Raw genomic sequence first — 144,179 nt, forward strand, 5'->3', positions numbered from 1 at the left:
TTGGTGAAGACTATCTTTTGATAGTAATCATCATTGGAAAGTTAGACACAAACTAGGAGAAAACATTGAAATTTTCAAGAGTTTTCAAATTTGTGTCAATCTTTGAAAATAGGAAGTATTTTCATAGAAAACTATTTTTTCCTGATAAAGTATACCCTAAATAATGTCTACATGAGTTTTCATGATGAAAACAAGTATGTATTGGTTAAGAAAAATCAGAGTGAAGTTTCGGTTGAGGTTTAGTTTCATTATTGAATTTTGAACCTTAAAACTTCGAGTTTTGATTTTCCTAATTATTTAGGAACCCCAAGTCATTGTTGGTGCAATGATAGAAGTTTGACCATATTTTTAGGGGGAGTTACTCTTTGAAAACATAAAAATCTTTTCCAAGATCAAAAGGAGGTCAAGTGTTGAGGTAGCACATGGCATTGGTGTGGGAGGTGTTACCAAGGATAAGGGAGAGTCATCCAAGGCCAATAAGAAGGAATATGCTAGGGTAGCATATAATTATAGCAAGAATGAGGTGTCCAAGATTAAGGACAAGAAGAAATTCACCAAAGACAAGGTGTCTAAGGTTAAGAATGTGAGTTTTGTAGGTCAAGTGTCACTTGAGGTGCACCGAAGTGGCCTAGTCATAGTAAATGAGTCACTTAGGGAGGTGGCTAAGATTAATAGCTCAAGGGGGAGCTCAAAGAGTCTTTGGGACATATGGTAAATGATCGTAAGTGAACCAAGATGTGCCAAAGGGATTAGAGATGGATTTGAGTCTCTATTATACTTGGTTGACACAATTGGGTTAAGTTTCATGCATGAAAATATGACATTGGGGTTATATTACATGAAAATGAGTTTTTGATGTATAGATGCCATATAAACCAATGCTAGGGGTGCATTGTGGGTTGGTATGGGCAAATACATCAAGAGGAAGTCAAAACTAGGACTTTAGGTCAAGGTTCAATTGAACCATTTAGCTAGTTTTGATTTTATGTCAATCTTAGAATTGGTGATAGATACATTTTGTAATATATTTTTCCCAGGTAGATAAGGGTTCAATAGACCTCTCCACAAAATTTGGGAATTTTTGGAGGTCTGTGGAATTTCTGGTGCATTTCTGAAGTTGGCTTGAAAAGGTTAATTTTTGCAGAAATAGGGTACCAGTCGACTGGTGCAGATACCAGTCGACTGGTAACAGTGATTTTGAGCACAGAATGTCTCTGTAAGCTCATTTTGATGAGGGCAGTCGACTGGTTCAGATACCAATCGACTGGTAACAGTAGATTTCGACCACAGAATGCTTCTGTAAGGTTCTGTCGAAGGGGGCAGTCTACTGGTACCTAGTTCAGTCGACTGATACCAGCCTAAACGTGTTTTTCAATGTTGTTCTTGACCGTGTCAACTCGTTTAAATGTATAAGATCCATGGGGGATAAATACATGAGTTTAGGGTCAATTTGGATGACATGTTTTCAATAATTGGGATATTGTTGGAGCTTTTCTTTTGATGTATGGCAAAGGGGGAGAAGTTTAGGTTTAAGTGGGAAACCTATACACCTTTGCAAGAAATCCTAGCTCGAGGGGAAGCATAGGTGAAGGGGGAGCGATTGTTTAGGCAAAGGGGAGAAGTTTACCTTTATGGGAAATCCTAGCTCAAGGGAGAGCTTAGGTGAAGGGGGAGCCTAGGGATTTAGGTTCCATTATTTATGCATGAGTTGATTTGCATATTTATTTGCATATATATTACATTTATGTTTCCCTAACTTAAACAGGTTGCCAAACATCAAAAAGGGGGAAATTGTTGAAGCAATCTAGGTGCCCTAGGTTTTGATGTTTGGACAAAGGTTTAAGTTAGGTTTATTGTTGTATTTGATATGCATTGTGAGTGTGCAGGATACAGGTACAACAAGGAAAGTCCAAGTGTGATCTTGGCAAAGGAGGAAAGTCCAAGAATAAGCCTTGGCGGTGTAAGTCCAAGCATGTAGTCTTGGCAACGTAAGTCCAAGTGTGACTTGGCAATGGATAAAGTCCCAGAGGTGAGGAGCCCCTTGGCAAAGGAAGACCCAACAATATGGACAAGGCCGAAGGAAGCTCCAGAAGGCAAGACGTGAAGGATGGGGAGACATCCGAGGGACGCGAGGCTGATGGAGGAGGCTAGAAGGCTAGGTCTAGGTTGGTCGGGCGAGGATGAGTGCATGAGAGATTGTACTCGGAGTAAAATCCTAGTTTTAGGGTTTTACCGTAGCGTTACTGTAGCAGTTACTGTAGCGTTCGACTGGTGCATGTACCAGTCGACTGATGCACTGTAGCAGAGAGCTATTGAGAGAGCCGTTGAGCTGACACCAGTCGACTGGTGCATGGACCAGTCGACTGGTAACGGGCAAATCAGGTTGCTGATTTGTTCCAAGCTCTATAAGAAGGAGCTTGGTATGGCCGGCCAAGGTGACGAAATTAGACTTGGTTAAAGCCTAATTAGTAGTCACCAAACGTGCTCAAGGTTCTCTTGTGTCCAAGTGTTCTTGGTTGGTGTTGTGGTGAGGTTTCTCCACCCACAAGGAGTTGCTTGAGTAGCCGGAGTTTGCCGGGGGTTAATGCACCGAAGGATCGGGATCGTCCACCTTACGGACAGTCGTGGAGTAGGAGCAAGTTATCTCCGAACCATGTTACATTGACGTGCATTGGTTTTCATTTCCTTTCTTTATCTTTAGCTTTCATATTCGTATTTAGTTTCGTATTATTCCGCTGTGCAACTAACGAATACGTAGGAAGTCATCGATTTGGGTGAGCCGCTATTCACCCCCCCCTCTCTAGCGGGCACATCGGTCTCAACAATTACTACCTAATGGCGAAAAAAAGATAGAAAGTGACTTGTGTATTCAATTTCTTCTGACAAAGTATTTTGCTTCTGTTGTAAATTAATCAAAACTCAAAGTACCATGTACAAAATTGGTCAATTGGCTAATGAAGGGTACAAAGATTGGCATAACTTGAGCCATAGTCTAAAAAATCATGAAGCAAGTAAGGAACATATTGATTGTATGATTAATTGGATTGAATTGGAGAAAAGGTTGGAAAAAAATAAGACAATTGATGATAGCATACAAGTAGAAATCAACAAAGAGAAGGAGCATTGGAGACAACTATTAAAGAGGATAATTGCTATTGTGCATAGATTGGCAAAAAAACAACTTGGCATTTCGAGGAGATTATGAGAAAATTTATGCTGAAAACAATGACAACTTTTTGCAAATGATTGAAATGATAGCGGAGTTTGATCCAATAATGAAAGAACACATTCGTCGAATACAATCAAGGGAAACTCATTATACATATCTTGGTCCTAAAATCCAAAATGAGTTGATACAGATGCTAGCACATGAAGTGAAAAAATCAATCATTGCAAAAGTTAAAAAGACCAAATATTATGTAGTTATACTAGATTGTACTCCAGATGCAGGTCATGAGGAACAAATGTCCCTTGTAATATGTTGTGTGGATGATTCAGCAAGCTCTACAGTGATAGAAGAATATTGGGTTGAATTTTTGAAGATAGATGATATATCAGGACATGGACTTTTACTGAGTTAAAAATTGTGTTGAAAAATATTAGACTTAATCTTGATGATATAAGAGGCCAAGGATATGACAATGGATTAAATATGAAAGGAAAACATAATGGAGTGCAGAGAAGATTATTAGATATTAACCCTAGAGCTTTCTATACTCCTTGTGGATGTCACAACCTAAATTTGGCATTATGCGATATTGCGAATTGTTGTCCTCAAGCTATGTCATTTTTTGAAGTAATACAACGGATATATAAATTGTTCTTATCTTCTACCTAGCGATGGAAAATTTTCAAACATCACGTTGAAGGTTTAACACTTAAGCCATTGTCACAAACCCGTTGGGAAAGTCACGTTGAAAGTGTGAGACCGATAAAAGAACAAATTTCAAAGATAAGAGATGCTTTACTTGACTTAGCAGACATGAGTGATGATCCAACAAGAAAGAGTGAGGCTGAGTCTTTAGCAACACATGATCTTGAAAATTTTGAATTCTTGGCTGGTTTGGTAATTTGGTATAAGTTGTTGTATTCAGTAAATATTGTAAGCAAGATTCTCCAAGCTGAAGATGTAGATATTGATGTTGCTATTAAACATATAAAGGGTCTTATGTTGAATTTTGAAGAATATAGAGAATATGGATTTGAAAAGGTTGTTAATGAAGCTAAACAAATGGCAAATGAATTGGGAATTGAAGCTTCATTCAAGGAAAAACGTATTATTAGAAGAAAAAAAAAGTTTGATGAAACTGTTACAAATGAGGTAACACAATCAGCGGAGGAATCTTTCAGAGTTAACTACTTTTTCTTTTTGATTGATCAAGGGTATTCTTCTCTACAATGCCGGTTTGAACAATTTAAAAAATATGAAGAAACTTTTGGATTTTTATTCAGTTTGGAGAAATTAAAGTGTGCTGATCATGATAATTTGTTAAGATCTTGTGAAAATCTTGAACAATGTTTAAAGCATAATGGCAATTCTGATATTGATGGACATGAGTTATTCATGGAGTTAACTCTTTTGAAGCATTCTTTACCAACAGAAGCAAAAAGAGCAAGAGACGTATTGAATCATCTCAAAGATATGGATGACTGTTATCCGAATGCTTATATTGCTTACAGAATTTTGTTGAATATACCAGTTATAGTTGCAACTGCCGAAAGAAGTTTCTCGAAGTTGAAATTGATTAAAAATTATCTTCGATCAACTATGTCACAAGAAAGATTGAACGTGTTGGTCATGCTATCAATTGAGAAGAAAATTGTGGAATATCTTGATTACTCATGATTCATTGATATTTTTGCATCAAAAACGACAAGACATGTTATATTTAAGTGAGTATTGGTAATATCTATAATTTATTATTGTTTAACTAAATTACATATGATCCGGCGGTAAGAATAGGGATCCCCATCCGGGGGAAGTCATCGCCACGTGGAAGTCAAAAGGTCAATTGGCCTATCGGACACGGGTGGACCGATCGGCCGACCGGGTTCTAGACGGAAGCAAAGGCACCCGACGAGGAGTCAGGGTTTTGACGCTCATGTTGAACAGGGTCGTAGGGTCGAGCGGGTGGCCCTCTCGACCGAATGCATAAAGTAGCAATACTGCGAACAGTCTCCACAGAGCACACTACCGGGAATCTCCTGAAGTGGACCAGCACATATGACCGCCCGGACGCTGCCCATGACTGCCGACCGGCCGGACACTCGGCATGGAGTAAGAAGAGACAAAAGGACAAGGAAACATCTTCTGACAGCAGGCATGTTCCACGTCCAGGCCATACTCAAAATCTTACGACAGAAGGATCCGCTGTCCCATCAAAGACGTGCTCAGACTGTAGCAGTATGGTGTCAGGTAATCTCCTCTGACAAGCCCATACTACGGTATGGGAAAGGACACGTGTACACCTCGGTATGTGTGTACTCGCTTCTCCACAGCCCTATATAAAGGCCCTCACCCTTCGCCGGAGGTACGCATTCTACGAGATTCAGAGTCACTTCTTTGTTGTCCACTTGCCTGACTTGAGCGTCGGAGGGTCGTCGCCGGGAACCCCTTCCCAGCCCGACTTCTTTGCAGGTTCGTCGGAGCTCCATACGACCGGTCGGAGATCTACGTCAGCAACTTGGAGAGCGCCACGTGCCCAACGTCCGTTGATTCAGCGATTCGGACAGGATCAATTTGGCGCCGTCTGTGGGAACGCTCCTGCATCCGATCGGAAGCAATGGACGAAGCTGGACAACCGCATACAGTGACGCTCTCCACGGAGGAGCTAGACGCTTTGATCGAGTCAAGGGCAGCTAAGCTTATGGAACAAAAACAGAAGGCACAAGCTGAGCGGATTGAGCAGCAAGGGACATCAGTATCAGGGGGCCGGGTGGAAGCACCTCTGGCCATGGTTCCATTTCCTCGGGCCCTATTCCGCACGCCCCCGGAAGTCGTAGCAGGTAATCGCAATCGAGGATCCTCATCAGATGAAGTGCCAATGCGAGACAAGAGAAAAGGCAAGGCCCCCCGAGCGGACTCTTCTCCCGAGCGGATCAACCGGCAATTCTCGAAGGCCATTCTGCGAGACCCTCTGCCAAAGCACTATGTGCCCCCGGCGATCGGTGAATACAATGGAACCACCAACCTGGACGATCATTTGGATAAGTTCGACAACACGGCTACCCTTCATCAATACACAGATGGAGTGAAGTGTCGAGTTTTTCTAACCACCCTCTCGGGATCGGCTCAACGATGGTTTCGGAGACTGCCGGACGGATCCATCGCAAGTTTCAAAGACTTCCGCACGGCCTTCCTTCACCACTTTGCAAGCAGCCGGCGTTATCAGAAGACAAGTGTCAGCTTGTTTACCATCAAGCAGGTATCCAGAGAGCCACTCAGAGTTTATATCCAGCGATTCAACCAGGTGGCCATGGACATTCCAACGACCACCTCAGAAACGATGATGAATGCATTCACGCAAGGCCTTGTGGACGGGGACTTCTTCCGCTCACTCGTGCGGAAGCCGCCCCGAGACTACGATCATATGCTATACCGGGCCAACGAATACATCAATGTGGAGGAAGCCCAAGCGGCCCGAAGAAAGGAAACTCCCAACCGAGCGGGCTCCCCCTACCGAGCAGAAGCCGCACACTGTTCATCAGCCGCCCAGAGGACCAAGGGCCAAAGCAATCCGCTCCCCCCATGCGAGGTCCCATGTACAAGAGGTAGCTGCCGAGCGGCCCAAACCAAAGAAGAAGGTATGGACCCCTATGTTCTGCTCTTTCCATCGGACCGACACGCACAACACAAGAGATTGTCGAAGCCTTCCTCTGATCGCCCACCCCGTGCCCCGGGGTGGCCACCACCGATCGCCATCATCCGACAGGCGACATCGACCTCGTGAAGCCGATCGGATGATATCCGACAGGCGACAGAGACAGACTCCAGAGCGGCATCATACTCCGAGGCATGAAGACAATCCCCGGATGTCTAGGGAGCGACCTCGACCGTCCGCTCGGGAAGAAGAAAATAGAAGTAACACTTCCTGAGGCGAAATCAACATTATAGCTGGCGGGTCGACCAGAGGCGACTCTAACCGAGCAAGGAAGGCGAGCGTCAGACAACTCCAGATCCATGCAGTCGGCTGCAGCCAGGAACGGGCGAGCGGACCCGAAATCAGCTTCGGGCCCAGGGATTTGGAGGGAGTTGAAGTGCCTCATGACAACGCCCTTCTCATCAAAGCGGTAATAGCCAACTACACTATTCACGGCGTTTTCATTGATACAGGAAGCTCGGTCAATATTATATTCAAAAAGGCCTTCGACCAACTACAAATTGATCGAGCCGAGCTGCTGCCCATGACAACCCCCCTCTACGTGTTTACGGGCAATGAAGTTCTCCCGGTCGGACAGGTCCGATTGGCTATCTCGCTGGGAGAAGAGCCGCTCAGAAGGACGCGGACTGCAAACTTCGTCGTGGTCGACTCTCCGTCAGCATACAACGTCATTTTGGGGCGACCGACTCTCAGTGAATTCCGAGCGGCCGTCTCCACCTTCCACCAGAAAATCAAGTTCCCGGTCGAAGACGAGGTTGGAGAAGTACGGGGAGACCAACTGGCGGCTCGGCGATGCTACGTCGAGATGGTCCGAGCTGAAGCCAGTTCTGCTCGGAAGGCGCCCCGGATTGAGGTAAACGCCATCACTGAAAAACCACCCTCTTTGGTTTATGAAGATAAAGAGGAAGTGCAGATTCACCCAATCTGATCGGAGGCCACCACATTTATTGCGGTCGATCTGGAGGCAAGTCAGAAAGAGGAAGTGATCAAATGCCTCTAGAGAAACTGTGATGTCTTCGTGCGGTCGACTCATGAGCTGCCCGAGATTTCACCGAGTATAGCGCAGCACGAGATCCACGTCCGACCGGACGCTCGGCCGGTGAAGCAAAGGAAGAGGAACTTCAGCGTCGAATAAAATGCCATCATCCGAGCGGAGGTCGAGAGGCTCCTGGAGGCTGGCCACATACGCGAGGTCCAGTTCCCGAGCTGGCTGGCGAACGTTGTACTTGTCTCCAAGCCGGGCAACAAGTGGAGAGTATGCATCGATTTCCGGGATCTCAACAATGCCCGAAGAATTTTTATCCTCTGCCCCGGATCGATCAACTGGTGGATTCCACAGCCGGCTGCGAGTTGATATGCATGCTCGACGCTTATCAGGGCTACCATCAAGTGCCGCTCGCCCGAGAAGATCAAGAGGCACATCAAGTGTCGATAAAAGCGCAGTCCTTGGCAGATTTTGTCACAGAAGTGCAAAGGCCAGAGCCCGAAGCTATGCGAAAAATATTTGTGGATGGATCGTCCACTCGGCTCGGGAGCGGAATTGGCGTATTATTATTATCTCCACAAGGAGAACGGATGCATCTATCCGTTCGGCTGGACTACCGAGCCACAAATAACGAAGCGGAGTATGAAGCCCTCATAGCCGACCTGCAGGCAGCCTGGCATGTAGGAGCCGATCGGGTGACAATTCATTCAGACTCCCAGTTGGCCGCTCAACAACTCTCAAGCACTTTTGAGATTAACAACGCTCGGCTCAAGCTCTACGCTGAAGCCTTTGAAAAGATCAAGGCCAACTTTAGAGAGGTCATTATCCAGAAGATACCCCGAGCGGAGAACCAGGCAGCAGATGAGTTAGCCAAACTCCCAAGTTCAATATCATTGGTCGTCATACAGCGGCCAATTGAACAAGTATCTTTGGTGGCGCACGTCGACCGGATGGAAGGCCTCGCGTTTCCGAGCGATTGGAGGACACCCATCATGGAGTTTCTCCGCTCGGGTGCTACACTGTCCGATCGGGATGAAGGCCAACTATTAAGAAGGAGAGCCGGTCGGTTCACACTTATTGGAGACCAACTCTACAAGAAGGCTTTCTCCCGCCCGCTTTTGAAGTGCGTGAGCTCGGAAGACATGGCGTACATCCTCCAAGAAGTACATCAAGGATCGTGCGGAGGGCATCCGGGCGGACGATCGCTGGCTAAGAAGATCCTGCTGGCCGGATACTTTTGGCCCACCCTGCAAGCAGACGCCGCTCGGACCGTCGCGACATGTCTTTCCTGCCAGAAGTATCACAACTTCTCTCACCGACCGGCGGAGGAAATGAAAGCAGCTACCGTGTCTTGTCCGTTCGACCAATGGGGAATGGATATTGTGGGTCCGTTCCCTATGGCGACCGGACAGCGGAAGTTTCTACTAGTGGCAGTTGACTATTTTTCCAAATGGGTGGAGGCCGAGCCGCTGGCGAAGATCACTGAGCAAATGGTCAAAAAATTTATTTGGCAGAATATAATCTGTCGGTTCGGCATTCCTCGCCGGCTTATATCTGACAATGGAAGGCAGTTCACCAGGAAGCATCTCGAAGAATGGTGTGAAAGCTATGGCATTGAACAACACTTTACTTCCGTGGCGTATCCCCAGAGCAACGGCCAAGCAGAAGTGGCCAATAGGGAGATTCTTCGCATTCTTCGAGCTCAGCTTGATCACATGGGAGGAAACTGGGTGGACGAGTTGCCAGGTGTCTTATGGGCCATCCGCACGACCCCAAAGGAAGGAACGGGCATCACACCATTTCATTTGGTGTACGGCGGCGAAGCAGTTATCCCAATTGAAGTCGGCGTCGAGTCCATCCGGATCCAGAATTATGATGATGATAATGCCGAGTGGAGGAACATGGAGCTGGACTTGATCGATGAAGACCGAGACAAGGCGGTCGTCCGAGTGATGGCGTACCGAGAAAAGAATGAAGCAGAATTACAACCAGCGGGTAATCCCTAGAGCATTCCAAGTTGGCGACCTTGTCTGGAAAAAAGTAAAGTCGGTCGGCGACGTCGGCAAGCTGGAGGCTCCTTGGGCGGGCCCCTTCAAAGTCATCGAAAAGCTCTGCTCGGGTGCTTATTATTTAGAGGATGAAGACGGACGGCGGCTAGATCGACCATAGAGCGCGAATCATCTCCAGTCGTACCGAGCTGGGTGAGAGGTGCGCTGATGTAATTTTATATATGTTTTGGTCGCCTATGTCCTTGTAATGCAGGAAGCAAAAATGATTAAAGGATGGCAAGTAGCTTCGCCGAACGACAGTGTCAAAATTAGCCTTAAAGGCCGTCGAGCTTCGATGTTAAAAATCGAGAGACGAGCCAGCGTTTATAAACCCTCCGACCGGAAGACCGTCGAGCTCCGACGTTAAAAATCGAGAGACGAGTCAGCGTCTATAAACCCTCCGACCGGAAGACCGTCGAGCTCCGACGTTAAAAATCGAGAGACGAGCCGGCGTCTATAAACCCTCCGGCCGAAAGACCGTCGAGCTCCGACGTTAAAAATCGAGAGATGAGCCGATGTCTATAAATCATCCGAGCGGAAGACCGTCGAGCTCCGACGTTAAAAATCGAGAGACTAACCGGCGTCTATAAACCCTCCAACCGGAAGACCGTCGAGCTCCGACGTTAAAAATCGAGAGACGAGCCGACGTCTATAAACCCTCCGGCCGGAAGACCGTCAAGCTCCGACGTTAAAAATCGAGAGACGAGCCGACGTCTATAAATCATCCGAGCGGAAGATCGTCGAGCTCTGACATTAAAAATCGAGAGACGAACCGGCGTCTATAAACCCTCCGGTCGGAAGACCGTCGAGCTCCGACGTTAAAAATCGAGAGACGAGCCGGCGTCTATAAATCATCCGAGCGGAAGACCGTCGAGCTCCGACGTTAAAAATCGAGAGACGAACCGGCGTCTATAAACCCTCCGGCCGGAAGACCGTCGAGCTCCGACGTTAAAAATCGAGAAACGAGTCGGCGTCTATAAACCCTCCGAGCGGAAGACCGTCGAGCTCCGACGTTAAAAATCGAGAGACAAGCCGACGTCTATAAATCATCCGAGCGGAAGACCGTCGAGCTCCGACGTTAAAAATCGAGAGACGAACCAGCGTCTATAAACCCTCCGGCCGGAAGACCGTTGAGCTCTGACGTTAAAAATCGAGAGACGAGCCGGCGTCTATAAATCATCCGAGCGGAAGACCGTCGAGCTCCGATGTTAAAAATCGAGAGATGAACCGGCGTCTATAAACCCTCCGGCCGGAAGACCGTCAAGCTTCGACGTTAAAAATCGAGAGACGAGCCGGCGTCTATAAATCATCCGGGCGGAACACCGTCGAGCTCTGACGTTAAAAATCAAGAGACGAGCCGGCGTCTATAAATCATCCGAGTGGAAGACCGTCGAGCTCCAACGTTAAAAATCGAGAGACGAGCCAGCGTCTATAAATCATTCGAGAGGAAGACCGTCGAGCTCCGACGTTAAAAATCGAGAGTCAAGCCGGCGACTATAAACCCTCCGAGCGGAAGACCGTCGAGCTCCGACGTTAAATATCGAGAGTCGAGCTGACGACTATAAACCCTCCGAGTGGAAGAAGGCAATAAAGAATTGTGAACAAGTACCCAAAGGTACTCGCCGTTAATATCGTGCAACCGCCTACACGTTCCCCTCGGCCCAGTACCCAAAGGTACTTCATCAACATCCGGCGAACAACCTCTTCTGTCGAAGCAGGACATATTCGGCCGAGCAGAATGATTCCGCAAAATACTTTGTCAAAATCCCTTTCGAACACAAGAGGGGTGTGATAATAGGCGAGCGGACAGCACACATATCGACTAACAAAAGGGCAAATCAAGCAAAAGGATGTCATATTAAGGAAACTAAGGCCGAGCGACCAAATTACAAAAATTGACAGTTTTAAGCCGAACAGCAGAATTACATTTAGACTCCTATTCTATATAATCATAGAGCGTCGTTGGGATGTTGTTGAGAAGTGTCGCCTGGTCCTTAGCCGGGATGACGGCAGACTCGGGAAGTTGCCCCTTGGACTTCAAGTATTCCGTCGTGGCATTCATGGCAAGCTCGAAGGCCATGTACATTCGCTCGCAGACCTTCTCCGAAAATTCGGCCGAACGGATGTATTTCTATTTCAAGGCAGCGACCCGGCTTGGTTCGGCCTCCTGGTACTCTTTAAAGGCAGCTCGGGAAGCATCGGCGGCTACCTTGTGTTCTTCTAAAGCAGCCTCGAGCTTTGCCACCTCGTCCGTTCGGGCAACCTTCTCATTGGCCAGTTGGTCCATCAGCTCTTTAACCTTCTCCTCCAAGCCCCGAGCCTCAACATTCTTCTTCTCCAGGTCGGAGATATCTGTGTTCTTCCGCTCGGTCGCCAGGCTTATCTTGCGATCTAGAGATTTATTCACGCGCTCGAGCTCGGCCAAAGCGTGGGCCTAACCGACCGTCTTCTTCTGCTCGACCGCCAACAAATCTTGAGCCTTTTTGAGCTCTTTTTGTAGCTCGGCGTATGAGGGACCTTGTGAGCCGGAAGGGCCGCTCGGAGCCTTCCGCTTCTTCAATTCTGCGTCCACCATCGCTAGACGACTGCAAACGGCGATCTCCTCCACCCATCTCTGACAAAAGAAAATTTGTTAGAAGCCGATCGGAGAGAATGTGTGAAGGACTTGAGAAAATACTCACCCCGGTGGCCTGTTGCATGTGGCTATTGGCCAAGTTGCCGAGCGGAATCATCGCCACACGCGCCCGAGCGTCGGCCCACATTTCAGCTAAGGGCCCCTTCATTGTGATCATGTGCTCGGGCGTTGTGGGTCGATCGGCCTCGGGCAGCAATTCTTCGGTCGGGAGGTGAAGTGAGACTCGGACGGTGCGGCGCTGACCGGGGGTCGTCTGGGCGGAAGCCGGAGAAGGATCGGAGGCCGGCGCCGAAAATTGGGATAAAATTGTTGAACGTTGGACTCGGCGGGAAGCGGGCGGAAGGACGCTGACAGGAACTGTAAGATATTCGAATTTATTTTAGGGTTATGGTGGAATAACCTTATGAAAATTTTAGGAAATTTTAGAAATTTTTCTAGAATTTTTCGGATGTTGTATGAGTAGTTTTGCGGGGATAGAAGTGGAGGTTTGTTTAGGAATACACGTGTGAGGGTTTAATTGAGATGTTAGTTAGGGTTTGATTTCCTTAACCCTAAGTGGGTTCTATTAATAGGTCTTTTTATCACCCGAACCCTAAAACAAAAACCCGACCCGATCTGTTTCCTTCCTCTCTCTCGCGAACGCCCGAAGCAGACAACGTCTTCGACGATCGACGATTCTCTTCGTCATATCTCGGTGTCGCCGGTGAGGAGCAGATTCCGGAGGGTGGTGAAGAAGGGGTCAGCTACCGACGAACTCTCCTTCTCCCTGGCCTTTCTCTTCCTCTCTGGTCTCGGCGAACTGCGGCGACGGGGCTTCGATTTAGGGTTTGCGCTTACTTTCGAAAAGGGATCGAGAGCACCGGCGTTGGATCTGGCCAGCGTCGACCGATTGGGGGAGGTAACGACCATCACTCTTCCCAATCTCCTTCTTGATTCGTCGACAAGGAACCGATCGTGCCCTAGCCGTGATTTGTGGATATAAACGGTTGATTCCGATTGTGAATTCGAGCTTTTGATGCTCTTCTTCTAGTGTTGATTCAAGTGATCTTGATGAGGAACAATACCTGCATTTAGGATCCGGCCTCCACATGCTCTATCAGATCATCTTCTTCTTTGGTTCTGTGGTTACCTCCGGTGATTGAAGGGTGCAGAGGTAAGGAGAGAAACTTTTATTACTAGATTATGGTGGTGAGCATATCTTTGAATCCTTACTATCTTGCTGTTCTTGATCCGATTAGTGAAGTTAACGTGGGTAGGTTTCTGTTGGTAGGGATTAGATGTGTTGTTAACTTCTTGTTTTTGTCTCATGATCGACCCTTAGCTGCTTTAGGTCCTGTGTGATGCTGGAAGCTGTATCAAAGGGTAGAAGCAACAAGAATCGGTTGGTTGGGTGTTAGAAGTTTTGAGTGTTCTGTGGGTTAATGGAATTTTTGTGAATTGTGTGTATTGAGAGCAGTTAACAGTGAGTTGAGCTAGATTGAGATTTGATTTAGCTTTACCTATAAAAGGGTTTAAGGGGAAATTAAAGGTGGTAAATCTAGATTAACCTAAATCTGAAGTCAGGATCATGAGGTTGAGGTTAGTTTCTTATTGGATGATAATGGGAAGGAGTAGTAATCATGGTTAGCTATTACTCTAGAATTGGCTATTTATTTATAGGTGATTCATTTATGTGTAGTATATATAAATGTATATTACATAAACTGTACATGTGACACAGGACCTTGATCTGGACGAGTTGCGTGACGTGGTGGTTCTGTTGATTTCAGGATATATCGAGGCGGGTATTTCTTCCTTATCTCCTATTTAGTTCTTTGAACTATAAAGCATGATTTTTTTTTTCGGATGCTTAGGTTGTATTACCTTAAATCTGTATATTTGTTTTGTTCCCGCTTGTCTCTTTCTTTTTGAGCTTTGATATGATCTTGTTGCCTTGATACAGTCTCACCCTTGATATCAGAACTCTGTGCATGGGCATATGTTGAGTTTGTGTCATAGAGTTATCTGGTTGATACAATTAGCGTGTGTATCATGCATTATGATGTAGAGTGTACATGTGATGGGCATGTGGAGTTGGGGTTGTGCAGTTGGTTGACCATGTTGTGTGCTGGAGTATGTCTATGTGTTTGTGGTGGTTATTGGGGGCGTTGGGGTACCCGATGGATGATGGTATTTATATTGTGACTATTCACATCATGTCATCATTCATTTCATACTGACGACTAACGTCTCCCTTGTGGTGAGAGGGTCGTCAGTTATTTATAGTTGTCCATTCAGCCATTTTTGGAGAGTGGTAGATAGGAGTGGAGCTAGTCCTGTCGCGCTTGCTCAGCCGTTCAGTGATTATACTCTGTCAGCCTCGACCACTCTGGAGTAGTGGGTCTTGAGGGTACAGTAGTCAGAGGGCTTGAGTTGTGAGTGGTCAGGGACCCTTAGCTGTGTAGTTATATAACTACTTAGCTGACCGTCCGCTTCGGCCGCCTATATTGGTGCTTGTACTGGAGGCTAGTATGGTTTGTCACGGACCCAAGTCTCTCGGCCATACAGGGGTCGTGGTGTTTAGAGAGGTGGCGGGGGTGACCATGGAGCATGCATGCACTTTTTCATAGGATGCACGGTGCATCTGGGGAGATATTTCGCATACATGCCTAGTAGATATTAGTTGCATGTGATTGTGTGTTGTTGCATTTGTTTGCGCCTTGTATGTTGTATTTGGGTGTCATACTGCATACATGTCATCTATTTTACATGTATATGCAGCCGTTTCTATATTTTGCACAGGTGTCTCGAGTAGATCTGTTGCTAGTCCGGTGAGTTCCTTGACTTTGGTATTAGGGTATTGATTCTAGTCGAGCATGTGTACCTACTGTGTCAGGTATGTTTATGTACAGTCATTGTATCAGATATGTCTAGATGTGTTATGTTTCGATAGCATGATTCTATTCTTATTATGGAGACTGTATCCCTTTATTCTTATGTTGTGTACTTGCCATGCTTTATTCTGTTCTTACCCGCTGAGTTCTTTGTACTCACCACCCCATCTATACTGTTATGTTTTCAGGTAGTAGGTAGATGACATGGAGTTACTTGGAGTATGCTGCCAGCCTGTCCCACTTCCCGCGTTACATCCGAGGATCCTTATCGGTTTTTAGTCTTTTATTATTAGCATTTTATGTTTCATGGATTTGGTGTTGTCAGATAGTACTATGTTTTGATACGTGTATTGTGGACTTTTGCCTGTGGTGTGTCATTGTGAATTTTCGCATTTGTGGGTTTCATATTCGTTTTTCCGCTGTGTTTTTGATATAGCCGTGTGGGCTACATACTTAACTGCGTGGTTGTGGTTATTTTTATGCATATATATATTCCAGCCGCATGTGGCTGACGTATTTTGCATGTATGAGAGTTTCAGATTGTCACCGGTACAGGGGAGGTGCTGCCGAAATTTTTCGGGAGGTACTTCCTCGGGGCGTGACAATTTAGTGGTAGCAGAGTGAGGTTTACGAGACCTATTTTACATGTTTTGGATTTTAGGGTGTACGAGACGTAAAAGTGTTTTGGGTTTTAAGGCTTGTGAGGTCTATTTTACGTGTTTCGGATTTTGAGGTTACGAGGTTTATTTCTCGGGTCTTGGATTTTTCGAGGATTGCGAGATTTACGAGTTTCGCGAGGATTACGATGTTTACGATGGTTTGTACATGGGACTTGTATTTTTCCGATGTGATTGTTCGGATATTGGGACCAGGCAGCGGCAGAATACCTCCAAGCTATAGGATGTAAGTTAAATTACTGTTGTATTAGATTGTTGTAGTCTTACCTTGTTGCTCATATCAGGGATGAAGCGCGGAGATACGACCCCTCGTCCGCGTCGTGGTCCGGGGCGACCCCGAAAACCACATATTGAGTTTGTAGAGGCTGAGCCAGTGGAGTACGAGGAGGATTCTGTTAGGGATCCTACAGAGCTTGAGATTGACAGCCGTGCACAGACTCCTCAGATCCCCACGAGAGATCCGGGTTTTCAGCCCCAGTTGGTTCCTCCCACTTTACCACCGGTAGCCCCTATTCCTACTGCTACTTCTTGGGCGAAGGACAGAGCTCGGATTCCGTTACTGGCCCGATCGGTAAAGGATCGTTTTACCTTATTCTATAGAGTTCCTGACCCCAGTGTTGCTCGTTCTTGGTTGGGAAATGTGGAGGATACCTTCGAGTATTTATCGTGTACAGAGGAAGAAAAAGCCGAACTAGCTGCATATCACCTCCGAGATCAGGCTGTTACTTGGTGGAAGATGCAGAAGTCACTCTTTGGGGATCAGAGTATTACTTGGGCTTTATTCAGAGATGCCTTCGAGAGATAGTATTTTCCAGCTCCTTACCGTATAGCCCGTCGACAGGAATTCTTAAGTCTTAAGCAGGGGGATAGATCGGTGATGGAGTATGAGGCAGAGTTTAACCGATTAGCTGAGTACTGCCCGCAGCTTGTTGCTCAGGACAGCGATCGGTTAGACCAGTTTACCCAGGGCCTTGCGGCGTATATTCGTATCAAGATGTCGGGTTTTACTCCCAGCACTTATCGAGAGGCATTGGACAGAGCATTGATGATTGAGATGACGCAGCAGCAAGTTTCTCAGGAGCGGGGAAAGGATAAACAGAAGGCATAGGGTACGGCTCCAAATCAGAAACAACAATACAAGGATAAGAAAAAGCGGAAGAAATGGCAGGGATCCCAGACTGCTTCGGGGGAGTCTTATCGATCAGCGAAGACAGGACGATCATCAGCTGGTTCATCTAAATCTTCTCAGAAGGATTCTTCCAGTGATTATAGATGTTACAGATGTGGTACAGAGGGACATATTAAACCAAGTTGTCCAATGGGCCAGGATGTATGCTACTACTGTAAGCTTCCGGGTCATGTGAGTCGAGATTGCACACTGAAGGCACAGATGGAGGCAGCTAAGAGTACTCCACAGGGGAGCCATACTACTCAGATGCGACCGTCGAAGAGCTCACAGAGGACACAGAGTGCTCCGTATCAGCAGCGTATGCCACCTTCTCAGGCACAGGTATATCACATCCAGGGCCACGAGCACTCAGCGGTACCAGTTGCTATACAGTATGCCTCTACGGTTTCTTCACATCAGACATATCCGGCACTCAGCATTTTATGTTTCATGGATTTGGTGTTGTCAGATAGTACTATGTTTTGATACGTGTATTGTGGACTTTTGCCTGTGGTGTGTCTTTGTGAACTTTCGCATTTGTGGGTTTCATATTCGTTTTTCCGCTGTGTTTTTGATATAGCCGTGTGGGCTACATACTTAATTGCGTGGTTGTGGTTATTTTTATGCATATATATATTCCAGCCGCATATGGCTGACGTATTTTGCATGTATGAGAGTTTCAGATTGTCACCGGTACAGGGGAGGTGCTGCCGAAATTTTTCGGGAGGTACTTCCTCGGGGCGTGACAGGAACGACCTCAAGAGGATCTGCCGGCGCGTCCAATTGAGATGGGGTCAGGTCGGACGAAATGGCCTCGACCTCTGCAGCCTTGCCGCGAGCGCTTGCAGTGACCCGGACGGACGGCTGAACCGCGGACGTGGCGGACCGAAGGGGAGTCTCCAGTCGGTGCCTCTTGTGCTGGATAGGCCGCTCTTCTTCCGGAACGGAGCCCTCTCCCCGAGCGGAAGGCTCTTGGCTAGCACTTGCGCCAGCCGCTTGCTCTGGGAGAGAAGCCTGAGCGGCCGACTCCCCAGCGTTTGTCCCGCTCTCTTCTTCATTAGAGCCGACCGGCTGGATGCCGAGCGTCTCCATTTCCTTGGCCGCCACCCACGGCTTCAAGTGCCGCCGCCTTCCTCTTCAGAATACCAGCCATCACCGACTCCATGACAATATTCGCTGCAAAGGAAAAAGGAAAAAATCAGTTAGCAAGCAAGACAAATGTACAAGTGAAAATCTTATCAAAGCCGCTCGGGAGGGGTGTTCTGATTGGACTCAGCCCGAATATGTACATAACACCTTCTGGAAGAAATTTGTTGATATCAAACCGCAGATCGGCAAGCATGTTGGCGGCGTGGAGATAATCCGGCTGGGTCTTGAACCTTTTGAGCTCTGGGGAGAGAGGAAGGCCGACCTGCCATTGGGTTCGGAAGGGAGCTCGCTCGGGAAGGCGAATGTAGAAATAGAATTCCTTCCAATGCTTATTGGAAGAAGGTAGTTTATTGAAGAAGACCAAGCCGGGCCGTGCCTGGAACATGTAAGTGCCCGGCTCGGATTGTTTGGGGGTAATAGAAGTAATAGAAGACCTCCGGGCGGAGGGGAATGTTATGAATTTTAAAAAGGACGACAACACCGCATAGAAGGCCGAAGGTGTTGGGAACTAGGCTTCCGAGCGGAATGCTGAAAAAATTACAGACGTCAATGATAAAGGGATGAATCGGAAATCGCAGACCGGCCGTGAACTAGTCGCGGAAAACACAAAAAGCTCCGCGCGGCGGTTTGTGTGCCCGAGCGGAGTCTGTGGGTAAGATGATTTCAAGGTCGGAGGGAAGGTCAAAACTATTAATCAGGACATCGGCGTCGCGCCGATCGAAGCGCGACTCCATGGTATAGTACCATGGGCCAAGGGTTTGGTCTTCGGGTTGAGAGGAATGAGCCATTGTCCGAACGGACGGAATCAAAAAAGGCAAAGGTAAAAAGAAGATGGCAACGAAACAGTACTTCGAGGGCGAAAACTTGGGAAAGAAATGCAAAGAAAACACTAGAACCAAAGAGAGAGAAGAAGAACCTTACAACGAAGAGGAGGATCGAGGGAAGAGCACCGGATATCGCCGGAAACGGAAGCGCAAGATTGTCGGAAGTCTGGAACGCAAGAGGAATCGGGAGGCACGCGACAGCAGAAGTGAGGCGAAGGAAAGAAAACGAAGCTTTTATAGGGTGGAGCCCGAGCAGCCTCCACCGTTGGATCCAGGTCGCGAGAATCGAAGCACACATCGTGTCGTTCATTTCGAACCGCCTCGATCCCGTCAGAACACCACGCCGCCGCCGTACGATGACGGCAGCACCGCCACGTGGCATTCAACCACTGGAACGCATTTAATGAGCGCGTGCTAGACCTTAATGATGGAGATTGGTGGAAAATTCGAAGAGATGCTGAGTAATGTTGGCGTTGACTGGCGTTTTAGCTGCCCCTTGTTTCCGAGCGGATCAACCGTTGCAGTATGCCGCTCGGCCCAACTGATGGTCCAGTCAGTCGGACTAATCGCCTCCTTCGACTAGACTTGAAGGGGAGGCAAGTGATCCGGCGGTAAGAATAGGGACCCCCATCCGGGGGAAGTTATCGCCACGTGGAAGTCAAAAGGTCAATTGGCCGATCGGACACGGGTGGACCGACCGACCGACCGGGTTCTAGACGGAAGCAAAGGCACCCGGCGAGGTGTCAGGGTTCTGACGCTCATGTTGAACAGGGTCGTAGGGCTGAGCGGGTGGCCCTCTCGGCCGAATGCATAAAGTAGCAATACTGCGAACAGTCTCCACAGAGCACACTACCGGGAATCTCCTGAAGTGGACCAGCACATATGACCGGTCGGACGCTGCCCATGACTGCCGACCGACCGGACACTCGGCATGGAGTAAGAAGAGACAAAAGGACAAGGAAACATCTTCTGACATCGGGCATGTTCTACGTCCAGGCCATACTCAAAATCTTACGACAGAAGGATCCGCTGTCCCATCAGAGACGTGCTCAGACTGTAGCAGTATGGTGTCAGGTAAGCTCCTCTGACAAGCCCATATTACGGTATGGGAAAGGACACGTGTACACCTCGGTATGTGTGCACTCGCTTCTCCACAGCCCTATATAAAGGCCCTCACCTTTCGTCGGAGGTACGCATTCTACGAGATTCGGAGCCACTTCTTTGTTGTCCACTTGCCTAACTTGAGCGTCGGAGGGTCGTCGCCGGGAACCCCTTCCCAGCCAGACTTCTTTGCAGGTTCGCCGGAGCTCCATACGACCGGTCGGAGATCTACGTCAGCAACTTGGAGAGCGCCACGTGCCCAGTGTCCGTTGATTCAGCGATTCGGACAAGATCAATATATATTGTATATACAATTTCAAATTAATATTTTGCTTTGTATTTTATAGGTTTTAATAAAGAATATTTTGATTAAGAAAAATTGATTGCAGGGGCTTAATTTTGAAACTGCGACTCAGGCTTACGAAAACTCAGGTACGGACCTGCATTAAGTAATTAAGAAGCATGTCGATATTGCTTGTTACACACAGATAGGAACTAACTATTATCGAGCAATCACTAATTGTACTTAGCCTATAATTTGTTGAATCGTGATAATAGTAGAATCATATATTACAATGATGCTGTATATTTTTTATTAGAGTTGTTTTGTTGGCTTTTTAACCGGACCACTTTATAATTTTTTTTTGGATTTATAGACTTTGGACCCTAAAGATCTGATCCTATCGATGCAATTTAAATTGATCCCTGTATAGAATTAGAATCCTACCTACGAACTATGCTCTAGCCCCCGAAGGTACATACAATAAAGCTCTCCTAAAAAGGGCAAGATGTGAGATTAACTTAGTTTGCAGGGCCAATTGAGTTTAGAGCTGTAAATGAATCAAATATTCGTAAATAAATTTGATATTCAACTTAGTAAGAGTTTATTTATGTTCGTTCAATATACATAAGATTAATTAAACAAACAAACTTGAACAATTCGTTAAGCTAAACAAACAAGTTTGAATATATATGTGTTCAGCTCGTTAACGTTCGTGAACAATGTTGATGAACAACGTTCATGAACAATATTCACGAACCATATTCATTAATAAAACTCTTTTCAATGTGCTAAATAAACAATAAAATAAATAATAAGTTTAAATTATCAAACATAATAATTAATCAAACAATCAAACAAATTTGAATTGAGAGCTTGATAATATCTAAATGAACCAAGCTCGAGTCAAGCTCAAACCAAGCTTAAGGCAAGCTTGAATTGAGAGCTTAATACTATCTAAATGAACCAAACTGAAGTCAAGTTTCAAACAAACTCAAGTTCATCAAAATTAAACCAAGCCAAGCTTGAACACTCAGTTCCAAAGCTTGATTCATTTAAAGTTTGGCTCGGCTCGACTTGATTACCTTATCAAATAAATTTTAACATCTCAAAACTCGATTAGACTCGACTTGTTTACCGTCCTAATTGAGTCCAATATAACTCGATCCATTTGAGTCATGCCAAACGTAAATTGACACTGTTAATTAGGGTCTACATGAAAGTAAAAGTAGGGAGAATAAAAAATATTACTTCTTCATATCTTTTAACTTTTTTTTTCATATATACTTAATTTGTTTTGTGTGGATGAATTTGGTGATTTCTCTCCACTCAAGAGTGTGAAGTTATCCACTCATTTTGCGTCGCTTGCTTTTTGACTTTCGAGTGCCTCACTCACTTACTCCACCCTTTTCCTTTCGTGTACGCCTAAATAAATATATCTTCTGAAATCGATATCTTAATTAAGTCTTCGATATCTTAATTAAGTCTCCAAAGCGCAACGCCGACGCTTCTCTGCCTTTTCCTATCCGTGTCGACGTCCACATTTAATTCTTATTTTGGCCTTGACAGCTTACTCCACACGGATTCCAACTCCGTTAACTCCGCGTGCATAAGAGATATATATATACGCGCAATTAGCATTACCCGAAACCATCATCTGTCATCAGTTCACTGCCTCTCAGAACCCTAATTACTGATGCAATTGGGAACCCGCTTCTGCTGCTGCTTAGGCGGCGTCGCCGCCGGGGACGAGGAGGGCGAACGGACGGAGTCGTTGATCCGGTCATCTGCGACCCGGATGAGGTCGAGGGCGCAGGAGATGCAGGAGGAGATCGGGGGCAGGTGCCGCAGCCTGATGGCGCGGATCGGGCGACACCATAACCGGCGTCGGGGCCCCTGCGATTTTGGGTACGATTCGGTCAGCTACGCCCTCAACTTCGACGAAGGGATGGAGGAGGACGAGGAGGACGCCCCCGTCGGCGGTAGGTGCCGGTACAGGAACTTCGCTTCGCGCCTCCCCGACTCACCGCCGCCCCCCGCCGCCGCAGTTGTGGTGGCGTCTTGACTCTTGAGACGATTCGCCGGCACGGGCTGCTGTGTCGGTGGCCTTTGTATATGGGTTTCCAATTATAATTTAAAGATCTGGCTCGAGTGTTCGGGTGCCGATTTGATTGTTTAAATTTATTTATTATTTATTGAAATTTATTATTTAAACTTATGAAACTCAATTAGCCAAATTATTATGTCTATAATTTAAGTTAAAATATTAATTTATATGTGTTCAATAATTTAAAATTATAGCAACTAAGAAAGTGTTGTTTTTTTAAATAAAAAAATTTTAAACAAAAAAAGTAATGCTCATTAATATTCAACTTTGTTTATTTCATATATTTTTGTATTTGTTTAATCAAATATAAATAAGAATTGAGTAATATATTCATTTATGCATCAATTAGTTTCTGCTAGTTTACTCGATGCGTATAATATATGTCATAACTCACTATTTAATCATTGAGTGGAAAATTGAGTAAGTCTAATTAAGATTACAAGAGACTATTTAGCATTTTGCACAAATCCCATTTGAAGAACAAATAAACTGATTTGCATCTTAGAAAAGGCAAAGTCGATTCTCATGACCACAATTTACAAGAATCAATTGCCTTAAAAGGCACACACGGATCATTTACCTTGAGCTATTGATTGTGCAGATATTAGTACATGAGTCGTATACCTTGGGACATTCTATGACTACGCGAGTCATTTACCTCAAGGCATTGTGTGAGCACAAGTGCATGCCATCATCAATCAATGCGTACATAGAAGAGTTGATGATAATATTTTCGCTATACTTTTCATCCCTATCTACTATCCAATGCTAATTTATCGTGTAGAGTCGATGAGTAAGAAAAAGGATTTGAAGAAGAGTGAGAGATGAATTACTGTATGTATCCAGTGTGTTTGAGATACCACAATGCACCCTCTGCAGCATGATCTTGAGCGGCTTTCTTTTGTGGCTTAGGATCACCAAAGCACTCTAAGTATTCAGCGCCAACAATCTCTACTATAACCTTGTACGTGAACCTGCATAGGTATGCATGTATATACATCTTTAATAAAAAACTTTTAACATGGTACAAGTTTTTAGCCTATCTGAAGTTCGATATAATTGACTATTCGTTAAAACACAGTTTCCCATTTGATTTCATATAATTAGCCGGTATTGTGAATTTGTATTTAGGCATAGAAGTTGTATTTTACTTACTGTATTTACAATTAAGTCTTAATAATTAACTTACATTTTTAGATGGCTCGGACCGTCCTCCTTGCAGCACTCAAACAATGGAGGATTCCAGTAGCTGGCAGCACATATCTCCATCAGCCGTGACTTGGCTGGTTTCTGAACTGAAAAAACCTACAAAAATAAAGGTAAAGTTATTCTAAAAATCTCCATAGAAGATTTTATTCTTGTTTGTCATCACAAGAAGGGGAAAAAAAGGAAATATAAAACTCATACGAACTGTATTGGTGTGTTTTTCATTTGCACTTGATTCACTGGTCTGAACATTATTTCTCATGGATTGTTGAGTTTGGTGATCATTACTTATGTTGCAAGATTCAGTGATCCTGGCACCAGCTAAATCTACTCTAGATGACTTAGAATTTACACTGCATTTCAACAGGTCGTTTCCTCTTCCAGAATCAGACGACTGTAGAATGTCTCCTGAATTCTGGATTTGCAACTTCTCCAGACCATGTTCCAGATCGACCATCACTATAGGTTCTTCATCAAATCCGATCAGTCTTGCTTCACCCTTTTTAGTTGACAGCAAAACTTCCTTCAATGTTTTACTTTTAAGCTTATATCCACGAGCCTGCAAGAAGACATACAACTATTAGCAGTGAGCAAAATAGATGAGAAATCAAGGTCAATAAAACCCTAAGTCCCAAATTTTTATAGGAACAACTCAAATACAGATTGATTTATATCATACGTAATGAATCATAGATTTCAATCTCAAGGCAGATTGGACGATCCAAATGAGTACCATTCTGAAAAAATGTCTAGACTGATATAGATACAAGGTTCAACAAGTGATAAAAGCTAGATAATGGCAATATCAAACTGAATACAAGTGACACAACTTAACACAAAACTGAATGCATCTAATACAGTTGATACTGATATAAATGAAATTGAAAGAACCATATATAGTTGTAGCACCTGCAAAATACACATGCATTGTAAAGTTAAAACAAACTTGCAAGTAAAACCAATTTAAGAGAGCATTTAATTATCACAAAATTGATTACATAACATGAACATAATCTCAAATTTTTTAATTTCAAATTCTCATCCCTTCTAAGTTGTAACTTCTTAATGTGGGGTTGGGGGAGTCAATGAACATTGTAACTAGTCAGGAGCTTGTGACAATTTAGTAGGGTAAAGAAGAAAATGGAATCTTGAAACTTCAATGTCATGATATCCACCATCAACTTCTAGAACATCACCATCTAGATAATTCATGAGGATCTAAATTATAGAATGCATATTGCCTTTATTTTATTTTAAACTCTAAAATACATAAGTTTGAAAAATAAAGAACGCCTTCAGCTCAATTTTAAACTCTAAATAAGTTTATTTGATGTTATAATAATTAGTGTGTATTTCAGTTTACCAAAAAACAAATTCTATAGCTAAGAAATTGACTGCAAGATGTTATCAACTAAACGATAAGTTACACAATATACACATCAATGCCTAGAACTTAACCACCTCGATAATTCCAGAAGGTCTAAGTTATATAATGCACATTGCCTGTTTTTAAATTTAAAATGATACATCAGTTTGAAAGCTAAAGAATGGCAACAATTCAATTATGAAAGATGTGGCTGGTCAGCATATTTTGATTTTATTCAAGTGAACCAATTAAGTAAATCCTTTTTTTATAGAACCTACCTAAACTGCTCCAATCTAAGGCGCTTGGACTGCCTGGTTTGCCTAGGCTGATCACTTTTTGGAACAACTGCCAAACAGGACCATGGTTTGAAATCTTGTACCATGCCGGGTGAAACGGTGGAAACGTATCATTCTGGTAAATTACTGAAACTCAATACCACTCCGTACTAAGATTCAAAATCTCAAGCAATGTAGTTTTGACATTTGATTGGACTGATTTAGTATCGTGTCGATGCTCCGATGCATGGTGTAGGTGACAGATTGAAGATTGAAGATTGAAGATTGAAGGAGGAAAGAGATGAAGCAAATAAAGATGACATTGTTTGTGCTAAGTGGTATCAGGTCTTGGTAATTTACAGGAATAATACGTTTTGACCATTTCGCTCGACATAGTACAAGATTTAAAATGCTTGATACATAGAGTGTTCCTTCCTATGCTTCATCTCCTTCCTCTTGCAACCTCCAATCCATTACCCATATCATGCATTGAAAACATCAATACAGCTCAAAGATTTTGAACCTTGAACAAGACTACTTGATCATTAGGTGAATTGATCCCTTCCACTTTTGCCTAGGCAGCCACATACTGTTTGCCTAGATTGCTTCTTAGAGTAGGGTAAGTCAGAATGTTTAAGTCAAGTTGATTGGGGCAAAACAAAAATTAGTGAGGTAATTTGATTTATCTTATATCTTTGATTGAGTTTGTTCTCTTACCATTATGCTGGATTACCTTCTCAAGTCATGTATTCTCTTATGATATCATGTTTGATTACATGTTTAACATTTATCTTATAAATTGTGCTCAATATGAGTTTATGTTTATTGTCATGATATTGTTTATAAGCTAAGGCATTCAATGTTATATGATTTATAGTAATAATATAGTGTGTTGAATTAGTGTTGGTGCAATTGACCTCTAGGGTATTGATGTCTGACAATATGTTTAATGGAGCTTGGTTAAGGTTGACCTAGTCAAGTGAAAAGTCTAGTCAGGCAAGGTTGACTAGATGACTGCAAGTGGTAAGTAGTCTACCGAGTGACTAGCAAGTCCAAGCAAGTCAAGATGATTTGATGCTCTGATGTTTAGCAAGAGGAAAAACTATAGAGGGAAGTAATCTTAGGTTGTTTCGTCGGTGAGTTAAGTAGTCGACCGGACCAATGGATTTTGATAAACCTAAGTATAATTTTACCAACGCTATTTTACATTACTATTATTTGTTGTTGTGCTAATTTAGTATTGCAAGAAAAGTCTTAGTAGATCACACGATCAGACATTGAATAGAGAAAGTCCAAACAGGTCTGAAGGACCAGATATTTCGCAAGTGAGTTGAGGTAAACTACTCGAGGTAGTGAAGTGAGGTCGTGTCCCATTAGGGACAAACCTTATGTACTGATCCAACTGAAGAAACCAACGATGGTTTCTAAGTTGAGATCAAGAGGTCCTAACTGTCTGAATTATGCATACTATATTTGCACTAAACTTATCTTGCAAAATTATGTTCTAATTCTGTTTTGCAGGGAAAATATTATTTTTGTTTACTAACACTGTTTTGCAAAAAATGATGTTCCGTCGACGGAACAAAGGTGTTCAGTCGACGGATCAATGAAATATCAAAATAGTGAAATTCAAATTAGAGCACAAAAGGAAAAAGTTGTTCAGTCGACAGATAACGGAACAACGTAATCTCAGGGATTGAGTGGATCGCAAACAAAGAAAGAAAGGTTCAGTCGATGGAAAGATTTTGATACGTTGACAGAACAGCGAGATTTCTACAATCGAGATCAACGCAAACAAGGAACAGAGGATCATAAAATGGATAGAGTGATCAGTTGACATATCAGTTCAGTCGACGGAGACTCTTATCAATCGACGGAACGAGGCTTATAAAAGAATCTCTTGAGCTCTGAGCCAGATAGAATTCCTGCTTCTCAATTTTCTACTACGCTCATTCTTTGTACATGCAAGCTACAACTACTACGACACCGAGAGGCCTCCGACAACTTATGCTTCTTTTTTTATACGATTGTTGTCGACATAATTATTGTACTTGCACATTGTATTCACACTTATATTATTCTATCATTTAGTAGATTGTCCAAAGAAAATGATCAAAGATCACGGGATCCATGTAATGAGCATGTGGTGCCACAATTAACATGACCCTAGCTTACAAAGTTATTAGTGCATTCATCATACATGTAGTTATTTTCTGTTGCAGTTGGTTGTTGGTATGCTATCTTTAGCTATAACATTTATATCAAGTAATATGCATGGCTGAAGGTGGTGGTTTTGTATTCATGTTATGGAATATGATGCTTGATTGACGGTGTTGCTGCACCTTTGATGTTAGTTGATATATGTAAATCACACTTTTCACATTCCTAATCAGGGCATTTTTTTTTGTTGATTTACTTAATTCCTTTGGCCTTCAAAGAGACTGGCAGCAGCAGATGATGTTTGGCCAATGAGATTTGAGTACACTTGTTAGTAAAAAGTCTACGTAGATCCTTTTGTTTTTCCTTATTAGTACTTACTGCTTTTAGCCCTTGCGTGTGATATTCTTCGGCTTCTGTTGTGCATTTCTGATAGTGACACATTGTGAAAGTTGTCTAGTGTACAGTGGCATTCAAGGTTTAAAATTTCTACCCGTGCCAAGGTTTCAGTTCTGGACCGGAACGATACGGTTTCGGTATCGTATCGTGCCGTGTCGATATAATTTCGGTATATTTTAAATATAAAATATATTAATTAAAAAATAAAATATTTAACATAAATATTTAAAAAATAAGCAATATCAAAAATAATCTTTTAAAAAAGCAAAAGATGTGAAAATAGATAAATAAATAAATTAAAAATTATTATAATTTTAAATTAAAATAAATAAAATATAAAATTAATTAGATAGTTTTATTAGGATTTAATAAAGTCTCTTTAGATTATCTCCATCATAGCTAGGAGTTGATTAAAATAATTAATCTAAGTTTAATTAAAAAAAAAAATCCAAAATCCGACACCACTCGCAAGCTCGTGCGACTTTGGCACTGCCGCGGGGTTGCGCGACCCCTCAGCCATGGCCACGGGGATTGTGTGACTACTTTGATGCTATTGTGGTGGTCGTGCGACCCCTCTGCAGCGGCCGCAAGGTCGCGCGACGCCTCTGCGGCGGTAGCGAAAGGGTTATGCGACCCCTCCACTGTGGCCACGAGGTCGCGCAACACGTCGCAGCTGTTACGGGTTTGGTGCTAGGGTCATGCTAATGTCGGTCGTAGGGCGAACGAGACGTTTCGACCGTCTCGACACGACACTTTAAACCATGGTGACATTGTCCATGACAAACAGTCAAATTGTCCTATTTTTTGCCTAGGACACTTAAGAATCTTTTTCTTTCCCTAGGTCTATTGTGTGTTGTTGTACATGACATTTCAAGAAGAAGCCTACTCGAAAGATTCATTACTATGATCCCTCATGAGATATTGTTAGCTGTGGTGTTTTAGAGCTAGTTGGATTGTTGGCTTTGTGCTCCATTAGCCCCATAACCCTTTTTTGCATGCGTATGTGTAATATTTTTGTTCATTATTGTCGTGCCTAATCAACATTTGACTATAAGAGTTTGTCTAGCTTATGTAACAAGAGGGACGTAGGTAGTATCTAAGTTCAAGTTTGAGGGGGTGTGTAAGAGGTATTTAGGCTACAAACTTATTGCTGCAGTAGATTTATATTGATATTTTAGGTTTAGAATTCCCATATTGAGTTCTATATACGCACGAAATTATCTCTTCACAACAACGCAATGCATTGTTTTCTTTTTCCAACCTCAGAGTTCAATATAAGTGGCAACTAAAAAGTATCGCCATCTTTTTATTTTGAGATGAAAAGTCTAATGATTATTTTTATATGCTTCAACATGCTTTTCACAATTTAGACTTTCTCATGTTATTAGCTCTCAGAAATATATTCCTGTATAGGGATGGGCCTTACAATATAAAGCTTTTATAATTGAATTTTTGTGAGCACCCAAAGATTGTAGGCATGCTCTAAAAAATTAAACAAATAGGCAATTGAAACTTCTAGAAACAACAACAGCTTTAGCTCTTGATCATATTAGAACTAGTTTTAAGAATACATATGTGAACTAGTTTCATGAATAAATAGACAATATAAAAACAAATAGAGAAGTGGAGTATTGGCCATACCTTTAGCACAGAAAGTGCTTCTTGCGAAGCCATTCTTCTAGCAGCTTTAGAATTTTTGTTGCTTGATTTAAATGTCAACGGTACATCATTTATATCAATTTCTACCTTGACAAGATATACTTCATGGATTTTAATTGGCTCCGGGAGCCTCAACACGAAACCCAAATGCTGACAAAGTTCTCGTAGATCTCTAGTAGGATTAATCTGAAAACTAGAGAAATCCAAAGCAGATTTCAATAGGTTTTGCATTAAATCCCAAGCAATCTTTAAGTTAAATCCAGTGTCGAGAAGTACCGCACCAACAGAAGATTCGACTATATCACCAAGTACCTAACAAATTGATGACAAATTCACAAATTAATCCACGACATAGTGAACAAATAACTTTTTTCTAATACAAGCTAACAGTAGAGTCAAGACAAACTGAAGTATGTTGATCAAGAAAAGGTGCTGCAGCTGCAAAAGGAAGATTTTATAATGAAAGTTACTTTTTGCTACTTGAATAATTATAAAATTGGTATTAATTTCACTAAATTCCCCAGAAAATAACAAGCATACACCAAAAAGCATTATTACCTTCATAGCATGGGATAGATAAAACCAACCTTGTCTAACAGATAAAAATATAAACAGAACCAATGTCTGAGGTATCACTCCATATTGCCAAACATATACTTATCAGTCCAACCAGGAATGAAGACCAGTAAAGTCTTAAGGATCCATAATTTCACCATCCTGGCCTACACAATAGGAGTGATACAGAGACCAGTGTCTACCAGGTGCTACAATAAGCCAACAGCGATTAGCCTTGCTTAACTAGTAGCCATTTTCCCAGCTTTCCATCTGATTTTTCACCTATAGATACCTAATGCATGCTCACTCAATCTTGCTGGTGAAACAACTCTTGCCTTGTGATTGGATTTAATCATGTTGTTTTGTTTTGATATGTTGGCAAGGTGGTTTAAGTTAGGTCCGCCCAATGGTTTTAAACGTGCATTGAGTGTGCAAATAGTTTGACAGTGCACATGATAATCATTGAGATCATGTGCTATTGGAGACATGGATCGTGTGGAGGTGGTGCTCAATGGACCCAGTGGGATCAAATTATGGATATGACAATCGTTAAGATTGTGGAGTTCAGCAAGGAGCTCACTGCTTGAAAGTTTGGCTTGGATTGAGTGCACTAGAGCTTGGGGAGGAGCTCAGTGGACTCAAGCGTAGCAGGCTTGGATGAATAGTCGGTGATGGGGTATGTTGCCTCGGAGTTGGTTTGGATTGTGTTAGTGACCTAGAAATAGGGGAGGGGCTTGATGGACTCTAGAGTGAGGTTTGAATCAAGGTGTTGCTCTAAATTTGCATAGCGACATTGGACTCAACAAGGAGTTTAATGGATTTAAGGATCTAAAGATCTTTAGGCATAAGAACCATGAGAGAATGTTGAGTGAATGTAATGCTTTTCCTTTTTTTGTCATTGAGCATGCAATATTGTGATTGCCTAGACAATGAGTGAGCTGCCTAGGGATTGATTACAATGCTAGATTAAAATGTTTTGTGATTGTGCTTGTATGATATCATTTATCGTATAATTATTCTTTTGGTGTATGGTAAAGGTAGCTCAACTTGAGGGCTGGTAGCTAGAATGGAGAACTCAATTTTAGTGGGAACTTTGAGTTTTTTATTGCCTTTATATTTGTCATTGGAAAATAAGAAAAAATGTATTTACAACAAATAAGAAAATCTAAAAATCTAAATATATCGTCTATTATTTAATAAATTCACTCCTTAATATTTATAGAATTTATTAGTATAATATTAACATAACATTACCAAATTTATGACATAGAAAATTAGAGAACTTTGATACAAATCTGACACAATTGCTCACTCATTTAAGTCCTGTAAACCACTCTTATTACAGCACAACTTATCACATGGTAATAAATTGATATGTTAAGATCTCACTTAATACTTGACATTCTTAGTAAAGGTCCCAAGTCTCCTTAGTCAATAGCATGTGAGATCCAACAAGTGGAAGACCACTACATATAACTGTTTCCCAATGGAATGTCTCATCAAGACTAGGCGTGTATCCACTTTTACCAAATACAACAATTAGCCATGGTTATAGAGAGGTAAAGCACTAACTAGATAGGGCTAAGCATATTCCAAAATACTTATGTTCAAGTTAATGATAGTTCTCTCATGTAACTCTTAAAATGCCCCTTGTGAGCCCACCACTACCTATGGCCAGTTAAACTTAAGTGTCACAAACTCCCCATTCCTGATTTAACTATTAACATTCAAAGTCTACTTAATAACCCAAAATTATTCTTCATCAAAGAAATATAAAGATTCAATCCAATGATGACCCTGCCATCACATTTTAGCTCTTCCCAACCAGAGCACCACACAATTTCAAGGATTAGATTTGCTCTAAAACCAAGTATAAGTCTAAGTAATAACCCAAATTTATTCTTAATCAAAGAAATATAAGGATTCAATTCAATGATGACCCCACCCTCCCATTTTAGCTCTTCCCAATCAGAGGTATACCAACCATCAAAAATGAGAGAACAAGTTAATTAATTTGTAGGTCCAACGGTGTCTTAAAATGGGTAAACTCAAACTGTGACACTTGGCATATCTTAGTTTTATAAACCACTTCGCAAGTTGTGTGTGCCCCAATTATCTGAACTACATGAATCTTATCTCTCCATTAAGATTTATGGAGGAGTAAATTATTATAGATATTCAAATTTTTTAAATCACATTTTATTACACTAATACATAGTAAAGTGGAGTGTCAGATATCAATGATAACTAAGCATGAATACACCAATGAAGAACCATCTAACAGAATCAATTTACCTTTGGACATGCAGGTTCCTCAATGAGGTCCTTTTCTAAATCAGATAAAAGAACAAAACTTTCAAACTCATGTACTGCTTCTGCAAGACACCTTGAATCTTGTATCAGATACTTATGAAGGGATCTCTGAACAGCTACATTTGCAAAAGTGTTGTTGTTAACTGTTAATGATCGTAAATCTGTTATTTGACCTGGCTTCAATTCTGGATAAGCTGAGTAGAGATATGATGTAATCAAGTAGTCCAAGACGGCATCTCCAAGGAATTCTAGTTTCTAATTAAGAAATAGAAGGCAGTTCATGCATCAGAAAAACTTTATATGCAATGTTCAACTTAGCATACTATACTATGAAACTTTGATTGGATTCTTATCATAGATTTAAACATGTCATTAAAAGACAGACCTGGTAACATCCACCAGAGTGCTTACTGTAGGAAGGATGCACAAAAGCTTCAAGAAGAAGGCCTTTAAAACGAAAATTATAACCTAGTTCTCCTTCCAGTCCCTTCACATTGATATTACTCATAAGAGACAAATTATTGTTACTTGAGTCACAAACTCGATAAAAATTTGAAATGTCATAATCTACTGGTATGCCAATCCAACGTAGAAATGCAATTGCAGCTTTGAACCCACTTTCAACAAGAAAAGCACCAATAAGAGCCTCAACAACATCAGCAATGGTTTTCTTTTGCAGCCATTGATGTGATTTGGTGCATTTAATATTACATCTTTCATCTCCACCATTCTCATTGATCTTTCCTCGAGGATGAATAATAGATTCAGTATCAGTGTTGCAAAAATGTTTACAAGGGCGGCCAAGTGCAAAGAATTGTGATGGATCAAACGAATCATCATGTATATAGCCCTGAAATTTAAATACAGACAGACAATTAAAAAAAATAAAGTTTGATTTCAATGGACTTGTAAATATTGCCAAATCAGTTATCAAAAAGAAACAAATTAAGCTAGTGTAAACATCTAAAATAGATAAGTTTCAAGAAGAAACCTAAAAAAATCTGACAAAGTGCAACTCTAAATTGGACAAATAAAAATTAAAAAAAAAAGAACATGGAAAGTAATTGAATTATCACTTTGTAGTTTGTAGGAAAGTTGCTCAAGACCATAATCAACTATGAATAACTGCAACAAGCTTGACCAAAATGCACTACCACAAAGCAAATATATCATGTACACCTGTGAATAACTGCAACAAGCTTGACCAAAATACACTACCACAAAGCAAATATATCATGTACACCTGCGGGTGGGCACCCGTGGGCGACGGGCTGTTAATCCCAAATCAATGAGCCCACCCTTTTGTTTTTTGTTAATCCCTCGGCTCACAGTATGCCAACTCAACCCGTCACCCACAGGTGCCCACCCGTGGGTGTGCAGGATAACAATCCTGTGTGTTCCCATTTCTCTTGTAGAATATGTTACAAGACAATGAATTGATTTAAACAAAAAAAATGCAAACATAAACATCCATACCTTTGTTAGATAAAATTTTGAATGTATTTTTACCTGATAGCAAAGAAATTCAACACAATTCTTTGACCCATATTCAAACTTGTCCATGAATAAATTTTATTCATGTCTCTTCATTAATAAAGAATATTTTATTTTACCTTTACCTAATTTAAAATATTAATTTTAGTTTCTAACACTTGTCACAACAATTCACTTTTCAAACTTATGCTAATATAATATCATCTGCAAATGGCAAACAGTATGCTGGTTTATTTAGAATATGCATAAAGCTATAAAGAACTCGATGTTTTAACGATAGTCATGACATATAATGATATTTATCACATTGATATAATTAATAGAAATGCCTTTGGATCTTTGTCCTTTATACACTCCCTTTCTTTGATTTGACCAATCATGAACTATCCTTCTCATATTAAATTCTGATGTTGCTACAAGAATCACCATGATCTTTGAACTCTATTATTTATCATTTTCTTGCATATGTTTAACTGCTTCATAATTATTTAAGGCCTTTATACTTCTGTCACTTTCCCAATCTTCTAACACATTCATTATTTCATTACATCAACTATGATTCCTACATACCACATCATCATTACCAGCTCTCTTGAAGTTACACCTTGTTTTATACTCTTCAATTAGGCTGGTATCTAATTCTATTTGTTATTGAAGTCCATATAGTAGCAATGTTGTCCGCATTGCGATACTAAAATTTCTTCTTTCGCCATCCTACTTTTACTTTGAAATGAATTTTAGTCACCATGCATGTTTAATGTGGAAGATAGAGTGCTCCTCCACTCAATGGAACAAGTGCAGTGCCCCATGGTTGCACATGGTAAGAGGATATCCCTTCAAATTGACCAATAATTTGGGATGGAAAGAGCACCAACTTACTCCAACATGATATCACATCTTAATAAGATGGAGACAATCCTTCAGTCATGATGAGCATGAAGCAGTGTGCTGTTGCTCTATGCTCAGTCCCATGAGGGAAAATGTCAGATCCAGGTGTGCAGATATTAAGAGTATCACTCCCACCACCACCACCTCTTCCAAAGAATGATTCAATGAGCTACATCCAACTTTATCATTTAGAACAGAAGTGAAGATTGCAAAGACAAAAGGTGTTTTCCAAGGATACATAACCGAAAAAGGTGTTACCTGTAAATTTTGTGCAATTGCTAGCTCATATAAATTTGAATTATTCACAACACCAGATCTCCTTCTGGTCAATTGCCCTTCATCAAGGGCCTCATAGGAAAGAAAGCTTTGACGGGCAACTGCATATTTCAGGAAAGAATCACCAAGCACTTCAAATCTCTCAAGAGAAAACCCTTCCGAACATTTTTCTGTAGTAAGGGCTTCTAGGATCTGCAATTTACTTATTCTGATTCAGACAAAATAAGTTAATACATAGACGTATATATATTTTTTTATTGCAAACCTATGGACAGACTACAATTTGATAACCCAAAAAGAATGAGAACACATACACAACTAGCTCTAACTTCAGAGGCCTCTGGGAAAGATGAAGACAACACATTCTTCAGTTCAATAGCAACAAGAAGATTTTCAAGGCGATGCATCAAAGATGGTAACAAAGACAAAGTACTCCCAATGTCTTTAGAGAATCCAACTATTTTTAAAGAACAAAGCTCCGCAGGCAATTCCACGAAATGCTCATTTGATACACGGGCCTCTGTTTTTGCAAAGGGTCAAAGTAATGGTTATTATAGTTAATAAGACCATGTGAGATCCATTTATAGGGTAAAAGATGATCAATTGATCACATGGATCTCAACTACAAATGTATTAGAATATTAATATCACAACCATTTAACATGTGCTTTTTGTAATGATATTTTGTGAAGCAAGCAATTGAGATACAAGTGAAACAATTGGAATCAACTGTAGACTTGCAATTTTGTAACTCACAGAACTAAACATTGAGCTTATTATTCAGTAGCACTATCTCATACAAATATAAAATTCAGTCATCATATCTCACTAGTAAGGTAAATTTATACAAGTACACATATATAGGGAGGAACCCAATAATTGGAGAACCAGAAACTCATCAAACTTATAATTATTTGAATCCATACACCCATTCTAGAATCTGTTGAAGTCAATAATGTGTTCCCTTCTAGTGCAAAACTTTATGTGGTAGAACCGCTAATCTCCAGTTATAGTGTTAGTTATTGCCAATTGTGCAACTGCTATAAAAGGTTTTATCCTCATAATGAACAGTATATCAAATTTTCTGAACCAACTAATCGCCATTGAGGATAAGATCCAACCTTTGCAAGATTGTAAATTTTGGTCATATTTCTAAGAATTTTTTGAAAGAAAATGTCTTATAGGAAACATCAATATAAAGTTTTGCTACTTTGTAAGAGTCTTTTGGCGCTAAGTCCTATAATATAACGTACGTGTGTAATAGCAATAGGTATAACATACATGATATTGTGAATTGCTAGAGGCACAATTTTAAAGAGTTGGGAGCTTTTACATACATAGAAATTATACAGAGTTGTATATGTAAAGTTGCTATAAGGATTTTTATGATACATGTGAAAATAACTTTTATGGTAATGATACTTTAGTGCATATTTCTGATACAAAATTAATTATGAATGGAAACAAGTAAAATATTGCTAACAAAATGAGAGTTATATACCTTCAAAATATATTAGTCAATTCTGATGGTAAAACAAGTTATTAAGCATAAAATCCTACCTAGACATGTGCAGACAAAATAATCAGTTATCTACACATCTATCCATGTTCTTACCTGCTAAATCCTCAATAAAAGTCATCAACGCAACTGATATTTTGTAATAATTGGACTAGCATATATATATATACACCCGAAACTAGAGTTTCTATGTAGATGGGTGCTTGGCTTTTAAATTTGTATTCAACTTATGCGACAAGTTTTAATATAAATATGATACTAAAAGACATATTGAAACAGTATAACCTTTTACCATAATCTATGTGAAAAACAAATATAATGTGAAATTTAGAGTCACCTGTATTCTCTTGTACTCTATTGTGTAGTAAGTTACGCAAAACAAAGAGCTGTTTGGCCTTCAAGAAAGGTTGTTCTGGATAGGATAGCTTGATCTGGAGCCTGGATTTAACAGTGACATCACACATAAGTTTTGGGTTTTACCACCATTGCTATACACAACAAAGAATCAATTCAAACATAAATGATTAAATATGAGATGCCACTGTAACAGAATAAGTGGCTAAAAGGTCGAGTAAATGAGATATGAAAAACCTAGTATTCTAGTATGGGAAGGTTGGTAAACTTAGAAATTACATGGTTAACCAATTAAAGAATGATGATTAAAGAACATATAGAAGAGGACGAAAGAAAACTATATCAAAACAATAAGAAATTTGAGAACTTTATGGAGAAACAGTCCTCAACACAACTTATTGGGAGGAGAAAATTTTAGTTCTACTATATTATTTTCCACTTTCAACCCTTAACATTGTCATTTCTCAAGAAACTAGAAAGGTTTGCTGAAATTCTTAAAATTGTTTCTTCGCTTTGTATTAAACTGACCTAGTATTTGCCTTGTACTTCCTAACTTAATTTGACTAGCTGCAATTTGAATTAGTTTGTGAAAGGATTTTGCATATGCACATGCCGAAGGAATCTACAATGAGCCAAAAAAGAACTGCAAGGTCTGGGTAGCAGCAATCAATCCTTCTGCAAGAACATAACAAAAACTACAAAAATACAAAGAATGAAACTTACCTGTGAAGTTCTATTAAAGTAGAAGAAACAAATTACAAAGGTATGAATGCCATAGTTATTAATAAACTTAAACATTCATGTTGAGACAACTAATTCAAACATACCTACCTGCTCTCTATCAGACACAGTAAATGCCACCTACCTATAAGCCTTCATGTAACCCCATTACAACCAGAAGAGCAGACATTATGGGAGTGGATAGCTAAACAGGGGTCGATAGACATCCAATTTAGGATAAGAGATTCACCTGCTTTCACAACCAATTTTCAAAGTGATTTGAGAGCCCTTCATGATAGGATGCAGCAGGTAAGTCCTTTCTTGGAGGCAGACAGACTTATCAGGGGATGGAGGGTGGCTGGGAATTTCACAGGAGCTTCATCATATACAGCAGTGATTCACACAGGAGCTTCCTCAGGCTTTTAGTAGCTTATATGGCTTTCTATGGCTTCCAGAAGGAAGACATTTTATCATGGTTGGTGATCATGGACAGAGTCAACACAAAGGCCAGGTTCAACCAGAATGAAGCCTTTGCCTGCTCTCTGTTCAGATGCAGCACAGGATATACCAAGGTTCAAAATCTTGAGTTGTGTCAAAGCTTTGGTCTTTGACTGGAACAATAGTGTCGATGTTCCGATGCACAGTGCCGATGACAAATTGGAGGTTAAAGGAGGAAGCCGGCAACGAATTAGAGGTTAAAGGAGGAATCCAACAACAAATTGGAGGTTAAAGAAGGAAGCCCATGATGAATTGGAGATTAAAAGAGGGAGGGCATTGTCTGTGGCAAGTAATATCAACACGACCATTTCACTTGACAATGTACTAGATTGCAAACCATGGGAAATTTTGGAGACTGGGCATTTCTTTTATGAACGCCAAACAGCTTGGATTCTGTGGCAGGCAGTAAAACACACGCTAAAACACCACGATAGTGTTCCGTGTTCTACCAAGGTTTGGTTGGATTGTAACTCGCCAATAAACTGGCAGCTGGCAAAGATTGGAAATACATTTGACTAGGGGTTGGATCTTTGTGCCCCGGATGACACAATGTGATGAAATTTTCAGAAGCAAAAATCTCAAAGAAACGCTGAAGGACTGGAATGACCAGGTCAAGAAGTGGAGTTTTCAAGAAAAAATGGATAAGCAAGAATTTACCAGTCTGATGAGAAGCTAGCAATTGTAGCAGATGGACCATGCAGCTTCGGACAGTTCCTACTTTGCTGAGATATACTTCCTTTTCTTATTGCTTTTATGTTTCAGGGAATAATCCCCAATCAGGATATCCTAGGTAACTGTCTTCAAACTTTATATATGTATTAGAACAGCTGGGAAACTTACATGTAGGTCCATTATCTTTACATATTCACATAGTCACCCTTTTTTAAAACATTATCCCTCAAATTGATTCGAATATATTGTAGAAGATCGGTTTCTTACAAATATGTTCAACTTCGGTTAGTCACCAAATCTACTAGTTGATTATTAGATGTATTAGCAATGTCTTGTTATTTCCTGTCTTTATTTCCGTCGTGATATAATTGACACGATCAAGTTAACACATGAGAACACTTATTCAACTAACCTTTGTTAACAGGTGTTGTTTCTTTTGATTGTGCAAGAAATTGTGAATTCAGGTGTTCACCACTCCCTTCTAGCAGGACTAAACCTACACCAAGGACCATGGACAATTGGGATTACTACAGGTGAATGCCAACACCATTGACCAGGTCCATAAACTTTATGCTACTATTTTAACAAATTCCAATGTCTTACAGGAGCAGGTTCTACAAGGAAAATGGAAGGGCGAATCATGGCAAGCTAGCTTGTGATACACAACCAACTAACTCATTTGTGGAAAGGAATTTGTCAAACATAGACACACATTCAGGATGTTTTTTTTTATACAAGATAGAAAACAGGAAGAATACTTTCTTTTAATCAGATATTTGGTTGGTGAGTAGAATACCCCTGCTATCCTCTCTTATATCTCTTATTCTAAAAGAGTGGAAGAATATGGTAGTTGCTGAAGTTTATGTATCTCATGGAGGCTGGAACATTAATGTTATGGCACCTTTATGTCTCCTTTGCTGCTCTCAATCAAGTTGCTATAGGACCTCCTCCTGCAGTAGACACAGGAGAGACAAGGTTGTTTGGTCTGTTGCAGCAAATGGGCACTTTAGTGCCAAATCCCACCAGGTAGATCTTAGTCCATATGGTGCTGTATATGGACCCCAACAAGTCTGCATCTTCATTTGGCACATGTTGTATGGGGGCTACTAACTGATACAGTTAGATTACAATGTCACCTTGCTCAATCTAGTTGTTGTATCTCTGGCTATGGTGCTGAAAAATGTGTTCTCCATGTCCTAAGGGGCTGCCCAACTACTAAGAACACCTAGATGAAGCTGTGCACCAGTTCGGTGCCTGAATTATTTGTAGTGATTAATCATGTACTGTGTATATCTACTTCATTGGCTTCTTCTAGAGCAAGCATAGAGAAAGTATATCCACATTTAAAATCCCATACTAATAACCCCAAAGGGAATGATGAAATTATTTTCAGGCTATTTCTTTTTCCAAATAAACATTCAAGAAAATCATTCAACTCTTCTTTTAGTTCATCTAAAATCTAACCAAATAAGCACTACAACCATTTTGTCAACCTCTCCATGTGTATGTAACTAGAACTTCATACAACTTTAATAGTTAAAGGATTTAAATCATCTGCAATTCTTACTAATATAGTTGAATGAATAATCCACTGTAACCAAATTTTGTTCTATAAGACTCCATCCATAAGTAGATTTATATCAACATGCGTTGTGTTTCTCCTAAGGTAGTTATGTATACATACAAATATGAAAAAGGTAGAATGTAGTAATTTTATATTAAAGGAAGCAATAGAAGGCATGTAAAATATACATTGTGATTACCTATCCCGGTAATATTCTGCATAGCTTGTATTCTGGTAGGGACTATTGCCATTTGTTCCATAGTAAATATCATCAATGAAAAAGAACAGGTTATTATATGGAGTGAAAACTAAGCTATTTAAGACATCAGATTTATTCACTGAACCACTGAGAAGTTGTAAAGTGTCATCATTGAAATCGGAAGCTTTGTTAAATGCAGATGTTCTGTTTGTAAAGGTTTGAGATGATAAGCATCGTCTTATAGTTGTCCAGTCAATCTTCTTTTCCACGTAAATTTGTTCAGTGACAGGAAGCAACAGATATGAGTTTGATGAGACATCGTGAGTTTCATTAAGCATGCCCAAGGGAACAAAATTCGAGGAATATTCTGATCTGTCAAGTATGATCTTGAGAAACATTTCCTGGAATTTCTGTGCAAGTACCATCTACAAAGAGAATAACATGATGTAAGATAAATGCCAGGAACAAAACACGATGCTTTCAGATTAAGCAATCATTTGTACCTCCTCTTTGTCAAACGTTACAATCCCCTGAGATAAGAATTTTGTATTCACAATCCTACCACGATTAAGGTGTAAATCAACTTCCAAGCTTTCAGCTTCTTCAGGAAGACGATTGCTGATAAAAAGACCAAACTTCCGGTAATGTCGATCCTTTGGCTTGGGAACAAGTTGAATATAGTAGAAATACATATCTATCTTTGTATCATTACTCTTCCATGAGCATCTAAGAACAGCAGGTAACACCATCTCATAGAGTTCTTGACTTGAGCTTTCATCTTGACAACACAAAGTCCACCGTCAAGCATTTAACTCAACTACACTAAAACAACATTAGTCAAAGCAAGCTGAAGAATCAAATCAAACCTTCATTATTATTGTTGTTGTTTCCTGAAAGATGATTTTGTGATCCATTCTTTTCCTCAGCAGTTGAAACAGGCAACAGATAATTTGTCAAAGCACCTCGTTTATGAAGCTCCTTACATGCTTTTAAACAGGCAATTCTCTTGGCTTCATCCTTCGAGGTACAAGGCAGACTATCAACCTGACGAATTGGAGAATTCGGCGGAAGAATAATCTGACATATGGTTCCGTCGAGATCATCAATGTAAAAGAACTTAGGTGTAGGAGTGAAATATCTGCAATATAATATACATTACAAAATCAAGAAGAGACAGCTAACTCTGGCCATGAATTTAAAAAAGGCAATTACATACATATCCCGAGGAAGTTTGTCACAATAACGATGGAGGAGTGAAACGCTACAGGCTGTGCTAATTGAAGCGCCAGTACTATCAACTTTATATATGATCTCTTCCAAATCATCAAAGGTCTTATTTGAAGTTCTATTACTAATTTCTGAGTTCATTACATGCTCTCCAGCCACAAAATCACACAACAACTTTTTTTCACGCTCATTCCCTCTGAGATAATGAAAGAACTTGTATGAGGGTAGAAAATTGCATACTTCCTCATAGAACAAACAAAGCTACATGAAAGAGAAAAGGCACCTCTCCAGAAGGAACACATATTCAGAAGTAGTCATCCTAGCTCGACCTCTGGACTGTATAAAGCTTGCAACTGTTTCTGGTAGATCAAATCTCACAACCAGACAACAGGTTTGGATGTCAAGACCCTCTTCGGCTACATTAGTAGCCACTAGAAGATTCACCTAATGAATTTATGAGAATGAAATAAAAAAAGACTAAAAATTATCAATAAGGTAAATCCTGGAGAAAAAAGAACACCATCTTTTAGATTATCAGCATATTTTAGAGGAAAAATTGAATAGAAGAAATAAAAACAAATTTTATTATGCTCCATATAGTAATCAAGCAAATAACGTGAACAATAAAGATTTTTTTCATTTACTGTTTTTTCTAACATACTGAATGATATAGGTTCAAAGTGGGTAGGAAGATTAGTATGTTAAAACTTTTTACAGTAACGAACAAGACAAATCATGGCATGTGTTACAAATTAGAGATAAGGTAAATGGCCTTTTTTTTAAGAACCTCTTTTCATTCACCAACCAAATTAAGTATTGTAATCTTTCACAATTTCTTCACAGGTTGGTATAATGATGCAGTAAAAACAGCCAAGCACAGACTGAAGGATGTGCTATTTGAATTTTGATTATATTTGAACATTATATCAAGAGGAAATTCATTATTTCAAGTCCAATTGAATGAATAGAGTTCCAAAGGGTTCAGGATAAAGATTAAACTTCATTAATATTCAATTGGAGGGGATGGATCTTGTACCCTGTATATAAGTTAATGAAATTTAAAAATTAGAGAATCTTTAGAGAGTACCTTTACAGAAGAGAACTTCTCAACAATGGCATTCATCTTTCCACGTGACATGTTTGCTCCCGAGTGACAACCCACAAGGAACTCACATTTCCAAAATTTAAGAGACTGTAAACCCTGAAGGATATTGGCTAAAGTTTTTGCAATGATAATTCTCTTCACAAAAATTATGCATTTCATGGATTCTTGTACCCTAGTAAAAAATTGTTTTTGAAACTTTCAAACAGTGCCATAAATCATGAATTCGTACTTGAAAAAAACCTATGAGGGTTGGAACAATAATAAGAAATAAACGGCAGAAATATATCAGAAGGTCTAGCAGGATTAGGCATCTTTGTTTTCCAATATCCTTCTAAGCATTAAAAGTTGAGAACAAAAAATAAACCAAAAACTTAGTCATGAAATGGAAGGGGATAGAGGTTTGAAGATAAACCTCATAATTTCCTGTATTTCTGTTGATTTTTCTTTCTAACATGATCATTTTTATCTGAACCACCACAATTAATCTCTCTTTTGCCTTATACACTCAAAGCTAGAAGATCAGTATCATACTTGCCCATTAGATCATTACTCTTAGGAACAGAAATGAAGCCAACCTCAGAAAGAGCCTGTGAGCTTCCATGTATATAATCTATATTATTATTCCCCAGCCTTATCAAAAAAAATATATTATTATTCCCCAAAATACCAACATCTCAATTTGACACAAGCCATCTTCCAAATAGTCTATAAATTCTTTTTTCTGCTCCTTCCATAAATACTTCATTTTGTAGCCAACAATCTTATACTGAAAAGTTAAAAATAAAAAAGGGGAAAAAGAAAAAGAACAAATATAGTAAAACTGGGAGCAATTTGATTGTCTAGGCCATGGTGCGGGTGATTGCAACTTATAATTGCTCGCTAGTGCAATAAATTCAACCACGACATATTCAATTCTACTTCAATGATCCATAATCACATAACTTAAAGTGTGATAATTCAGCCAAAAATTAGCTGCTTCTAGTTATTTAACCATGGTATTTATGTTATGAAACTTTAAACATCTTATTCTTGTTTCTAATAACCAATTTGATAAGAAAACCAAAACAGGCATTGTAATAACAATCTCATAAAGAACACCAAAACCCACAGAAAACCCAAAATCTCATTATTTGGAAAATGAAAGTGATTGTGGTCTTTTTAAAGGCCCTGATCGTGATAAATTGCCCTAAAAACATAGTAGAATTTAACCTATTATTAATATAGCAATCAAACTTGGAAATAAATATACTATCCTCTAAATAACTTATTCCCTAAAAAAAATTACCTAGTCTTCAATGGCCACAAAAAAGGATAAAACCATTAAAACCCACATATAAAAAATTTCAAATTTCAAATTTAATCATCTAAACTGCATCATATGATATGAATCATAGTTTAAAATCTCATCTTGTTTCATCCGATACAGACGTTCATTCCGATGCCCACGGACCGACACCGGCACACCTACAATGTCTGCACGTCCAGAGGCCCCGAAGGTAGCGCTGGCCCGAGGCCCTCAACAACATGTTCGGACACATTGCATAGGCCAACTACATCATGCGGGAGATGGCGTCATGGAACAAGTGGGGGAGGCCAAAGGTTTAATTAAATAATTTATATTAATAATCTTAATCAATTCTTAGTTATGATTGGAATAATTTAAATAGGTTTAATGAAAGCCTAACAAAATTATCTCATTAATTTAATATATATTTAAAATATTTTATTTTTTATTTGTTAATATTTCAATTAAATTTTTTATTTTTAATTAATATATTTTATATTAAAAAAATACCAAAACTATGTTGAGCTCCGCCCATAACAAATCAGTCATGGTCGTTCCCCTATGTTGCATGGATACAAATACGGGTATCGTATTGAATACGACACGGATACAGCGATACGCCAATCATTATATATATATATATATATATATATATATAGTATTGAAAATTTAAAAATATAGAGATGGAAAATCATATGTCAACAATCATACTATCTCAAGTACAAAATGTCAAAATATAAAACACCAAATCCATTTTAAGCAAGTAAAAAGTAATCAAACACCCATATCGGTCTCATCACCAACACTTCCTTCATCAATAAATAAAACTGACTCTAATTCAGGTTCATCAAGAAATAAATTGGCAATTTCAAGAATAGCAACGCCCTCCATATCCATGGAATCAAATGCATCTCTCCAACATCCCACATCTAACTTTCTCCTTCACTATAATGTGGACTCCTAGACAAAAGACAAAGATTGGAGTGAACATACACCAAATCTTCTACTCTTTGTGGTGTTATTTTGTTTCTCTTCAATGAGTGGATGAAATTGTAGGTTCTCCAATTTCTCTAACAACAAGAAGAAGAAGGCTGCCCAGTAGCTTTAAAGCTAAACTTTGAAGAGTTGGTGTGGAACACCATGGATAACTCACCACTACATCAAACCTCGGTCACGCATTGCATCATTATCAGAAAAATCATCAATGACCACTAAAAAAGAGGCAAACTCCTCATTGACACTTCTTTGTTCTGATGAAGAGGAGTAATATCTTTCAATGCACTTTTTCCTTTCCCTATGTGAATGAAGACAATTGGGAGATTCTTGGAGTCACTCATTACTATAATATCTATATAAAAAGATTGATAATTAAACATAAACTAATATTTATAATTTGCTAAAAGCCTAAAACTTAGTTAAAATTTATTAGGGTTTTACCTCGAATTCAAAGAATGCACCAAACAATGTAGAGGTGTATTGCTTTTATTCCATCGATCCACCAGAATATCATGAACAACTCGAATTCAAAGAATGCGCCAAACAATGTAGAGGTGTATTGCTTTTATTCCATCAATCCACCAGAATATCATGAACAACCTCATAAAAGTTTGAATCTCCACTTTGAGAAAAAGGCCCTTTCGAGATAGCAACCCTAATCATCTCTATCATCCCATCCATATATTAAATGAAGATAAGGTTGATCAGTGCCTACTTTTCTAAGCATCTCATAAATTAGACTTGTAAAAGAAAGTATATAATCAATTTTTTCCTAGAATTAATCAACCAATATTTTGTACTTCACTACTCTGGCCTTCACTACATCATCCTCCTTGTACATATTCCATCTTTCATTAATCACCATGTTTTCGAGACATTTCTTGATTTATCTAAACCTTTTAAGCATAATAATCAGGGAAGCAAATCGAATCTGCAAGTGAGAGCATCTTCAAGTTCGAGTTATCATTGAACATCGATAATCTCATATTATGATTCTTTATAAAATTCTTGATCATCGAAGCATCATTTGATACTTCAGCTATCAATTTGCATTCTTTAAAGGCTTCTTTATTTTGTAGAGAGTCAATCGGTGCACAAATATTCTTCAAAGCAAGATTCAGAGTATACACAACATAGTGTGTCCCACACAGTATGCACAACACTGTCCAAAATGTGTGGGGACTTTTCTCAACAAATAAACCTGTGGCTTTGCATACGGGAGCATTATCAGTGACTACTTGTACAAGATTCTGATGCCCCACTTCATTTATGGCATCAATAAACAACTTAGAGATGAAACCTTTATCTTTGTACTCACCTTCACAATTTATTGCCTTTAGAAACATTGGACCACTTTCACACACGGCCATAATATTAATAAACGGTCTTCTCTGTACATCTGACCACCCATCACTACAAATACTAACACCCTTTTGTTTCTAAGTGCCTTTTGTTGGCTCCAACAACTTTTCAATATGAGCCTTTTCTCTTTGAATAAGTGTAGTTCTCAACAAATTGTATCCAGGTGGAAGATAACCAGGAATTGTTTGTTGAGTAGCCATACTAAAAGCACGAATATAATGAGGATTTCTAGTAATATTGAAAGATAATCCCCCTTGTATAAAACAACCTCGCAATTTTAAAGTGGAATTCATATCTAGCATTTAAATTAAAAGCTTTTTCAAGAGGGCCAAGTGTTTTTTTCCTCTTCTTTGTTGATCTTGGATCAGCACTTTGCAAGGAAAAAGGACTATTGCATGAGGATTTTGAAGTCATGTTTGATGATGTAGATGATGAAGGCAATTGAACTTCTTTTGGTTTAGCATTCTTCCTTCTCAATTCAGCATTATCCATTAGTTGTTGCATTTGCTTTATTTGATCTATTGTAACAGTCATACCACCAGCAATTTCATAGCCTTTGAGTTTTAATAGGTGTGCCTTCACCCTCGAGTATGATCCCTTGCATATTTTAGTACACATGTTACATGACCAAATAACATTTCCTCCTCCAGCTCCTTTCTCAATCTTAGTTACAAATTTCCACAAGGAGAATAATCATCTGCGTCCTCTTGTAAACTCTCCTTTTGAGAATTTCCCATTGCAAAATAGCTAAAATAACAAAACAAAATAGATGAAAGATGATCAAAATCGAGAATGAGTGGCAAACATAAAGCATGTAAGATCATGAAAGATGATTGAAATCGAGACTTTTGGGTGCTGTTCAAAAATTGAAAGTCAATAATTAAGGCTTATATTCAAATTTATAAATCAAATCTTTTTAACAAAATAATTAGGGTTTAAGCACTTTAGAGGACTAAAGCAAAAATCGAAATAATAATTTAGAGCTTACATAGCGTCGACGTCAATCGACGAGTAGGATGAGAGGCGAACAAAAAAGGATTAGCGTTTAAGGTTTAAAAACCCACAACCCAATTCATTTTTATTAATTATTTTTCAATTAGTCCTAAAAAAATTTAATATTTTTCAATTAACCCCTAAAAATTTTAAATATTTGCAATTTTGTCCAAACATATCTGGAAAAAAAAATATCCAAGCCGTGTCCAAAACGTATCTACATGGCCAAACCTCTAAAAAGTCAACGACACATTTTTTGCCGTATTTGATACGTGTATGAGTATCGTAGCCGTATTCGTGGTATCCATGACTGATACTTCAAAAAAAAACAAGGAACAGTTACGTTAGGTTGCTAGCCAGCGTTAGAAGTATAACAAATATTCAATGAATATGTCCATTAAATTATTGTGCTAATGTTATATTGTTCCCCGGAAGGAACACGTTACAGGGTCCAATGTAACGTTATGACAAGGACCAATACAACTCTAGAACTTGGATGTAGTGCTAAATATGCAAGAGTTCGCGTTGCAAGATTTGATAACAACGTATCAACAAGGACTGCTACATCTCCATTAGAATTTGGATGTAGTGTTAAATAGACAAGAGTTCTCATATCATAGGTTAGATAAGAACAAATATGATAAAAAAAACTAATAGTCTAAAATTTGGAACATGAAATATAGAAACCCTCAGTGATAAATCAATGGAAGTAGTAGACACGATGATTTGAAGAAGAATTAGTATTTTGTATATACAAGAGACAAAATGAGTAGGCAAGAAGGCAAAGATGATTTTAAATTATTGTGCACAGGAAAGAGTAAAGCATGAAATGGAATGGATATTTTTGTATATAATTCATTAAAGGATGAAATTGTAGTAGTTAGAAAAAGGAATAGAATTATAGCCCTTAAATTAATAATAGTGATAGAAACTATGAACATAATTAGCGTATATACACTGCAAGTAGGATTAGATAAAGTTATCAAATTAAAATTTTGGGACGACTTAAATGAAGTATAACAAAACATTCTGCCAAATAAAATGATTTTAATAGGAAGTTGTTGGTGCAGTAGGGCCGACAAGAGGGGAGGGGTGAATTGTCTGCAATAAGAAAATACCCTCCTCGTACTTTCAACTCTTAAATTGCAAAAATAAAATAAAATCAAATAATATAAAAGAACTAGGGAAGAGACTCAGCGATTGACTTGGTTACAACCTAGGTGGTTGTTAATCCAAGGCGGTTGAACAACTCACTAAGAATCTCCTTCTTTGAAGGCGGAGAAGCCTTTTACATACTGAAACCTCTAAGAGTTGCTAGAAAGTTAGTACAAGAGTTGATTGATTATTTCCTAGCTCTAGGGGTCATTATATAACTCCTGAAAATTCTATCTCGAGTGTTGAGGGCGCCTTTAAAGGGGTTGAGGGTGCCTCCAAGGGGATAAGCGGATAAAACTTTATCCGCTTGCCAACGGCTAATTTGACCAGGCCGAACATTGAGGGTGCCCTTAATCTGATGAGGGTGGAGGCCCCTCCAACGACTGTTGAGGGCGCCTCTAGCTGCTTTTCCAACATTTCTTCATCTTCACTTTCGCTTCCGAAGTTCTGATTGCTTGGGTGATTGCGACCAACCGAAATAGGACTCATCCGAACCCAATTTCCGGCTTTCTCCTCGAGCAAGCTCCCGCCACGGCTTTTCGTCCCTCGACCGTCGCACACGTTCTTCTCGTCCACCGTTGTACTCTTCCGCAGTTCTTTCGTCCTTCGAACGCACCGAGCCCGTCGGCACCCTTCCCGTGTCGTCCTTCTTGCTAGCTGCGTCTTCCGTTCGACTTTCTGCGCTCCTAAGCTCCTGCACACTTAGACATAGGGATCAGTAACAAACAGGACCTAACCTAACTTGGTTGATCACATCAAAACAACTACGGGGTACAACAGAAGTGATCTAAATAGACATGTCGGAGTGAAAAATAAGAAATATAAGAGGATAGGATTATGGGTTGGAACGAGAAATATAGAACGGAAAATTATATTAGATTTTGCGATAGTATGTGACCTTATATTAACTACTACATTTTTTTAAGAAAAGTGAAAAACACTTAGTCACGTTCAAAAGTGGGAATAATAAATCGTAAATAGACTTTCTTATGGTTAAGAAGAAGGATAAAAAGATTTGTAAAGATTTGTAACTACCCAACACAGGTTAGCAGTGTTGAATATACACCTCAACTATAGTATTAATAGAAATAAAATATATACTACTTCTATAATTAAGTGGTGGAAGTTAAAGGATGGGAAGCAAAATGTATTTAAGGAAAAGATAGGAGTATAAGTATTAGGAGTATAAATATTAGATGAAATATATGGTGATTCTAATACGACATGAAATAAGATGGTATCAAAATTGAAAATAGTAAAGTATACTCGATGAGTCAAAGGAATATAAACCACTAAGGAATCTTGATGGTGGAATGAGAAAGTACAAAAGAAAGTGAAGGAAAAACGAACAGCTTATAAAAAATTATATATGTGTAAGAACGAGGAAAACTTGAAAAAAATATACAATAGTCAAGAAAGAGGCTAAGAAAGTAATGAATGAAGAAAAGAATGAAATTTTTGAACAATTATGTCAAAAATTAGATTAAAAAAAGGAGAAAGAGACATATATAGAATAACTAAAATGAGATAAAGAAAGACAAGAGATCTTATCCAAATAAAATATATTAAAGATGAATGTAATAGAATATTAGTAAATGATTGAGAAATAAAAGAGCGGTGAAAGAGATATTTTCATCATCTTTCTAATGAAGATTTAGGTGCAACTTAACTTAAGTAATTTAAGTAGGCCAAATGAGTATCAAAATTTAAATTTTTATTGTAGAATTCAAAATTCAGAAGTAAAACAAACTTTAAATATCTTACAAAATTATTGAATGAATTAAAAAATTATTGAAAGGCTTAAAAATTATTTAAGTGCTAGAGAAACAAGGTATTGAATGGCTTATAAAATTATTTAACATGATATTGAAAATGAAAAAAAAAAAAAATCTGATCAATGAAGGGTAAGTACTCTAGTTCCCTTATATAAGAATAAGGCAAACTATAGGGGTATTAAACTAATGAGTTATACTATGAACTTTAGAAAAAGTAATAGAAAAAATATTAAGGACAGAAACCATGGTAATCGAAAATCAATTAGGATTCATGTCTGGAAGGTCAATAATAAAAACTATACATCTTTTTAGACAAATAATTAAAAAATATTGGGAATAAAACAAGATCTACACATGGTATTCGACTTAGAAAAAGCTTATAATATAGTCCAAGAGAAATTATATGGAGAATTTTTGAAAAGAGAGGTGTTAACGTAACATATATTAAACTAATTAAGGATATGTACGAGGATGTAACGATCAGAGTAAAGACTTCGGCAGAGCACTTGAAACAATTCCAATAATTATAGGGTTACATATCACCTCTAAGTCTCCATGTTTTTACACTAATTATGGACGAACTCCCTGCACACATTCAAGACATAGTACCATGGTGCATGTTATTTGCATACGATATTATTTTGGTAGATAAAACACGAAAAGATTAAATGTTAAACTAGAATCTTGGCGAAAAACACTATAAGGGAAAGGTTTAAGACTTAGTATAATAAAGACAACAACAACAACCACCAAGCATTTTCCCACTAGGTGGGGTCGGCTGTATGAATCCTTTTACGCCATTGAGCTTTATTTTCTATTATATCATCATCTATATTTAAATAAATTTTATCTTGTTTTATTGTTGCTAACCAAGTCTTTTTTAGTCTTCCTCTTCCTTGTTTGATATGTATGTTTATCATAATTTCACATCGCCTAACTGGAACATTTATTGACCGTCTAAGTGCATGTCCGTACCATCTTAAATGTGTTTCTCGGAGTTTTTCCTCAATAGATGCAACTCCGACTTTCTGTTTAATGCTCTCATTTCTTATTTTGTCCATCCTCGTATGTCCACACATCCACCTTAACATCCTCATCTCTGCAACCCGCATCTTCTGCTCATGTGCTCGAGTCATACCCTAACATTGAGCTCCATATAACATAGGAGGTCTTAACAACGATTTTATATTACTTACCTTTAAGTTTAAGAGGTATTTTATGGTCACATAAAACACTCGATGCTCCCCTCCATTTCACTCATCCTGCTTGTATTCTATGTAAGACATTTCTCTCAATCACTCCATCGTTTTGCAAAAATGATCCTAAATATTTAAATCTCTCGGTTCCGGACAACTCGTCCTCTCCTATCTTAACAATTATTTCATTACTTCTAATATTGCTAAACTTAAATTCCATATATTCTGTTTTTAATCTACTAAGCTTAAAACATTTCCCTTCTAATGTTTCCCTCCAAGATTCTAGTTTAGCATTTACTCCTTCACGTGTTTCATCTATCAAAATAATATCATCTGCAAACAACATGCACCACGATACTGTATCTTGAAAGTGCGCAGTGAGTTCGTCCATAATTAGTGTAAAAAGATAGGGGCTTAGAGCTGATCCTTGATGTAACCCTATTTTTATTAGAAATACTTCAGTTACTCCGCCTGAAGTCTTTACTCTGGTCGTTACATCCTCATACATATCCTTAATTAGTTCAATATATGTTATGCTAACACCTCTGTTTTCTAAAATTCTTCATATAATTTCTCTTGGACTTTATCATAAGCTTTTTCTAAGTGAATGAATACCATGTGTAGATCTTGTTTTTGCTCTCGATATTTTTCAATTAATTATCTAAGAAGATGTATAGTTTCTATTGTCGACCTTCCAAGCATGAACCTAAATTAATTTTCTGTCACTGTGGTCTCATTCCTTAATCTTTTTTCTATTACTTTTTTCCAAAGTTTCATAATATGACTCATTAGTTTAATACCCCTATAGTTTACACAATTTTGTACGTCTCCCTTGTTCTTATATAAGGGAACTAGAGTACTTATCCTCCATTAATCAAATATTTTTTTCATTTTCAATATCATATTAAATAATTTTGTAAGTCATTCAATACCTTGTTTCTTTAAACACTTCCATACCTCTATTGGAATATCATCTGGTCCAACGACTTTTCCATTGTGCATCTCATTTAAAGTTTGTTTTACTTCTGAAGTTTGAATTCAACGATAAAAATTAAAATTTCTATGCTCATTTGACATACTTAAATTGCCTAAGTTAAGTTGGTCACATAAACCTTCATTAAAAAGTCGATGAAAATACGTCTTCCACCGCTCTTTAATTTCTCCATCGTTTACTAATACCCTATTACATTCATCTTTAATACATTTTATTTGGGTAAGATTTCTTGTTTTCCTTTCTCTCACTTTAGCTATTTTATAAATGTCTCTTTCCCCATCTTTTGTATCCAATTTTTGATATAACCATTCAAAATTTTCATTTTTTGCTTCACTCACTACTTTCTTAGCTTTTTTCTTGACTATTGTATATTTTTTTTAAATTTTCCTCGTTCTTACAAATATATAATTCCTTATAAGCTATTCGTTTTTCCTTCACTTTCTCATTCCACCACCAAGATTCTTTACTTAGTGGTGCATGTCCCTTTGACTCACCGAGTACACTCTTAGGTACTATTTTCAATTTTGATATTATCTTATCCCATGTTGTATTAGCCATCATATATTTCACCTAATGCTTGTACTTCTACCTTCTCCTTAAATATATTTTGTTTCTCATCCTTTAACTTCCACTACTTAATTCTAGGAATCGTATATATTTTCTTTCTATTGATACTATGTTTGAGGCGTATATCCAACACTACTACCCTATGTTGGGTAGTTAAGCTTTCTCCAGGGATGACTTTGCAATCTTTACAAATCTTTCTATCCTTCTTCCTAACCATAAGAAAGTCAATTTGCGATTTATTATTCCCACTTTTGAATGTGACTAAGTGTTCTTCTCTTTTCTTAAAAAACGTATTAGCTAATATAAGGTCATATGCTATCGCAAAATCTAATATAGTTTTCCCTTCCTCATTCCTCGTTCCAAACCCATAACTCTCATGTACTCTCTCATATTCCTCATTTTTCACTCTGACATGCTCATTTAGATCACCTCTTATTAAAATCATTTCATTTAGTGAAATATTTTGTAATATTTTATCTAAGTCCTCCCAAAATCTTGATTTAGTAGCTTCATCTAATCCTACCTGTGGTGCATATACGCTAATGATGTTTTCTTTCGCTACTATTATCTTAAGGGCTATAATTCTATCCCCTTTTCTAACTACTCATATAATTTCATCTTTTAACAAACTATCTACAATAATACCCACTCCATTTCTTGCATTACTCTTTCCAGTGTACCATAACTTAAAACCCGAGTTCTCTATCATCTTTGCCTTCTCGCCTGTCCATTTTATCTCTAGTACCATTTTATCTCTAATACACACAAAATACTAATTCTTCTCCTAATCATCATATCTACTACCTCCATTGATTTACTAGTGAGAGTTCCTATGTTCCATGTTCAAAATCTTAGATTATTAGTTTTCCTATCATATTTGTTCTTATCCAACCTATGGTGTGAGAACTCTTGCCTATTTAACGCTATACCTAAGTTTTCATATCGAGACGTTACAATCGGACTCTGTAACGTGAACTCTTGCATATTTAGCACAACATCCGAGTTCTGGAGATGTAGCGATCCTTGCCGAGACGTTACAGTTGGACCCTGCAACGCGTTCCTTCCGGGGAACAACCTAGCATTAACACAATAGTTTAATGGATCCATTCATTGAATATTTGTTATAGTTTGACGTTAGCTGGCAACCTAACGCAACCCTCCTCCTTTATCCCGGCTTGGAACCGACCATGACCGGTCGTCATGGGAACTAGAGTAGAATAAAGAAAGAATATATGAAATTTAAATTTAGCAATATTAGACGTAATGAGACAATTGTTAAGATAGGAGATGACAAGTTGTCAGAAACCTAAAGATTTAAATATTTAGGATCATTTTTGTAAAACGATAGAGGAATTGAAAGATGTGTCTTACATAGAATACAAGCAAAATGGTTAAAATGGAGGAGAGCGTTAGGTGTTTTATTTAACCCTAAAATATCTCTAAAACTTAAAGGAAAATTATATGAAATTGCAGTTAGATCTGTTATGTTACATGGAACTGAATATTGGGCTATATCTCGAGCACATGGGCAGAAGATGAGAATTGCAGAGATGAGGATGTTAAGGTGGATGTGTGGACATACGAGGATAGATAGAATAAGAAATGAGAACATTAGAGAGAACGTCGAAGTTGCATTTATTGAGGGAAACTCCGAGAGACACGTTTAAGAAGGCACGAACATGTACTTAAACGACCAATAAATACACCCGTTAGGCGATGTGAAATTATGACACACATATCAAACGAGGAAGAGGAAGATAAAAAAAAGACTTGGTTAGTAATAATAAAACAAGATAAAATTTATTTAAATATAGATAATGATATAGTAGGAGATAAAGTTCAATGGCGTAAAAGCATCAATATAGCCGACCCGACCTAGTGGGATAAGGTTTAGTTGTTGTTGTACCCAAACTATGTTGGTATGACACAATATGATGGTACAATAAAGAACCGAAACTATATCGTTCCGATCTGGGATCGAAACCTCGACATGGATCGATATTTTAAGTCATGCTATGAATATCAAGCATAGAAACACAAACGTTGCAAGATAATCTTGCAGATGACTACGTCAACATGCCTCTCCAATAATTTAGTACTAGTAATGAAAAAAACATTACAAAAATCCATCAGGTAATGTCACATGTTTAAATGAACTCAGAGAGAGAGAAAAGAAGAAAAAACATAAGAGATATGCAAACAGGTTTCTTTCTCAAGAATTCGGTTTGCTAAAGCACTCATGTCAACTTCTCTGTACAAACATAATGCTAGCAAAGCAGACATGATAACATAGAGCATGCCTAATCTAGTAACATGAAACCAAAAAATCATGAATACCTGTAGGATGACAGAATTTTGATAAGAACCATCAATTTTTTTGAGTAGAATGGATCTTCTATGGTTTCAAAGTGCAATGAATCAGCATCATGATTATCTGGTAAATAGCAAAACAATAACACAAAATTATTTGTGGAGGATATGATGCACCATAGCACCATGATGTGAAAAGCACAGTTGATAAGGTCATGTTAATGCATCTCTTTCCCTATTAGATATGGAAGCTAAAATTGCAAACAGCAACAATGGCTTAATGCTAATACACCTCTTTCCCAATTAGATATGGAAGCTAAAATTGCAAATAGCAATGATGACTTGATGCACCTCTTTCCTAATTAGATATGGATGCTAAAATTGCATAGACAAGACTATTTTATACACAATGAAATAAACCGTTCAAGGAAATTGACAGAACAAACCTTAGCCTTTGCATCAAGAAATTTCCTCAATAAACACCCTAATTTAGCCCCACAAAAAAAGTTTGAGTTAATGAAGAGGATTTATAAGAATAAATTGTTCAGAGTGTTAATGCAGCACTTCTTACTCAAAGATTATTTCACATAGTAATCACTATCACAAGCATGTAACGTGGTCCGACTCGTAGGTGAGTCACCCCAAAAAACCCACTAATTTCTCTTTCACAGCAACCCCAGCTAGGAAGTAAAGAAACCTCTTACAACAAGTATCTTCTTACAAAGTCTAAGACAACTAAAGATCAAGAAGATGAAACTAATGAGTATAAGAGAAAAACTTAAAATATTTATACAATCAATATTTTGTAGCCTTCAAATGCTCCTCTTATTCTCCTTTTATATCCTTCAATCTTCTTCAGCTTCACTACTTCACTTAGAGGTCTGTTGTTTTGTCACTCATCAATCAATTGAATCCACATGAGTCGGCTTCCTCAGTAGCTTCAACCTATAATCTATGAATAGCTACCTCAGCCGATTGGATTTCACCATCAATAAAGTGATCTCCATTAGACTCTAAGTCATCTAATTGTTGCAGCTCAGCTTTGTAATTCTAGCTTTTTCCATGAGTTCAGTAATCAATTAGATTACTAAACTCAATCAATTGACACCTAGTTAACAAGACCCTAAACAAAAATATTTTGTTCATGAGGCACCAAGCCCAAGTCGACTCCCTAATCACTTTTATCACATGATGTGTTAATCCATTAGTTATTAGCATACATAACATGTTAATATGTCTTAATTGATATTAGCACAGACTAGTGAGGAGGAAGAACCGAAAGGCAAAGTCCAATCTCGGACCTATGATAACTAGACTCAAGGGGTTGCAGTTCAAACCCTTCCGAGTATATCATTAATTATCACAAAGCGTAAGGAGTTTAACGGTAGCGGTATAAGGGATTGTGGGGCATTATGATACAATCCTCCATGAGAAAGCGATCACCCTAGTAAGTTGCCATCAAAGTAGGGATCACATTTGGGTAGATACACCGGTGAAAACTCGAAAGGGAGCATCGGTTACCTTATGATAGACCACTTTCAAGATTGATCGACATTGAGATAAAAGAGAGGCATCACAGTTACATTATCAAGGATTCTCAAGGTGAAACCGAAGACCTAAAATTGTCATTAAAATCGATTTTCTCACAACTTCTCATTTTGCTTTCATACTTCATTTGCTTTGACAACAAACTCTCTCGATTTTGACAAACCTAGATAGCCTACTTTGCACGTGTAGTACTCGACTTCATGATCCTAGATGATGATATTTTATTACCTGATGACGACTGTACACTTGCGAAAATTGCACATTGGAATGTGACATATGCAATTGTCTTTATCTATAAACAATTTCTTCCATGAAAATTTCTCCAGAGCTAGCCAAGATTCTGGTTCAGAAAATTTTTTGAAAAAAAAAAAACTAAATAGAAGACAAGAAATTTGATTCACGAACAGGAAGTAATAACTCCAGGATGTGAAACATACCAGCCAATAAGTTAGAGCGCAGCACAGCCATTGCCTTTGATAAATAGTGCTGAATATGACAGCTGTCACCATTAATCTTCACTCTCTCTAATTCTGATAAATCAGTCACATCTGAAGCTAAAAGGCCATGTGTAGCCTTTAAGGCATATAAAGGTAAAGGAAGAAAACATTGAAAACATTTTATCAGGATGTAGACAAGGAAACGTTTTAAGCAAGATATGTAAATGTAGCCAAAATAAAGAAAGAATTAACCAGGAGAGAAATAATGTCACATCTATGGTTAAATGAACCATGAGGAATTAATGCAAAGCAATTTTGGTCATTATATGGCAGAAATAGAATCCGAAGTCCAATAAAAGCAAATTAGTTTTACTTATCATTTTTTTTCTTGGGAATGGAAGCATGGTGGCTAGCGAGATGATTCATACAGAACGTCAATGCAGTTTAATAAGACAAGAAATCACTGAAGATGCATGCTGACTTAAAACAACAAAAACTAAGCTTAAGAATAGACAAAGGGAAACAAGCAATTTCATTGATGGAATGGAAAAACCAAATATATGCGGTTTTAAAATCTTAACATGTGCCGAGATTTCAAACCCGAACGGGAATGACACAGTCTTGTTACTGTATCATGTCGCGTTGATGTGATTTTGATATTTTTTAAATATAAAATATATTAATTAAAAATAAAAAAATCTATTTTTTTTTAAAAAAAATCAATATATCTATATATATATCTTAAATTAATGGAATAATTTTATTAGGTTTTAATTAAGTCTATCTAAATTATCTCAATCATAGTTAAACCCAAGTTATTTAATTAAACCTAACTTAAAAACCTTAAAGCCCTTCCTGGTCTATGACGCTCTAGTGTTTTGCGACGCTCCTGGGTTCGCGCAATGCATCCAAAGATCTCATGTTTCGCTATGCTCTTGGGCTCCCATGACGCATCCGGAGGCATCGCCAAGCATGTGCGAAGCTTCCAGGAGCATCGCTAGGCTCACACGACACGTGTGCAGGCCTCGGGCGTGTCGGCACCATAGGCATGCCAGTGTCGGTCCACAGGCGAAACAAAATGTTTCACATGTATCAAGCGAAACAACTAGAGATTTTAAACTATGTGACCTTGAATTGGCTTAATCAAGATAACATAAAGTAGCCCATGAAAATGAAACAATTTGAACAAAATATTTTTATTTTTTTTTTTAAGTTGGGATCAGATATCTAACTTACACCTATTAATCCTGGGAATGACCAACCCGACCCCACGAAAATTTTCCACCGACCACGAGAATAAATTTGAAGGTGCTCACAGCTATTGAAGAAAAATAGAAAATATTGAATCATGGTGGCAAAGGCGATTCACTCACCAACGCCTCCGCCAGTCCATCCCTTACCCTCTGTTTGGATGGAGTGAGGGAAGGTTCATTAACGGAAGGGGAAGGGAGGGGAAGGAAGGGGAAGTAAAATATTTAACTTCTCCTTTTTTGGGAGGGAGGGAAGGTTCATTAATGTAACATGTGTTACTTTGTTTGGGAGGAAAGCAAGGGGAATGAAGGTTAAATAGATAAAGTTACAAAAATACCCTTACTTTTTAAATTAGAAAATTTTCATAATATTAATATTTATTTTATAAATTTAAATTAGATATTTTTAATAATAAAATTAATTTTTTATATTATCGTTTAAATTAGCTATTTTTTTAATAAAAATTAATTTTTTTATACTATTCATAACAAAACAATGGATTATCGATAATCAAGTAATTAAATGAGAAATAATGAAAATACTGATTTTAGAAACCTTAAATAAAAAAATTTGAAAGATAACGATGATAGCGAGAATTTCTATTCTTTAAAAACTTATTAAATTTTGAAGGAAAAATTAAAAAATAGTAGATATCCTCTTAAATTTTTATGACAAAAATGATTTCTCCCTTCAATTCAGTTAGAAGACGTGTTGAATCCCCTCCTCTAATAATCTGGCGGCAAGCGAGCTGTGAAGAAAGCGAATAAATTGAACTCCGGCGACATAGCAAAATTAGAAATTAAAACATTTCTTAAACTATTAAGAACAGGGATAAAATTGGAATAAAATTTTTTTTGATTTCCCTTCCCCTTCCTTACACCCCAATTCGGGATGTAAGAAAATCTCTCTTTCCATGGGTAATGAAAGTTAACGCTTACCCTTCCTTACCTTTCCTTCCCTTTCCTCACTCCTTCCCAAACGAGGTTCAAAGTTTCCCTTCCCGTTATTTCCCCTTCCTTCCTCTTCCCTCACCTCCTCTCAAACAGACCATTAGTGACACGGAAGAGGTAAATCATGGGTGGCTACTAGCCTTGGGCAGTTGAATAGCGTATGCAGGAGGGCAGGCACCCAACTATTAGCCGGGATTTGACTCTCAGATCTCATGGTGGCAACACCTCCACCATGCGTTAGCCAGCTATCCATCCCGATGGGATAATATTGAATCATACAACTATTGAAGAATGATGTCATTTCTAATGTTTTACCACCTTTCAAAAGCTAATTTCTTCTAGTCACCCTTTAGTTCTCCTAACTTTTCTTCGTTTTAATACCATTGGCTAAGTGCTCCCATTTATTATGAATTAGTAGAGGTCACTTTCACACACTTGGCCAATCATAAATCTTAATAGTAAACTTTGAGAGTTCATCCTGACTAAGAACAAAACGGTTAAAGCTGAAATGTAAGGCTTTAAGAGAAGTAGATCCATATAAAGTTGTAGGTAACAATTTCATATATCTTGAAATTATTATTTAAAAGGAAATTTAAATGTCCGTCAAGATTTACTTGTTTTTCCAAAACAACACTTGGATCTTTAAAATGATTAAAAAAAGAACTTGTAAAGCTTATAAACTCTTATAATTTTCATCCTCCGACTATTAACATCGTCAGTTCATACAAAAGGGTGATGACAAGTAGGTATGTAGTATGTATGTCATGTCAAGTAATGGAGTTAATGATTAGAGGATGAAATGAGATGCTTTTGAAAACTCTAAAGATAGTTTGACAATTTTGAAACTATGTGAGGGCATTCTGAATGAATGAAATGCAATTTTCCCTTAAAAAAAGGGATGTTTCTTAGGCTAAAAAAACAAAGTTAATGAGACTTGTGTATGTCACATACTTTCCGGATCAAAGTCTTGAGCTATTAGCAAGTAAATACAAAAAGTTAAACATCATAGATATCATAGAGATGAAATGCTAACATAGATGTGTAAAGGCTAGAAGAGATAAAAATAATAAAAAACTATTAATATCCTAAAGCAATCAAGTGCAACTCCAAATCCAAGAGATTATAAAAGGAGAAAAACAAAAATTAGTTAATGTAAAAGAGATGGTTTAATTAATATAAATATTACTAAATATAGAATTAAATAGAGATTGATAAAGTGATAAGATCATGTAGCCGGCCTCAGATAGTTAAGACACATTTGATGTTGATGATTGTATTTTATAGTCATATCTAATCCTTTAAAAAAAATGATATAACCGACCCGACTCCATAGAATTTTTTCACCAGCCACCAGGGTAAATTAGGAAGTGCTCGCGGCAGGCAGCCCAGAAGTCCAACATCCTTTGGTTGTGTGCCCCATTTGGAGGAAAAATTCCTACAAATATGTCATAACTGAGATCGAACCACGAGTATCTGGTAACAACCTGGATACCCTGCCGCTACACCATAGCCTTGGGGGTCATATCTAATCCTTTAAGCAGAGATGTTTGAATGTTCACCTAAGTAATTATTTGAAACTAATTTTTATTTGGATTTGGCTTTAGCACACAGGTACAAATACATATCATCATATACCACTATGAGTTTCAGCACGACAAACTAATTGTTCTGTAATAATTGAAATTGAGAAGAGGCTTAGTGCAATGATTGCTAGAATTATGTAATAATTGAACAAATTAAATTATATTGAATTCATGATTACAGCAAGACTAGTAAAATACCAAAAATCAAAATAGAGAAAAAGCATAAGAAACCAAGATGAAATATTAAGAAAAAGAAAAATACTAACAAAAAATGGAAGTTGGAACTTTAGAAACAAAAAAAAATGGTGACCACAAACATGCACTATACAGTCAAAATATCTCCGTATCAGAATTAACAAGTTGACCACAAGCATGCAGAAAGAAGAAGAATAACTTACTTTTAAAGCTCCAACTAATCCAATCTGATTCAAACAAAAATTAATATCGTCATGCAATCTAGACAAAATCTTGATCTTTTTCTGACGTTCTCTGACATCAGAAAACATATCTTTGATCATGGAGATGCACTGCAGAAGACAACACATGAAAGTTAGAGCCATGTTATATATATATATATATATATATATATATATATATATATATACCAATTCACCTGGAGCTTTATTTCTTCGAGCTTGTCAGAGTGAGCAACAATGAGGCTTGAAGCCATTCGAAAAACTGGATCATAATAGTAAACCTTAACATCTGGAGAAGCACTAAAACATTCAAGTTCTGCTTTATCATCAACAGAATACACCTGTTAAATTAAGAAAACAATAGAGAAAATATTGGAACAAAATGTATAAAGAAAAGGGGAAATTTACACAGACAATATTTCATAAAAAGAATCATATATACCTTGGCGGCAAGCAACTTCTCAAGACTATTAACACATTTGCTAGAGAACGCTTGATTTGTAGCTCCTGTAGCTCACATATATTCTTAAGAACAATGAGAATGAACATTTAAAGAAGAAACAATAAAATAATAGTTCAATATCAGAAGATTATGAAGAATCAGATTACAAAGAAAACAATAGAGAAAAGAGAATTTAATCAATAATGCTCACTATTCACTGATAGTGAATTAGTGATCCTAGAAAGTGATCGAGTATATATTTCCTTGGATTTTGTCATCATCTTTCATTCATATGCAATGAAATCCAGAGAATTACACAATTAACAAGTATAGAGATCAGAACGTATTTTCAAGACAACATACAAGAAAAATTGGCATTAATATTGGTTGCATCTAACCAATCTAGCAATATTAGAATTTAAAAGGGTGCATTATTGAAAATAAAGTTGCAATTGGCATCATCGCTCCCTGCAGCATACTCTATCAAAGTTGGAACTGAGGCATCTTTTTTGTCACAAGTCTATCTCTGTATGTATCGCCACTATCACGAGCATTGCTACTATTTCTCACACTGAATGAGCAATCAAGCACCCAACGAAGAGTCAAGTCCAAAGCATAGAGAGATAGTAGTCACATAATAGTTGCCCATATAGTCATGGATGTTCTACGACATGAATTAGCTAATTATCAGCGTTAATTATATAATGAATATTCTACAATATCCATTGCTTAGTTAAATATTGTTGGAATAAAGAGTTTTTTAATATTCATAATATTTTAAGAGAATTACATATGCTTATATAGCCACACAACCCTAAGCATGAACTTATTAACAAAAGATAAAAAGACTTATCTACCCTTGCTTCTCACAACACTCCCCCTCAAGTTGAACATATATATCAAACATGTTTAACTTGCTAAGAGAAGAGCCAAACACAACTTGGGATATAGCTCTTGTAAACATATCATCAAGTTGATCCTCAGACTTAACATAAGACAGACATAGCTCTCCAGAATCAAGTCTCTCCCGAATAAAGTGACGATCAATCTCAATGTGTTTAGTCCGGTCATGTTGTACTGGATTATTTGCAATATTGATTGCTGCCTTGTTGTCGCAATACAACCTGAGAGGTAATTCAACCTTTAATCCTATGTCTGTCAACAGAAAACTCAACCACAACATCTTTGCAAGACCATGTGCCATGGCTCGATATTCAGCTTCAGCACTGGACCGTGCACAAACATTTTGTTTCTTACTCCTCCAAGTTACCAAGTTTCCTCCCAAAAAAGTGCAATAGCCAGAAGTGGACCTTCTATCATCTCGAGAACTAGCCCAATCTGCATCAGAATAGCATTCCACCTTCAGATCACCACCTCCTTTAAACAGCAAGCCTTTTCCAGGACATGATTTCAAGTACCTTAGAATCCTGTCAACAGCCTTCATGTGGATAGTTTTAGGAGCATGCATGTACTGGCTTACTACACTAACAGCATAGGTGATGTCAGGCCTAGTCATAGATAAATAGAGTAATTTTCCAACCAGCCTTTGATACGTTCCCTTTTCCAGACTTGTAAGATCTTCCCCACTAGAACTAGTAAGATCATGATTTACTTCTATAGGAGTAGACGCTGGCCGAGAACCCAGCTTCCCTGTCTCCTTGAGTAAGTCCAACACATATTTTCTCTGACATACATAGATTCCTTTCATTGACCGAGCGACTTCAATACCCAGGAAGTACTTCAATGATCCAAGGTCTTTAATTTCAAATTCTGATGTTAACTTGGACTTAAGAGCCTGGATTTCTACCTCATCATCTCTTGTAACTATCATATCATCAACATAAACCAAAAGAATGGTAGTGCTGTCCTTTTTCCTTTTTATAAAGAGTGTATGATCAGCATTCCCTTGTTTAAAACCAAACAATATCATGACTTTGCAAAACCTATCAAACCATGCTCTGGGAGACTGTTTAAGCCCATACAAAGCTTTTCTTAGCTTGCAAACCTTTCCTTTTGTTTCAATTCCAGGTGGTGGCAACATGTATACTTCTTCATAAAGGCCACCATTCAAGAAGACATTTTTAACATCTAACTGAAATAGAGGCCAATCATATTGAGCAACAAGAGAAAGAATTACCCTGACCAAGTTCAGCTTTGCAACTAGTGCGAAAGTTTCCAAGTAATCTACCCCATATGTTTGGGTGAATCCCTTGGCAACAAGTCTGGCTTTATATCTAATCACTTCACCCTCTGAGTTATACTTGATAGCATAGATCCATTTAGAACCAACCAAGTTCTTCCCCTTTGGGGGATCAACTAATTCCCAAGTACATTTTTGTTAAGAGCCTCCATTTCTTCGTTCATTGCTTCCTGCCACCTTGAATCCCTTACAGCTTCATAATAGGAAGAAGGTATAGCATGGTTTGATAATTGTGAAACAAATGCATGATATGAAGGAGACAAACGAGAATATGAAACATGGTTGAAGATAGGATGTTGAGTACATGACTTGACACCTTTTCTAACAGCAACCGGAAGGTTCAGCTCGTTCATATTTAGAGGTGCGGTTGGCTCAACTGATGAGGATAACTGCTTCACAGGATCAGGAGCCAGAGCATCCGATTCAACTAGCCGATCAATAGTAGGTTCTTGCTTGTGTCTTCGTCGTTTATACGTAATAATATCTGGTGAAGACTGTGCTCCCAGTGATGGAGCATCTTTTCCTAGTGATGGGGCATCTTTTCTATTTTCTATGACATCCAGTGGAATAGGAGAAGAAACCACTTGAGGAACTTGAGGAACGACCACTTGAGGCACAAAGGAAGAGGTAATATTCTCCCCCTGAGGATGAGACTGAGGAGAATAATAAGACTCAGACTCAAAGAAAGTAACATCCTTCAAGATATATCTCGTCCTAGTAATAAGATCAAAGCACTTGTAGCCTTTCTGGCAAGTGGAATACCCTATAAAAACTCCTCGTATAGAACGAGGATCAAGTTTAGAAGATTTGGGACCAAGAACATGTATAAAACAAAGTGAACCAAAAACCCGAGGTGTAAGGGAGAACAACTCTACGCTAGGATGAAGAATAGTGAGAGGACACCGGTTCCCGAGACCTTTAGATGGCAATCGATTGATGAGATAAGCAGCAGCAAGAACAACATCAGCCCAGAAATATTTGGGTAAGTGACGTTGAAATAATAGTGCACGGACTGTTTCAAGAATATGACGATTCTTTGGCCACTCCATTTTGTTGTGGTGTGTAGGGACAAGATGACTCATGAAGAATTCCTGAGTCTTCAAGAAAAGTATTTAGAGACTGTGCAAAGTACTCACGGGCATTGTCAGAACGAAGAATCTTCACCTTTGAGTTAAATTAGGTTTCAACCATTCTACAAAAATTTTGAATGAGACGAGGAACTTCTTCCCTGGTTTTCATCAAATAAAGCCATGTACAGTGGGTGTAATCATCAATAAAAGATAGAAAATATCGATAGCCATCCAAAGAAGTCACAGGAGAGGGCCCCACACATCCGAATGAACAAGATCAAATAGAGACAAATTCTTCTTTAAAGACTCAAAAAAATGTATTCTACAATGTTTGGATAACTGACAGATTTCACATTGGAATGACTGAAGAGAAACAGAAAGGAACAGACTAGGAAATAAAATTTTCAAAGATTGAAAAGACAAATGTCCCAACCGAGAATGCCATAAAAGAATTTTTTGATGCTTAGTTCCCAAACACTTGGCTGCAGATTTCAGAGCAGATGTTGTTTCAAGCTGATAATAATAAAGACCCCCTACTTCACGGCCAGTCCCAATCGTCTGCTTGGTCTCGAGATCCTGGAAGACACAATGATCAGGGAAAAAGGTTACGGAGCACTGTAGTTGTTTAGTAATGCTACTAATAGAGACGGAAGGAACGTGAAGTGCAGAAGATAGGAAAAAATGATCTGTAAGTTTTATGGAACCTTTGCCAGCAACAGTGGCTTTGGTTCCATCTGTAATGATCACTTTCTCCTGCCCAGAGGATAAAGAATAAAAAATAAAGGAGTTAGCAGCATTTGTCATGTGATCCGTAGCTCCTGAATCAATGACCCAGGGGTTGTAAAAACTGGGACCAATAACACTTAATCCCAGACCACGGATACCTGTGTGCGCTTGAAATGGAGTAGAGTCTGCAGGAGTAGAGGCCGAAGATGAAGCCTGAAGCCGAGAGAGAAGATGCTGGAGGTTAACAATATCAGTAGAAGGCAATCCCGTGATATAGGACACAGAGGAACCAATAGTCTCTTCACTTTCTAACTTTTGGATAGCAATATTACTACTATTAGGAGCCTTCTTAGCATTGTGCTTAAATTTTTCAGGTTTCTTTTCTGGATATTTTTCCCAACAGAAATCTGAATCATGATTAGTTCTCTTGCAGTGCCGACAAAATCTGTCCCCTTGTCTTTTAGTTCCCCCAGGCCGAAACTTGTTTGCAGAACCAATAAAGACAGAGGTCTCCCCAATCGGAGGACCTACAGTGGAAATCCCCTTGTTGTTCATGGTCCTTTTTCTACCTTCTTCACTTAGAATTTTGTAGTAAACCTGTTCTAGAGAAGGAGTAGGATCAAGACCAAGAATTTGCCCTTTTAAACTCTCAAACTCTGCAGTAAGTCCATCTAAAAATTTAATAATTCTGTCTTTTTCCAGAAGCTTTAAATATCTCTGATGATCATCAGTGGAACTCCAATTTTCCATCCGGTAGTAGTCAAACTCATCCCACAGTCCCTTCAGAGTAGCAAAATAGTTGGTGACTGACATAGAACCTTGTTCAAGTTTGAAAATTTGACTGCTGATCTGATAAGTATGCAGCATATCATGTCGACGTCCATACATCTGCTCCAGTGTCTTCCACATGTCGTACGTTGTTTTGTTATGAAGAATGACTTGTTTGATGCCAAAATTAACAGAGTTAAGCATCCAAGTCATTAATTGAATATTGTCACGCCGCCAAGTGCGAAAGCTAGGATCCTTTTCATCTGGTTTCACTTTAGTGCCATGAAGAATATCAAGTTTATCATGGCCTTCGACATAAAGTTCAACAGCAATTGCCCAAGATGCATAATTTGTCTAAGACAATTTTTCTGATACTATCTGAAGACCGGACCCTCCAGTGCCTGCCATTGTGAAAACCGGTTGTACCTGTCCTGAAGAAGACATAGGGTTCGCAGAAATCCCCGAGGTTTCGCTTAGCGTTGTCCGCCATTAAAATTTTTCTGGAAGGGGCGGCGGCAGTAGACTGGGCTGAAGAAAAAGAATTCGAGAGAAGGTGAAGTGCAGGAATTCACAGCAGTTTGAAGGAGGTGCTGCTCTCCGGTGACCAGTAGATCACTACAGCTTTGCCAGTGAAGTTAGGGCGGTGGCAACCTTGTGGGCACCTTCGGGAAGGAGATCTGCACGTGGCAGAGAGAAGGGAAGAAAGCTTGATCGGCGCCAGGAGATTGCGATGAAGAAAGGAAGAGGAAGCTTGGTCGGCACTAGGGCAAAAGAGGAAGAAGATGCGCCGACGGCTAGGGTTAGGGTTAGGGATCGGAACTTTGCTCTGATACCATGTTGGAATAAAGAGTTTTTTAATATTCATAATATTTCAGGAGAATTACATATGCTTATATAGCCACACAACCCTAAGCATCAACTTATTAACAAAAGATAAAAAGACTTATCTACCCTTGCTTCTCACAACAAATATCATGCATTTCTAAAAACTATTTGTATAGTGTCATTTGATTACTTGCATTCATATGTAATTGGTTGATATTGTTATTATGGTACCCTAATGTTGTTTACTTGATATATTAAATGATAGATGTAAAAGTGTTTATACAGATTGCTTAGATTTAATTAACTAGATTGTTAAAGATGTGAACTTACACAGACAAATTGTATTGTTATTGTAGCAAAACTAATGCTAATTATGTCCTCACTGTAACCATATATGTATGTGCATCAGCATTATAAAAATGGTATGATGGCATATTGACTGCATACCATTTACACTATTGCCCTTATACAAATGCAAAGATTTCTATTGCACTAAATTAAAAATTGAATACTATAAGATATAGTCCATAAAATATAAAGTTCAATTGTATAAAATATTTCCTTTTATTTTGTACATAGTCAATGGTGAGAATGATACACACTCACACGTGTAATTATGTCTTCAAAACTATCATTTGTTACTGTATTTTTATAAATAATAAAGATCACAAATATCATTCTAATTGTCATCAATACTAAGGAATAAAAGATCCATGAAGGCCTATCAGGCATTATCAGAAATCAAGATAAACATGGCACACATTTTACAATGAATACAAAGATTCCTGGTTTTATACTAGGACAAATTACCTTTTCCAATGATAGGGGAAGCTGTCATCCCAAATATGCGAGGACTTTTCATGCTAGTATCATAGAATTCCTAGGAAATTGTTAAGAAAAATCAAGAATCAAAACCACGCTGAAATTTCAGAGGTAGCAACTTTATTATCTTCAGGTAAATGGTAAAAAGTACCTTCATTATTTGTGCATAGGCATGCCTCTTGTCTTTTTGTGCATGATGGCATTCATCAAAAATCAGCAAAGCAACTAGATCCATCTTAATGAAACAATGGTGTAAGCTATGCAATAATATCTGAGGTGTCATAACAAGCACCTGTGAAGAATCAAGATAGCTTATGCAAATCAGATACACAGTGTCTGTCACCCTAAAATGTAAACCATCTTGAAAATTACAGAAAAAGTAACTAAATTACATAAGAAGTAATAATAAAAGGTATAGTTACAAAATACAGATGTTGCATTTTTGTGTCCAGAACTTTTCCATTCATTTACATTTAGTTTGGTGCTAGAGGTGTTTCCATAAAAGTGGTGTAATTGCAATAATTTTGTTTGGCTCGAGCTTGTTCCATATAGGAAAAAATGGGATTAGGGAAAAATATAAGGAGGAAGTTTAGAAGACAAAGAGAAGACAGGAGCCTGAAGATATTTAGTCTCTCCCATCTTCAGCAATCAAGGTACATGTGAATAACCTTAACAGTGACAAAAAAACTCTATCAACAAGAGAACCCTTGTAAGATGTAGGATTCAAGCCTTTCATAGGATCATTAGGATGCGGCTAGAGGGGGTGAGTAGACAACACACTAAATCGTTAATTCTTCATACAAATATACTAACAAAACAAAAATTAATATGTTCGTGTATTCTCAGTTGTTTGTGTCAAAAGTATACAGAGAAAAAGAAATAAAGACACAATAACACTAACACAAGACAATTTTATATGGTTTAGACAACTCACTCCTATTCTACAACCTATGATGTGTCAAGTGCAATACTCCAAATAGTTTCCACTAACCAAGCTCATCATAAGAGATAATTGGTCATACTCTACAAATAAAGAAAACTTCGTAGCCCAACTTTAGGATTTCACAAGCTCGATACTTAACTGGAACTTTACTCGCAATAAATCCCACATCTCCTAGTGATAAAAGATGAGCAATGAGAGACTAAATAACTAAGGGCTTGAAAGTTAAAATCTTCCAATCCTTGTCCAATTTCATGGATCATTTTGGACACTTGGTGATGAGCGCCAGGAGATTGAGTATTTTTTCATTCAACCTTAGTACCCAGAAAATATTCCTAGAGCTTATAAACAGCACCCCAATTGACATCATTCAGTCGCTTCCAATCCAACAGCTTTCTAGCCAAGCAACTCCCGAAAGGTAAATTGATCACCCAATCCACTAGATTTACACCAACCCAATCTAAGCCAAGCTCTCAAGTTTATGATCTTATGACTCCAAATTCAACATTCAATCCAAGCCTCCAACTCTTACCCTCTGTATATGGAGAATGAAGTGGAAAACTTTCCTGGGGAAATTTTCCCCTATTTAATTCGTATATAAAAAAGGATGAATTACTATTCTTTCTTTTGTTTACCTAATGGGCAAACAGATTTCCATGATGGAAAGATTTCCATCTGCGGATATTTTTTGATCATTTTCTCATCTACCCAAACTACACAGAAAGCAATTTTCTTTCTCCCAACGGTGCATCCGAATTTCTCCTAACTCATGATCATGACTCGCACGACAGCAACTGCTAGCTTCATGCGGTCGCGGCCCCGCTCGACCACAGTCAACAGCCCCGCTTGGTCGATCGAGCGTCAAGCGAGGCTACGTGCAACCGCAGTCGGCAACCCAAACAAGGTTGCTTCGCGATTGTGGGCAACGTTGCACGGGATTGCCTCACCCAACCGTGGTGGGCAACCCTGACCCCATGTGACAACACCTAGCCCAGCCGCAAGGCCGCCATTATTTTATTTTTTATTTTTTTATTCTTGTCTTTTATGGTTTCACTTTTATTTTTTTCTTATTTTCTCCTTCCTTTCCCTTTCCATAGAGATTTTTTTTTCTTTTACCAAGATTCCAAACCAAATAGCAGTAAAACTACCTAGAAATATTCAGCCAATATGGGGCTTTCTTTATTTTTGACATTTGAATAGAATCAATCAGGTTTTATGTTCAGAATTGATGTAGAAGTGCAAACATGCAAAGTAATGCAACATAACAATTAAACTTGGTCATGTTAATCAAAGATCATTTTTTTTTTTAACTATAATGACTTCTCATGCCAAAATCCAATATAAATACCAGATCCACCTATCAAAGATTTGTGGACAGAATCATATAATTTGGATTCCCTATACAAACTAACTCATTCCTTGTCGAAGAAAGCATATTCATAAAATATGACGCAACAACAAATGGTGCAAAATCAAAAGTCTTTTGATGTTACCTTTTGCAAAAAAATATATATATATTCACCTTTTTCATAAAATTATTCACCTTTTTCTTACTAAACCATTATGTATTTTTAGTAAGATATGTCGTCAATAAACAAAAGATAACAAAATTAGGATTATATTGTTTATTAACCAGTTATTTTAATATGCATGATACAGTTCATCAAGTCATTGTTGATTCTTGACTCAAAATAAATAAATATACAGCTATATCCAAAAAAAAATTCAAGACTGATTGAGCAAATTTAGGTCCTAAAGAATGAGGCAATGACTATTTCATTAACATAGCTATTATTTAAACAAGTTTACAAATATTTAATGACCATAATTGATAGAACTAGGAGTAGAAGAAAGGTATGAATACATTTGAATTTTGCTAGTGGTACAAAGTTTTGTTTTAAGACATACACGCACACTCTTGGAAAAATTATTACGGTGATGTCATTTCATACATAGCATATAAGAGATCTCTAAGAGTTAAGCATCTGAATATGGCTGACCAATTCTAATGGCAATCACTTCCCATTATCATGAGATTTTGCTTGTCATATGCAAATTCCCAATCTAAGGATAAGGAGAGGTTAAAACCTTATATTGAACTCCATAGGTTCCCAACAACAGGGTATGAGTGAAAAAAGAAGATCAAGCGCCACAACTTATCTAGAAGCAAGAATGGGATAGAAAACTCTCTCCTCCACATTCTAAACCATATAGCATCCCATATTTTTTTGAATCAAATCATACCACATTATCGCACCAGAGTAACACTTAGCATAAAGAAAACATAAGGCATAAGGTCTTCTCTTTCGAACTGGACTCATGACCTACAATTAAAAATTAATTATACATGATCTAATATAGAGGATAAAGTTATTGAAAGTAAATGTAAAATTCACCTCGGCTTTATTAATCTCTTGATTCCAAGCATTATGGTCCTTCAAATTCTTCTGATTTCCATAGTAGCAATGAACTTTAAAATCTGTTGAATTCTCTATCACCACAGCTTGCTGCAGAAATAATACTCATATAATAATCATAATTAAGGTGTAGTTACGTTCAACAAAATTGCAGAAAACTTAACAAATTTGGAACAATAAACATATCTACATTAATCAAAAGAAATTTAACAGTACAAAAATAAAATGTCACTATATAAAATAGTCCTAAATTTCTGTTGGTACACAATGTATTACAATATAATTGAAAACAATGTTGACATCAAAGACAACAATCAGCCAATTTCTTCATTTAAACATGCATCAAAGTACACAAATTTCAACAATATGATGGCAACAATTTCTTATACTTAGCATAATGCATACATTTCTTGATATGGAATAATATAATTTAACAAATAACCTTTTATCCTTCACTATTCATCCACCAAAACAACCTCAAAGCCAATATTAGAAAAACCTAATCTGCATTGTTAATTCCCTTCTCCTTCAAGTTGTTGCATCTTGTTCACCCATCTCCCTTCAAACCTTTGAATCTTGTGACTATCAAGGCTCCCCTTCACATATCTTAATACAATTGTAAAAAAAATTGAGTACCAGGACACTTATACACCATTTACTCAAATGCAACCTAAAGATGCCCCTAAACACCATCAAGTATTGCTAAGGGAATACGATAGAAGCTTTTGTGCAAAAACATTTTCTACTTTGGCCATCAGAAATTAGCTAATTACCCTTAATCTTTCTTTCAAATGCCCAAAGAACTCAATGGCAATCATGAAAACCCTATCAATAGATAAGCAACTACTAAGCAATGTTGAATTGGCAATAGCTAAAGAGGATTCACTCCTACAAACAAGATACGCTTCCTTAGACTGTTTGTCACTTCCGTCCTTCAGTATTTTTTTCTGCAGTTATGAGAGTTTCAGTATTTTTTTCTGCAGTTATGAGAGTTTATTTCAGTGGCAAAAGTCAGTTATTTTTTGTTGATGGTTGTTAAGGTCAGTCTTTATATGTAACTATTCCACCAGGAATTCAAACTGTTTGACTATGGTGCATTTTGAGTGAACACCTCTGATCCTGTCCAAAAGCGGTGAAGGTGGTGAGCTGGAAACGTGGTTCTACTCTTGACCAAATGAAGACTTCGCATTGTCCTGCAACACAAAGAGCGTTAGTGTCGGATTAGGGAAGGGGTCTCGGCGTTCGCCCTCCGACGCTCAAGTCAGTGATCGATTTTTTAGAAGGAATAGTGAAGATGAACTTTAGCAAAGAGCATGTGGGAATATGTAACATCGCGTACCTTTGCCTGTAAATGGAGACCCCCTTTTATAGTGTCACTATTATACTTAAGCAGCCCCCCCCCCCCCCCCCCCCGGGAGCTTAGCTGAGTTGGTAAGTGGCAGGTTGATTGCCACATAAGGTCTTGAGGTCGAATCTCAGGACTGGTGGGGCGTAAACCCTACAACCCGTGTAAACTCACCCCCCTTGCCACTTGCCTTCTCAGTCACCGTGATTTACCTCCTCCGTGTTGGTCCTGGGGCGGGTTGGCGGGGGCGATGGGACGAGCATATTCATCTTTTGCCACTATTATGCTTAAGCACGCATCCCAAAGCATTTGCACACTTTCCAAAATATGCCTAAGAAAGGACAACCCATAAAGCGACTCTGACACCTTTCCTTAAAAGGGCATGCAAGTCTCTATGACTAGACAGACGAGAAGCTTCTAAAGTGAGATTTGTCTGCAGAATATTCTCTGTCCTTTGCAGTACAAACTTCCAAAAAAGAGTATGGAACCACAAGTCCATGGGGCCCACGTTGGACTGATCGGTCGTCACTCAAAGGGAACAACAAGCTCGGCCTCATGGGGTGTCGTCCGCAACTCGGCCTCCTCCTTGACCGTAAAGGCACATGTCCGATCGGTGACATTCCCGATCAACTCAGGTCAGTAGTACTCAGCAAGGCCGGCCAGCCTGCTTGTTAAGGGTTGGGTCACAAAGTTTGGCCAAGCGAGTGGTCCGATTGAACACCCACGTCCGATCAGCCATGTGATCAACTCGAGCACGCCCTTGCTTTTGTTGGTGCCTTTGACCTCATCTTGACTTTAACCGCCACATCTACCAGTTTTCCCATTTTGACCCCTTTTTTGGGGGGTCCACCTTTATCGCCGTATTAACTTTATCTCGCGCGTATCATCTAAAAAAATGAATGTCCTTTCAATCTTATGAATTTATCAAACAAAAAATTGTTACTGATTCCCTGTACCAATGATTCTAATGTTAGAGTAAATTTGATAATTAAATTTGATAAAACTACCAAAGACAAGGTAGTACTATAACCCTTCACAAATATATTTTAAACATGCACACTGTGAGTAACTGTACACAAAGCACTAGCACTGAGGTTGAGCTAGTGGAGAAGCCTCCAAGATCTCATTCTTATATGGACTTCTTCCACGACACCCGGTGGTCCATGCGATAAGAGTATTATTTTTTGAGGGTTTCTTTGATGTCAAAACTTCTATTTCACAAAGCTTGGAAGCAAGCCACCGCCCCACATCAAAATATTTGGTGCATAACGAGCCTGAACGACATGCTGTCTTCTTCTGTTTCAGTTCCAACTCTTCTCTGACCTGTGAAGATTCTAGCTCTATTTTTTTCAGTATTTTCTCTGGAACAACAATGCTGAAGTCGCTCCTCTTAGAAACCAGTATCAGTATAGAGGTCAGTCCAATAATCTTAGCAATAGTTGTATCAGATTGATATTGTTTCATAGTACAAATTACAATAAAAATGGGGCGGCAATATTGTTTCCACGCTAGGACTAATTATCCTACAACAGAAAGTAAATTGCGGCTGGGGGATCAACAGAAAAACTAGAACTCCCTAGAGACAAAAACAATGTACACAGCACAAGTTATAGAAGACATTGCAGCTCTTTAACCGCACGGGATTAGTGAAATCAGGATCTTAATTCCACTGCTGTAAGCTCCCATTCAAAAATACCAGCTATAGAAGATGTTCCCGGCGCCGTCACTACTCAGTAATGCGGAAAGGGGGTGAAAAGGAACGAGAAGATCATACCTGACGAACAAGGGGGATGGTGGGGGCAAGGAAGATGCACACTCTCTTGCTAGGCTTGCGGATGAGGTGGCCGAGCTCGTACATGAGTAGCACGGCGATATGCGTCTTACCACACCCGGTACCTAAATAGACGATGATGTTCTCCTCCACAGCCTTCTTGCAAAGCTCCAACTGATACCTGCGAAATTGCTTGCCATCGGCCAATCAAAACAAAACCCAAAAAAAAAAAAAAAAAAAACTGATCAAAGCGCAAAATGCTCTACTTTCTGGCGATCGTCCTCGGATCTTTGATTCCACTGGGAGCCAGTGAACTTTCGCCGCCGGACATCAAGCTTGGCTTCCAGCGAAACACTCACGAAGAAAAGCGAAGTCCGAGACGGAAGTGCGCGGACTCGGCAAGACTGGAGAGCAACAACTATTAACGAGGTTTTGCGACCGTGTTACTTGGGGCCGAAGGAATCGGATTTATGCGGGCTGTCAGGTAACGGCAGGAAGTATAATTCGAAAGGCATTTCGTACCGTGGGACGTCCGCATCAAAAACTTGGTGCATCATGGGTTCCGATAACTGGAACCGTCCGACTTCAGTCTGATGAACGGTAGTGATGGCAAGACGCCGTGACGTCAGGTCGATCGAAATCACTTCGCTTACTCGGCGGCATCCCTTTGATGGCGAAGCGATCGGCTCTTGGTGCGCCGGCGAGAAAGCGGACCACGAAGCGAGGGAAGCCAGATGAGGTGAAAAAATAAATGTCAGCCCGGCGTCCGCTCGTCTCCTACGTCGTCGCCTCCTCCTCCGGCTACAACAGCTACAGTCTAGGGAGCATCGGCGCGCCCCATCGATCGACGATGAACTCCCCGACACGGCTAATACGTCCTGAGATCTGCATCCTCGGTCGCTGCCGCCACTCTGAACTCCTGAGAAGCACGGCGGCGTTCCTGCCTTCTGCCGATGTGTATGATCCGGCAGCGCCTTCTGCCGAAGATGTTGACGATTCTGCAATCTACTTGAACGCCTCCTGCTGAAGATCCCAATGGTCTGAAACGTACTTCCTGACTTCGGCCTCCATTATCTCCTATCGATGCTTCCTTCACCAGCGATTCAATGCTGACGATTCGTTCAATTTGGTTGTGCCGTGACCCGTCTAGGCCTGGTCGGCTAGCGGCGTACTTGGATTGGCATGCGGGTTTGAAAAAAAAAAAAAAAAAACTCCAAACTTAGCTCCCACTAGCGAGATCTATCAGCTTGTTGATGATTGATGACTGAGGGTGGAAGTCAACATTTAATCAAAACTTCAATTCCTTATTATTATATTTAAAATTTAAAATAAAATAATTTATTTTATTAAATTTAGATAATTATTTTTCATTACACATTACATCAAATATTTTAAAAAATTTATCATCCTTCATTTTTTTTATTATTTTTTTCTTTTTCTTCTATTTTTTATTATTGTATTTATGAAATGGGTAGAAGATGAGAGATTAAAAAGATTAAGTGGAAGGAGAGAAATTAAAAAATATATATTTTATTTTTAGGATAGATGTTTCATTCTCTAAATTTAGAAAATCATTATTCATCAAATTTAAATTTAAGAAATGGATAGCATAACTGATATAAAAAATTTTTAATTATCCTATCTAAAATTTAAAATAAAATTTTTAGATAGAATAGTTGTTATGGATACCATAGGATGGCCCCTTTCTATGTTCGTCCTCATTCATTCCGCCACTAAGTATCTCCGTTGCTACATTAGGTGAGGGTTCACAATTTATATCATGTTATCATTCGATTTCGATATCATCAATGCTAAAGGTAATGGAAACGTGTATTTGCATTGGTGAATTATTTGGATCAGACCAGCTTTTCTTGATGTAATCCTAACCAAACTTTAAAATTATATATATAGATATACATATTTGATATGCTGAGTGACGCGTAGACGTAGCGTTGCCAGCTCGATTTCGCTAAAAAAAAATGTTATTTATTCTCTCTCCTCTTCCGCCTTCTATTCAAAATTTTTGCGTGGGAAATTTCTCAAATTAAAATCTCCCTCGCCACTCTCTCTCTCTCTCTCTCGCTCCCTCCATCTTCGTGGTCCATCGTCCGTCAAACCTCGAGCTTCCGCCGGAAAAGTTTCACCGACATCTTCAATCTCACAGCTGCTGTGAGAGCTTACCATCTCTCTCCATTATCAATGGTAATTTGTTTCATTTTAATTTGTTATTCTCCACCGTTATAGCATACATATATTAGAAGGATTAATGTTATAACGTGCAGGGATGACGCCGGCTACAAACACCCTGTAGGCTACAGCCACATCTGCGCATTAGCTGCTACACGTTGTAGCAGCTACAAACGTAAAGCAGCCACTTGGTAAGTCATTTTTTTGGTAGCTACATTTTCTAGCAGATATTACCCCTACACATATTTAAGTTAATGTATATCAACTTGGTAAAAAAAATTATTTGAAATTATTTTTTACTGATGCAACGTCTTTGCTTCGCTTCTAAACATTGCAGCAACTACTTCACAGCAAACTCTCCTTGTAGCTACTAAAACTTGTAGCAGCTAAGTTGGAATGGTGGTCATAAAAGGAAGGAAGGATTTATATTAAGACGTGCAACGTCAACGCCTGCTACAAACGCCTGTAGCCACTTGGACTTTTCTTTGCTGCTACGAGTTAGAGCAGCTACTTAGACAGTTAACTGCTACACTTTGTAGCAACTAACTGTCCATATAGTTGCTACAACGTGTAGCAGCTACTTCGACAGTTAAGTGCTACACCTTGTAGCAGCTAACTCTCTATGTAGTTGCTACAACTTGTAGCAGCCGCTTGGTAAGTCGTTTTTTTACTAGCTATATTTTCTAGTAGATATTAACCCTAAAAATATTTTTGTAGCTGTATATCAACTTGCTAAAAAATTATTTATGCTGCTGCAGCACCTTTGCTTTGTTGATACATGTTGTAGTAGCTACTTCGACAAATAACTGCTACACCTTGTAGCAGCTAAATTTTCATGTAGCTACTACAACTTGTAACAACTAACTTGGAATGTTAGCTACTACAACGATGTAATAGCTCTTCCTTCATTTACACTCAACAAGATGTTACTCTGCATTTTCAACCAATAATAAATCATAGCTAATTTCAGTTTTTTATTTAGATCAATTAAATGAGGTTCTACACGTTGTAGGAGCAACTGCAGCACGTTGAAGCAGCTAGTCGTCAGAAGCTGCTACACGTTGTAGCAGCTTGTCAAGAGTAGTTGCTACACTGTGTAGCAGTTACTTCTGATTAGCAGCTACTCCATAATAGCTGCTACAACGTGTAATAGGTACTGCTGATCTCCAAATAACCTTTTTTTACCAATTACCTTTTTACAATTATTGTGCAAATATTTATACGGTGCAATTATATTTTTACCCTCATTAGCCAAAGGTTTAACCCCTAAACTTGCCGTGTGAAAAATATTTTGAAAGAATATCAATCATAGTAGATCGGTGCCCACACGGTGTCTTCGTCAATCAATCTCACCGCGACGACTTATTTCTCATCCAATTATTCGCCTTCATCGTAAGTATTCTATTAGGGGTTTGAATCTCATTTTGTTTAGGGGTTTGAATTTTTAGGATTTTGATTCGTCTCCTAGTTGCTACAATGAGACTTAATGATTTTAGGATTTTCGAATTTAAGATTATCTTTGTTGAAGCAGCAACTGTAGTTGAACCCTATTGATTGATACAACGTGGTTAAACCCTACAGTCCCGATTGGCTTCTCGCTATTATAGCAACTACTTGACATTAACTACTACAACATGTAACAGCTACTCATGTTTAGCAACAACTACTCACATTGTACTACCTAGGAGAAATTATTGATATTGTAATGTATCAAATTATGGTTAAAAAATAACAGTGTAAGTAGGGCTATGCATTCGGTCAAAACTGAACCGACCGAACCGAATAAACCGAACAAACCTAATTTCTTCCGAACCAATCGAACCGACTGAAATTTTTAAAAAACCCGAAATAACTGAACCGATATAATTTCGGTTAATTCGGTTTTAAACCGAAATAACCAAATTTATTTTATTTAAAAAACTCATGAACCGCTTACCATCTCTGACAAGAACGATCTCTCTACAACGATCTCTCTACCAACCGAACAAAATAGTCATCAGGAATCTCCTTACACCGCTCTCTCAGTTCCTTAACCTCTTCATTGAACCCCTCTGATGAAGGATCTGGAAGAAAATCTTGTGGCTGCCAACATTTCTCAATAGGCTTCAAATGCACCAATATGTTTTCCTCTGCCCAACCTTCCAATGATTAAAAAATTTCAATCTTCTGAGGAGGCAAGGAATGAGCGATCTGGACATGCACCGCGCGAGGAATGAAGAGTTTTTTGGGCGTCTCCACCCTAGAGGAACAACTCAAGCTCAGAAAATGTACATAATTGGCAGGAGATCATATGTAAACCATCATAGATTAAGTTTTCATGGATGAACAAGATTAAAATGACAATCTCCACAGATTCAGCCTTCAGCTGGTAACTTTAGAAGGTCATATGCAACGACCAATTTCTCACTATGGGTAGACAAGACATACTCTTTTTGCTCAATCTTAATTATATCTTCAGTTTTAAAATGATCAAAAATATACCTTTTAAAAATCATGTATAATTTTTCCCCAATCAATAAAATATAAAAATTTATAATCAAGTAGAGATAAAATAAGATTATCTTAGTAATGAACTGAGAACATGTCTGAATATTACCAAATTTGCTGGATAATTAGAGTCATGATAAGGAAATCAAGCTCACTTCATGCAGAAATAAAAAAACTAGTTTTCACAACTTGTTATGTTCACAACAGCCAAGACAATACAGATTACACTTTTCTTATCAAAAGATAGTTTCTTATCCAACTTAAATTGAGTAGAAGCATTGGAGGGCTTAACCTTCAGTCACTCCTTCAGCATCGTAAGCAGTCGAAGATGATGCATATATTTTTCTAAAGAAATGAAAAGGAAAAAAGAAAACATTTAGAACGATAACAAAGCATCTTGAATTTGTGTTGGCAGTTTAATGATAAGCAAGCTCAATTTAGAAGTGGTTAGAATTTGTATAATAGCAAATGTTGGGAGGAGTTAAACCTTTCATGATGACTCGTGGTCATGACACAAAATATCACCATGAAACTAGCAAAATTTAGTGCATCATAACCTAATTATAGGATATAAAAAAAATAATGAAGAAATTAATATAATCTAGATAAATTTCTCCTATTTATAAGTTTGATTATAAGTAAATAAAAAAAGAGACAATTCTCTTTTAGGAAGCAAAAAAAAAACATACACTTTAACATTTTGTCCACCAGCAGTTTCCTCCAAAAATCTGTGGATAAAACATAGAACCATAGACATAAGGTATTTAGTAGACAAAATATGGAATTTTATATGGGATTGCAATTTGCAATATGAGATTTAGTAGACAAAATATGGGATTCAATTAGAAATTGAATTTTACATTGCAATATGAGAATAGATATGCTAATTGTAAATCATGAAAAAACAGAACTAATATCATATTACCATAGTAGACATAACATACCATTGATTATTATGTCATTCATTCATGCGTCGGTATTGTCGAAGAAGACGAATCTAGTATAATATTTGAAAATTCTGACAAAAAAATATAAGTTAAATAAATAAATACTTTATTAGTTTATAATTATAAATAAAAATCTAATTCTATTTTTCTTAAAAATAAAAACTTACCGCTTTCAATTTTTTCCACATCTTCTAGAATTTCTTCAATGTTGAGTGGTTTCAAACTTAACCGAAGTCAATCTTAAGTACAAATAAGACTTTCTACCACCCTAGGAGTCAATGAACTCCTAAAATAATCAAGTATCAGTACTGAAAGCAGATTCTGAAGCAACTGTTGATATTGGAATAGCTAATACATCACGAGCAATTTGAGCAAGTATAGGAAATCTGTGACAATTTTGCTTCCACCATCCCAAAATGTCAAAAATATCAGAATACTCTTCAATTATTTCATTAAGATACTTGTCTAATTCTGACATGTTTGTTAGGATCGTCGTACTCGGCTAGAGAGGGGGGGTGTGAATAGCCGCCCCAAATTCTTCGCATTTCTTCCTACGATTAGGGTTAGCGCAGCGGAAATGAAACCGTAGAAACGAAAAGGAAGAAGACAAACCTCAAACTCGATGGATGTAACGAGGTTTGGAGGTGATATTCCTACTCCTCGGCGTGTCCGTAAGGTGGACGAGCCCTATTAATCCGTCGGTGGATGAGTCCCCGGAGAACCGGCTAATAAATACTCCTTGTGGGTGGAGAAACCTCGCCACAATAGCTTGCAACAGCAATATGGAAATACAAAGAAGAGCAAGAACAAAATACACAATGAATGTACAAATACTCGCTTGCCTTCTCGTTGACTGAAGTCCCGGATGAAGCACCAACTTCACGGACAAATGCCAACAAGCAACTCAGTCGAAGAAGTTCACACGAAGCTTCGGAGCTCAGCAAAGCTCAAGAGCACAGCTTTCAGAAGAACAGCAGCTCAGTTCAGAGGAGCAGCCCTCGATCTCCTTTTATAACCTCTGATATCCTGAGCCAACCTGCGAACCTGCAAGCAAAAAGGCCAGAACATAGAAGCCCGAAATAATCTAGCCGTTGAGTCACAACGGCTAGGCCTGGACCGATCAGGCTCCACCCTGATCGGTCCAGGGTTCTTCTGATCGGTCATGGAGACCGATCAGGCTCTATGCTGATCGGTCCCCAGACCGATCAGAATGCTTTCACAGAGAGTTGCCCAACTCCCTGCTCACAGAGGCACACTGATCGCTTTCTGATCGGTCTCCAGACCGATCAGGAAACCACAGTATCAGTGGATCGGTCACCAGACCGATCCAGGTCTTGGTTTTTGCCCAAACCAAGTCCAAACCAATATCCGGTCAACCTTGACCTCTTGGTACATCATGCTTAGCATCCGGTCACTCCCTTGACCTGCTAAGACTCCCCACCAAGTGTCCGGTCAATCCCTTTGACCCACTTGGACTTTTCTCTTCGTGTCAAGTATCCGGTCACTCCCTTGACCTACTTGACCTTCTCAACACCAGATGTCCGATCACCCTTGATCCATCTGGATTTTCCCTTGCCCGGCTTCACTCACCAGGACTTTCACCTAGCTTCACTCACTAGGGTTTTCACCTGGCTTCACTCACCAGGATTTCCAATCTGCCCGGCTTCACTCACCAGGACTTTCCAACTGCCTGGCTTCACTCACCAGGACTTTCCCACTGCCTGGCTTCACTCACCAGGACTTTCCCACTGCCTGGCTTCACTCACCAGGACTTTCACCTAGCTTCACTCACTAGGGTTTTCACAACTGCCTGGCTTCACTCACCAAGACTTTCCCACTGCCTGGCTTCACTCACCAGGACTTTCCCACTGCCTGGCTTCACTCACCAGGACTTTCACCTAGCTTCACTCACTAGGGTTTTCACAACTGCCTGGCTTCACTCACCAGAACTTTCCCATCTGCCTGGCTTCACTCACCAGGACTTTCCACATCCGGTCCAGAGAATGAGCTACCGAGCCCTCTCTAACCACAGTTCGGAGAACGAGCTACCGAGCCCTCTCCGACTTCCATCCGGTCCAGAGAACGAGCTCCCGAGCCCTCTCTGACCACAGTCCAGAGAACGAGCTACCGAGCCCTCTCCGACTTCCCATGTGCCAAGCTTCCATACTTGGACTTCTCCGTGCCAAGTCTCCATACTTGGACTTTTCCCGTGCCAAGCTCCCTGCTTGGACTTTTCACCATGCCAAACTCCCTGCTTGGACTTTTCCCATGCCAAGTTCCCTGCTTTGGACTTTTCCCGTGCCAAGCTCCCTGCTTGGACTTTTCCGAGTCAGGTCAACTCACCTCGGGTCAACCAGGTCAACCTTGACCACGGGTTGCACCCACAATCTCCCAAGCTTGTATCCTTGTAAAACATCAAGATACAACTTTTCTGTTCACGTCAAACATTGTCAAACATAACTTGTCAAACATCAAAACACAACTCGAGTCTGGTCAACCAGGTCAACCTTGACCTAAGGTTGCACCAACAATGTTGTCATCACCAAAAACTTGAGCCTTTTGTTTCTTATACTTCTCAATGATATATTGTCTTTTTAAATCCATTTGACTCATATTTGTTGAACCATTATCATTAACTGTTTATGAAATAGATGGAATTCTTGTTGAAGTATTGCATTGAGACTCCATTTTTTCCTTATAATTCTTGTACAAAGCAAATAAAATGTCCTTTACCATCTTTCCTACTCTTGTACCCTCCTCATCTCCATATAATTCAATCAATATAAATTCTACGAAACCCAATTTATGTCTTGGATCAAGCACCACCGCAATATAAATCAACTTATTCATTTTCTTGGGATCTCCCCAATACTTGTCAAATTTATTTTTTATTTTAATTCCCATCGAATACACATCAAGATCATCACTTTCTTGCCACTCCTTCAAGATGGTATGAATATAACTAATCTCATGTGCAAAAGTATTGGATGTGACATACAAAGATCCAGAAACTTTTAATGTTAGCTCATAAAAAACATTCAGTAGAGATGCAAAAAGTCTAATGTTATTCCAATTTACACTTGTTGGCTTCCCATCAAAAGTCTTTAACTCTCTTTTAGGTTTACCATCTGATTCAAACATCATCTCTCCATTTTCATTCAAAACAACAAGCCAATCTGTATATTGAAGATCTAATTTAAAGCATGGATCTTGTTCATCAAACCTATCAAAAGCTCTTTCAAATTTTTGAGCTATATTCAACATCAAGAAAGTTGAATTCCATCTAGTTGGTACATCTAAACATAATGAGTTCTTGCTTTCAATTTTTTCAATCTCTGTACATTCTTTAAACTTGCTTAATCTGGAGGGAGATTGCTTAACATATTTAATTTCATTCCTCACCCTCATGACAGATTGATTTATGTCTTTTAAGCCATCAGAAACAATCAAATTGATTATATGAGCTACACATCTCATATGAATATATTCTCCCTTCAAAATAGTGGAATCCCAATTAATCATTTTTTTTTTGAAACTATTGATAGCAACATCATTTGAACTTGCATTATCAACTGTAATAGTGAAAATTTCATTAATTCCCCAACCCCTCAAGCAATTTTCAATGGCTAAACTAATAGCCTCACCTTTATGACTTGTAATCAGACAAAATTTGAGAATTATTTTCTGTAAATTCCAGTTTGTATCAATAAAATGAGCTGTTAGACACATATAGTTGCTTTTTTGAATAGAAGTCCATGAATTAGTGGTCAAACAAACTCTTTGTGCTGAATCACGCAATAAATTTTTCAATTTTTCCCTTTGAACTGCATATAATTCAATACAATCATGTGCAACCGTCCATCTTGAAGGAATTCGAAATTTTGGACATACCATGGGCATAATTGTTTTAAATCCTTCTCTTTCTACAAATTTGAAAGGGAGTTCATCCATTATAATCATTCTAGCTAATGTTTTTCTAGAAGCATCTTGATTAAATTTCCAAGAAGTCAGAGACACCTCACCCTCTCTTGAACCTACTTGTAAACTTAACTGCGCTTGAGCTGTTTCAATAGCATGAGGGTGTTTTTTACATGAGGTGATATGAGATCTCAAACTTGTAGTTCCATTCTTGTATGGATCACAAAAAAACTCTTTATCACAATATTTGCATTTAGCTTTTATCTCTGATTCAGCATTAGTAAACTTTTCGAAATGATCCCAAACTTCACTTCTTGGTTTAATTGTTTTTCTCTTGGTTACCTTTCCTTTACAATTTACAGCAGTTTTTTTTCCCACCGAAGGACAGGTATCAGATTGTGGTACCGAACAACTATTACCAACATCCATATTTGCTAAATCTCTTTGCATTGACATCAGACAAATACTGATCTACCTACAACACTATTCAAAATATTACAAGGTGTGATAATTGATAAGACTAATCAAAATATAATAGACTAAAACCAAAAGACAAATATGAAACTAAAAGCATGATTGATACTTATCAGGATATCTAATTCTAAACACTGTTAAATATTTGAGTTCAATAAGGATATACATATGACCAAAACAAAATCAATGCAGAGATTACTATAAAATATTGAGAAGATAGAATCACTACTTACCCACACTAGTTGGCGGTCCCTGTTACTGTGGTGTGAGGACGAGAGGGAGATGGGGATCTGAAGGAATAGACTCTAGTAAATCACTCTTATGAGTTGTGAATCCAAATCTGAATAAAAGCTATGCCTAGGCAAAAGCAACACAATGGCAGTCTTAAGTATCATGTTTTCTCCTCTCTTTTGAGCAGAAGTTATGCCTCTAACCCAAGAACAAACTAACAACAAAATAAAGAACAAAATCAGCAACAAAAAAGCACTTACTATTGTGGTTTGTGGAGATTCCAGGTTCATGGCGAGAGGGAGACCTTGATTGTGAGAGAGACGAGAGTGACTTAAGGAGGGTTGAGGCTGTGAGAGAGCGACGGTAAGAGATCACGGGAGGGGATAACAAACTAACAACAAAATAAAGAACAAAATCAGCAACAGAAAAGCACTTACTATTGTGGTTTGTGGAGATTCCAGGTTCATGGCGAGAGGGAGACCTTGATTGTGAGAGAGACGAGAGCGACTTGAGGAGGGTTGAGGCTGTGAGAGAGCGACGATAAGAGATCACGGGAGGGGATTGAGGCTCGCCGTCGCCGGAGACAAGAACGACGAGGACGGGAGGGATCGAGCAACGGGGAGGGGACGCGAAGTCTTGAAGACGTGAAGTGCGGCAGAAAAGATTTGGGATTTAGGGTTTCTTATATGTGAAGTGCGGCAGAATAGATGTGATTCACGTGAAGTGCGGCGGAAAAAAGTCGCGGATGGTTTCTATAAATTTGATTTTTAAATTATGATTAATATTATTTCGGTTTATTCGGTTTAACTGAATATTGATTTCTAAAACCGAAACCGAACCGATATAACCAAAAATAACTAATTTTTTTAAAGACAAAAACTGAATTACCGAACAGACCGAACCGAATTTATAAATTCGGTCTATTCGGTTGGTTTTTTCGGTTTAACCGAATTTTTGCTCACCTCTAAGTGTAAGGTATCATAGTATGGGTGAAAACCAACTGCATTGTACTGAAGGCAACTGAGTATCACTAGGATCTTATATATTTGTTTGACAAAATTAGATGGCGAGCTAGAGAACTACTGCTTCTCGAGCATATCGTAAGAAAGTGCATTGGAAAAGTAATTACCCACACTTCAAGGGTTTTTTATCATCACTATATTTAAACGACCGGCAGATGGAGATGATCAATGGAAGCTCATTTGCTTGGGTAGTAGTCATGCATGAAATTGTAAATATCCGAAGCCTTATACAAAATATGTTTGACAATTGGGGTGTTAAAGCTAGATGTTTCATCTTTCATGATAAGAAGATTAGCTTTACAAGGAAAGATGTTTCACTGATTCTAGAACTCGTAGACCAAGGCGATATAGAAAATTTGCAGCAGCATGTTGCCACCACTCCACTATTTCTTCAACACTTTAGTAATGTGGAGTGTACACAGAAGGAGTTAGAGAACAAAATGATCAGCCTCAGCAGACAACATTCATCTGCTAAATCTGATACTCTATTTTGCCAATTTTTAATATTGTATTGTCAAGAATACAGATTATTTAGGAAAGCTCTGAGGTGTAAATTATGCCAGCTAGCTGGCTTGGTTATTCTTAGCAAGTTTTGTTATAGGATGTTTTTTGTCTATTTTTTCTGTGATTTCTTTCCTCTAAATCAGTTATTCCAATCCTGATATTGAGCTGTAATTATGCTATAAATTATTATAAATACAATCTCAATAGAAGAGAAGATTATTCCCTCAAGTCATTTCTTTCAAGTTGGTATCAGAGTCATCCTTCCCTGTCTATAAATTTCTTTGTGCCTTAAGCTAAAACCATGTCTGAACACTCTAGAGAATCCACCACTATTCCTCAGTCCTCCTCACATCCTGCCCAGATAACCACCATCAAGCTGAACGACGACAACTTCTTACGATGGTCACAATCAGTGAGAATGTATATTCGGGGCCGAGGAAAGATGGGCTATTTAACGGGTGAAAAGAAAACTCCATCGGAAAAGACCCAATGTATACTACATGGGATGCCAAAAATTCCATGGTAATGACTTGGCTCGTAAATTCCATGGAAGAGGAGATTGGCGCAAATTATATGTGTTTCCCTACAACATATGAATTATGGGAAAACATAAATCAAATGTACTCTAATTTGGGGAATCAGTCCTAAATCATTGAGTTGACTCTCAAACTTGGTGAATTGCGGCAAGGAGAAGAACCGGACACCAATTGTATTTCAACTCCTTAAAGAGGATCTGGCAGGACCTTGATCTCTTTGATGCATATGAGTGGAAGACTATTGAAGATGGACAGTACCACAAGAAAACGGTGGAAGATAGTCGTATCTTCAAATTTTTGGCTGACCTCAATGTTGAGTTCGACGAGGTGAGAGGGAGAATCATCGGTAGGAGACCACTGCCATATCTTGGTGAAGTCTTCTCCGAAGTTAGAAGGGAGGAGAGTCGGAGGAATGTTATGCTTGGCAAGAAAGGATCTACGACTATCATTGAAGGTTCTGCCCTTACCTCTACAGGCCCAAACATACGCAGAGGCACTGTCAATCTACGTAAACCAGAAGAAATATCAGGTCTATGGTGTGACTATTGCAACAAGCCATGTCACACCCGAGAAACCTGCTGGAAAATACATGGCAAACCCGCCAACTTTAAAGGCAAATCAGGGGAGGAAAATGGGCGTATCTTTCCTACTGCGAATGAGGCAATGACTACTACCAGCACTATCACAAAAGAGTATCTAGATCAACTTCTAGCATTGTTAAATTCAAATCCATCATCCAGTACTCCTAATGTTTCTGTGGCGCATACAGGTAACGAAATAATTATTTTTTCGTGTGGTTTCGGAATTTCTGCTCTATGGATAATTGATTCTGGAGCATTTGATCATATGACCAATTCCTTGAAATTGTTAAAATTATACTCACCCTGTCTTGAAAATAAAAAGGTTCAGATTGCAGATGGAAGTTTTTCACCTATTGTCGGAAAAGGTTCAGTCCAAATTTCTGAGAATATAGATCTTAAGTCTGTTCTCTATGTACCTAAACTTACATGTAATCTTCTTTCAGTCAGTAAATTATCCAAGGACTCTAACTGTCGTGTAGTTTTTTGTGACTCTCATTGTACCTTTCAGGACCGGAGCTCGAGGAAGACGATTGACAGTGCTAAAATGGTGAATTGTCTTTACTACTTTGAGGACATTTTACCTAGTAAGAAAATTGTTCAAGGACTTAGTAGTATTAGTTCCCTTTTTGTTTATGATCAAATAATGGTTTAGCATTGTCGTTTGGGCTACCCTAGTTTTTCATATATGAAACATTTATTCCCTGATTTGTTTAAAAATATAAACCCCTTAGATTTTCAATGCGAATGCTGTATTCTTGCAAAAAGTCCTCGTAAAACATATGCCTCTAGACCTTACCTTGAATCAAAACCTTTTTACTTGTTTTACAGTGATGTGTGGGGACCCTCAAAGGTAACTACATCATCGGGACAAAAATGGTTTGTAACCTTCACTGATGACCATACTCGACTCTGTTGGGTATTTTTGATGAGAAACAAAATGAGGTTGAGAAAATTTTTAAAGAATTCTACAATTTGATTGAAAACCAATTTTAAACAAAAATAACATTTTGAGAACAGATAATGGCACAGAATATTTCAATCAATCTGTAGAAACATTTTTGAGACAAAAAGGCATCTTACATCAATCAACCTGTCCTGATACTCCAGAACAAAATGGAGTTTCTGAAAGAAAAATAAGCACTTACTTGAAGTTGCTAGGGTCATAATGTTTTACATGAATATTCCAAAATACTTGTGGGGAGATGCAATTCTAACAGCAACCTATTTGATTAATAGGATGCCTACTAGAGTTTTAAAATACATCACTCCGTTGCAATGTATGAAAAAGTACTTCCCTGAATCTCGCATTAATTCATATTTACCCCTAAAAATATTTGGTTGCACCGCTTATGTACACATACCTAAGAGATCACAGTCAAAATTAGATCCTAGGGCAGAAAAATATATTTTTTTGGGCTATGCTGTAAATCGCAGAGGCTACAAATTCTTCAATCCTCTAAAAAAACGGTTCTTTGTAACAATGGATGCCATTTTCATGGAAACCAAACCATATTTTACCAAGAATTTGATTCAGAGGGAGAATCTAAGGGAACCAAATATTTGGGAAATAACTAAAACTCTTCCAAATTTGGTTATTGACCAGCCTCCAAAATCTCAAAATGAAAATAATGGGGAGTCCAAACCCGTAATTGTCAACCATGAAATTGATCTATCAGAAAAGGAAATACTTTGAAAACCTTTGGTTTATTCTAGGAGAAATGCACTTGGAAGAAGGTAGAGATGAATTAATCATTCCAGCACGAGCCTCATTGGAAGCCCCAGGCAAAGGAACTCTGAATACTCCAGGTACCTCTTTTTCCCCTAACTCACATGAAAACTCCACTTTACCTATTATTCTTGAGCCTACTAGTCCAACCTCAATTGTTCCGCAAGGAAATGACCTTGACAACCTTGACCTTCCCATTGCCTTTCGAAAAGGCACTCGAACCTGTACCAAACATCCCATTGCCAGATACATAACCCATGACCATTTATCCGAAACACATAAGACATTTATTATTAATATTTCAAAACTTGTTGTACCTAGAAACATTCAGGAAGCACTGGAGGACAAGGATTGGAGATTAGCAGTGTTTGAAGAAATGAATGCCTTAAAGAAAAATGGTACTTGGGAAATTGTTGAAGCACCTAAGGAGCAAAAGATAGTAGGGTGCAGATGACTCTTCACTATAAAGAGTAAACCAGATGAGTGTGTAGAGAGATATAAGGTGAGGCTTGTAGCAAAGGGCTTTACGTAGACATATGGAATAGATTACCAAGAAACATTTGCTCCTGTCGCAAAAATTAACTCAATTCGAGTTCTTCTGTCACTTGCGGTCAATCTCAAATGGCCCTTATACCAGCTGGATATTAAAAATACCTTCCTAAATAGAGATCTAAATGAAGAAGTGCTAATGAGTCTCTCTCTGGGTCTTGAAAGAAAGTTCGGAGTCAGAAAGGTGTGAAAACTAAAGAAGGCCTTGTATGGTCTGAAGCAATCCCCAAGGGCATGGTTTGAACGCTTTGGCAAGGTTGTGAAGCGACTTGGTTATGTTCAAAGCCAAGATGATCACACCATGTTTTACAAACACTCAAAGGAAGGTAAAACAACTGTACTTATTATATACGTTGATGATATCATCCTAACAGGGAGTGACTACAAGGAACTTGAAGAACTTAAAGGAAAACTTGCAAAAGAATTTGAAATCAAGGACTTGGAAGTGTTAAAATACTTTCTTGGCATGGACTTCGCAAGGTCCAAGGAAGGTATATTTGTTAACCAACGAAAATATGTCCTTGACTTGCTGACCGAAACTGGTATCCTAGGATGCAAGCCGGCTGAGATGTCTATGGAGCCTTACGTCAAACTACAACCAGCAGCAGCAGAATCAGTAAAGGAAAGGGAGCGCTATCAAAGACTTGTCAGGAGACTGATTTATCTATCACACACTCGACCTGATATAGCATTTCCGATAAGTGTAGTTAGCCAATTCATGCACTCGCCTGGGTCTGAACATTTCGACGTTGTGTATTGGATCCTAAGGTATCTAAAGAGAACACCCGGTAAAGACCTTCTGTTTAAAACCTGGGGGCATCTGCAAGTTGAAGCATACACTGATGCAGACTAGGCAGGAAGTCTAACTGATAGAAGGTCTACTTCGGGATATTGCTCGTTTGTGGGTGGTAATTTGGTCACTTGGAGTAGCAAGAAACAAAATGTGGTAGCTCGAAGCAGTGCAGAGGCTGAGTTTAGAGCCTTAGCTCACGGGATATGTGAAGTTTTGTGGATCAAGAGACTATTATTGGAATTGAAGATATCAGAGTCGGCGTCAATAAAGATGCACTGTGACAACAAAGCAGCAATTTCGATTACACACAATTCAGTACTTCATGATCACACAAAGCATGTGGAAGTTGACAAGCACTTCATCAAAGCAAAAAAAAAAAAACAATCATGTGATTAGTGTGGACTATATCTCTACCATTGAACAGGTAGCTGATCTACTAACAAAGGGGTTATACAAGAGACCGTTTGAGTGTTTAGTAAGTAAGTTGGGTATGAAAGATATCTTTAAACCAGCTTGAGGGGGAGTGTCGAGAATACAGATTATTTAGGAAAGCTTTGAGGTGTAAATTATACCAGCTAGCTGGCTTGGTTATTCTTAGCAAGTTTTGTTATAGGATGGTTTTTGTCTATTTTTTCTGTGATTTCTTTCCTCTAAAACAGTGATTCTAATCCTGATATTGAGCTATAATTATACTGTAAATTATTATAAATACAATCTTAATAGAAGAGAAGATTATTCCCTCAAGTCATTTCTTTCAAGTTGTATTTATTTGTTTTTGTTTTATTTACTACAACTAGCAGTATATCTAGATTACCAGTACAGTTACTAATAGATTGTGTAGATGATTTTGCTAATTTAGGTAGGTATAATTGGTGTAAGGTTGTATATGACTATATGAGCCCACAACTGGGGGCGATTGGTGTGATGCTTTCATAGAGGCCGAAATCAAAGGGCCTTGCGAGAAATAAAGCTCTCATGCTCAAAGGGTTCGCACATCTCCTAGTTGTAAGTGCTTAAATATAATGATAGTCTTATAAGATTTATGTAAAAAATATCTTATTTAAACAATTTTATTATATTGTAGGTATGGATGTGTGAACATGTCAAAATAATGGATCCTTACAGATAGCATGCCCTTCTAAGAATATGCAGATGGAAGTGCTTAGGCTCCCGTGTGAAGACAATAAAGTCTAGGATTGCAAAATTACCTATTGCCAAAATAATTATTGATTGAAGTCCATCGGACCAAGAGACACATTTGTTCTCAAACGATTCCCTAGAAGATGTTGTAGAGCATATAGATCAACAAATTACTGAGGAGTTTTTACAATCAGTTGCTGAGCAACATCCTGAACAAGTTCCTGAGCAATTTCCTGAACAAGCAGCCGATGCTCAGGAAAATCCCCAAGCATGTCCTGAGCAGGAGAAAGAGGCTTGTACAAATTGTCAAACATGGGGGGTCGAAATTATTCATTTGGAGTCTGTAGTTGAGGGCAAGGACTGACTCATTGCTTAGATGGAGGGCAAAATTAGTGAGTTAATTGTTGAGAATAAATTATATGCTAGTGATGCAGAAACTTCATTAGCTTCCAAAGATAAAATAATTGATGAGAATGACAGAATTATAGATGTAAAAGATCAAATTATAGCAGAGCAAGATAGAAAAATTAAAGATCTTCAAAGTCAGTTGCTTGCCAAGGTTATAGTGTCATTACTTGTTAATCGACCATTAACAAGGTCAAAGAGGTGTGCTACAAAGAGAAGGACACCCCTAACTGCCAAAGAGATTAAGGGAGTACCCTTAGCCAAAAGGAGTAAAAGAGTACTTTCCAAGATGAGCATGAGACAGAGATGACCAAGGGCAAAGGAGAGGAAAATGTTCAGCCTCCTGTTAAAGTACAAAAAGCCCTTGTCTCATCTACTGATGTAGCTGCCACATCTTCATCAACTAAACTCTTGTATACGCTTGTCAAACAAAAATCCAAAATCATTAAGGTACAGTTTTGGTTGGTTAAATGTTTTATCTTTTAGTCCGAATTCACATATAATTACTCACACAGAAAAATTGTCTCTATGTATTTGTTCAACAAGTGAAGTCATATTTTAAGAAAACTAAAGATGATGTGGTGGCAGAGGCATTGTTGAAACTGAGTCAGCTAAAGTGAGTCAAATGTTTGTTGAGTTATACACTTAATGTAATATAAATATATGATGAATTATATTAATACTTCTATTGTGAATACAAGGATAAATTACATTGGAATTACCTTCTTATTGTATAGTTAAACAAACATTTCATATTGTCGAATAAAATCAACCATGGCGGATTTAGAAGTTGCTATAACACATATAATTTCTGTAACTGTTCTAATTGTAGCAGCAATAGCCACTATTGATGTAAAACCAAATTTATGGGCATATTTTATTTTTGGTTTATGTAGGGCTACGACAAAGTTAATATGGTCCAATGAAACGATTTTATTGAATATGTCATCTTTCCTGTGTATTTTTGATTGGACTGTTAGTAGAGATGGTGATTAAATAAATACATATGTTGCAATCATTGTAGAGGAGGCCAAATCTTCCGGCATACCTTATTGGTCATCTATATTTTGTCTTACTGGTTTTGCTGTAAGTATAACACCAACTCCTACTACCTAATTTTTTATTCTCCATATATTCCTCTAACAATGTTTGTGTGCATACATAGGATTTGTTTGCAATGGTAAAATATGAGGCATTTGGTCTATCCTTGTCTTTACTATCTGAAGGTGCTGAAATTCCGTTCTGTTTCAATTTCCCTGTACAAAAAAAATTGTACAAGAACATAACTTTTCCTAGCAACCCGCATGTTCGATCAATCATGTGTTTATCAATCAAGCAAGTTCTTGAATGATCAAAACACACCTTGATCGAAGTACAAGATCGCTAGCCTCTTGTATTGGTATTCCAAAAACGATACAAAGAAACTAACTAATTACGCAGCGGAATTAAAGAACTAGTTGTACCTTTTCTTTGTAGCTAAAGACCTCTTGATCTTCTGTCGTATTCCTCTCCTCTTCTTGGACGTCGTGTAAGCGACGATCTACCAAGACAACACCACCCTCCTACTCTTCTCGATTTCCAAACCGCCGGCTACAATAGGAGGCTCTAGGATGAGGCACCTTCTAATTTTCATTCTTCTCTTCTTCCTTTCCTCTTCTTCCTCTTCTCCAACTTCTTTAAGCCGCCGCCCACCAAGGTAGAGGAGGGGGGCGCCGGCCCTAGTTGTGATAGAGGAGGATCGCCGGCCCTTGTTGTGGAGGAGGAGGGGTGTTGGCCACAAGGAAGAGATGTGGCCAGCCCTAGGTGAAGATGTGGCCGACCCTAGCAAGGGAAGAGGGTCGCTGGCCACAAGGAGAGAAGAGGATTATAGAAAATTAGAAAATTATGTTTTAGGAGGCACCACCTACTCCTTTTATAACCTTTGCCGTCGGTTACAAAAAAAGAAAAATAATAGAATTCTATTAAGAAAAAATCTCTCTTTCTATAATAGAAAAAACCAAACCAAGTTAAATTAAACCAAACCAAGTTAAGTTAAACCAAATCAAATTAACTTAAAGCAAACCAAGTTAAGTTAAACCAAACTAAGTTGTGGATGGTGGATGCGAGGCTTTAAATAGAGGCTACAACAGGGACCTAGACGAGGAATTGGTTTAGACATCCTGATGGGCTTGGGCTTCTTGTGTTCGGCCCGAACACCCAACTCAAGTCCATCAATAATAACTCATACCACTAAAGGGTTATTATTGAACTACCGCACCAATCCCATATTATAATATTGGCTCATTCTTATCATGAGTGCATTAATCTCCCCGTGTTTAAGATATCGTATGCTCATTAATTAATTGAGTTACTGACAACCCAATTAATTAACATCTGATTCCAAGAGTAGTACCACTCAACTTTATTATTATGCTGGACTAAGTCCACCTGCAGAGTTTATATGATAATCCTTATGAGCTCTTCAAGGGGACATCATCAGCCTAAATAATTAGGACACAGTTTCTTTCTATAATCAACAACACACCATATAAATAATACTATCTCCCAACTCATCGGGCCTATTGATTTAACGAATAAATCATCATTGATAAGTTAAAGAAATAAATACTAAGTATACGTGCTTGTTATTATATAAGGATTAAGAGGGCGCACATCCATAATAATAGAGGTTATGTTCTTTTATATAGTCAGTACAAATCGAACAACCTCAAATGGTCCTGCTCAATACACACAAAGTGTATTAGTGTAATTTTATAGTCAAGACAGACTAATACCAAATTACACTACAACCGTTCCAATGGTTTGTCCCAATCCATCTTGGTTGTGAGCTACAATTTATAATTTATAAGGAAACGATAACATGATCTTCTGTATGGCACCACACACCATGTTATCTACCATATTAATTAAATGGACAACTGCATTGACATATATAGAAATATAAAATGCAGACATTTGACTAAGGTGATTCTCATTTCAAAATATTTCAAAACAGATGTTCATACAAAAACTAGTCTTATAGTATACATCCCAACAATCTCCCACTTATACTAAAAGACTATGCTGCCATAAATGCTGTCATACATCTGATTCTCATCCCCTCAACATACCTATCAAAAGCTCTCACCTGAAGGGCCTTAGTGAAAGGATCTGCCAGGTTATCTGCTGATGTAATCTTGGCGACAACAACCGCTCCTCGTTTTACAATGTCTCGTATCAGGTGGTACTTATGCTCAATGTGTTTACTTGTCTTATGGGCTCGTGGTTCCTTCGAGTTTGCTACTGCACCACCGTTATCACAATAAATTGTGATAACTTTGGGCAAACCAGGAATTATATCTAAGTCCATCAAGAAGTTTCTGAGTCATACAGCTTCTTTGGTTGTTTCAGAGGCTGCCACATACTCAGCTTTCATGGTGGAGTCTAAAACGTATTTCTGCTTAACACTACTCCGTGCTATAGCTCCACCTCCCAAAGTAAACACATACCCCGAGGTTGATTTACTGCTGTCCCTATCTAATTGGAAGTCCGAATCTGTGTAACCCACAGGGAGCAAATCATCTGCCTAGTAAACCAGCATATAATCTCTAGTCCTTTTCAGGTACTTTAATATATGCTTTACGGCAGTCCAATGTCCCGGTCCTGGGTTACTTTGATATCTGCTAACCATGCCGATGACAAAATAGATATCCGATCTCGTACATAGCATCGAATACATTAGGCTTCCTACAGTCGAAGTATAAAGAACTGCCTTTCTTGGAGTTTTGCATGCTAAAACAAGCTAGGATAGTATCGATGTATGAAGCTTGGGGTAAGCACAACATCCTTTTCTTGCGATACCTTATTACTTTGGTCGTAAGAATATGTCCACATTCTCCCAAGTCTTTCATATCAAACTGCTTGGACAACCATACTCTTACGTCTGACAACACTTTGACATTGTTGCCAATGAGCAAAATATTATCTACGTATAGTACAAGAAATACCACCACGTTTTCATCACTTTTCTTGTATACACAAGACTCTTCGGGACACTGAATGAATCCATAAGACTGGATCACTTCATCAAACCGGATGTTCCATGATCTCGAAGCATGCTTCAGTCCATAAATGGACTGATTGAGCTTACATACAAGATGCTCTTTGTCCTTCACAATGAATCCCTCTGGTCGCACTTTGTCAAGATATTGTATCTTTATCTTGGAGTACTTTATTATATGTCCAGGGATCATCTTCATGTTCACTGGGGATCAAGCCCGAAAACTCTCCCAAAAATATGAATCTATCAGGCTGCCTAACAACCCTCCCACTATGACGAGGAAGGCTAAATCGATTGGGTGATCGATTCAAGCCTTTTCCAGCGAGAGCACAGAGGCGTTCTGAATCGATCAGCCTATCGATTCAAGCCTCCCCAATCGATTGAGATTTGACCATTGCGCAAATAATGAGCTTTGGATGGCTGGGATGGCACAGATCTCACATGGCAATTGATTGGGAGCAAGTACAATCGATTGGAAGCCCTAGAGGCGTATGGTATAAAGTCGTGGCTAGCTTTCTTCTCAGTACAGACTCCTTCCGCTCGAGCGTTCTTCCAGTGCACGTGATCTTTTCCGTTTACTCTCCGCCAATTCTTGGAAGCTCTTGGGGACAAGTGTTGTTTCACTTCCAAGGTTCAAGAGGCGATCTACATCAACAATTTCAAGCAAGAAGAGGTTTTTACTTTGTATTCTTGTATTTTCTTCTTGCGTGTTTGTATCTTGTTGTGTGAGTTTGTATGAGATTTCTCTACATTCGGTAGTTACCGAGAAGGAGTATTTTTATAATGGAGAGCGTGTTGTGTGTGGATCCTTGGATTAGTCATCTATTCTTGAGGTAGATACCAAGTAAATCCTTGTGTTAGCATCATAAAGGTTGCTTCGAGTTCTATCTGCTGCATATTATCATCACGAAGCAAGCAAACTAAGCGCGACGAGCTATTCACCCCCCTCTAACCATAAATCAACCCTAACAAGTGGTATCAGAGCAAGGTCGCTCTTCACTGGAATCATCACCGGAAAGGGCAATGAGCTAGAGGGAGAAGAAGTTGAAGCAAGTTCAACAAAGTCAAAAGACTTCATCAAAGGCTCAACTTTAAATGGAATTCCAAGATGGACTTAGATATGACATAAGGGTACCTCCACGATTCACAATGGCAAGCTTCTATTCTTGAAAATCCAAAATAAAAAATTTCTTCATGATGGAGATAGAGCAATGGTTTGCTCTAATGGAAGGCTTTGAAGCTCCAAAAGATTCAAAAGGTAAAATTTTTAAGAAAAGCAAATGGAGCAAGGAGCAAATTCAAAGGTGCGAGGCAAATGACAAGGTAACTAAATTATTGGTTAGTCTATTGCTAAGCACAATTTTATGTAAGATTGGAGAATTTGAAGATGCCAAGGAGCTATGAAGCAAATTGACTAAAATCCATGAGGTCTCCTCCACTGCATCAAAACAAGAAGAATCCAAAGAGGGTGACTCATTGGATCAAGACCAAGGGGAAGAAGAATCCGAAGTTGAGATGTGCTCAACATTAGAAGAAGAAGAAGAAAATCCATCCTCTAGAGAGCACAAAGACAAAGGCAAAGGAGTATACTCCTTATTTCATGTGCAAGAGGATAAAGATGAAGAGGCATCCACCTCTAGGAACAAGGGGGAGCGTCATTCATTGACACCGGAGAAAGAAGAAGCTTCTACTTCCAGATCAAATGGAGAGGAAGATGGTGCCACCTCCACAAGTCAAGAAAAATCAAATGGAGGATCATGTGCCACACATACAAGCAAATAAGGTATAACTATTTCAATTTTAAATAATAAAAATCACATTACATGTTTTGAGTGTAGGGAAAATGGGCACTACAAGAGTAAGTGTCCTAAATTGGCCAAGAAGAAGGGTCAAGTGACACCTAAGGGCAAGGAGAAGCCTAAGGAGACCACCCCCGTGACAAAGAAGAGTAATGAGCATATAATGTGCTTCTCTTGCAATAAAAAAAGACATTACTGGAGTCAATGTCCTAAGGGGAAGAAACCGACCAAAGCTAAAGGAGGAAGCTCAACTCAAGGGAAAACTCTCAAGAGAAAACCCAAGGTATCATTTATTGAGTCTATTCCTTTAAGTAATGATAAAAAGTATGCTAGGAATAATTTATATCATTTTAATGTTATTTATCATGAAAATAGGAAGTATGATAGAATTAAGGAAAATTATGTAGCTTATCATCCTAAAACCACTCAACCAAATGTTAGAAAGGTAGATAACAATTTAGACAATGATTCTAAAGGTTTTAAATATATGCCTAAGAAAAGGAAAAATCAAGGCTTTAGTGAAAAATCTAAGGTTGAGAAGTTATGGAAAGAAAATCAAGTCTTGAGGTCAAGACTTGATAAATTGGAGAGGACCCTTAGAAAAATCACAAATGAAACACAAGAGTTAAAGAATCATAACCTAGGTTTAGGACAACAAGGGTCATCCAATAGTCATAGAGGTTTGGGATACAAATTTAAAACTAAGTGTTAGTGCGGGTAGCATCAAACGATCGAACCTGTGTTTTGATAATGACAAAGAGTTTAAAGTTAAGCTTACTTGTGGTCTAATAAGTTTGAATGAGCTTGCAGGAAAGTCCTAAGTTGTCTTAGGCAAAAGTCCTGGTTGCGGTTAGGCAAGTGGAAAACCCTAGGGGCAATAACCCTAGGTCCTAGGGGCGATAGCCTTAGGTAATGGAAAGTCCTAACTGCGGTTAGGCAGGTGAAAAACTCTAGGGGGCGGTAACCCTAGGTCCTAGGGGGTGGTAACCCTAGGTTATGAAAAACCCTAGGGGGTGGTAACCCTAGGTCGTAGGGGGTGGTAACTCTAGACAGAAAGTCCAGTCAGTCTAGAGGATCGATCTAGCAACAGGTAAACTCTCTTGAGAGGAGTAGGTGAGGACGTGTTCCCCGACGAGGGAATAGTAGGTATCAGTTCAACCTAGGATTTCCGGAGGAGAAACTCGAAGTCAGAATCGAACAGTCCGATGACTGTCAAATACTTATATTTGTATTTTATTATGCTAACTTTGTTTTGTAGGGTATATGTTGTGTTTGGACTAACATACCTTGCAGGAAAGGTGAATCACAATAAAATTGCTCGGATGAATAGTGTCCGAGGCACCTCTGCGACTGTTGGAGGCACCTCGACCGCCTTAGCTGCAACTACACAGAAAACAAGGCAGAAGGTGCCTTCCAAGGATGCTGAAGGCGCCTTGAACGCTGGATGAAGGGCACCCTCCATGGAGCTTGGAGGCGCCTTCGGGTGGATATGCATCAAACGTCGCGGAGCTTATCGACACAGCTGACTCGGGACTGAAGGCGCCTCCTATGGAGGTTGGAGGTACCCTCAATGGCTTACTTAAGTCTGGTTCAAGCAGAGGTAAAGAGACACTTGATTTCAGCAATCTTTCAACTGCGCACTGCTCAAAGGACGATCCAACAAAGCCGTAACTCGACACCGACAACCGGAAGCCTTAAATTCCCTCTTCTTACTTGTCAGTATACTTTTTATTATTGCATTAAAATTGTACTTCAAGTTGTAATTTTCCGAAGCTATAGTGATTGTCCATCGAAAGCACTCCTAGTGCAGGCCTTGGAGTAGGAATCGCCATAGGCTCCGAACCAAGTAAAATCTTGGTGTTTGTGTTTGATTTTTATTATTCCGCTGTGTATCTTTGATCGATTATTTTAGAACAAATTAGCCACGAGCGCTATTCACCCCCTCTCTAGCGCTTTTCGATCTTACAATTAGTATTAGAGTTAGGCCGCTCTGATTTGGTAAAACCACCAATTAAGCAGGGGGATTATTTTTCAAAAACAAAATTATATATCGTTTTTGCTTAAAAAAGATTTTTATGCCTTTCATTTTTTTCTCCAAAACTATTTTTAAAAATTTTATTTTCATCTTTTCACCATTTATTAGTATTGACAAAATATCAAAATTACCAAAATTTATAATAATATTTTTTTATTAATATTTTATTATTTTTTTCTTGAAATTAGTAAATTGCTAGTTTTATTTTCTCCCGCACTACTAATCCAAGACCAAGTCTTGAACATTCATTATTTTTCTTATTATATATGTGCAAGATTTCTCCTCTTTAATAGCCTACCAAGAAGGCTCCAGCACAGCTCGTCCACCTCTTTTCTCCAGTGAAGATTTCAGATACTGGAAAGACCAGATGGAGCACCAACTGAAAACCCAAGTGGAGATATGGACCATAGTCCAGATCGGATTTATACTCCCCACTGAAGAAGGTGTGTCTATCACCTGTGATAGTGGGATACACAAACAAGGAGAAAAATTGAGGCAGATGCAAAAGTAACATGTACTTTCCTATGCAGATTAACAAATTTAGAGCTTGATCGAGTTGGAAAGTTCAGCAATGCTAGGAGCTTTGGGAGAAGTTGATCAAACTTCATGAGATTCCTTCAGAACCAGAAGACCAAGTCGAACCTGAGTTTGAATCTAAGTATGAATCTCTAGAGTAAACCTCCGAACTTGACTTAGAAGAATTAGATTAGACATATTTTATAGCACTGGTGGCCAAGGAAGAAATAGTTGAATCCGAGTCCAAATTCGAGATGTCAACAATCAAGGGGGAGAATCCTTCATGGATCTAAAAGGTAAAATTATAAATTTCACATAACTTATTTTAAGTGTAGGAAGAGAGGGCACTATAGAAACAAGTGCCCTACTCGTAAGATTCGGCCGGCACAACCGGAGGAGAAGGAGAAATCTATCCGGAAAGGGATGAAGCACATTGAATGATTCAAGTGCAACCAAATGGGTCACTACAAAAGTCAATGTCCAGAAAGAAGACCCAAGAATCCAGGAGGAGAAATCAAGGTAAGTAAATTTACATTATATGAAAATTCAATTTTTGCAACACATGTATGCACCCTAACTAATCGTGCTTACTCTAGTTTAAATTTCTCTTCTAAATTAGATATGCATGCTAATAATGCAATAAATAAAGTTAATTCAAATAAGAATAACTCAAAATTGTTTAATAAAAATAAAAAATTAACTCTTAGAAAATTAGAAAAATATAATAATATTTTAAAAGGTAAAATTGATAAATTAGAAAAGATTGTTAATAATTTAACCAAATCATAAAATCTAGACATGGATTACAAGTCTAAGGTGAAACTTAAACTCTACAAACCAAACTATAATCAAGTGCCTTTTAATTATGAAACCAATCAATAAATACTAAATTAATCGATAAACTTAAAACTCAACATAAAAGTTAACTTAAAATTGTAATTTGTTAACTTAACTAATAAATGCTTGATTGGTTTGATCCATGCATAATATTGATAAAACTCATTCATTATTACTAATTGCTTAATCTAGATTAGGATAGATAAGGATTTATGCTTGATTCACACTTGACTAGTTAGACCGAGGAGTTTCATAAAGGAAATTAAATATCCAATTTCTTGAAAGGCTTTGTCAAAAAGTGGTTGATGATCTCATACCCAAAAAGGTCTAGTGCCTCGTCACAGTCTGGAAGTCAATTATTAAAATAAATATTTGATTGACTAACTGTAAAACCTTACTCTAACTCAATTGTAAATCAATCCTTAAATTGGAATTTGAATTGAAGATAACATTAACCATCTCACAAAATCCTATAAGGTTCCCTGATTGATAATTTAGAAAAAGGCTGAGATGAATCCATATTTAAAATATAAAGTAGTTAACCAAACCAAAATTAATTAAAATTAATTTAATTAAGTTAACTTAATTAATTTCAAAATCTTAATTTCAAATTCTAATTAATTTTAAAATCTTAATTAATCTTAATTTCAAATTCTAATTAATCTCAAAATCTTAATTAATCTTAATTTCAAAATATTATTTAATTAATTTCAAAATCATTTAAAATCATAATTAATTTCAAAATCGTAATTAATCTCAAAATTAATTTTAAATCATAATGAATTTCAAAAATCTTAATTATTTTATTATTAATTTTTAAATCATAATTAAATTTCAAATTATTAATTCTTAGATTTTCAAAATCTTAATTATTTTTAAATGATAATTATTTTCAAATCATAATTACTTTCAAAATGTTAATTATTTTCAAATCATAATTAAATGTTAATTAATTTCAAATCATAATTAATTTCAATTAATTTTAAACTTCTTAATCAAAGTAAATTATTTTCAAATGATTTAATTTTCTTAATCATAATTATTTTTAAATATTGTTTAAAAAGTTTTAAAATTCAAAATTTAATTATTCAAATGTATATATTTTCAAATTCAAATTTAATTATTCTGAAACTCAAATTTAAAATACTTTTGTCTTCGACATTTTGAAATCTTCAAATTTAAACTTATATTTTAAAATATCAAATTTAGTACTTTTAAAATCCAAATTTAACTTAAATTATTTTTTGAAATATACTTCAATATCATAAATATTTTTCAAAGTTAAAGATAAAATCAACTTAACTTAATTCCGTCTCACACATACTCATAAGCTGAACATGTTTGACAACATAAAATGAGTGAGATGGAAAATCAGAAAAATAAATAATAACTTTTATGTTTTTGATTTACATGTTTGTGTTAGTTAGAGCCCTAGAGCTAATCATTTGATGATTGTATGGACTCATTGTATCATATTCTTGTATATTAATAAAGGCATTTGTTTGGTTATTATACTTATTTGTATTAGTGCCAAATAGACTAAGTATAATAGCGTCCTTGAGTAGAAGGTTCATACCTATATCAATCGATTAGTTGAATCGATAGTGAGATGATATAGGGAACACTACTCTAAATCATTCCTAGTCGAGTATTAACATTCAGGGACAATGTTAATGCAATAAGACTAGCATGTAGGTCAGCTCGATGACTTGATCTCACAAGTCATGGATATAGAGATATCATGATGACACATGGGTATACATTGGAGAATGTATACTGAATGACCCGCCATGAGAAAGTATCATGGATCGTTATATGAGTGTCATATACTTTCTCATGTGGCTATTAGTATGACTATTAGTCCTTAGACCTGAAGTCACCATGGATCCCTACATAAGGAGTTATGTACTTTGGTTTCGTCAAACGTCACCCGTAACTGGGTGGACTATAAAGGCTATTACTGGGTATATAACGAATTATGTAGAGGGATGTGAGTGATGTAGATGGGATCTATCCCTCCCATATGATGGGAGCGACATCGGTATTCTTGATAGAGTGAGACCACTAAGTGCATGGCCATGCCCAAATGAGTCAACATGAGATGTTGAGCTCATTTGATCGAGTGAGTCTACTTGGAGTTCAAGATTTAGATTGATTAGAGGATGACACGGTCTATGCCTCATATTGATCAATCTAGATGTCTAGGATAGAAGGACAATGCCATATATTTTGTGAGGAGTCACAATTGGTAGTCACAAGGTGATGTCGGATCTCGACATTCTTGTAACTTGGGTAGTAATGATGTGTTGCTAGATACCGCTCATTACTAATGCTCCTAAATGGGTTTAGGGCATTGCCAACGTTACAAGAACCTATAGGGTCACACACTAAGGACAATTAGATGGAGATTTGATTCATATGATGAACCAAGAGGATTAGATTCATTTGATGAATCACATTGGATTAAGAGTAATCCAAATTGGGCTAATTGAGTTGAACTCAAGTTGATTCATGTATTCAATGAGTCTAATTTAGATTATGACTCATTAAATCAACTTAATTTAATGAATTAGATTCATTATATTAAGTTGGCTTGAATCATATGGTTAGATTAGATCAACCATGAGAGAGATTTGATCAAGTTTGACTTGATTTGAGAGGAAGAGGAAAAGTCATGTTTGACTTGACTTTTTGCCACATCACTAGTGAGTTGGCAAGATGTGGACCAATAGGATTGCTCCACATCATCAATGTGTGCCACCTCATGGAGGTTACAAGCCTCCATAGCATTTAATGTGGCCGGCCCACATTAAATGAGGAGGTTACACTTGTTGCCATGTCATTTAGTGAGGTGGCAAGATGTGGACCAATAGTGTTGATCCACATCATCTTAGAGTGCCACCTCATGGGGGTTACAAATCTTAATGGTCTCCACATTAATTGGAATTAATGTGGGGGTTACATCTCCTAGAGTGGCCGGCCACTTGATGGCTAAGAGGTTTTTTTGAATTTCCTCTCATTGATTGATTCATTCACTCTTCTTCTCCCTTGGGTGCTCTCTCTTCTCCTTCTCCCATTCCTTGGCCGAACACTCCATTGGTGCTAGCACACCTTGTGTTTTGGTCATCTCCTTCTACTTGTGTCCGTGTGGATACATATAGAGGTTGTCTACTTTGACAACTAGAGATCCGGCGACATCTTGGACAAGCGGGAACGCGAAGGGCTTCGCTACAAGGGTAATGATCTTAACTTTAGTGTAGATCTAAAGGTTTTACAAACTCGTACAAGAAAAAGGTTTTTCGAAAATTTTGTTTACGAATCTTTGCACGAGATCCATGGCTTTGGGTGACTCGGGGTTTCCGCGACGCGAAAAAGCGGTTTTCGCGGCCCGAAGAACCCAACAGTTTGGACTCTAGGATTCCCAACCTAAAATCACTTAATTAAATTTTTGGCAGTAATTAAGGGAGAGTGAAAGGAAGGTTAAGATATTAATTTTTATTTTGTTAAACATTGTTTTTAAAAGTTAAACTTTTCAAAAATTTAAAATATTCTGAAAGAGGAAGCTTAATTTTTTAAATTATTTTTGAAAAAATAATTATTTTTGAAAAGACAGAAATTAAGTATTTGCTAAAGTATTTTTAGTATTTTTCAAAGAAATCATTTACTTAGCTAAGTATTTTTATAAGAAAATATTTTTAAATCTAAGGTTTTATCAAAATATTTTTAAAGCTAAAGTTTTTATCAATTTTTTTTTTAAAAAGCTAAGCTTTTATGAGTTTTTTTTAAAAAAAAACTAAGCAATTAACTCAGTTTTGATCAAATCTTTTAAACTAAGTTTTTATTAAAATCTTTTTTAAGTTGAGTACTTTTAACTAAGTTTTTTTTCAAAACTTTTATAAAGCTAAGTATTAAAACTAAGTGTTTATCAAAGTAATTATTTTCAAAGCTAAAATTAACCAAAGTTTTTTTTTTTGGAAAAAGCTAAGTACTTTCAAAGATTTCTAAATTCGCTAAGTGCTTAACTATGTTGTTTATTTAAAAATTCTTTAAAGCTAAGAACTTACCTATGCTTTTCATCAAAATCCTTTTAAAACTAAGCTTTTAGAGCTATGTATTATTACAAGGAATTATTGTCAAAGCTTAAATTTAATAAAATTTTGTTGACAAAGCTAAGTCTCTATGGAAATACTAAGTTTTTATTATCACAAATTCTTACTTATCCTAGTATTTTTCTTAAAAATACTAAGTTTTTGAAAATTGCTTAGTGTTTTTTTTATATATATGACAAAGGGGGAGAGAGAAGTGAAAGTTAATTAATTAAGGGGAGCTAAAATTAAGTGGCTAAGGGGGGAGCTAACAAATTATTCCATGTTGAATGAATTTCTTAACTTAGTCTAAACGTTGCATTTCTTATTATTGCATTTCTTTTATAAATTATTACTATATGTTTTACTTAACTTTGAATTGTGTTGTCATAATAAAAAAGGGGGAGATTGTTGGTACGGGTAGCATCAGATGATCGAACCTGGTTTTGATAATGACAAAAGGTTCAAAGTTAAGGTTACTTGCGCTCTGATAAGTTTGAATGAGCTTGCAAGAAAATCCTAAGTTGTTTTAGGCAAAAGTCCTAGCTGCGGTTGGACAGGTGGAAAACTCTAAGTGATGGTAACCCTAGGTCCTAAGGGGTGATAACCCTAGGCTGTGGAAAACCCTAGGGGCGATAACCCTAGGTCCTAGGGGGTGGTAACCCTAGTTATGAAAAATCCTAAGGGTGGTAACCCTATGTCCTAGGGGGTGGTAACCCTAGGCAGAAAGTCCAGTCGATCTGGAGGATCGATCTGGCAACAGGTAAACTCTCCTGAGAGGAGTAGGTGAGGACGCGTTTCCCGACGAGGGAACAGTAGGCGTCAGTTAGACGTAGGGTTTCGGGAGGAGAGACTCGAAGTCAGAACCAGATAGTCTGATGACTATTAAATACTTATATTTGTTTTTTATTGTGCTAACTTTATTTTGTAGGGTATATGTTGTGTTTGGACTAACATACCTTGCATGAAAGGTGAATCACAATAAAATTGCTCGGATGAACAATGTCCGAGGCGCCTCCGCAGTTGTTGGAGGCGCCTTGGCTGTAACTGCACAGGAAGCAAGGCAGAAGGTGCCTTCCAAGGATGCTGAAGGCATCTTGAACACTGGATGGAGGGCGCCCTCCATGGAGCTTGAAGGCGCCTTCGGGTGGATAAGTAGCGAACGCCGCGGAGCTTATCGACGCGACTGACTTGGGACTGAAGGCGCCTCCTGTGGAGGTTGGAGGCGCCCTCAATGGCTTACTTATGCCTGGTTCAAGCAGAGGCAAAGAGACACTTGATTTTAGTAATCTTTCAACTACGCACTACTCAAAGGACGATCCAACAAAGCCATAACTCGACTCCGACAACCGGAAGCCTTAAATTTCCTCTTCTTACTTGTTGGTATACTTTTTATTATTGCATTAAAATCTTGGTGTTTGTGTTTGATTTTTATTATTTCGCTGCGTATCTTTGATTGATTATTTCAGAACGAATTAGCCACGAGTACTATTCACCCCCCCCTCTAGCGCTTTTTGATCCTACACCAAGAAGGATGTGGCTTCATTACATAGGGTTTCATATAGTTATGAGGAACCAACCCTAGCTCTAGGGGTCAAGTTAAAGATACAAGGGAAGCTATCCCTAGAAGTATTTTTGCCAAGACCAATATGACTAAGACTTCTAAGAAGTCAAAGAAAGTCACCAAGATGGTCACAAGGGAAGATATCCCTAGAGTTGACCTAAGTGAGTCAAGTGTGACCTAGGCTTCTAAGAAGCTTATGAAGGTATTTAGGGAAGTCATCCCTAGTGAATACCTAAAGCGTCCAAGGAGTATCAATAGGCTTTGGGTTCCAAGGATCATATTCTCTACACCCTAGATGGGTTTAGAGAGTGTCAACTCTAAATGAGTGGGGTGGTTAATCCAACCTTGATAAATTAAGTTGACACTCGGAGGCATTTTCAAGATTTTTGTTAACCTTTAAAAATAAAAAGAATTAATTGTTTACTCTTTGGAAGAGTAAAATGTGCCAAAATTTGAGGAATTAGATTTAATTTATAATTGGTACAAATGAGGAAAACCAAAAGAAATGCCAAGTTGGGAGTTTGACATTCTCTTATGAAAATAGGCACAACCTAGGATGATTTCATTTAATTTAGCTAAGGATTAAAGATACTTAGATACATTATCTAGGTATATTTTATTTATGCTAATTGTCATGATTGTTTGTCCATCATATGCCATGACATCATTTGTTGCATTCATGTTTATTATGAAAAATACAACAAAAATATCATGTCATGTCATACATACATCATGTAGCTATATTATTTTTCTTTTGAAAATTACTTATTTTGATGTATGTCATAAAATCATCATGCATTATTTTAAATTCCTTATAATTAAGGACAATGACATTTACTAACAAGCGACATCCTAGATGGATGATCATAATTTAAAATGCCTAGATAGATATGCATGATCCCTAGTTTAGGGCAAAACAAAATTCTACATCTCACAAAGACTATAAGTTGACTTGTATGTGTTTTAGTACACATTAGATACAAGTGAGATGTTAGGATGATGAACAAGACTCAAGATGTTGATTTAGTGCATCTATTTGAGTTTTGATTTTATTAAAACACATAGTTATATGTACTCCAATCATTGGAAAAGCTAATGTACAAGTCATGTGCACTGAGCCTAAAGAATATGATTCTAAATTGGTTTTGAAAATTATTTTAAAATATACTTTGAAAAACCTTGGTGAAGGCTATCTTTTTATAGTAATCATCATTGAAAAGTTAGACACAAAACTTGGAAGAAACATTGAAGTTTTTACAAGTTTCCAATATTGTGTCAATCTTTGAAAATAAGATGTATTTTCTTAGAAAACTATTTTCCATGATAGTCTATATCCTAAATAATGTCTATAAGAATTTTCATAATTTTTAAAATTTTATAGAATTTTTAAGGTATTTCTGAATTTCGCTGGAATTGGATTTCAGGGAATCAGAGATTTAATCGATCAGCCGATCGATTGGAGCATCTCAATCGATCGCCGATCAATTGAGATGGGATTTCTCCCAAGCAGAAGTTCGCAGAATCGATCTGCCAATCGATTTAACACTACTGAATTGATCGATCGATCGATCGATTCAAGTTGTTTCTCCGCGAACAAAAGCTCGCGGAATCGTTTAGTGGATCGATTGAAATGACTTCAATCGATTGAGTCCCAACCCCAATCGATTGAAAAGGTTGATTTTAGCTGCACAAGTCTGATTTTAGTACTTTAAGCCATTTTTAGTCTCGTTAACTATTCCTAAACCCTTGGAATATATTTATATACATTTAAGGGTGATATTTTTGTTGAAACAAAAATGGTTTGGTTAAAAGTAGACTAAGTTGAAGTTTAGGTTGAAGTTTGCATTCAAATATTGATACTTGAACCTCAAAACTTCCAGTTTTTGATTTTCTAAATGTTTAGGGATTCCAAGTCATTGTTGGTGTAATGATAGAAGTTTGGAGCATGCATTTAGGGGGAGTCACTCTTTAAGGACATGAATTTTTTTTTAATACCTTGGAAGGTGGTTAAACCTTCGTTAGACAAAATACTCTAGGATGAGCATTGTGAGGTGGATTAATGCTTAAGGATGAGCATTTGATACAATGAAGGGTATGAGACATTCATTGTAGTGTTGTGAACACCATGTGAGGTTGTGAACAATGTATGAATAACTTTTTAGGGGAAGAGTTTTTGATATGTGCTAAAAGGGGAGAATGTAGGATTTAAGTTAGACCTTCATTATCCAAAGGGAGAGTTTACCCTCTAGGAAAGGAAGAGAATGAAGAAAACTCTCATTCATGATTTGACATAAAGAAGAAGTTGAGGTTATGGGATTAGCTTAACTTAAAGGTATTGTCAAACATCAAAAAGGGGAGATTGTTGGTGCAATATCCCTGGGTTAGGGTTGACCAAGTTGACTAAGCTTGAGTTAGCTCAAGTTTGAGTCTTGATGTATGAGTTTTGATGTTTGACAATATATGGAGATTACAGGTGCAATCGTCCAATTGGGGAGATTATTGGTGCAATTCCCCTCTGGTCAAGGGTTTGACCAGTTTGATATGAAGAAGAGCCAAGTAAGTCAAGGTTGACAGATTACATGACTGGGAAACCCCTAACTAGAGGTTAGGTAAAGGCAAGTCCAACAGGAAGGTTGATAGAAAGAAAAATTCAAGTGGGTCAGTGTTAACCGGACACTTGGTGGTGAAAGTCCCGGTGAGTGAAGCCGGGCAGTGGAAAAATTCTGGTGAGTGAAGCCAGGTGAAAATCCTAGTCAGTGAAGCTAGGTGAAAGTCCTGGTGAGTGAAGTCAGGCAGGTGAAAGTCCCGATGAGTGAAGCCGGGTAGATGAAAGTCTTGGTGAGTGAAGCCAAGCAGATGAAAAGTTCTAGTGAGTGAAGCTAGGTAGATAGAAAGACCTGGTGAGTGAAGCCAAACATGTCGAAATCCAGGTGGGTCAAGATTGACCGAACACCTAGTGTTGGGAAGTGTAAGTAGGTCAAAGGAGTGACCGGATCCTTGGCACAAGGAAATCCATATGGGTCAACGATGACCAGACATATGGTGGAAGGAAGTCTAAGTGGGTCATGGAGAACCGATCACTTGACACAAGGAGAAAAGTCCAAGTAAATCAAAGGATTGATCAGACACTTGGTGAAAAAGTCCGAGCAAGTCAATGTTGATCGGATGCTAGGCATGAGGAGTTCCAACAGGTCATGGTTGACCGGATGTTGATTTGGTAACTCCATGAGCTTGAGTTAAGCAAGTCAAGGGAGGTTAATAGATCAACCGATCGATTGAACCGAAGCCCAATCGATTAGCTGATCAATTGGAAGAGTGATGTGATAAATAGCAACCTAATTGATAGGTCGATCGATTGGATCCAATCACGAGCACATAAGCATCCCCAATCGATCAACCGATTGATTAGGCACCGCCAATCGATCAATTAATCGATTGGGACTGGAATTCTCGCGCGACACGAGTAGGGCTGTGCAAAAAAATCGGCAAACCGAAAACCGGACTTAAACCGGTAGTTTACCGGTTCCGGTTAACCGGTTAACCGGTTTTAACCGGTTCCGGTTAACCGGTTAACCGGTTCGGTTTTCGGTTTAATATTTTTTAAACCGGTTAAACCGGTAAACCGGTTAATCTGGGACTAATAATAAGTGATAAATAAATCACGTTGACTGATTAATGTTTTATGCATTTTCTTTTTACTAATTAATCACGTTGCATGTTTGCCAACACTCTCAAACACCTAGCAAAGTTTGCTGTTACAATATATATTAAAAATAAATAAATAAATAAAATTTCTAATGCTTGTAGTTCCTTTAGGTGGGACGTCGAAGGCTCAAAGCCAATATCCCTTGACACCTCAACCTCACTAATGAATTTTCTAACCCATTTGGTCATTTGGACGCTCGAGTTCACACATGGCTCAGTTATTGAGCATCACACACATGGCTCGAGTACACCTTAAGCTCAGTGCCCCACTGCCCCTTCCTCACCAGCGACGGTGAAGAGCAGACAATGTTGAGAGCCCTCCCCACTCTCCTCGCCGTTGCCGTCGTGTTGATTTTGGTGGTCGGCGAGGCTCCGTTGGCACGCAGCTACAACATCACCAAGATCCTAGCAGCTCACCCAGAGTTCTCCACCTTTAACCACTACCTCACCGTTACTAGGCTGGCAAATGAAATCAACTGCCGGCAGACCATTACCCTCCTTGCTGTGGATAAATCCTGCATGGCTGACCTCCTTGCGAAGCATTTCTCCATCCTCACCATCCGAAATGTTCTTGCCCTCCACATTCTCACTGGTTACTACGGTCTACGGGTCCAAGAAACTCCATCAGCTCACGTCCACTGCTTGTCGGTTGGGCTTTAGTCCACTTAGTTGGGCTAGGCTTTAATCCACTTAGTGGCACTTAACAAGACTACCGGTTCTCGGTTGGAACCGGTTCAACCGGAACCGGTAGAACCGGTAATAATACCGGTTGGTTAACCGGTTGTCTATAAAATACGGTTAACCGGAATTAACCGGAACCGATAAACCGATAAACCGGTTAACCGACCGGTTGAACAGGCCTAGACACGAGGAAGGCTGAATCAATCAGGTGATCGATTCAGGCCTTTTCCAGCGAGAGCACAGAGATGCTCTGAATCGATCAACCGATCGATTCAAGCCTCCCCAATCGATTAGGATATGATCGTTGCATAGGTAGTGAGGTTTGGACGGCTAGGATGGCGCGGATCTCACTTGGTAATCGATTGGGAGCAAGCACAATTGATTGGAAGCCCTAGAGGCGCATGGTATAAAGCTTTGACGAGATTTCTTCTCGGTACAGACTCCTTTCACTCGAGTCTTCTTCCAGTGCACGCGATCTTCTTCGCTTACTCTCCGCCAGTTCTTGGAAGCTCTTGGGGATAAGTGTTGCTGTACTTCCAAGATTCAAGAGGCGATTTGCATCAACAAGGCCAAGCAAGAAGAGGTTTTTACTTTGTATTCTTGTATTTTCTTCTTGCATGTGTTGTATCTTGTTGTGTGAGTTTGTATGAGGTTTCTACACCTTCAGTAGTTATCGAGAAGGAATATTTTTCATAGTGGAGAGTGTGTCGTGTGTGGATCCTTGGATTAGTCACCTCTTCTTGAGGTGGTTATCAAGTAAATCCTTGTGTTAGCGTTGTAAGGGTTGCTTCGAGTTCTATCCGCTACATATCATTATCATAAAGCAAGCAAACCAAGCACGACGAGCTATTCATCCCCCCCCCCCCCTCCCCCTTTCTAGTTACAAATCGACTCTAACAAATATAACCCTAAAACTATTGAAATCTTATGTAGGCATGCCACTAGAAAATTTCAAGAAAAAGGACATTTAACTTCACTAGATTTTGAAATATTAGCTATTATTTATTGTCTAGAAGCCTTCAGATTATTCATTTGCAATAAACAAGAAATTACTATTAGAATAGACTGTGAAGCTATAATTAAATACAGTCAGCAAACTAAAGGATTACGAAAAAGATTAAGTACTAAAAGATTGTTAAAATTCACTAATACCATTATTGATAAAGGATTATGTATTCACTGGGAACATATAAAAGGAATTAACAATTCCTTACCTAATACTTTATCCCGTTTATTACACTGATAGTCCTTTCTTTTAGATAATGGATAGACCGAGGAAGGTACGAACATCATTTGCTACTAAAACATTAAGATTTGGAAATCAAGAATTACAACAGTTCACACAACATGAAGATCAATTCTACTCTATATTCAGAGACAAGTTAGACCACATACAACATTATCTTATTGATAACATTTGGCATATTCCAACCATTCCTAACAGTTCTGGACATAAGATAGCAGTTATCACTGCTTTAACAAATTATTTTTTAATAACGATACAAAAGCCAGCAGGCAAGAAATTCTCTTGTTATGTCATCTTCTCTGGACCACAAGCTGGGGTATCTGCTATTTGGGAAGAAACAAATTTGGCCATACAAGGTCTAGAACATTCTTTCTTCAAAAGATATTATTCACTTGAAGAGGCTTTTAATGCTGCCAGAACCCAACTTGGTGCTAATTTTTTTATTAGCACTTTATTAAAAACAACAACACTGATGACAAACCCAGCTAGTGTTGGACCGTGAGATTCGATAAAGGGGGGTGAATATCGAAAAACAAAATCGTTCGAGTATAAACACAGCGGAAATGAAAGGACAATGCTAACACAAGCTGGTTTTACTTGGTTCAGAGCCTGTTTCGACTCCTACTCCAAGGCCCTCACACAAGGGTGCTTTCGGTGGGTAATCACTAGCAGTTCGAAAATTATTACAAATTGAAGTACAGGAATGCTAATGGAAATAAAGCAAATACCGACAAGAATTTAATAAAAAAAAAAGGAACGTATTGTTGGAGCTTTGTTAGCGTCGCAGGAGCGCAGAGCAGTAGAGCAAGCAGTGGAAGACTTTCTTTTCGTTGTTGTTCTGAAGCTCCCCTCTGACCCTCCGTTTATATGAGGCTCGGGGCACCCCAGATCCCTTTGGGGCGCCCTGGTGGGACGTGGCAGGTCCAACCAGCAAGCTCCATGTGGCGACGCGCGAGTTTGGATTAAATTTGCCTCCCGGGCGCCCGGACCTCCGGGCGCCCGGACCCTGTTTTCCCACAGAATCCGTCCTGCAAGACAAACATTAGTCAGGAGGCAAATTTACCCTGTAACACAGATTGTTAGCAAAAGCAAAGTGAGTATGAATTAGCAAAAAAGAGTATGACTTAGATTCCGTCTTTCCGAGACCAGAATCTAGTCACGATCTCGACTTAGATATCCGAAATGGATCTAAGCCGGATCGACGCCTAATGTTCCCTTCCCGGGAATGCGTCCTCGCAGTCACTCCTCTCCAGTGACTTACCTTACTTACCTGCCAGATGGTCGGTCAGCCCTTCGACCCGTCTGGACTTCTCGCCAGCTATCCGGTCAGCCCGTCGACCTAGCTGGATTTCTTGCCAAGCGTCCGGTCAGCCCGTCGACCCGCTTGGACTTCTCGCCAGCTATCCGGTCAGCCCGTCGACCTAGCTGGGCTTCGTGCCAGACATCTAGTCAGCCCGTCGACCTGTCTGGACTTCCCCTGTACACTCGATCAGAGTGTCAGACAACAACAGACTAACTTAACCTGATTTGTCATTCATCAAAACCTGGGTTAAATTGTTAGTGCTAACTGCACCAACAATCTCCCCCTTTTTGATGGAATGACAACCTGGTTAAGTTAGTGAAAACATATGCAAGAAAAAACAAGCATTTAAAGGGTTTTTAAGTTAGTTTGTATTTTCAATTCTGGTTTAGCTAACTTAACCACCTAACCCTCCCCCTTTGTCATTCATCAAAAGAACAAATGTCAAGTAAGCATAAATACAGACTTCAGACAAAGTAAGAAATTGTAAGAAATGATGTCAAGTTAACTTGGGGGAGTTTAAACTTTTGAAAACTTGTTTAAAGCATTAGCTTTTAGCTAAGTTTGAAAAATCTATTTTTTAAAACTGATTGAAATTTATTTTTCAACAAAAAGATTCAATTTTCAAAATTAAGGAAAATGATTTTGAGAAGCTTAGTTTGTAAACTTAAGTTTTGAAAAAAATCTAATTTTCACAATTTTTAATACCAAAGCAATTTTTAAAACTAATTTTTGTAAAATTTAACTTTCAAATTAAATTGTCAACATTAAGTAAAATCAAATTTTAAGAACTAGATTCAGGACAATTTTCAAAGTGAAGTTAAATTAAATTTAAATTTTATTTTTAGTTTTCAAAGGAGTTTGGTAAAAGTAAAATCATATTTTTAAAATGTCTTTGTAAAATTCATTTTCCAAAATCAAATTTTCAAAGTTCAAAAGTACTAGTTTCAAAACCATGGTTTAAAAATACAAAAAAAAAAATCAGTTTTTAAAGACTAAGTAAAAAGAGTAAGAGGTAATGAAATTTTTTTTTCACAATTTTAAACAGGTTGATTAAAAAAAATAAAATTAAGTTGAAAATTCAATTTGAAAAACTAAAGTAGTTTTATTTTGCCCCCTGAACCTGACATTAAATCAAATGTCTAACCAGTTTGTTACTGACTGACTATCAAAAGACAGCAGCTTTCACTTGGTTAGTCAGGTTAAGTTTAACCTTAACTTGATTAATGTATATTTTGTATTTAATGCCCAGACTTATATCGATGCACTGAAATAAGCATCTTAAGTCTTAGGCAAGTGGTCTATACATCTCACCCATTTCTATGTTTGTCAAACACAATCAAGGTAAGCCTAGGGTTTTGGTGAGATGCTCAAAAACTAGTCCTATGAGTACATGCTTTCTAAGGATTTTGAACTAGTCTAAGGCTAAAAATATATTTAAAAATCTAAAAATAGGAAAGTTTTGAAAATAAAACATGTTTAACCTATAATTTGAGAACAATAATTTTTGGAAATATTTTTGAAATTCGAAACTTCTAGACTATTAAGATAGAACATAATCAATCCAGCACTAGATAGATCAAAAGTATTCTACAAGTGATGTAGATAACAGAAGTGTGTCATAACTAGAGCTACTGAGATGAGGAAGGGGGTGGTCCAGATCCCAAGGAGAGGAGTAGTGTCATCAGCTCAGTGTGTCAGGTCTGCCCGTCAGCTCGTAACTCGGAGACCTCTCGCCGCATGTCACGCTGAAAGTCAGAATTCTCCTGCTGGAGACTCGCCATAGCTCTCTCTAGTCCGGTCATACGGTCGGCTAGAGTGCGAGGAGCGTGACGTGGTGCTCGAGCTGGGGGTGGTGGTGGAGCTAGAGCGGCCTCCTCCGGAAACAGTGCAAGCATGAACTCATCCTGCTCGGCCTCCCCCTGTGCGTCTGGATCGTGCTGGTGTTGTGCCCCCCCTCCGCCAAGACATAGTACCGTCGTCCTCATCTTCGTGGATACCGGCTAGGGAGAAGTTCCTAGCTGTTATAACGTCAAACTCGGTCATATAGCGAATATCTCCTCTACTGACATTAATGCCCAAAGAGGACATATATGCTGTCAGAATGTGACAGTAAGGCATGTGGATTCGTCTATTGGTCACGTATCCAGCAGAGTAGATAATGGTGGAGAAGATGTGTAGGCTGATGTCAATATCTAACCTATGACTCAGGGCATAAAGTAAAAATGAGTGGAATGGGCGCATCACGGCGATGTCACGTGTTGTCAGTGGTAGAATGCAGAAGACTAAGACCCTATAAAGAGCGTAGTCTTGGACTCGAAGGTCTACTGACCTAAACTGGGTCACAGTGGGTACCCGCTGTCCCCCCAAAAAATACGAATAAATCGTATCAAGAGTGATATGCGAGTAGGGATCTCCGAATGGTAGATCCCCAGGAGGATAGCATAGAAAGGAACAAGTGGATGGACGTAACTCTAAAAACTCCCGGATTGTCATAGGGGATAGCGTGATATCAGTACCGGCTGCCCTAGTAGTATAGGTAAAGTCATCTACTTTCACTAAGTTGTTGTAAAATTCAGCACACAGACTTATGTTTACCGGACTAGTACATTCAACAAGGTTCCGTAAGTTATAGTGGTTTATAACCTCTTTAACGGGAGCGCAAGAAACTAGAAAGAGCGATCTATCTAGACATTTAGTCCTAATGGCCATATAAATGGTTGACTCAAACTTGATTCTAAGTTCATCTGTGGGAAACCTAGGGTCAGTACTAGCATTAGAGGGCCCAGCACCAGTATTTGTTCGTTTCCTACTGTATATAAAAGAAATATTCTAAGTGAAAACATCAAGACAAATTTTAAAAAAAAAAATTAGACAAGAAATAAAAAAAGTTACTGAGGAGCCATCGTAAAATATGGAACTGATGACCTCGGTTGAGTTGCAGCAGCGTCTTCACCGCAAAAAAATTTTAATTTTAGAACACTCTCGCACTGAGGTTTGGATAGAACCTTGGTAAGAGTGAACACTTTGTGGGGCAAGAGTTGGGGGCGCCTGCTGCCCCTATTTATAGGGAGCTCCGGGCGCCCGGAGCCTTTCCGGGCGCCCGGGGTTGTGTTTGGGCGGGGCGCCCGGATCCCCTCCCGGGTGCCCCAGAAGGGAATACTAGGGGCGCCCGCCCCTGGTTTTTTGACCCTTTTTTTTTAAGTTAAATTTCAAAATTAATTTTTAATGTTAATTTAATTTTTAAAAAAATAAATTTTAAAGTTAATTTAATTTTCAAAAATAATTTTTAAAGTTAATTTAATTTTCAAAAATAATTTTTAAAGTTAATTTAATTTTTAAATAATTTTTAAAGTTAATTTAATTAGAATTTAAAAAGTTAATTTAATATTTGACATAAATTAATCATAGTTTATTTTAGTTATTTAATTCGAAGTTTAATTTAATTAATTTAATTTAATTAACTTAATTCGAAATTTAATTAATTTAATTCAAAATTTAATTTAATTGATTTAATTCGAAATTTAATTTAATTAACTTAATTCAAAATTTAATTAAATTAATTTAATTCGAAATTTAATTTTGATCCTTAGTCATCTCACCCGATCTAAGTTTTCAATCAGGGAATCCTATAATTTTGTGAGATGAATTAGATTTTAATTATAGAGTTTGGTTTAACTTGTGTTAGATTTAGGTTTAGCTTTGATCTCAACAAATAGGCATTATTCGGATAAACTTTTAAGCTTGGTGAGTCACTTGGACGTCATTAGAAGTAATCAACCTTTCGAGGTTTTCCGAATAGTCCTATCCACGGAGCTTAGTACTAAACCTTGGTCTAACTAGTTAGGATCCATTTAAGGGTAGCTTCGGTCAGTTCCACTTGGCCAAATGCACCAGATCGAAGCCATATCTTTCTAGACATGCGATGCCCAAGCTTCCCTAACGTACTATCATCCAAAAACTTCACCAGTACCAGGATTCAAGTTAGACTTGGTCTCTTTTTTTTTAACTAATCCTAATCACCTTGCTGGGTTAGTTTGTTTGGGTTACCCTGTCAGGTAAGTTAGTTTTGGAGGTGCCAGCTATTCTGGAGCCTCCCCCTGAATTATTGGCCTAAAATTTTCGTTTTAGGTTTGTGTCTATTTTTTTATAGTTATAATTAACTTGGTGATAATTTATATTTTGTTGAGTTTTAAAATGTTTAAATTTTGAATTTTTTTATTTAGGTTTGTATTTTGGTTTTTGATTTGGTTTATTCGAGTTTATATAATATATTTTTTCTTTAGGTATATAATATTGATTAAGTCCTACTTGCGTGGTCAGACACACTTTCGGAACCCAAGCTTGATTAGTTGATTTGTATTAGGTTATTAATGATTTAAAAGTTTTATTTGAGTTCGACTTGTATCCGAGTCCGATTTTATTATAACACGCCTTTTGATTATTCAAGATTAAGTCTAGATTTTTTGATCTTGTTGTGAATTTTTCTAGCATTTCTTTTAACTTATTAATTTCTAATTTTAATAATGAATTCTCCTCAAGTGTTAGATCTTGAGTTGGATTTGAATTTTTGATTTGTTCCTTGAGGTTTTGATTTTCCTCAAGAAGTGATTTGTTTTCATTTTCTATTTTAATTAACTTACTATTTAAGCAGGAAATAATTTTTTAAAAAAATTTGTTTAAATTGAGATTTACCTCATCCGGGTCTTTGGAAACGAGTACGGACTCGTGGCTTGATTCGGGTTCGGACCCGTCTTCCGATTCATCTCCCGACTCGTCTTTCGTTTCAGTTTCGTGGGCCATCAATGTGAGGTGGCTCTGGTGCTTCTGCTCTTCTACCTCCGATTCGTCCGAGGAGGAGTCGTCCGACGTTGCTTTGAGGGCCTTCTTTTTGGTCGGCTTTGGTTTGTCGAATTTCAGTCTTGGGCATTCATTCTTGTAGTGTCCCTTTTTGTTGCATCCGAAGCAAGTCACATTCTTTTGTTCCGCGGGAGAACTGATCTTTTGAAGGTCCTTCTTGCTGAAGCTCCTTTTTCTCCTGGTGAACATTTTTCTTACCAAGTTCACCAGGTATTCTTCGTCTTCGGAATCTTGACCGAAATCTTCTTCAGATTCAGACTTGCTCTTCTTTTCTTTGGATGAGCCTGCAAACAAAGCAATACCTTTCTCGGCTCCAGCATTAGTTTGTTCATGTAATTCTAACTCACAAAAAAGCTCGTCTAATTTTAACTTAGATAGATTTTTCAAAATTTTGTAGGCATCCACGATCGATGCCCACAAGCTATTACGTGGAAAGACATTTAGTGCGTACCTTATTAAATCTCTGTTTTCCATCTGGTGGCTTATCGCGTGGAGTCCGTTGAGGACGTCCTTGATCCTCGCGTGCAGTTGACTTGCCGTTTCCCCTTCCTGCATTTTTATATTAAATATTTTATTTAAAAGTAGGTCTCTTTTTGTTACCTTTGCGTCGCTCGTTCCTTCGTGCAGCTCGATCAGTTTGTCCCATAATTCTTTAGCGTTCTGATGCGGTCCGACCCGATTCAGCTCTTCTCGTGTTAGGCCGCAGTGTAGTGTGTTGATTGCCTTGTTTTCTGTTGATGTCTTTTTCCTTATGTCAGGAGTCCACTGTTCCGGGTCTAGTGGATTTCCGGAGTTGTCGACTGGAGTTCGATACGCCTTTATGACGCTGAACCATTGATCGTAGTCTGTCTTTAGGTACACCTCCATTTTTTTCTTCCAGTACGAGAAGTCATCCCCGTTGAATAGGGGAGGACGTACTGTGCTAAAGCCTTCTAGTTGAGACATCCTGCACACAAGTAAACAACGAGAAAAAGAATATCCCAATACTTGGTCTTGGATTAGTAGTGCGGAAAAAATAATAGAAGTATCTAAATTGGTGTTGCACCAATTTAGATTTAATTGCAACGAAGAAGAAATTTCTAAATTAATAATAATATCATATTAGAACTAAGTGTAAAACTGAAAACAAAAAGACAAAACAAAAGTTAATATTTTCACCCCCTGTCTGATTGGTGGTTGCACCAAATCAGAGCGGTACCTGCTCTGATACCACTTGTTGGACCGTGAGATTCGATAGAGGGGGGGTGAATATCGAAAAACAAAATCGTTCGAGTATAAACACAGCGGAAATGAAAGGACAATGCTAACACAAGCTGGTTTTACTTGGTTCGGAGCTTGTGTCGACTCCTACTCCAAGGCCCGCACACAAGGGTGCTTTCGGTGGGCAATCACTAGCAGTTCGAAAATTATTACAAATTGAAGTACAGGAATGCTAATGGAAATAAAGCAAATACCGACAAGAATTTAATAAAAAAAAAAGGAACGTATTGTCGGAGCTTTGTTAGCGTCGCAGGAGCGCAAAGCAGTAGAGCAAGCAGTGGAAGACTTTCTTTTCGTTGTTGTTCTGAAGCTCCCCTCTGACTCTCCTTTTATATGAGGCTCGGGGCGCCCCGGATCCCTTTCGAGCGCCCTGGTGGGACGTGGCAGGTCCAACCAGCAAGCTCCACGTGGCGACGCGTGAGTTTGGATGAAATTTGCCTCCCGGGCGCCCGGATCCCTTCCGGGCGCCCGGACTCTGTTTTTCCGCAGAATCTGTCATGCAAGACAAACGTTAGTCCGGAGGCAAATTTACCCTGTAACACAGATTGTTAACAAAAGCAAAGTGAGTATGAATTAGCAAAAAAGAGTATGACTTAGATTCTGTCTTTCCGAGACCAGAATCTAGTCACGATCTCGACTTAGATATCCGAAATGGATCTAAGCCGGATCGACGCCTAATGTTCCCTTCCCGGGAACGCGTCCTCGCAGTCACTCCCCTCCAGTGACTTACCTTACTTACTTGCCAGACGTTCGGTCAGCCCTTCGACCCGTCTGGATTTCTCGCCAGCTATCCGGTCAGCCCGTCGACCTAGCTGGATTTCTCGCCAAGCGTCCGGTCAGCCCGTCGACCCGCTTGGACTTCTCGCCAGCTATCCGGTCAGCCCGTCGACCTAGCCGGGTTTCGTGCCAGACATCCGGTCAGCCCGTTGACCTGTCTGGACTTCTCCTGCACACTCGATCAGAGTGTTAGACAACAACAGACTAACTTAACCTGATTTATCATTCATTAAAACCTGGGTTAAATCGTTAGTGCTAATCGCACCAACAGCTAGCTCACAAACTCAAGAGATTCTTAGTCCACAAATTAAAGACATTTCTACATATGCACAAATTACTAAAGGAACTCATGGGTCTCTTTTCTCTTCTACAACAATAACAGAAAAAAAAATCACATTGGCCTAACTACTTAACACTTGCTCAATTAAACAAACAAGCTGCCACAACCTCCGCTCAAAGAACTTCTGCAACTCATGTATTAAGCTTGCCCAACACCATACCTGAGGACATCAATTCTTATGTTCAAAACCTAGCAGAACAGTTTACATTACAAACTTTTATTAAACTATGTGAAGCTTTGAAAACCTTCCATAAAAATGCCCCTCTAGGGATAAATATTGTCTGTGAAGCAGAATTTGGCCCAAAACTCAAATGTCAGAAGATTGGCCCAACTTGTGAAGACTCTGCTAAATATGGGTGTCCATGCCGACTTTTATATTCCTTCCGCAAAGTCAACCTGGACTATGAAAATTATAAAGCAACCTCTTACAAAGGATGACTTATTACTCCTTTTTTTTCTAATGGACTATGACCTACTTTATAAAGTTTAGATACATGATCCAGATTCTGTCAAAGATTTTTCTAAAAAGCTTGGCACTATTATTTCTCTGGCTCTAGAAGAAGAAGAAACTTTTGTCGTATGTACCTTTGACAATGCTCCTCCTAAATGGATTGACCTTAATATTGAACCAGCCAAACATCTGGTTAAACTAAACATCAATGAAGTTGGAAGTATTCAAACAGAACTTGAAGATTATCCTTCTGATCCAGATCTTGATTGGGAAACTCCTCCTACTTTTGTAGATCAACTAAAACACTTGTGAGCATCTGTACAAGGAACTAATTGAGCTTGAGACCGTTTGACAAACCCAAATAATTACGTCATGGTAGGAGAAACTTATACTGAAAAAATCTACTAGCCAAAATATATGGGCACCAGATTTTTCTCATTTTCCTTTAAAACACAACGCACAACTTTGCTCCAACATTATCAAAGAAAAATTGAGAGATACTGCCAGAAGCAACTAGCCAGTTCTGTCCTCTCTACCAGAGCATACAGAGCAGCACTCCACAGAAGTATGTAATCAGACTTAGCCGGAAGCTCACAAACTCTCTCTCTGGACTTGATAAGTGACAATAACCTAGATAACCTAATGGAAACTTAATGGCAACATGATTACTTAAAAACGTCATCCATGACGTTTTTTTCCCATTCACACACCAGTAACACCTCCCATGTTTAAAACTTCATCCATGACGTCTTTCTCTATTCACACAACAATATGTCCACCCAGACAAAGGATAGCCACCTGCCCATACTAAGCCTTCTCCTTCCAGACCCCTCGTTTCCCTTCTCTTATTACTTTCCACCTGTCCCTCACCAAGACTCCTCTTTCCAGGCCCCTCTCTTCTCTTCTCTCCCAGCTTTCCTTCTTCTCCAAGCAAACTCTCTCCACTCTCGCCTATAAAAAGCCCTCAAACCTCTTCTCTCAAGGCATCCCCCCCACAACTTCTCTCACTGCCTATGCGTGCTTTCAGTGTGCGTTCAAGTGTGCTCAAGTATTTTGTAAGTTGTCTTTACTACATGTAAAAAGTATGTGCTTTCAGTGTCCTTAAGTATTTTGTACGTTGTCTTTCCTGCATGTAAAAAGACGTAAAAGTCTAAATTTTCGTATATAAATACTGCTTGTATTTTCTCAACTTCATCATAAATAAGATCCATGTTAGTTTTTATTTGAACTATATTCTATCTATCTTTTCTTCATTTTTTTTCCTTAGTCCTTATCTTAGTAACTGATAGATGAACAGTTATTATATCAGGAATAACCAAACTCTATAATCCCTGTGCTGGCTAAGTAAGAAGGATATCTTACCTAAAGTCTTACATATAAGCCGGGATAATGATTAACCGGTGAAATTCTGAACATGTGAAGCTCCCTAGAAAAATAACCAAAAAAAGCATAAGACATATATATATATATATATATACAGACTTGATACTGTGCGCGACGCGCACAGTGCGCGACTGTGCGCGTCGCGCACAGTATCAGCGCTTTTTTTATTTTATTTTTTATTTTTTTTATTTTTTAAATTAAAAAATGATTAAAATTTTTTTTTACGATTTTATTTATAGGGTTCAGGCTTTGGGTATAGTGTTAAAGCTTTTTTTTTTTAGATTTTACCTATAGGATTTAGACCTTCTAATTAGGTTATAGTGTTTGGTTTAAAAATAAAAAATAAAATAAAATTAATTTAAGTATTTATTGAGTATTGTAATGTGTTTAAGGGATATATCTATATATTAAATTTTAAATAAGGAAATGTTGAATTTTTAAAATTCAAAAAACAAAAAAAAAATTAAAAAAAAACAAAAAAGCACTGATACTGTATCAGTGCTAAAAAGCGCTTTTTTTTATTTTTTTTAATTTTTAAATTAAAAAATAATTAAAAAATTTCTTTACGATTTTATTTATAGGGTTCAGGCTTTGGGTATAGTGTTAAAGCTTTTTTTTTTTTAGATTTTACCTATAGGGTTTAGACCTTCTAATTAGGTTATAATGTTTGGTTTAAAAATAAAAAATAATAAGGAAATGTTGAATTTTTAAAATTCAAAAAATAAAAAATAAAAAAAAAACAAAAAAGCACTGATACTGTGCACGACGCGCACAGTCGTGCACTGTGCGGTCACGCACAGTATCAAAACTCTATATATATATATATATATATATATATATATATATATATTACCGCTTTATTACTATTGTCATTAACTTACTTTGTTCTATTGCTCAGATTTACTGCTACTGCTATTTGATTCTATTGCTATAATTATTGAAAAATTTTATTATTATATTATTTATTGTTTATTATCTAATGTTTACTATTCATTATTCACTATTCTACTATTTATTATTTACTGAATGTTGTTTAGTATTTACTGTTATTGCTAAATAACTTTTACGAAGCATTAAAATTTACTGCTACTGTTAGATATATATATATATATATATATATATATATATACACATGACGGATCCACTAATCCCACCCCATCTGTTAAATGGCTAACCCGTTACGAATCCGCCTCAAGCTCTACTACGATATGCAACTAGCTTCGCGTGACTACCGTCTAAATCCGCTACTGATTGAAGATGCGTAATGATCGATCTGAAATTTGCTTCTTGGTTTCCGCCTCCAGAATCGCCGATCGACGCTTCATTCACCAGCAGTTCATGGTGGCGCTTCGATTGCTGCACCCATTAATCAGTTTGCTATTTATTGTTATTTTTTAAAATAATAATAATAATAATTCTTTATGAAAATATATTTATCTATGTAATAACTGTAGCTATTTATTTATTTTTTTTAAAAAAATAATTCATTGATGGAAATGTATCCGTAACTGCTGCTGATTTATCTTGATGTTATAAATATTTTAATTTCCCATGTAATTATTGAACCTAAACGAAGGCAAAAGCTTATGATTTAGAAAGAAATATTGAAGAAAATGATTTCCTATTTATAACAGACATACTATCATAATATTATAACAAAAGTATTTTTTTAAAAAAATAATGTTAGAGTGAGACAATGCTCCTCTCACTTGAGTTTATATGAAAGTTGTTAAAATTATTCCTTGATGTTATTAATAAATAATAAACTCAACCTGTTGTAAATCTTCACGTTTTAACTCGCACTATGTGAAGAAAAAATGGATATTCCAAATGACATATAAAAAATTCATCAAATTAAAAGATTAACTTTTACCATCACACATACAAACAAAATACGTTCATAAACAAAATACACCAACAAACCGGCGATCACACAATAATCAAGCAGTAGATTCAAAAAAAATATAAAGCACCACGATTTCTTCCAGATGAACTAAAACAATAAAGTCAAATGGTGTAATTCCAATAAATGTTCACCTGCCTTCGAGAGAGAGAGATCGAAGAAGTGCTGAGGAAACAAAAAGAGAGTGCTTGATTACCAGATGGAGCTCGGATTCAATGACGGAGGAAGTCGATCTAGGAGTAAGGAAGAGACAAAACCGTGGAGGAAGGGTAAAGAGAGGTAATGGTGGTCGAAAAGAGAGAGACGTGTTGGGTTAAAAGTCCATAGAAATCTCAACGATGAATAGATGACTTTTTCGGACACCCTATTGCACTCAAGCATACAACAATCTCTCGTCATACCCTCCCTCATTGCGCCCTGCCCTCTCTTGCCGCACCCTCCCTTGTCGCGACGACAACCCTCATCGCGACGACAACCCTCATCGCGACACCTTCCCTCTTCAGTGACACCGCCGACGACGATTCGTCGACAGAAACGCTATACCTATGCTTGGGCCCCATTCCCGCGACATTCTCACCGACCTTCTTCTCCCCGTCGTACCTGGAGTTCTCCGTCATCCGATCTGTGCATTCCCTCCCGCCCTCTGACCCGAATCCGCTGGCCTCCAACTTGCACCCCATCTTCTCGATATCCATGAAAGTGCAGAAGAGGTCATCCTCGGAGCTCGCCTCATCGACACCTCAGACAGTGACCGCGCCATGATCGTCCTCTGGGAGGCGGAATGCGAGCTCAAATCTGGCTTGACGGTGGTGGGAGGCTCGCATTGGCGGGGAGGGGGCATGGAACATGGTAACAGGAGCTCCAGTGGAGGGGACGAGGCCTAGGAGGGGCGCATTGGGAGGGGAAACACTGCTAGGGTTAGGGCCAACGCACGAATCTAGGAGCATGGGGTACATCTAGGTTCGTCGCCGCCTCCCAAACTACTATGAGAACTGAGAAGGGAAGAGAGATGAAGGTCGCAAGCAAATCTTGAGCAAGGTTTTTCGATTTTGTCCGTTGTATATTTAATTTGACGAATGTACGTTCCAGACAGTGACAAGAACTGACTACCAAACGAAGCTAGGTTTTCTTTGGCACGCCCTCACTTTCCGCGACGAAGCTAGGTTTTCCTGCGTGCCCTTCACTTGTCACAACAAAGCTAGGTTTTCTCTCGCTCACCAATCCGTCTTTTCTGTCGATAAACTGGTTAGGAGAGTAATTAAACTTTAAATATCTATCTTGACGGTCTCCCTTTGTTAAGTATAAGAAAAAAAAAAACCCACTAACCCACCCATACCTACCCACGTGCACCCCCACCTCCTCCTTTTCCCCCTCTCTTTTCTCCTCTTCCCCCATGACTTCTCTTTTTCTCTCATTCCCTCTTCTCTGCTCTGTTTCTCTTCAACGGCAGAAGAGCAATCGCAGCAGCTCACTCCTCTTCTCCAGCACGAGACCTCCTTCTCCTTCATCCTCACCAACCAGCAAGAGGGACGCGAGCAACAACCCTCCCTTCCCTCTCTTCTTCCTTGTTCTCCTGCATCTGGGTAGCACCACCGGAGCTCCGCCGGAGCTAGCTGTGGTCACGCCGAACTCGCCGAGGTCACTGGTAAAGAGAGAAAGATCATCCATTTTCATGCTCTTTTGTTTTCAGCCTTCTCTTCTTCTCTAATAGCTTCAACGACAGTACCTTGCCTTTCCTTTTCCTAGCAAATACCTACTCTTGTTGTCCTTGCTTCTTGGCAGCAACCATCGGAGCTCGCAACCATCGGAGCTCGCCGCAACTTGTTGGAGTTGCCAACAAAGAGGGGAAGAGAACCCTAATTGCTGCCCTCATTTCCAGCAGCCACACAAAACCCTTAGAAGGTATATTTTAGGTTGCTTTTGGTTAAATTGATGTGTAGTTAGAAGGGTTATCTAGATTAGAACAGATGTTGTATTTAGGAATGCGAAGTGGTACGAGGTATCGAGATCAAAATAATTTATTGATTTTGAATCAGAGATAATGTGTAGATTTTAGGTCATTATTATTATTAGATAGTATTTTGATTATTTAAGTTATGTTTGATATTGTGTTTGTAGATCCGAGCTCGAGTGGAGCACGGTGACCTGCCGATACTTGGAGATTTTGCTGTATATAAGGTGGATACATCTACTCTTGTCTATTTCCTTGTGTATGAATAAATATATAAATTGGAATATGTATATGTTGTATTATTGTTTTCAAAATGGGGATTAAACTGATATTATAAATAGTGAAATGGGTTAAAATATTAAAATTATTGGAGGGTAAATAATTAATATTATTTATTGTTCACATGTGGGTTCATATTGGGATTGATATGGGAAGGGTTGTTTTTTTAAAATTAAAGAAATATTCTGAATTACTCTTCTGTTGATACCTTGTCTCTTTTGACTTGCTTGACCTTTCATACTTCATGCTTTTGATACTCTATCTGTTGATACTTGTAGCTTTTTATCTGTGGACCATATAATGATAAATTAATAGATTTGATACGAAAATATTACCTTGATTGACCATTCAATATGAAAAGAGAATATTCATGATAAATGGATGAATATAATCATAACGGTGAATTAATAAAGATAGTAAATGAAGAATTAAAAAGTGAAGACTATAAGCCTAGCTTTATACCAGAGCTCTATATTAGGGTACTGGACTGCCCACATGTTATTGTGGTAGCGCGGCGGCCGCGGTCCAGAGTATCTGACCGTACACCCGAGGCGTGTTGGCGTGATGTAGCCCTCGGTCAGTGTTTATTATGTCTTCCACCGGTGATGGTTGATAGCCCGTACGTCAGATGATGTATGCGACAGTTTTATACTCTTAGGAGGCTTTTAACCTATCTATATGATATTTCACTCTGATGATATTGGCTCCAGTGATTCACTTTTTAGTTGATTTATCAGATTCAGACTATTGATATACATGTTGATCTTACCATGATAACTTATAATTGAGTGATTAAATAATAAGATTGAAGAATTGATTTTATTAATGATGATAAGTGATGATAAGGTGAAGATCCCAAACTCTATCTAAAATTTTTTACCGGATTATAGATAATGAGAAGATGACTATACCTATATATGTATAAATGTAGAACTTTAAGAATAATCCTAAAGTTGTAACAAAAGATGATGATTTATTCTACTTCCTTGACTTCTTCAATAAGATTAAATTTATGCACATCTTTCTTGAGTATCCACTTAGCCATTTGGCTAATTTGGTACATTCCTTGGTCTCCAGTTTTGCAGACACAGGGATCCTTTTGATATTATAGTTGATTTTGGACTTTCATAGAGTTGCTCAGAGATCTCGACGTGCTGATTTTCTGATTTGTTTTACTTTTGTTTCGCTGTATTTACATTTTGAAATTTTGTTACAGATGTCATTTATCTGTATAGTAAGTGTAGTTTATAAAAACTATGACATATACATATAGTTGATACATTTCGTGGTTATGTTGTTTCTATTTTATGTATGTTCCAGCCGTGTGGGCTGATGAATCTGTTGTTTATGTTTATATATTGTGATGTATGTATGTATGCTTCATATTATCACCGGTACAGGGGAGATGCTGCCGGATTTTTATCTGGCAGGGACTCTTCTGGGGGCGTGACAATTTTATTGGTATCAGAGCTCAGTTTTCCGTTTTCTGTTTGTGGGTTTTGGCTTTATTTCGAGATTTTTGTTTTCAGTTTATGTACTTCTCGAGCAAAGGAATTTTTATACAAGTCGAGTTGTATCTCTGAGCTATAGGATTTACAGGCCATTCTTTGTTTTAATTATCTTGATTATAAATGATTATTGAAAATTTTCATCTGATTTTATAGGCAATGCCACGAGCCCGTGGTCGCGGTTGGGGCAGTAGCCGTGCTCGTAGTCATAGTCGTGGTTGCGACAGTGGTAGTGGTCGCGGTCGTGGTCGTGCATGTCAGCGTGCCACTACTACTGATCATGGTTTGGATGAGGCTCCTATCTCCCCATCTGAGTTGATACCGGGAGCTCAGGTTGTTCCCAGTATTGGAGTTGGTGGTCAGACTGAGGGACAACCTCATCTTGTTGCAGCTCAGGTAGCCGTACCAGCCATTCCTACAGCATCGCTTATTATGGAAAAGGCCCGTATTCCTTTGCTTGCTAGTTCAGCAAAGGATCGTTTTACGTTGTTCCATGGAGGCACCGATCCTTGGGTGGCGCGTACATGGTTGGAGGATATTGAGGTCACTTTTGGGTATATGTCCTGTTCAGACACAGAGAAGGTAGAGCTAGCCGCTTATCATTTTCGAGGGCAAGCATCCACATGGTGGAAGATGCAAAAGACAGTCTTTGGGGATCAGATTATCTCTTGGCAGTCTTTTCGAGAGGCGTTCGAGAGACAGTATTTTCCTGCAACATTTTGTGTTGCTCGACGCCAGGAATTCATGAGTCTCAAGCAGGGTGACCGAAGCGTGCTAGACTATAGTGCAGAATTTAGCAGACTTGCTGAGTTTTGCCCACATATGGTTGCTCAGGACTCAGATCGTATGTTTCACTTTACACAGGGACTGGCAGCATATATTCGAATCAGGATGTCTGGATTTCCTGTTACTACTTATCGAGAGGCACTTGATCGAGCCATATTTATTGAGATGACTCAGCAGCAAGTCTCTCAAGAAAGAGAAGCCAGCCGACAGACCTCGCAGAGCTCACACTCTAGACAGCAGAGTCGAGGTCGTCGATCTCGTGGTCAGGATACGACTAGAGAGCCTTCACGGTCACGAAAGGTGGCCAAAGTATCACAGGGATCTAGTCGCCCAGTTCCATCACAGCGGGGCCAGATATCGGTGAAGTGTTTTCAATGTGGTGCACCAAATCATCTGGCATCAGAATGTCCACTGGATAAGAGTATATGCTTCTACTGTAAACTGCCAGGACATATGCAGAAAGAATGCACCTTGAAGGCACAACATCAAGCAGGAGGATCACAGTCTCAGCAGGCTCGACCTACCTCACGACCTCCACAATCTCGGCAGCAGAAAGGCCCGCAGAGATCTCAGCAGTCTCAGCAACGAAATCCCCCACCTACACAGTCTGCTCACCAGCCACAACTCTATCATTTGCAGTCCCAGGTGGAGAGTGAGTATCACTCAGTACCTCCACTTCAGCAGTATCTGCCAGCTCCATCTCAACAGTACTTGCCAGCTCTATCTCAGCAGTATTTGGTAGCTCCACCCCAGCAGTACTTGCTACCTCCACCCCAGCAGTACTTGCTACCTGCACCCCAGCAGTATCAGCCACCATTATCTTATCAGCCTTCGACCCAGTCATACTAGCCTTCGCAGGATCAGAGTCAGCCCTCTTCTTCTATCCAGAGGGGTCAGCCATCAGGTCTTGAGCCAGGACATGTTTATGCTTTGACTCGTGAGGAGGCACAACGAGCTGGAGGATCTGTTATCCGAGGTATTATTTCTGTTTATAGTATTCCTGCGGATATATTGATAGATACGGGTAGCTCGCTTTCCTTTATTTCTCCTGAGTTTGTATGCAAGATTAGGAGGGTCCCAACTCTTCGACCTTATGGATTATCAGTATTGACACCATCAGGTGGAGTATTGATGTCAGATCAGGAGGTCAAGAGTTGTCCTTTAAATTTTGATAGCCATATCCTTACAGTGGATCTCCAGGTGCTAGAGATGACTGAATTCGATATTATTTTGGGTATGGATTGGCTGTCAGAGCATCATGCCACTGTCTATTGTCGAGCCAAAGTGGTGACTTTTCAACCCTTAGATCAATCATCATGGGAATTTATTGGGATTAATGATCGAGGGGTATCTATTATCTCAGCTCTCCAGGCTCAGCAGTTGTTGGCTCGGGGATGCAAGGGGTATCTTTTGTCTTTAGTGAGTTCCAATGTGGATAGTTCTGTCCAGCTTTCTGATGTCCACATAATACGTGAATATCCCGACATATTTCCTGAAGAACTTCCTAGCTTGCCACCTCGGCGACAGGTAGAGTTTGCCATTGAGTTGCTTCCTGGCACAGCTTCAATATCGAAAGCTCCATATCGGATGGCACCAAGAGAACTAGAGGAACTGAAGATCCAGCTTCAGGAGTTGCTAGATAAGAGTTTTATCCGTCCTAGTGTTTCTCCTTGGGGTGCTCCAGTGCTCTTTGTTAAGAAAAAAGATGGATCCTGGAGGCTCTGTATTGATTATAGGCAGTTAAACTCTGTAACTATCAAGAACAAGTATCCTCTACCTAGAATAGATGATTTGTTTGATCAGCTTAAAGGTACCTGTGTGTACTCAAGAATTGATTTAAGATCAGGCTATCACCAGTTACGAGTTAGAGATACAGATATTCAGAAGACTGCCTTCCGTACTCGGTATGGACATTATGAGTTTTTGGTAATGCCGTTTGGGCTTACCAATGCTCCTGCAACATTTATGGATCTAATGAACCAGATCTTCTTAGAATATTTAGACCAGTTTGTTATTGTATTTATTGATGACATTCTGGTATATTCGCGATCAGAAGAGGAGCACGAACAACATCTCAGAATAGTTTTAGAAACTTTACGGAAGGAACGCTTATATGCTAAGTTCAGTAAATGTACTTTTTGGCTGAGTTCTGTGGGATTTCTAGGGCATGTAATTTCTAGCAAAGGGATTTCAGTAGATCCCCAGAAGATTGAAGCAGTTGACCGATGGGAACAACCAAAGTCAGTGCAGGAAATCCGTAGCTTTCTCGGATTAGCTGGGTACTATCGGAGATTTGTGGAAGGATTTTCTAGTATTGCTGCACCTTTGACTCGATTAACTAGAAAAGGAGTCAAGTTTACTTGGTCTGAGGCTTGTGAATCAAGCTTCCAAGAGCTCAAGCAGAGATTGGTGAGTGCTCCAGTATTAGTTATTCCCTCTGGAGATGATGGATTCATTCTTTACACGGATGCATCTATTCAAGGATTAGGGACAGTTTTGATGCAGTATGATAGAGTAGTAGCTTATGCTTCTCGTCAGCTAAAAGATCATGAGAAGAATTATCCCGTGCATGATTTAGAATTAGCAGCCATCATTTTTGCCCTTAAAATTTGGAGACATTATCTCTACGGTATTTCCTTTGAGATATTCACCGATCACAAGAGTCTGAAATATCTTTTCACTCAGAAAGAGTTAAACCTTCGACAGAGAAGGTGGATGGAGTTTCTGAAAGACTATGACTGCACTATCAACTACCATCCTGGAAAAGCTAATGTAGTCGCAGATGCATTGAGCAGGAAGTCTAGAGGAGTATTGGCAACTCACAGGGTGGCAGTTACAGATCTAGCAGACAGTTTTCAGAGTTAGATTTAACTGAAGTAGGGCAAACACAGCGTGGTATACTGGTCTCCTTGATCGCACAGTCCCCATTGGTGGAGCGGATTAAGGAAAGTCAAATGGAAGACCAGTATCTCAGATCTATAGCTAGTGAGTTGGAGTTAGGCCCCAAGCCAGAATTCACACGTGATATGGATGGATCTCTTCGGTTCCGAAGTAGATTATGTGTCCCAGAGGTACATCCTATTAAGGAGGATCTCCTTCGAGAAGCCCACCGATCGAGATTTGCAGTTCATCCTGGTGGTACACGGATGTATCAAGACTTGAAGCGATCATATTGGTGGAAAGGTATGAAAAGAGATATTGCAGACTTTGTAGCTCGGTGTCTAATTTGCCAGCAAGTTAAGGCAGAACACCAGAGACTGACCGGGTCACTTCAGAAGATTACAGTGCCGAAATGGAAGTGGGAGCATGTCACTATGGATTTTGTCACGGGGTTACCAAGGACCCAGAGGAGACATGATTCAATCTGGGTGATTGTTGATCGGTTAACTAAATCCGCACATTTCTTACCGATTCGTAAGACAGAATCTCTAGATCGTCTAGCAGAGTTATATTGCAAAGAGATTACTAAACTCCATGGTATTCACCTCAGTATTATTTCTGATAGAGATCCACGTTTTACTTCGAGATTCTGGCAAAGTTTCCAAAAGGCGTTGGGAACCGAGCTGCACTTTAGCACCGCTTTTCATCCTCAGACTGATGGACAGTCAGAGCGCACTATCCAGACTCTAGAGGATCTGTTGCGTGCTTGTGTGCTAGATTTTGGGGGTAGTTGGGAGGACCACCTACATTTGGTAGAGTTTGCTTATAATAACAGTTACCACTCTGCTATTCAAATGGCACCGTTTGAGGCACTTTATGGCAGAGCATGTAGATCTCCTATCTTATGGGATGAGGTCGGTGAACGTCAACTCTTGGGCTCTCAGAGTGTTCAGCAGGATGCTGAACTAGTACGAACTATTAGACAAAGACTGTTGACTGCTCAGAGTCGCCAAAAGAGTTACGCAGATAAAAGACGAAGAATGTTAGAATTCACAGTAGGTGATCACGTATTTCTTCGTGTTTCACCCATAAAAGGAATTAAGAGATTTGGGTTAAAAGGGAAGTTAGCCCCCAGATTTATCGGACCTTTCCAGATTCTTGAGCGGATTGGTGCTGTTGCATATCGACTTGCGTTACCCCCAGCTTTAGCAGGAGTACATAATGTCTTTCATGTTTCTATGCTGCGGAAGTATGTTCCGGATCCGACACATGTCTTGAAGGATCTTATAGTTCCCCTACAGTCTGATGCGACATACGAAGAATTCCCTGTTCATATACTGGATCGCAAGGAACATCGGTTACGGAACAAATGCCTCCGTCTCGTAAAGGTTGGGTGGCAACACCACTCTGATCAAGAAGCAACTTGGGAGCGTGAGGAGGATATGCGTATCGGATATCCTCATTTATTTACCTCAGGTATCAATGCGCCTTAATTACTTAAATTTGGGGACAAAATTTCTTTTAGTGGGGGAGAATGTTAAGTATAAGAAAAAAAAAAAAAAACCACTAACCCACCCATACCTACCCACGTGCACCCCCACCTCCTCCTTTTCCCCCTCTCTTTTCTCCTCTTCCCCCATGACTTCTCTTTTTCTCTCATTCCCTCTTCTCTGCTCTGTTTCTCTTCAACGGCAGAAGAGCAATCGCAGCAGCTCACTCCTCTTCTCCAGCACGAGACCTCCTTCTCCTTCATCCTCACCAACCAGCAAGAGGGACGCGAGCAACAACCCTCCCTTCCCTCTCTTCTTCCTTGTTCTCCTGCATCTGGGCAGCACCACCGGAGCTCCGCCGGAGCTAGCTGTGGTCACGCCGAACTCACCGAGGTCACTGGTAAAGAGAGAAAGATCATCCATTTTCGTGCTCTTTTGTTTTCAGCCTTCTCTTCTTCTCTAATAGCTTCAACGGCAGTACCTTGCCTTTCCTTTTCCTAGCAAATACCTACTCTTGTTGTCCTTGCTTCTTGGCAGCAACCATCGGAGCTCATCGCAACTTGCTGGAGTTGCCAACAAAGAGGGGAAGAGAACCCTAATTGTTGCACTCATTTCCAGCAGCCACACAAAACCCTTAGAAGGTATATTTTAGGTTGCTTTTGGTTAAATTGATGTGTAGTTAGAAGGGTTATCTAGATTAGAACAGATGTTGTATTTAGGAATGCAAAGTGGTACGAGGTATCGAGATCAAAATAATTTATTGATTTTGAATCAGAGATAATGTGTAGATTTTAGGTCATTATTATTATTAGATAGTATTTTGATTATTTAAGTTATGTTTGATATTGTGTTTGTAGATCCGAGCTCGAGTGGAGCATGGTGACCTGCCGATACTTGGAGATTTTGCTGTATATAAGGTGGATACATCTACTCTTGTCTATTTCCTTGTGTATGAATAAATATATAAATTGGAATATGTATATGTTGTATTATTGTTTTCAAAATGGGGATTAAACTGATATTATAAATAGCGAAATGGGTTAAAATATTAAAATTATTGGAGGGTAAATAATTAATATTATTTATTGTTCACATGTGGGTTCATATTGGGATTGATATGGGAAGGGTTGTTTTTTTAAAATTAAAGAAATATTCTGAATTACTCTTCTGTTGATACCTTGTCTCTTTTGACTTGCTTGACCTTTCATACTTCATGCTTTTGATACTCTATCTGTTGATACTTGTAGCTTTTTATCTGTGGACCCTATAATGATAAATTAATAGATTTGATACGAAAATATTACCTTGATTGACCATTCAATATGAAAAGAGAATATTCATGATAAATGGATGAATATAATCATAACGGTGAATTAATAAAGATAGTAAATGAAGAATTAAAAAGTGAAGACTATAAGCCTAGCTTTATACCAGAGCTCTATATTAGGGTACTGGACTGCCCACATGTTATTGTGGTAGCGCGGCGGCCGCGGTCCAGAGTATCTGACCGTACACCCGAGGCGTGTTGGCGTGATGTAGCCCTCGGTCAGTGTTTATTATGTCTTCCACCGGTGAGGGTTGATAGCCCGTACGTCAGATGATGTATGCGACAGTTTTATACTCTTAGGAGGCTTTTAACCTATCTATATGATATTTCACTCTGATGATATTGGCTCCAGTGATTCACTTTTTAGTTGATTTATCAGATTCAGACTATTGATATACATGTTGATCTTACCATGATAACTTATAATTGAGTGATTAAATAATAAGATTGAAGAATTGATTTTATTAATGATGATAAGTGATGATAAGGTGAAGATCCCAAACTCTATCTAAAATTTTTTACCGGATTATAGATAATGAGAAGATGACTATACCTATATATGTATAAATGTAGAACTTTAAGAATAATCCTAAAGTTGTAACAAAAGATGATGATTTATTCTACTTCCTTGACTTCTTCAATAAGATTAAATTTATGCACATCTTTCTTGAGTATCCACTTAGCCATTTGGCTAATTTGGTACATTCCTTGGTCTCCAGTTTTGCAGACACAGGGATCCTTTTGATATTATAGTTGATTTTGGACTTTCATAGAGTTGCTCAGAGATCTCGACGTGCTGATTTTCTGATTTGTTTTACTTTTGTTTCGCTGTATTTACATTTTGAAATTTTGTTACAGATGTCATTTATCTGTATAGTAAGTGTAGTTTATAAAAACTATGACATATACATATAGTTGATACATTTCGTGGTTATGTTGTTTCTATTTTATGTATGTTCCAGCCGTGTGGGCTGATGAATCTGTTGTTTATGTTTATATATTGTGATGTATGTATGTATGCTTCATATTATCACCGGTACAGGGGAGATGCTGCCGGATTTTTATCTGGCAGAGACTCTTCTGGGGGCGTGACACCCTTGCCATGCCACACCAAATTTTGTGAGTTACATACTTTGCCAAATTCCTTCTCATTTGATGTATACATCTCAAAATCATCAGGTATATTATATATCAACTTATTATATTATATATATCAACTTATTAGCTATGAATGTGTTTTTTTTTCCCTTCCCAATTTGCTATAATGAAGATTGAGAAAATAGAGATCCATGCTAGATATTCTAATAACATGGAGACATCTTTTTCATGCACTTTATTGATATCTTTAGGCATAAGTTATCAGTTATGTGCTAAGTAAAATGGTTTTCATGGAATTTGATTAATGTAAGTATATTATTTCAAAATTACTGATTGAAATTCTTCACACGAGATTCATTATCCATGCTAATTAAACAATTTAGAATAGGGGATGAAGTTAAAAGATACTTCATAATTTTATGTTCTCTTTAAGAATCATCATATGAATAATTGATTGTCTATACTTACTATATGTTGACTTATTATAAGTTGAGACTCACCGTACTAGTACTTTATTTTACAATATGTTGATTAATCAAAATTGAACTGTTAATTGTTTCTTTAGTAGGTAGAAAGTTACACAACCTCATTATTTTTCATATTTTTTTTTTTGCAAAATATGTTTCCTTTTATTAAAGAATACTAACTTGGTTCATTTTAAGTTCTAATATTTTATTTATTCAAGATTCTGAATGTTGTTTTTAATGTAGAGAAAAAATATGTTGTTTTTGTTGGACATAATCTTAGTATTTATGAACCGTGGATAGAAATATCAAGTAAAGTTACTAGCTTTAAAGGCACCATACATCAATCTTACAAAAATAGAGTGGAGACACAAAACACACTTAGATAAAAAAAAATGCACCAACATCCTTTGCAATTTCAAGTTCAAGATTGACTTCAACTTCACATTCAAAGAGAAAATTTTCAAAGTTTGAAAAGAAAACTAAGTTGAAAGATGAATTGAAAGAGAAAGAGCAGGTTGTTGAATCTTTAGAAATTAGTGACAATGATTAAATATGTTATGTTGTTCCAAGTTGTTTGAGTTGAAATTCAAAGACAAATTTTATCTTATTGTGCTTCTTTTTCTATACAAGCTTATCAATTGTAAGAACTTGGTATGTGCTTCTCCACATTTTCATTGTCATGGGTCAGTGTAGTTGATCAATCCTGGCTTGGCATTAGTTGCAGACAACCTTTAATCAACATGTTGTTGATACAATCAGGTCAAATACGATCATTTATTTATTTATTCAGCAACAGCTTGTAGTATTGTATTTTTGAAGAAAATACTAAATTATTATTAAAGTGAAATTGGATATTCCTTTTTAATTATAATATCAAAGCAAATTTTGTATATTGACTCATAAATTGAGCTAAACAATGGGTCTATATAATTGCTATACTATATAGAATAAGATAAGTTGACTTTCATTTATGTAATTTTCTTTCAAATAAATTATGTTCCACAATTGAAACACATATTTATTTGTTTCTGTTCTCAAGCAAAAAAGAAATTCATTAAAAATCTTCCATTATACTGATAAATTATTGAAGGAATGTCTAGAAATAACTACAGAAACTTTGAGATAATAAATTAGATCCAGTACAACTACAAAGTTCTAGCACTTATCGTCAGTTGCTCATAGATCAATATTCAGCTTTTTCTATTCTCCCAGTTATTCATAGATCTCAATCAAAGAAGATCCAAACAAAACACATATTATGTAAAATACCGACTAAACTTCACCACAAATTAGGTTCATCAAGTAGACTCTTATTAAAACATACCACATATATTAAGCAGAATATAGACTTTGAAAATATGCCTTCACAATTTACCACAACTATTAAGAAACTCATTCGACATGAACAATGCTTATAAAATCAAAAGTCGCCTTGTAACTTTCATTTTGTGAATATAGCATAACATTCATCCGTGCACCGAGAGTGTTATCATGATGGAACTAGGCGCTAGAGAAACATTGAAATAAAGAAACACATGCCAAACTTGCAGGAAGGACAGATTGATGCTTGTATTCTTTCCAACCTTGTTCCAACTGTATAGTACTTGAATATTAGATATTCGTATGTTTTAACACATTAGAATAAAACAAAGTTGATAAAATATACACCACATGCAAGTTTTAAGCCAGTCATTGTTGCTGGCCCCCAGGGCGTAGTACAGACTGTGGGCACATGACATCTCTGGCGTAATGGCCAGAGGTCGATTCTCAGGAACTGACGACTTGAGATTTACCCCACTATGTGCCTATGGACTGTGTACCTGCATGTACTTCCCTCCATATTTGTGGGACCGGTACTAGGGGGCCGCTAAAATAACGAATCTACTTTTTTTTTAAGCAAGTCACTGAATTGCATTTCAACAACAAAATACCAAAAAAATGAAGCACTAACAATCTACAAAATTAGAAAAGGTGTATGAAAGTATCAGCTATCTTGATTGATTTATGAGAACTTTGTTATGTTATAAAAAGAAAGTATACTTTTTTGATAACTATGTTGTTCGTCGTTTTCCTAGGCATGATTCTATTGTTGTTTCCTTCCCTCTTAAGAAACACGACCTGCAGACTAGTGTTTGATAACTAGAGGCAGCATTCCTAAACTTTCATATAGACCATAATATTGAACTAACTAGCAGTATTGTGATGAGCTAAAGCATATGACCATATAAACCTTATTGGTGAGAGCAAGAAGACATCTCTGATTATGAAAACTACTAAATTCTCCTATAGGGATAGGATCTCAATTCTCAGGATGAATTGATATGCAATTTTTAACATGAAAATAATTCAGAGATCTAAAAAGTATGCATGCTCTAATATTCTGATTCATCACATCCTACATATCCTTGAGGCTCATGACATAATGCTCCAGGAAGAAATTAAGGATGCAAAAAAGTTTGAAAAGTGAGTACATTTTAGTTCTGTTTTCTAGATACCGCATGCAAGTTTTAAGTAAATCATTGAATTGTATTTCAACAACAAATATCAAAAAGTGAAGCACCAGCTATCTACAAAATTTAAAAGAACAAGTTAGAAATTATATTTGTATTACTGAACTAGCTCAATAAAAGCAAGACGAAATGTATTTTCCAATTGTGCCAACAAAAGAAATAGATGATTACTAGTCATAGATAATTACAAATATCATACCACATGTTGTTAGAACTTGCAGTCATAAAGATAATTATTAACTTCATTTTCTCAATGAACCACTATAATTTAATAAAATAAAACTTTGATAGTACTAGCTATAGATGTCAATTCTGCTTCATATGTGTTGTCAATGCTATTATGATAAGTATCTTCAGTTGATCTAACAATCAACATATCATCATATTTATAAAATGTAATAAAATAAAAATAATTTGAGTTTGCAAGTAAAATTAGAATAGAAATGCATAATTAATTAACACATACCTTTGCTACAAAATTGGACAGTTGTGCTTGTCATGTGACACATCTCGATGTTCGCATCCACAACATATTCTAGACTTTGAGATTGACTTCTCCTTTGATTATTTCAATCTCTTCCCACATCCCTTTGTTCTTACTGAAGAAGGATTAATAATACCAAGGCCCTTATTCATGGATTTCTTCATTTGACTTCCATCACCGAATGTTTTACTATTGTTCATCTCTTGAATTTTGTTATAAATATAATCAAATTGTTTATCCAAGAAGTTTGCCCCCTCATCATTAAAAGATGCATCATCAATTAATTCTAAAGTTTTATAGGATAACCTCGAGTGTCTCAACATCAAAATCCATTTTCGATCTGGATCATCAATGAAATTTTGCTCCCTCAAAGCATATATTGCTCCAACCTTTGTATCTTGTGTCCACATTTGAGTATATGCGTATAAGGCAAATAAAACACTTAGTCTATACAAAAAATGCTAACATATGCCTACATGGAATGCCCTCAAACTTAAATTTGTATAGCTACACAATATGTAGTCCCTCTATTTGTCATGTGTGAGAAACCTTGGTTTGGAGGAAGAATAACTTTAAAATTTTATCATATGGTAAACCACTGAGTTAACTCCTGTAAATGTCTGTTGTACATAATAACCATGACTCTCACTCATTTCACTTTGAAACTCCAGCTATTTCTTTTTTATATACAACTTAACCATTTGAGTTTCCATTAGTCATTTTGTCTTAATTTTAGGATGCTCTCATTCATATCAATATGGTCTATAACTAACTCATTATGTCTTTGGTGTCTCAGTGACCTATTGAAACGGGTGATAAAATTCATCAATGAGTTCTTATTTGAGATATACCTCTTAAAAAATAAATGTGAGCTTTCAGATCTCTAACTACTTGACATTTCAGTATAAAATATATGCCTAAAATAAACAGGCACCCACTTGTGTTGCAATTCATATATCGACGACAACCAATCATTCTTCTCCAAGTTAGCACACTTGATAACTTCTTCCCATGACTTTCAAAATCATCAGGTGCCCTAGAATTTGTAATGACATTCTTTATGCTTTGATAGTAGTTTTGAAAAGTTAAAGAGTGTAATTTATCTGGGAATTTATTCAATATGTGCCATAAATAATATCAATGCACTATTTAAAAGAAAACGTGTACAATGACTTTCGTTATAGTAGGATCCTAATAAGTGATAATAACGTTTGGTGGACTTTTAGGCATGACTTCTATAAACTTCTTAAACAACCAAACAAAAGACTCAATTTTCTCATCACTTAGAAACCCACAACCAAAAATAATTGTCTGATAATGATGATTAACTCCTACAAATGGTGTCAAAATTAAGTCATATTTGTTGGTGTTATATGTCATATCTAATACACTGTTTGCCCTCCTTGATACATGATAAGCCCAAAAATAGTTACTAAATTTGTTATTTGAATCAGTATCGTAATCAAAGAAAAAAGTTGATTTCTTCTCTTGGTTAGATATAAATAACTTGATTAGTGCTTCAGTATCGATATCCTTTTGTTCATCTTTTAGGTTTTTCTCAAAGTTTCTAATATCTCTTTTTATGCAACCTACTCTCTCAGGTCCTCCATACTCTATTTCCAATAATTGCATTTATTGACAAGTTGGTATATTGGCCACTGAAAACTAATTAGTCAATGTTCTCTTTACTGTCAAAATATTACGATGTGAATGTAGCAAATGCACCTTTGATGAAGCTGAGAGTGGATGATTATAGGTTTCTATGAAGTTACTGGCAACCCAATTAGGTCCAATCTGTCTCTTGACAAGTGCAATATTTGACTTACAATTCGTTCTAATTGCGCCACGTGCTCTTTCCCTTTTCAATTGATTAGCTTTGCATGTTTAGCGTTCCACATTAGATTTGTATGCCCTTCTTTAAAACATACAATTTATTTCCACATCACTTCATTTGTCATCTTATTTTTCTTGCTTGTGTTTATCCTTGAACTATAGAATGAATATACCTCCTTAAGTGATGAGAATTTCATCCCAATTTTTGGCTTTCGATTATCTGCAACTTAGAGAATGTATTCCTGATTGTCAACTTTGTTTTCTTATATTTCTAGGGAATGCCACATTATATTTGAGAACAGATAAGTAGATAAATATATAAAAACTACAACTTATTTCAATTTAAACTCAAAATTGCAAATATCGAACCATTTGATAAAAACTACAACTTATTTCAATTTAAACTCAAAATTGCAAATATCGAACCATTTGATAAAAACTACAACTTATTTCAATTTCAATTTCTACCATTTGATAATTTGTCAGATTTTTACTTACTTCGATCAAAAATATCTAATTAGTATCACTATTAGGCTTTCGAAAAAAATGATAACCAAATCAAATCAAATAAGATAGTCATAACATGCAATAGCTTGGTTTCCATGATATAGAAGGAAATATTTTACAAATATCATTATGGTTGACACCTTAACTATATGTATTACTCATCTTTATAGGACTTCTATATAATTTAACTCTTGGGGACAATTTAATCAAATGCTTCTTCAGTCATACTGATCCAGTGGTAAGAATAGGGGACTCACTTCCTGAAGGGTCCCAGTCTGAGGACGGATGGAGGACTGATTAAGCGGATAATGGCCGCGTCAAGCAGTTGAGTAGGTCCGAGCGGAGCCAGAGATAACCCAGCCAGGCTGGGGTTTCCGACGCCAAGGCGGGAGGACTGAATGGCCGAGCGGGTGGCCCGTTCGGCCAGGATAAGGGCCGAGCGGGTGTCTGCCCGGCTGGATCCGAAGGGCCGAGCGGGTGGTCCGTTCGGCCAGGATAAGGGCGAGGATACAAAGGTTAGCCGAGCGGCCTATTCGTTCGGCTCGGGATACGGGATGTCAGCAAAGGCATGTCTGATGATTATGCCGTACACAAGATTTCACGATAGAGGGTCTTGCCGTCACATCATGGAGAGGTCGATACAGTAGCGGTATGGCCTTATGGATGCCCTTCTGACAGACCCATACCTGGGCATGGTCGAAAGCAGGTGATTGCTTTGATTGGCGCGCCCAGGCTCCTTCGAGAGGTCTATATAAGGTCTCCATTTCTTCACCGGAGGTACACAAGTCTGAATCTCTGAAGCCACCTCTTTGTTATTCCTCGCCTGACTTAAGCGTCGGAGGGCCGTTGCCGGGACACCCCTCCCGGCTCGATTTTGTTGCAGGTTCGCCAGAGCACTCGAGGATCTAGCAGGGAGCGCCACGTCCCCAGCGTCCGTTGACTCCTGGTTCGGACAGGATCAATTTGGCGCCGTCTGTGGGAACGTAACCTGCATCCGAGCAGAGGCAATGGACGAGGCTGGAAGAATACATACCGTGACACTCTCACAAGAAGAGTTGGACGCTATAGTCGAGGCAAGAGCAGCCAAGATAGTGGCGCAGCAAAAGGAGAAAGCACAGGCTGAGCGAGCGCAACAACAAACCTCGGCTTCAGCAGGCCGAGCGGCGCAAGCAGACCGCCCGGAATATGTTTCAACAGGAGGGTTCCCTCAGGCACTCTTCCGTACTCCCCCAGAAATCGCGCCCGCTCACGGGGAGCAAGGATCTTCATCTGATGAGCCTCCCGTTCGGGATCATAGGAAGGGCAAAGCTCCCCGAGCGAACACACCACCCGAGCAGGTTCATCGACAGTTCTCTGAAGCCATACATCGGGATCCGTTACCAAAATACTATACACCACCGCCGATCGGAGCTTACAATGGGATGACCGACCCCGACGATCATTTGGGGAAGTTCGACAGC

General features: G+C 38.4%; 3 protein-coding genes across 4 annotated transcripts; 2 read left to right on the forward strand and 1 right to left on the reverse strand.

Annotated features, from left to right (window-relative positions):
- The first annotated feature begins 3,982 nt into the window (after window positions 1–3,982).
- LOC121972690 lies at window positions 3,983–4,846 on the forward strand. Its single transcript, XM_042524337.1, has one exon. The coding sequence runs from the start codon at window positions 3,983–3,985 to the stop codon at window positions 4,844–4,846; it is 864 nt and encodes a 287-aa protein (XP_042380271.1).
- Window positions 4,847–22,317: 17,471 nt separating this feature from the next.
- LOC121972691 lies at window positions 22,318–22,686 on the forward strand. The gene has a single exon (XM_042524339.1). It carries the CDS (start codon window positions 22,318–22,320, stop codon window positions 22,684–22,686), a length of 369 nt encoding a protein of 122 aa, XP_042380273.1.
- A 514-nt stretch (window positions 22,687–23,200) lies between these two features.
- Window positions 23,201–76,487, reverse strand: LOC121970750 (endoribonuclease Dicer homolog 4-like). Of its 2 annotated transcripts, XM_042521658.1 has the most exons (26): window positions 75,841–76,487; window positions 75,585–75,736; window positions 75,322–75,499; window positions 72,182–72,292; window positions 68,997–69,137; window positions 68,834–68,903; window positions 62,435–62,499; window positions 62,190–62,333; window positions 61,975–62,103; window positions 57,793–57,928; window positions 55,835–55,931; window positions 43,157–43,346; window positions 42,353–42,513; window positions 42,059–42,265; window positions 41,709–41,980; window positions 41,346–41,620; window positions 40,843–41,267; window positions 37,173–37,273; window positions 35,631–35,836; window positions 35,299–35,508; window positions 33,044–33,508; window positions 32,641–32,913; window positions 29,773–30,102; window positions 24,140–24,493; window positions 23,918–24,033; window positions 23,201–23,702 (listed from the first exon to the last, which is right to left on the reverse strand). In XM_042521658.1, exons 2-26 carry the CDS (start codon window positions 75,647–75,649, stop codon window positions 23,558–23,560), a joined length of 4,866 nt encoding a protein of 1,621 aa, XP_042377592.1. In that variant the 5' UTR covers window positions 75,650–75,736; window positions 75,841–76,487; the 3' UTR covers window positions 23,201–23,557. The 2 variants fall into 2 exon arrangements, with proteins under 2 accessions (XP_042377592.1, XP_042377593.1); XM_042521659.1 differs by lacking the exon at window positions 75,841–76,487 and having other exon boundaries at window positions 23,554–23,702; window positions 24,136–24,493; window positions 75,585–75,775.
- Window positions 76,488–144,179: the final 67,692 nt, after the last annotated feature.

The sequence above is a fragment of the Zingiber officinale genome, chromosome 4A, assembly GCF_018446385.1.
Source record: "Zingiber officinale cultivar Zhangliang chromosome 4A, Zo_v1.1, whole genome shotgun sequence".
Lineage (NCBI taxonomy): Eukaryota > Viridiplantae > Streptophyta > Magnoliopsida > Zingiberales > Zingiberaceae > Zingiber > Zingiber officinale.

Excerpts from the sequence above, each read along its gene's own strand:
- LOC121972690 (XM_042524337.1), top strand. The coding sequence starts at position 3,983 with ATGAGTGATGATCCAACAAGAAAGAGTGAGGCTGAGTCTTTAGCAACA.
- LOC121972691 (XM_042524339.1), top strand. The coding sequence starts at position 22,318 with ATGCAATTGGGAACCCGCTTCTGCTGCTGCTTAGGCGGCGTCGCCGCC.
- LOC121970750 (XM_042521658.1), bottom strand. The coding sequence starts at position 75,649 with ATGTCCGGCGGCGAAAGTTCACTGGCTCCCAGTGGAATCAAAGATCCG. Across the intron at positions 72,293-75,321 it reads CCATCCCCCTTGTTCGTCAG|CAAGCTGTGGTGATAGAGAA; the intron begins GTATGATCTTCT and ends TTATTTCTGCAG. Across the intron at positions 35,509-35,630 it reads CTGAAGTTAGAGCTAGTTGT|ATCCTAGAAGCCCTTACTAC; the intron begins GTATGTGTTCTC and ends AGTAAATTGCAG.